The following is a 144179-nucleotide window of genomic DNA, read 5'->3' on the forward strand; positions in this document are numbered from 1 at the left end:
GACATTAGTGAGCTGAAATGGACTGGTATTGGCCATTTTGAATCAGACAATCATATTGTCAACTATGCCGGGAATGACAACTTGAAGAGTTGCATTCATTGTCAAAAAGAACATTTCAAGGTCTATCCTGAAGTACAACGCTGTCAGTATTAGGGTAATATCCATAAACCTACAAGGAAGACCAGTTAATACGACTATTATTCAAATTTACACACCAACCACTAAGGCCAAAGATGAAGACACTGAAGATTTTTATCAGCTTCTGCAGTCTGAAATTGGTTGAACATGCAATCAGGATGCATTGATAATTACTGGTGATTGGAATGCAAAAGCTGGAAACAAGAAGGATTGGTAGTTGGAAAATATGGCCTTGGTGATAGGAATAATGCTGGAGATCAAATGATAGAATTGTGCAAGACCAACGACTTCTTCATTGCAAATACCTTTTTTCACCAACATAAACAGCGACTGTATACATGGACCTCTCCGGGTGGAACACGCAGGAATCAAATCAACTACATCCATGGAGAGAAAAGATGGAAAAGCTCAATATCATCAGTCAGAACAAGGCCAGGGGCTGACTGTGGAACAGACCATCAATTGCTCATATGCAAGTTCAAGTTGAAACTGAAGAAAATCAGAGCAAGTCCACGAGAGCCAAAGTACGACGTTGAGTATATCCCACCTGAATTTAGAGACCATTTCAGGAATAGATTTGACGCGTTGAACACTAATGACAGAAGACCAGACAAGTTGTGGAATGACATTAAGGACATCATACATGAATAAGCAAGAGGTCTTTGAAAACATAGTAAAGAAAGAAAAGACCAAGATGGATGTCACAGGTGACTCTGAAACTTGCTCTCGAATGTCGAGCAGCTAAAGCAAAAGGAAGAAATGATGAAGTAAAAGAACTGAACAGAAGATTTCAAAGGGCGGCTTGAGAAGACAAAGTAAAGTATTCTAATGACACGTGCAAAGAGCTGGAGATGGAAAACCAAAGGGAAGGACATGCAGGGCATTTCTCAAGCTGGAAGAACTGAAGAAAAAATTCAAGCCTCGAGTTGCAATAGTGAAGGATTCTATGGTGAAAATATTAAATGACATAGGAAGCATCAAAAGAAGATGGAAGGAATACCCAGAGTCATTACACCAAAAAGAATTAGTCGATGTTCAACCATTTCAAGAGGTGGCATATGATCAGGAACCGATGGTACTGAAGGAAGAAGTCCAAGCTGCTCTGAAGGCATTGGCAAGAAACAAGGCTCCAGGAATTGACAGAATATCAATTGAGATGTTTCAACAAATGGATGCAGCACTGGAGGTGCTCACTGGTCTATGCCAAGAAATATGAAAGACAGCTTCCTGGCCAACTGACTGGAAAAGATCCATATTTATGCCTATTCCCAAGAAAGGTGATCCAACTGAATGCAGAAATTATTGAACAATATCATTAATGACATACGCAAGCAAAATTTTGCTGAAGATCACTCAAAAGCGGCTGCAGCAGTATATCAACAGGGAACTGCCAAAAATTCAGGCTGGATTCGGAAGATGACTTGGAACCAGGGATATCATTGCTGGTGTCAGATGGATCCTGGCTGAAAGCAGAGAATAGCAGAAGGATGTTTACCTGTGTTTCATTGACTGTGCAAAGGCATTTGACTCTGTGGATCATAACAAATTATGGATAACATTGCAAAGAATGGGAATTCCAGAACAATTAATTGTGCTCATGAGGAACCTGTACATAGATCAAGAGGCAGTTGTTTGGACAGAACAAGAGGATACTTCGTGGTTTAAAGTCAGGGAAGGTGTGCATCAGAGTTGTATCCTTTCACCATACCTATTCAGTCTGTATGCTGAGTAAATAATCTGAGAAGCTGGACTATATGAAGAAGAGTATGGCTGGACTATATGAAGAAGGATTGGAGGAAGAGTCATTAATAACCTGCATTACAGATGACACAACCTAGCTTGCTGAACATGAAGAGGATTTGAAGCACTTACTGATGAAGATCAAAGACCACAGCCTTCAATATGGATTACACCTCAACATAAAACAAAAATCCTCACAACTGGACCAATAGGCCACATCATGATAAATGGAGAAAAGACTGAAGCTGTCAAGAATTTCATTTTACTTGGATCGCAATCAACACCCATGGAAGCATCAGTGAAAAAATCAAATGACATATTGCGTTGGAAAAATCTGCTGCAAAAGACCTCTTTAAAGCGTTGAAAAGCAAAGATGTCACTTTGAGGATGAAGGTGCGCCTGACCCAAGCCATGGTATTTTCAATCGCATCATATGCATGTGAAAGCTGGACCATGAATAAGACCAAAGTAGAATTGATTTGATGCCTTCGAATTGTGGTATTGGCACAGAATATTGAATATACTACAGACTGCCAAAAGAATGAATAAATCTGTCTCGGAAGAAGTACAACCAGAATGCTCCTTAGAAGCAAGGATGGCGAGACTACTTCTCACATACTTTGGACATGTTGTCAGGAGGGATCAGTCCCTGGAGAAAGACATCATGCTTGGTAAGTACAGGGTCAGCGGAAAAGAGGAAGATCCTCAACGAGATGGATGGACACAGTGGCTGCAACAATGGGCTCAAGCATGACAACGATTGTGAGGATGACGCAGGACCGGGCAGTGTTTCATTCTGTGGTACCTAGGGTCGCTATAAGTCAGAACCCACATGATGGCACCTGCAACCACAACAACATGTCATGTAAGCCAGGTTATAACTGGGTCCACTATGTATGCACAGTCTCTGATAGGACTTTCATCTCAAGGGTGGGAAAGATTCCACAGCATTAAGCCTTTTTTTCTGTTTGTGGCCCCAGACTTGCTTAGGGAGTTGATTGTGTCCTTAGGATTGAACAAGAATAGTTTAGACGGGTCGAAAATAGCGTTCAGATTGAGGTGCTTGCAGCCTTGCTATTTAAACTCTTTTTCTGCCTCAGCCACTCTTTTCTCCCGTGTCCTTCTCTTATGAGTCAAAATCGACTTGAAGGCAACGGATTTGGTTTTTTTTTTTTTTTTTTTGGTCGTCCTCTTCTCTCTCTGCCCCCTCCCCAGCCTGCACAATTTAAAAAGCCAGAACGTGACTTATTTGTATTGCCTTCCCAAAGTCATTGAGTATCTGCCCCTGCTTCCCCCTGATAAAAGCCAAGACTATCTCCTTAGAGCTTCCCCCACGAATTACTCCTCACACTCATTAGCCCTGCAGGGATATAGGGAGGCTACAAAGAGCATCTGGTATTTCGCGCTTCGGATGCTGTGGTTGCGGGGAGTTAGAAGTAAAGGAAAAAGGGGAGTGAACCATTCCTAACCATGTAAGGAACAAGCCCAGCCCTTTTTGGACCTACTTCAGAAGACAGAGGCCTCGGAGAAGAAACTTTTATCTGGCTGGCTGTTGCATCGGCCAGCTAGGTTGGGGTTGCGTGCCTGTAAGAGTTTGGGGCACAGAGCAGGTCCCACGTGGCAGGCCCTTAGCCCCTGTGGCCCCTAGCAGGCAAGGCGCGTAACCGGCCAGCGGTTATCTCGGAAGCACCAAGACTGAGTTTTATGGTTGTTTGAAGACTGCAGCGTAAGTGGCGGGACTTGCTCCAACTAGACCCGGTGGAGTGGGAGTGGCAGCTCTCGGGCGGGTGGTGCAGGGGCGCTTATCCATCCCCACCCCACCACACGGTGGGGCGCTCGCTGCAGGGGGGAGGCGGCAGGCAGCACACCACTTTGGGGGCTCGAATTAGCAGCGTGGCGCCCTGGCCCATCCGCCAGTTGAGGGCCGCGCGATCCTGGGAGAGCTTGCGCAGGTGCGCGTGAGTGTGCGTGGGAAAGCCAGTCGGCAGGGGCGCCCGCGGGCGGGGCAGGCACCCTCAGCTCAGCTCACAGGACTTGGCGGTCGTAGGGTGGGCTTGGGGCAGGAGAGGTCAACCTGCGTGAAGCCGCGCAGGGCGCCCGCACGCCGCGAGGCTTCTCTGCCCTTCAGGCTTGCTTTCCCGCCCTCCATCGCAGGACCTACCTGGCCCACCTGAGCCCCAGGGAGTGTGGGTCCAGAATGGGAAGGCTGGGCGTATACCAAAGGCTGTTGTAATTGTTGTTGATTAAGTTAACTTCAAAGGCAAGAAGGAAAATGATTAACTTCAAAGGCAAGAAGGAGGGAAGCCCAAAAGCCGAACTCTGCCCACCTTCAGGGACTGATGTGGAAATAGCCAGTTATTCCTGGGTTTCCTTTGGTGCCCATGGTGAATACCGACCTCTTGGTGCCAGGGTACTTTGTGGCACCCCTGCAGCCTTGGCTTTGACAGAGTTGTTAAGAAATGGCTTAGGAATCTGAGAAGAGAGAACTGCATGCGGAGGATGTTTATATAACAGATGAGCTAGGGAGAGTGATGGGGCAAAGCTGCAGGTTCCACCTTGCAATAAACCTAGCCAACTGTCTTAAACTAAAAAAAAAAAAAAAACTAGTGTCTTAAACTAAAGTATCCCGCAAACCTAGATTTTACAAGGCTAAGTTCATTGACTAGGAACAATGTTAAAACAACATTCCCAGTAATAATTCAGTTAAATAATGTGTTTCAATTACACCAGGACATTTTGTTCTGGCAACAGTCAGTCAGCATCCAGTGTGATGGAAAATAAATCCATTTTGTAGTGAGATATAAAGGGGGGAGGCAAGAAGTGGGAGAGAGAAAAGAAAAAGCAAGAGAAAGGGATAGACGCCACGCCATTGTCCTTGTTGGCACCTTGCTCTAATCAAGCGAGTGGTAAGAGTACCAGTTTCGGTGTTTTAATTCTGAGCTAGTGATTATAGATATAAATCCTGTTCAAGAGAACCAGTTTTTTACTTCCATTATTACTTTAATTGCCATAGAATGACAGTAGATAACAGAAGAATTACCAAGAGATACATAAATATGCTTATGAGAAGAAGGGAGAAAATGGCAGTAGTCTTGAATTGATGAGGAAATGAAGGAAAAGCAAAAGAACTTTCTTAATAGGACAAGATCCTGGAATGGTGGGATGGGTGACAATGTTTTCATTTTAAGGGTGAGGAAACTGGGGCCCAGAGATGTTAAATGATCCTCCTTGAGTCACACAGTCAGTGGCATTTCCAGGATTAGAATCTTGGATCCCTTGATTCCCAGCATAGAGCTGTGCAGCCTGGGGTAGAGGAAAGATAGTATTATGAGCAATGAACCAAAAGCATGCATCATAGGATACTACCGCCCTTTACAGTTGGGGCTGCTGCAGAGGTCCGATTCAGCCCAAGCCAAATAGTGGGCTAGCATATCTTTGTTTTTGGCAAGCCCAATCTATCCTGTTACCACCCTTTTCCCCATTTCAGCAACCCATCTGCTCCAGGTGTTCTGGGCCTGAACCTTGTCATTTGCACTAAGCCTGGCTTCTCCAGGCCCCTGGCATCCTAGGCTGTGGAGTTCCCCTTGGCTAACACGTTGCCATTCTGTGGTCCATGATCTAGCTCTGGCCAAACTGGCCTGTGATGACAGGTTAAAAAAAATCAGTTGCCTTCTAGTTGATTCCAACTCAAAGTGACTCCATGTGTGTCAGAGCAGAACCGTACTCCGTAGGGTTTTTAATGACTGATTTTTGGGAAGTAGATAGCCAGGCGTTTCTTCTGAGGTGTCTTTGGGTGGTCTAGAATTGCCAGTCTTTGGGTCAGCAGCCCAGCGTGTTAATGTTTTGCACCACCCAGGGACTCTGATGGTAGGTAGTTGGTGTTAGGTGCCATCAAGTTAGTTCCGACTCATAGCAACCCTATGTACAGCAGAATGAAATGTTGCCCAGTCCTGCACCATCCTCACAATGGTTGTTATATTTGAGCCCATTGTTACAGCTACTGTGTCAGTCCATCTTGTTGAGGGTTGTCATGGATTGAGTTGTGTGACATCTTTGCTTTTTAGCACTTTAAAGAGGTCTTTTGCAGGAGATTTGCCCAATGCAATACACTGGTTGATTTCTTGACTGCTGCTGCCATGGACATTGAGTGTGGATCCAAGACGAATGAAACCCAGATGATAGGTTAGTGGACATTAATGGATTAACTCTTGACAGTGTGCATTTTAATAGGACCTGGATGCACTGGTGAAACCCTAATGATCTGGGAAGCTAACTAGTCATCATGCTAGTTGACTTCTCCTACTCTAGGAACAGGGCCATCTCTGCCAAGATTCAGGAAACTGAGGCAAAGGGCTTCTGCAACAGGCACCTAACTTCTGAGCTCTGACCAAGGAATCATTATTGTAAATCATGTACCGACCTATTCCTCTTGGCTGCAAAACTTCCATGTTGCCCCCCAAAGCAGTGTGGATTGGTACTTGAAATTAGAGGCCACAAATAATGACTTTTTTCAGCTCTAGTTGCTAGAATTGGGGTGGGGGCGGTGGTCCATGCATTCCTTCTTGGTCCAGGTTAGCCCCTGAAACCCAGAAGCTGAAGGCGATCCAATCCTGCAGTCCCTCCAATGATGACAGTCTTAGAGCCATCTCCCCCATCCCATTTGCAACCTGTTGTAATGAACCCACGGCCTAGCTGTGCCACAAACCAAAACCAAACCTGTTGCCTTTGAGCCACGGTGCCCAGAGAGCAATAATGAACGTGCAGCTGGCTCTGTGTGAGCTTTCAGTTGGGGAAGGCAAATATAGGCTGTTAGAAAGCACCAGAAATGTGTAGCTGCAGCTTCTCAGCCTGCCAGCTCGGACTCAACTTCCACTCCTCACTTAATTAAGCGTGTTTAATGTGGTCATTGGAAACCCCGGTGGCGTAGTGGTTAAGTGCTATGGCTGCTAAGCAAGAGGTCAGCAGTTTGAATCCGCCAGGCGCTCCTTGGAAAATCCATGGTGCAGTTCTACTCTGTCCTATAGGGTCGCTATGAGTCAGAATCGACTCAACGGCAGTGGGTTTGGTTTGGTTTTGGTTTAATGTGGTCATTAGAGGTCCTTGTGGCACTTCACTTTTTTCTATCCCTCTCTTCTTCCATTTTCCCCAACTAGTTTCAAAAGAAACGATGTTAACTCCTATTCTCTGGCAAAGGGCCCAGACTGGGTATTGCATTTTGCTAACTTGCATTCACCCTGTGACATCTGTCTAATGCACTTTTCATTCAAGAGAGCAATCTGAGAGCCAGAGGTGAAGATGGAGTGACAGACACCCTCCTGGGGGAGACGCTGTCCCAGGACCCCCCTACTCCCGCCTCACCCTCTTGAGAGGGAAGGCCAGCTCTCAAGCAATTTCTTGAAAGAACTATTTGCCTTGTTTACTAGTTTACCAAAAGTTTGTTTCTTTGTACTATTTATAACAAAGTTAAAATACTTACCTATTTGTAAAAATTCATTTAAAAGGGAGTCTTTTTAAGAGCTTTTGGAGATTTCTCTGAAGATGTGATTGACAGGTTTCATTTGATCTTTAACAGCATTCTAAGGAGTGTTTCATTTGTTGTAGGGAGGTTTAGTTTCCTTGGGAATATATTTTAACAATGTGGAAAAGTATATGATTTCATCAGTAACCAAAATTTCAGCATTTATGTGGGAAAATTTACCCTAGTATCTTCTGAATCATTTGAAAGCCCATTTTCTGTTGTGTCAACTTAAGCATTTTGGGAATTCTTTCATCAATATTTTAAGTAGCAAAATTTTTATTTATTTTTACTTAAAAAATTTTTTTATTATGTTTTAGATGAAAGTTTACAGCTCAAGTTAGTTTCTCATACAAAAATTTATACAGATATTGTTATGTGACCCTAGTTGCCATCATCATGATATGACAGCACACTCCCCCTTTCCACCCCAGATTTCCCATGTCTGTGCAACCAGCTCCTATCCCTTTCCACCCCCTTCATCTCACCTCCAGACAGGAGCTGCCCAATTAGTCTCGTGTATCTACCTGAACTAAGAAGCACACTCTTCACAAGTATTACTTCATGTTTCACAGTCCAGTCCAATCTTTGTCTGAAGAGTTAGTTTCAGGAATGGTTCCAGTTCTCGGTTAACAGAGAATCCGGGGGCCATGTCTTCTGGGGTTCCTCTAGTCTTAGTCAGACGATTAAGTCTGGTCTTTTTATGTGAATTTGAGTTCTGCATCCCACTTTTTTCCTGCTCCGTCAGGGGCTCTCTGTTGTGTTCCCTGTCAGGATGGTCATTGACGGTAGCCGGGCACCATCTAGAGCTTCTGGTCTCAGGCTGATGGAGTCTCTGGTTTATGTGGCCGTTTTTGTCTTTTGGGCTCATATTTTCCTTGTGTCTTCAGGGTTCTTCATTCTCCTTTGGTCCAGGTGGGTTGGGACAAATTGACACATCTTAGATAGCTGCTCACTAGCTTTTAAGACCCCAGTTGCCATTAACCAAAAACCAAACCCATTGCCCTTGAGTCAATTCTGACTCATAGCTACCCTATAGGACAGAGTAGAACTGCCATAGAGTTTCCAAGGAGAACCTGGTGGATTCGAACTGCCGACCTTTTGGTTAGCAGCCATAGGTCTTAACCACTACACTACCAGGGTTTTCCAGATGCTATTAAGTAGCAAAATTTTTTGTCATTTGTTATTTATGGAAATTAGTAGTCAAAATGTAGTATGCAATGTGGTTGTTCCTGTCAAGTCCTAATTCATTTTTTTTCAATTGTTCTTTAAGTGAAAGTTTACAATTCAAGTCAGTTTCTCATACAAAAACTTATACACACATTGTCATATGACCCTAGTTTTTCTCACTACAATGTGACAACACACTCCTCCTCTCCACCCTGTATCTCCTGTGTCCATTCAACCAGTTCCTATCCCCCTCTGCCTTCTCATCTCGCCTCCAGGCAGGAGCTGCCCACAAGGTATCACGTGTCTTCTTGAGCTAAGAATCACACTCCTCACCAGTGTAATTTCCTGTCTTATACTCTGGTCTAATCTTTGTCTGAAAAGTTGGCTTCAGGAATGATTTTAGTTTTGGGCTAACACAGAGTCCGGGGTCCATGACCTCTGGGTTCCCTCCAGTCTCAGTCAGACCATTAAGTATGGTGTTTTTACTAGAATTTAAGGTTCACATCCCAGTTTTCTCCTGCACTATCAGAGATTCTCTGTTGTGTTCCCTGTCAGGGACATCATTTGTAGTACCCGGGCACCATCTACTTCTGCCAGTTTCAGACTGACGGAGTCTCTGGTTTACGTGGCCCTTTCTTTCTCTTGGGCTCACATTTACCTTGTGTCTTTGGTGTTCTTCATTCTCCTTTGCTCCAGGTGGGTTGAGACCAATTGATGCATCTTAGATGGCCGCTTGCTAGCTTTTAAGAGCCCAGACACCACTCACCAAAGTGGGATGCAGAACGTATTCTTAATACACTTTGTCATGCCAATCCACCTAGCTGTCCCCTGAAACCATGGTCCCCAGACCCCCATCCCTGCTATTGTGTCCCTCAAAGTGTTTGGTTGTATTCAGGAAACTCACTAGCTTTTGGATTAGTCCAGTTGTCCTGACTTCCCCTGTGTTCTGTGTTTTTCGTCCCTTCACCTAAAACAATTCTTGCCTACTAATGAGTGAATACCCCTCACTGGGGTGAGATGGAATCTCATTGTAGTTTTGATTTGCATTTCTCTAATGGCTAATGATCGTGAGCATTTCCTCTTGCGTCTGTTAGCAGCCTGAACGTCTTCTTTGATAAAGTGCCTGTTCATATCCTTTGCCCATTTTGTAATTGGGTTATTTGTCTTTTTGTTGTTGTGTTTTTTCAGTATCATGTAGATTTTAGAGGTCAGATGCTGATCGGCAATGTCATAGCTAAAAACCTTTTCCCAATCTGTAGGTAATCTTTTTACTCTTTTGGCGAAGTCTTTACATAAGCATAGGTGTTTGACTTTTAGGTGCTCCCAGTTATCTAATTTCTCTTCTGGTGTTTGTATATTGTTAGTAACATTTTTGTATACTGTTTATGCCATGTATTAGGGCTCCTAGTGTTGCCCCTATTTTCTTCCATGATCTTTATCTTTTCAGTTTTATATTTAGGTCTTTGATCCATTTTGAGTTAGGTTTTCTGCATGCTGTGAGGTATGGGCCTTGTTTCATTGTTTTGCAGATGGATATCCAGTTATGCCAGCACCATTTGTTAAAGACTCTGTCTTTTCCCCATTTAAGTGACTTTGGGCCTTTGTCAAATATCAGCTGCTCATAAGTGGATGAATTTATATCTGGATTCTCAATTCTGTTCCATTGGTCTATGTATCTGTTGTTGACCAGTACCAGGCTGTTTTGACTACTGTGTCGATATAATAGGTTGTAAAATCAGGTAGTGTGAGGCCTCCCACTTTATTCTTCTTTTTTTCTAATGCTTTACTTATCCAGGGCCTCTTTCCCTTTGGTGATTTGTTTCTCCGTCTCATTAAAAAATGTCAGTGGTATTTGGATTGGGATTCCATTGTATCTGTAGATTGCTTTGGGTAGAATAGACATTTTCACAGTGTTGAGTCTTCCCATCCACGAGCAAAGTATGTTTTTCCACTTATGTAAGTCTCTTCTGGTTTCTTGCGGTAGTGTCTTGTAGTTTTCTTTGTATAGGTCTTTTACGTCTCTGATTAGATTTATTCCTAAGTATTTTATCTTCTTAAGGTCTATTGTAAATGTTATTGATTTAGCGATTTCCTCTTCAACGTTGTATTTGTTGGTGTAGAGGAATCCGACTGATTTTTGTATGTTTATCTTGTATCCTGATACTCTGCTGAACTCTTCTAGTTTCAGTAGTGTTCTCGAGGATTCCGTAGGGTTTTCTGTGTATAAGATCATGTCATCTGCAAATAGAGATACTTTTACTTCTTCCTTGCCAATCTGAATACCCTTTATTTCTTTATCTAGCCTAATTGCTCTGGCTAGGACCTCCAGCACAATGTTGAATTAGAGTGGTGATAAAGGGTATCTTTGTCTGGTTCCCATTCTCAAGGGGAATGCTTTCAGTCTCCCTCCGTTTTTATGATGTTGGCTGTTGGCTTTGTACAAATTCCCTTTATAATGTTGAGGAATTTTCCTTCTATTCCTATTTTGCTGAGAGTTTTTATTATGAATGGGTGTCGAACTTTGTCAAATGCCTTTTCTGCATCAATTGATAAGATCATGTGATTCTTGTCTTTTGTTTTCAAATGTTGAACCATCCCTGCACTCCTGGTGTGAATCCCACTTGGTCGTGGTGAATTATTTTTGTGATATGTTTTTTTAATTCTATTGGCTAGAATTTTGTTTAGGATTTTTATGTCTACGTTTATGAGGGATATTTGTATGTAACTTTCTTTTTTTGTGGTGTCTTTACCTAGTTTTTGGTATCAGGGTTATGCTGGCCTCATAGGATAAGTTTGGAAGTATTCCATTCTTTTCTATGCTCTGAAATACCTTTAGTAGTAGTGGTGTTAACTCTTCTCTGAAAGTTAGAATTCTCAAGTGAAGCCGTCAGGGCCAGGGCTTTTTGTTGTTGTTGTTGTTGGGATTTTTTAAAATTACTTTTTCAATCTCTTCTTTTGTTATAGGTTTATTTAGTTGTTCTACCTCTGTTTGTGTTAGTTTAGGTAGGTAGTGTGTTTCTAGAAATTTGTCCATTTCCTCCAGGTTTTCAAATTTGTTAGAGTACAATTTTTCATAGTATTCTGTTATGATTCTTTTAATTTCAGTTGGGCCTGTTGTGATATAGCCCATCTCATTTCTTATTTGGGTTATTTTCTTCATCTCCTGTTTTTCTTTTGTCAATCTCACCAATGGTTTATCAATTTTGTTAATCTTTTCAAAGAACCAGCTTTTGGTCTTGTTAGCTCTTTCAATTATTTTTCTGTTCTCTATTTCATTTAATTCTGCTCTAATTTTTATTATTTGCGTTGTTCTGGTGCTTGAGGGTTTCTTTTGTTGCTCTCTTTCTATTTGTTCAAGTTGTAGTGATATTCCTTGATTTTGGCCCTTCTTTTTGTATGTATGCATTTATTGCTATAAATTGACCTCTGAGCATTGCTTTAGCTGTGTCCCAAAGGTTCTGATAGGAAGTGTTTACATTCTCACTGAATTCTATGAATTTCTTTAGTCTGTCCTTAATTTCTTCTATAATCCAATTGTTTTTGAGCAAAGTGTTATTCAGTTTCCATGTGTTTGATTTATTTTCTCTGTTTTTTCTGTTATTGACTTCTAGTTTTATAGCTTTATGATCAGAGAAGATGCTTTGTAATATTTCAATGTTTTGGATTCTCTTAAGACTTCCTTTATGGCCTAATATGTGGTCTATTCTAGAGAATGTCCCATGTGCATTGGAAAAGAAAGTATACTTGGATGCTGTTGGGTGGAGTGTTCTGTATATGTCTATAAGGTCAAGTTGGTTGATTGTGGCATTTAGCTCTTTTGCATCTTTATTGAGCTTCTTACTGGATGTTCTGTCCTTCACTGAAAATGGTGTGTTGAAGTCTCCTACTATTATTGTGGAGCTGTCTATCTCTCTTTTCAATGCTGTTATAGTTTGCTTTATGCATCTTGACGCCCTGTCATTGGGTGCGTAAATATTTAATATGGTAATGTCTTCCTGGTTTATTGTCCCTTTAATCATTATATAGTGTCCTTCCTTATCCTTTGTGGTAGACTTAAGTTTGAAGTCTGTTTTGTCAGAAACTAGTGCTGCCACTCCTGCTGTTTTTGATTGTTGTTTGCTTGATATATTTTTCCATGCTTTTTGAGTTTTAGTTTGTTTGTGTATTTAAGGCTAAGGTGTGTCTCTTGTAGCCAGTGTATAGATGGACCTTGTTTTCTTTTTTATCCCTTCTGCAACTCTCTATGTCTTTATTGGTGCATTTAGTACATTTACATTCAGTGTGATTATAGGTAGGTATGAGTTTAGTGCTGTCATTTTGATGTCTTTTTGTGTGTGTTGTTGACAGTTTATTTCTTCCACTTAATTTTTTGTGCTGAGTAGTTTTTCTTTGTAAATTGTGTGTTCCTCTTTTTCATTGTTGTTCATTTTGTTTTTGGTGAGTCTTTATATTTTTCTTGTATTTTATTCTGATGAGTAGGATTGTTAGTTTCCTTTGTGGTTACCTTAACATTTACCGCTATTTTTCTAAGTTTAAACCAAACTTTTATCTCCCTATATCCCCTTGATTTCCTCTGCATATAAAAGATCTATGACTACATTATTTCATCCCTCTTTAGTGATTTGATGTTGTCATCTTTTACATAATGACAATGTTGATTCTCCGTTTTGAGCGTTTTTTTATCTTGATTTATTTTTTTGATTTCCCTATCTGCATTGATATCTGGTTGCTCTGTCCTGTGCTCTAGTGTTGGGTTGATACCTGATATTATTGATTTTCTAACCAGAGAATTCCCTTTATTATTTCTGGTAGTTTTGATTTGGTTTTTGCAAATTCCCCAAACTTCTCTTTATCTGGAAATGTCCTAATTTCACCTTCATATTTGAGAGACAGTTTTGCTGGATACATGATTCTTGGCTAGCAATTTTTCTCCTTCAATGCTTTATGTATGTCATCCCATTGCCTTCTTGCCTACATGCTTTCTGCCAAATAGTCTGAGCTTATTCTTATTGACTTTCCTTTGTAGGTGGCTTTATGTTTATCCCTGTCTGCTCTTAAAATTTTCTCTTTATCTTTGGCTTTGGCAAGTTTGGTTATAATATGTCTTGGTGACTTTCTTTTGGGATCCACCTTGTATGGGGTTTGATAAGCATATTGGATAGAAATCTTCTCATTTTTCACAATGTCAGGGAAGTTTTCTGCCAATAAATCTTCAACAATTCTCTATATTTTCTGTTATCTGGCCCTGTTCTGGTACTTCAGTCACTCATAGGTTATTTCTCTTGATAGAGTCCCACATGATTCTTAGGTTTTCTTCATTTTTAAAAAAAAATCTTTTATCTGATTTTCTTTGAATGTATTGTTGCCAAGTGTTTTTTTTTTCTTTTTAACTGAACTTTAGATGAAGGTTTACAGAACAAACTAGTTTCTCATCAAACAGTTAGTACACTCATTGTTTTATGACATTGGTTAACAATGCCATGACATGTCAACACTCTCCCTTCTCAACCCTGGTTTCCCTATTACCAGCTTTCCTGTTGCCTCCTACTTTCCAGTCCCCGCCCCAGGGCTGGTATGCCCCTTTAGTCTTGTTTTGTTCCACGGGCCTATTCAATCTTTGGCTGAAGAATGAACCTCAGGAGTGACCTCAGTACTGAGCTGAAAGGGCATCTGGGGCCCATACTCTCTGGGTTTCTCCAGTCTCTGTCAGGCCAGCAAGTCTGGTCTTTCCTTTTGAGTTAGAATTTTGTTCTGCGTTTTTCTCAGCTCTGTCCAGGACCCTCTATTGTGATCTCTGTCAGAGCAGTCAGTGGTGGTAGTCGGGCACCATCTCATTGTACTGGACTCAGTCTGGTGGAGGCTGTGGTAGATGTGGTCCATTAGTCCTTTGGACTAATTTTTCCCTTATGTCTTTAGTTTTCTTCATTCTTCCTTGCTCCCGAAGGGGTGAGACCAGTGGAGTGTCCTAGATTGTTGCCAAGTGTTTCATCTTCAATCTTGCTAATTCTGACCTCCATTTCCTCAGTTCTGCTCCGTTGACTTCCTACTGAGTTGTCTAATACTGAAATTTAATTGTTAATCTTCTGAGTTTCTGATAGCTGTCTCTCTATTGATTCTTTCAGTCTATTAAATTTTTCATTGTTCTTGATTAATCCTGTTAATTTCCTCAACTGCTTTATCTGTGTGCTCCTGATCTCCTTCCTGATGTCTTGAAGAGTTCTATATATTAATCTTTTGTATTCTACATCTGGTAATTCCAGGAATACATCATCCAGAAGATTCCTTGATTCTTTGTTTTGGGAGTTTGTTGAAGAAATCATGGTCTGCTTCTTTATGTTATTTGATATCGACTGTTTTCTCCAAGCCTTCTATAAGTTATTGTATTAATCTGTTTTATGTTTGCTCATTGTGTCCTAGCTTCTTGCTTTGTTTTGTTTTGATATACCCGAATAGGGTACTAGAGTGAGCTAACTTGATTATTGGGGCCTTTGAAACACTAATGTCCTGTCAGCAGATGGCTAGAGGTGTTACCAGGTATATGAGTCTAGGAGTCCATTCACTATTCTTGTATAGATTCAGCTCAGGTGTCCAGGTAGTCAGTCACCTAGTGTGTGATGCAGGCTCTCATCTACGATCTCAGCGGAGCAGTGGCGATTGTTGTAAGCATAGGTTTCTGGTAGCAGCAGGAGGTCACACTCTGAGGAAGGCAAAGGGGCTGACAACCTTCCCCCGAGTGTCTATGAAGAAGGTGCATTCCTGTTCTCTGGAGTGCTCTGGTGGGTGGGCTCTGCAGCTGTACCATAGGCACTCAATGCTTTTAACTGTAAGGACTGGGAGGTACCACTTATCCTTGGACCTGTGTCACGGGTGGCCAGGTGGCATGGGTGGAGGCACCAGTCCTCAGACCCCTGCTGTGGGTAGGTGAGGGCCCTGTTTAATAGGCAGAGTGGTATCAAATGTCAAAAACCCGCCTCTCCCCAAACATCTGAAACAGTTACAGTCAGACATCAAGTGGATTCACCCTTGCAATATAACAGCCAGATCCTATCTGCTGTAATGGGGCCACCTGGATCCATGCAGGGGTGAAAGACAAAGTCTGTGGACCACTGGTGCCTGGACAGGAGCCACTTCTGCTCTGAGTTTCCAGATTAGGGGAGTGGGCAGTGTATTTTTTTCCCCGTTTGTTAATTTGTTCCTTCTCCAAGGCCGGGAGAATGGCCCAGGAAGTGCAGCAGGAAATATCTCAGGCCCAGGGAAATCAAGTGTTACTGAAGCCAGTTGGGGCAGGAGGAAGAATGAGATAGATGGGAGAAAGTTCTTTCAAAATGAGGAGCTATTAGATCCGCAGGGTAAATTAGACAAAATCACTTATATTGTGCCAAGAGCACTGTTTTATCTCAGATTCTGGAGGCTTGTATATATTCTTTGTGCTGGCTTGGTCCCACCCCAGTCACGTCAGGAAATCAGGGCTGCACCTTTCTTGATGAAGCAGCTGTGTCTTGAATGCCACTGCCAGCCCCGCTGTGGTCGTGCCAGGATCAGGGCTGCACCACTTCGCTTGCCTTCTTTTGCTGGAGCAGCCACGTCCCCAAACAGTACTGCCAGTCCCGCTGCAGTTGCGCCAGGGAATCAGGGCTGAGGCCTTCCCACGGACTCAGCAACTCCTCACTGCTTCTCTACCGTCTCTCCCTCCCACTGTCGCTCAGTCTGATTTCTTAACTTTGCCTTTGATGATCAGGGTTCCTAGCTTGTCACGTATATAATTGACTCACTTGTTTTTTTGGTCTTTGTTGTAAGAGGAACCACTGGAAGCGTCTGACTATGCCACCATCTTGGCCCTGCCTCCTTTTTTTTTTGAGTGAAAAATTTGCTCTACGTTTTTCTCCAGCTCTGTCAAGGATCCCCTATTGTGATCCCTGTCAGAGCAGTTGGTGGTGGTAGCTGGGTACCAATCTAGTTGTGCTGGACTTAGTCTGATGGAGGCTGTGGTAGTTGTGGTCTGTTAGTCCTTTGGACTAATCTTTCCCTTGTGTCTATGGTTTTCTCCATTCTCCCAGATGGGCTGAGACCAGTGGAGTATCTTAGATGGCTACTCAGAGGCTTTTAAGACCCCAGACCCTATTCACCAAAGTAGAATGTAGAACATTTTCTTTATAAACTATTTTATGCCAATTGAGCTAGATGTTCCCTGAGACGATGGCTGCCACACCTCTCATCCCAGTAATTTGGTCCCTCAAATAGTTTGGATGTGTCTATGGAGCTTCCATGACCTTGCCTTCATCAAAGCTGTTCTGGCTTCCACAAGATTATGTACTGTCTGGCCATTCACCAAAGTCACCACTTATCTATTGTCTCTTTAGTGTTTTTGTATCTCCACCCCTCCCCTCCCTTGTAACCATCAAAGATTGTTTCCTTTTGTGTGTAAACCTTTTCATGAGTTTTTATAGTAGTGGTCTCATACAATATTTGTCCTTTTGTGATTGACTTATTTCACTCAGCATAATGCTCTCCAGATTTCATCCATGTTGTGAGATGTTTTGCAGATTCATCTTTGTTCTTTATTGTTGCATAGTATTCTCTTCTGTGTATGTACCATAGTTTGCTTATCCATTCATCTGTTGAGGGCATCTAGGTTGTTTCCATCTTTTTACTATTGTGAATAATGCTGCAGTGTACATGGGTGTGCATATGTCTATTCATGTGATGGCTCTTCTCTAGGATATATTCCTAGGAGTGGGATTGCTGGATCATATGGTATTTCTATTTCTAGCTTTTTAACGAAGTGGCATATTGTTTTCCAAAATGGTTGTACCATTTTGCCTTCCCACCAGCAGTGCATAAGAGTTCCAATCTCCTCGCAGCCCCTCCAACATAGGTTATTTTCTGTTTCTTTGATTCATGCCAGTAATGGCAGGGTGAGATGATATCTCATTGTGGTTTTATTTGCATTTCTCTAGTGTCTAGTCATTGTGAGCATTTCCTCATGTGTCTGTTAGACACTTGAATGTCTTCTTTGGTGAAGTGTCTGTTCATTTCCTTAGCTCATTTTTTAACTGAATTAGTTGTCTTTTTGTTGTAGGGATGTTAGATTTTCCTGTAGATTTTAGAGATTAGAACTTTGCCAGATTTGTCATAGCCAAAAATGTTTTCCAAGTCTATAGGTTCTCTTTTAACTCTTTTGGTGAAATCTTTTAATGAGCATAAGTGTTTAATTTTTAGAAAGTCCCAGTTATATGTCTTATCTTCTAGAGTTTGTGTGTTTTTACTTATCGTTTGTATCCTGTTAATGCCATGTGTTAGGACCTCTAGCATTGATCCTGTTTTTCTTCTCTGATCTTTATAGTTTTTGGTTTTATATTTAGGTCTTTGATCCATTTTGAATTAGTTTTTGTGTATGGTGTGAGGTATGGGTTCTGTGTCATTTTTTTGCAGATGGACATCCAGTTTTGCCAGCACCATTTGTTAAAAAGACTGTCTTTTCTCCATTTGATAGATTTGGGCCTTTGTAGAATATCAGGTGACCGTAGGTGGACGGATTTACATCTGAGTTCTCAATTCTGTTCCATTGGTGAATGTGTCTGTCGTTCCATTACCAGACTGTTTTGACTACTGTAGCTGTATAGTAGGTGCTGAGGTCAGGTAGTGCAAGTCCTCCTACTTTCTTCTTCTTCTTCAATAGTGCTTTACTTATCTGGGGTATCTTCCCTGTGCAGATCAAGTTAATGATTACTTTTTCCATATCATTAAATAATGCTGTTGGTATTTGGATCAGGACTGCATTGTTTTTGCAGATTGCTTTGGGTAGAATTGACATTTTCACAGTGTTGAGTCTACCTATCCATGAGCATGGTATGTTTTTCCATTTATGTAGATCTCTTTTGGTTTCTTGCAGTAGTGTTTTGTAGTTTTCTTTGTATAGGTCTTTCACATCCCTGGTTAGATTTTTTTCCTACGCATTTTATTTTTTAGGGGCTCTTATAAATAGTATTGTTTTCTTAATTTCCTTTTCCTTGTTGTCTTTATTGGTGTATAGGAATCCAACTGATTTTTGTATGTTTATCTTATATCCAGAAACCTTGGTAAATAGTGGTTAAGCACTATGACTGCTAACCAAAAGGTCGGCAGTTCAAATCCACCAGGTGCTCCTTGGAAACTCTATGGAGCAGTTCTACTCTGTCCTATAGGTTCACTATGAGTCGGGATCGACTCAATGACAACCAGTTTTTTAGTTTTATCTTATATCCTGCTACTCTGCTGTATCTTTCTATTAGTTCAAGTAGTTTTCCTGTGGAGTCTTTTGGGTTTTCTTTGTATAGTATCATATCATCTGCAAATAGGGACAGTTTTACTTCTTTATTACCAATTTGGGTGCCCTTTATTTCTTTTTCTTGCCTTATTGCTCTAGCTAGGACTTCCAGCACAACGTCAAATAGGAGTGGTGATAAAGGGCATCCTTGTCTTGTTCCTGTTCTCAAGGGGAATGTTTTCAGCCTCTCTCCATTAAGAATGATGTTGGCTGTTCGTTTTGTATAGATGCCCTTTATTATGTTGAGATATTTCCCTTCTATACCTATTTTATTGAGAGTTTTTTTTTTATCAGGAATGGGTGTTGGAGTTTGTCAAATGCCTTTTCTGCATTGATTGAGATGATCGTGTGATTCTTTACTTTTATTTATGAGGTGGATTATGTTGATTGATTTTCTAATGTTGAACCATTCTTGCATACCTGGTATGAATTCCACTTGGTCATGGTGTATTATTTTTTTTTTGATATGATGCTGAATTCTATTGGCTAGAATTTTGTTGAGAATTTTGGCAAATAAATTCATGAGAGATATTGGTCTGTAATTTTCTTTTTTGGGTGTGCTGTCTTTGCCTGGTTTGGGTATCAGGGTTATGCTGGTTTCATAGAATGAATTCAAAAGCATCTGTTCTTTTTCTATGTTCTGAAATATTCTGAGTAGTACTGGTGTAAGCTCTTCTCTGAATGTTTGGTAGAATTCTCCAGTCAAGCCATCTGGGCCAGGGCTTTTAGTTGTTGTTTTTGGGAATTTTTTAATTACCTTTTCTGTCTCTTCTCTTGTTATGGGTCTGTTCAGATTTTCAACACCAGTTTGTGTTAGTTTGGGTAGGTAGTGTGTTTTCCATTTCCTCTAGGTCTTCAAATTTTTTGCAGTGTAGTTTTTTATAGTACTCTGTTCTGATCCTTTTTATTTAAGTTGGGTCTGTTGTAATGTCCCCCATTTCATTTCATATTTGGGTTATTCGTGTCCTCTCCTTTCTTTCTTTTGTCAGTTTGGCCAATGGTTTGTCGATTTTGTTGATCCTTTCAAAGAACCAACTTTTGGTTTTGTTGATTCTTTCTATTGTTTTTCTATTCCCTATTTCATTTATTTCTGCTCTGATCTTTATTATTCCCTTTCTTCTGATGGCTGTGGCTTCTTTTGCTGTTCTTTTTCTATTTGTTTGAGTTGTGTAGCTAATGTTTTGATTTTGTTCTTTTCTTGTTTTTTCATGTGTCCATCTATTGCTATAAATTGACCTCTAAACACTTCCTTTGCTGTGCCCTAAAGGCTTTGGTGTGATGTGTGTTTTCATTCTCACTGGATTCTAGAAATTTTTTTATTCCATCTCTGATTTTTTCTGCTACCCAGTGGTTTTAAAGCAGGACGTTATTCAGTTTCCAGGTATTTGATTTTTTTCTTTGCTCTTCTTGTTGTTAATTTCTACTTTGATGGTGCTGTGATTAGAGAGATACTTTGTATTATCTCAATGTTTTGGGTTTTGTTGAGGGTTACTTTGTGGCCTAACAGGTGGTCTACTCAGGAGAACGTTCTGTGTGAATTGGCAAAGAATATGTACTTTGCAGCTGTTGGGTGGAGTGTTCTATGTATGTCTATGAGGTCCAGCTGGCTGATTGTAGCCTTTAGCTCTTCTGTATCTTTGTGGAGTTTCTTTCTATATGTTCTGTCCTTTACTGAGAGTGGTGTGTTGAAGTCTCCTACTATTATTGTGGAACTGTCAATTTCTCTTTTCAGTGCTGTTAGAGGTTGTTTTATGTATTTTGGAGCCCTGCCATTGGGTGCATAATTTGTTATGGTTATGTCTTCATGATGGATTGTCGCTTTAATCATTATATAGTGCCCTTCTTTGTCCTTTGTGGTGGATTTTGTTTTAAAGCCTATTTTGTCTGAGATTAGTATTGCCACTCCTGCCTTTTTTTTTTTTGGTGGCTGTTTCCTTGATATATATTTTTTCTATCCTTTGATTTTTAATAAATGTATGTCTTTGTTTCAAAGGTGTGTCTCTTGTAGACAACATATTGATGGATCCATTTTTATGCATTCTGTCACTCTCTGTCTCTTTATAGGTGCATTTAGGCCATTTACGTTCAGTATAATTATTGATAGGTGTGAGTTTATTGCTGTTATTTTGTAGTGCTTTTTTTGTGTGTGTGGTGCTGATGTTTTCTTTGTCCCTATTACTCTCCTGTGGTGAATTCCTTTTGTTTGTGAATTTTTTTCATTCTTTTTGTTTTTGTGGATTTCATATTTACTGAGACTTTATGTTTTCCTTTATTTTGATGAGTAGGTTTGTTAACTTTCTTTGTGGCTACCTTGAAATTTACCCTTATCTTCCTAAGTTTGAACCAGTCTTTCATTACTTGGTATCACCTTGCCTTCCTCTGCATTAGAAAGTTCTATACCTACACTGTTTTTTCTCTCTTTTATTGTTCTGATATTGTTGACATTTACAGATTAACCTCACTGGTTTCCTGTTGTAAATCTTTTAGTTTTGATTTATCCTTGAGAGTTTATTACCTAGGTTGGTATCTGGCTGATGTGGTCTTGCATCTTAGATTCAGGCTGCCGTCTGATGTTGTTGGCTCTCTAACTGAAGGACTCCCTTTCATAATTCTTGTAAGTTTGGTTTGGTTTTTACATATTCCCTTAATTTCTGTTTTTCTGGAAATGTCCTGATTTCACCATCATATTTGAGCAAGAGTTTTGCAGGATATATTATTCTTGGTTGGCAATTTTTTTTCTTTCAAGGTTTTATATATGTCATCCCATTGCCTTCTTGCCTGCATGGTTTCTGCCGAGTAATCAGAGTTTGGAATTATTTTTCCCCCTCTGTATGTGACTCTGTTTTTCTCGAGCTGCTGTCAGGATTCTTTCTTTGTCTTTGGTTTTAGTGAGTGTGGTTATGACATGCCCTGGTGATTTTCTTTTGGGGTCTTTCCTATATGGTGTTCATCGAGCTTCTTGTATGGTCAGCTTTTCATCTTTCATGATATTAGGGAAGTTTTCTGTCAGCAATTCTTCAACGATTCTCTCTGTGGTTTCTGTTTTCTCCCCTTGTTCTGGAACTCTGATCACTCGCAGATTTTTGCTTTTGATTGTATCCTACATCATTATCAGTGTTTCTTCATTTTTCTTTGTTCTTTTCTCTGATTTGTCTGCAAAGTGGTATCCAAGTATTTGTCTTCAATTTCACTGATCCTGTCTTCCATTGTTTCAAACTTACTTCTAAAACCTTCTGTGACACTGTCCATTTCTGAAATCTTGTTTATATTTTGGATTTCTAATCGCTGTTTTTGTACGATTTCTAGTTGTGAATTTATTTTAACATTTTGTTCCTGTGTTATTTTCCTGAACTCATCTATTGTTTTGTCCGTATTTCCATGACTTTGTCTATTTTTCCCCATTTTTGTCTGCTTTTTCCTTCAACTCTTGGATAGCCCCGAATATTAGAGATTTGAATTCCCTATCAGGTAGTTCCAGTGCCTTTTCTTCCACTGGAAGGTCATCTGGTGTTTTATATTGGATGCCTACTGGAACTGTCTTTTCCAGTTTTTTTTTTTAAATATGTTTTGATTTTGTCTGCCCTCTTTGGGACATTCAGTAATTAGTTTCTTCATTTATTGATTTTAGATTTGTTTGTTTTGTCCTGCTTTTTTTGTTTTATTTGGTTATGTCTGAATAGGTGGGCTGGGTGTTTTTTGTTTTTTGCTCATCTGTGGGCATAATACTTCTTAACACCTTGTCCAATGAGCAGGGCCAGTCACTCAGCTATGGTGCAGCAGGACAGGTCCAGTGGAGAGGGAGGGGCTGACAGGGTGGGGCCAGGGATCAGTGCAGGGCAGTTTCCGGTAGACTGTGCCTGTGCTGCTTGGGGTTGCAATTCTCAGTATATGATTTTGCAGCAGATTTACCCAATGCAGTGTGTCTTTTGATTTCTTGACTGCTGCTTCCATGGGTGTTGATCTTGGATCCAAGTAAAATGAAATCCTTGACAACTTCAGTCTTTTCTCCTTTTAACATGATGTTGCTTATTGATCCAGTTGTGGAGATTTATGTTTTCTTTATGTTGAGGTGTAATCTGTACTGAAGGCTATAATCTTTGATCTTCCTCAATAAGTGCTTCAAGCCCTCTTTACTTTCAGCAGACAAGGTTGTGTCATCTGCATAACACTGGTGGTTAATGAGTCTTCTAATCCTGATGCTGCATTATTCTTCGTATAGTCCAGTTTCTTGGATCATTTGGTCAGCATACAGATTGAATAAGTATGGTGAGAGGATATCTTTGATGCACACCTTTTCTGTCTTTAAACCACCCTTTTTCTGTTTGATTGACTCCTCTTGATCCATGTAGGGGTTCCTCATGAGCACGATTAAGTGTTCTGGAATTCCCACTCTTCACATTGTTATCCATAATTTGTTATGATCCACACAGTTGAATGCCTTTGTGTAGTCAATATAACACAGATAAACATCCTTCTGGTATTCTCTGCTTTCATTCAGGATCCATCTGACATTAGCAATGGTGTCCCTGGTTTTACATCTTCTCCTGAAGCTGGTTTGAATTTCTGGCAGTTCCCTGTCTATATATTGCTTCAATCACTTTTGAATGATCTTCAGCAAAATATTACTTGTGGGTGATATTAACGATATTTTTAAATAATTTCCACATTCAGTTGGCCCACCTTTCTTGGGAATAGGCATAAATATGGATCTCTTCCACTCAGTTCGCCAGGCAGTTGTCTTCCAAATTTCTTGGCATATACAAGTGAGCACTTCCAGCCCTGCATCTGTTTGTTGAAACATCTCAATTGGTATTTCCTTCAATTCTTGGAGCCTTGTTTTTGGTCAGTGCTTTCAGTACAGCTGAACTTCCTTCAGTACCACAGGTTCCTGATTATATGCTACCTCCTAAAATGGTTGCCAATTCAACTTTTTCCAAGTGTACAACTTATTGATAGCAATTACAATAATTGGCTGTGCAACTCTACACTTAATCAATGTGATTTTTCCATGACTGTTAACTCACCTTTAGTGGTAACCACTACATTTGCCTTTTTTTGTCTTTTTATGTAAATGAAGTCATACAGTATTTGTCCTTTTGTGATTGGCTTATTTCACTCATCATAATGTCTTCAAGCTCCATTCATATTGTAGCATGTATCAAGACTTTGTTTCTCCTACTGGCTAAGTAGTATTTCATTGTCTGTATGTGCTGCATTTTGTTTATCCATTCATCAGTTAATGGGCATTTTAGGTTGTTTTCACCTTTTGGCTATTGTGAAGAGTGCTGCAACGAACACTGGTGTGCAGGTCTCTTTGAGTCTGTGCTTTCAAGTCTTTTGTGTGTATACCTAAGTAAACCAATTTATTTCTTATTCTTCCTTCACAGTTTCATAGTTACGGCTAGTGTATAGCAAATTTGAGGAACTAATCACACAGTATATTATATTAATTCCTTCTTAACATCTTCATTCTCCTGCTACTTTAATGGTTTTACTCTTTCATGAAATTTTCAACAGCTCCAATACTATCCAATGCACATTGCTGTAAACTTTAAAATTTGCCAAAAGACATGAGTTCCAGTGAATTGGCTTGCTTTCAGAAGACCAAGCTGAGTTAGTGAAAAAAACCTCAATTTTTAAAAATGACTTGCCATTTGATGACAAATTTTTAACATATGCTAATTTAACTCAGAGCTCTGGTGGCACAGTGAGTGCTTAAGAACCTGTCTGCTAACCAAAAAGTTGGCAGTTCAAATCTACCAGCCACTCCTTGAAAACCCTATGGGGTAGCTCTACTTTGTCCTATAAGGCTGCTGTGAGTCAGAACTGTCTCAATGGCAGTGGGCTTGGGGTTTTTTTTATCTTAACTCACAGCCCTGGTAGTGCAGTGTTTAAGTGCCCAGCTGCCAACCAATAGGTTGGCGGTTCACACTCATCACCAGCTCTGAGGGAGAAAGACCTGGCAGTCAGCTTACAGGCTTGGAAACCTAGTGGGGCAGTTCTGCTATGTCCTATAGGATCGCTATGAGTCATGGAATCAACTAGACAGCAGTAGGTAACCTTAACTCAGTAGTTCTTAACCAGGTACAAGTTTGCTCCCCAGGGGACATTTGCAGTATCTGAAGATATTTTTGGTTGTCACAACTAGGGTGGGAAGGTAGGTAGGTGTACTACTGGCATTTAGTGGGTAGAGGCCAAGGATGCTGCTAAACATCCTATGATACACAGAACAGGCCCCCACAAGAAAGAATTATCCAGCCCCAAATGTCAATAGTACTGAAGCTGAAAAACCCGGTCTTAAATTAATAGTGTTTTACCAAAGTAGAAGTCTAAGGAGGACCACCTTAAGAGTGTCTAGACCAATGCTGTCCAATAGAAGTTTCTGTGGCAATAGAAGCGTTCTCTATCTGTATTGTCTAGTATGATAGCTACTAACCATGTGTGGCTACTGAATACTTGCAGTGTGGCTAGTGCCACTGAGGAGCTCAATTTTTAATTCAATTTAATTTACAATCTAGTGGAGCATATCCTAGGACAGTCCTGGGTTTGTGTCAACAGTCTACCACTTCCTGGCTTTATGACCTTGAGTATGTCATCTAAGCTTTCTGAGCCTCAGTTTCCTCATCTGTAAAATGGAGGTAATAATGGGACCTACTCTTTTTTTTTTACTCTTCAGAGGATTGTGAAGACCAAATGAAATAATACATGAGAAATAAAGCATGTAGCCCAGTGCCCAGCACAGTAAGCATTTGAGATGTTAGCAATTACTGGCATAGATTAGGCTTTGTGGCCACGAGTGATTGATTTAACCTGTCTGAGCCTTAGTTTCCTCATCTGTAAAATGGTGATAATGATTCCTACCTGTCTTAGTTATCTGGTACTGCTGGAACAGAAATACCACAAGTGAATGGCTTTAGCAAAGAGAAATTTATTCTCTCACAGTCTAGGAGGCTAGAAGTTCAAATGCAGGGTTCTAGCTCCAGGGGAAGGCTTTCTCCGTCAGCTCTGGGGGAAAGTCCTTGTCATCAATCTTCCCATGGCTGAGGAGCTTCTCAGCGCAGGAGCCCCAGGTCCAGAGGATGCACTCAGCTCCCGGCAGTGCTTTCTTGGTGGTATGAGGCCCCCCTGTCTCTCTGCTCACTTCTCTGTTTTATATCTCAAAGAAGATTGACTTTAGACAAAACCTAATCTTGTAGATTGAATCCTGATGATGTTATGAGGCAGGATTAGAAGAAGTTATGTTAATGATGCAGGACTCAGTCAACAAGATTATATTCTATCTTGAGTCAGTCACTTTAGACAAAACGTAATCTTGTAGACTGAGTCCTGATTATGTTATGAGGCAGAATTAGAAGCAGTTATGTTAATGATGCAGGAATCAATCTACAAGACGACGTTCTATCTTGAGTCAGTCTCTTTTGAGATATAAAAGAGAGAAGCCAACAGAGAGACAGGGGGACCTCATACAACCAAGAGAGCAGCACCGGAAGCTGAGCACGTCCTTTGGACCTGGGGTTCCTGCGCTGAGAAGCTCCATGACCAGGGGAAGATTGATGACAAGGATCTTCCCTCAGAGCTGACAGAGAAAGCCTTCCCCTGGAGGTGACGCCCTGAATTTGGACTTCTAGCCTCCTATACTGTGAGAGAATAAATTTCTTTGTTAAAGCCATCCCCTTGTGGTTTTTCTCTTCTAGCAGCACTAGATAACTAAGACATTACCTCACAGGGTTGTAATAAGGTTTAAATGAGGTTACTGGCAGCTACATAGGTCACCTTCACTAAACATGAGTCCACTTGTCACCTAATATTGATAAACAAAGAGCACCATTAACCAGTTAAAGTAGTCATTATGCGGTTTCTGTTGTCAGCTAAAATCTTCTGCTTCTTTAAATAGAGATCACTGGGGATCATTAGAATAATTACCGTGGGCCTGTAAGAGAAAATGGGTTTCATAAGACTGTATGAACTACATAGCCTTAAATTTTCTAACAGGGGTTGGGCTTAGTCAATATTTTTACCCAAGTACAGGGACTTGCAAGCTAAGAATTACCTGTTCACTAGGCCCCTCAAATTGCACTTTGTTTATTGCATTCAGCCCTGTACTAGGTATAGTAGAGGGATAGAGGTTTATGATAGAGTTCCTGCCTTTTGTGCACTTAGAAGTTTGTTGAGGAGGCAAGACCAACATATATGACCCGTTCCTGTGGAGTCGATTCTGACTCACAGTGACCCTATAGGACAGAGTAGAACTGCCCCATAGGGTTTCCAAGAAGCAGCTGGTGGATTCAAACTGTTGACCTTTTGTTTGGTTAGCAGCCTGAGCTCTTAACCACTGTGTCACCAGGGATCCAGGGGAACCCTAAAACAAGATACCATGTAATTAAGTGTTAAAACACAATTACATCAAGTAGGTGAAGTGGAGGGTCAACGAAAAAGAGGGAGACCTTCAACGAGATAGATTGACTCAGTGGTTGCAATAACGGGCTCAAGCATAACAACAATTGTGAGGATGGTGCAGGACTAGGCAGTGTTTCATTCTGTTGTACAGGGGGTCACTGCGAGTCGGAACCACATCGATGGTACCTAACAACAACAACTGTTAAAGCGTGTACTATGAAGGGGTTGGTTGTTGTTGTTGGGTGTCATTGAGTTGATTCCGACTCATAGTGACCCTGTATAACAGAATAGAACTGCCCCATAAGGTTCCCTAGGCTGTAATTTTTAAGGGAGCAGATTGCCAGGTCTTTTTTCCTGTGGAACCACTGGATGCATTCGAACTGCTGACCTTTTGGTTAGCAGCTGACCGATTAACCATTGTGATAGCAGGGCTCCTTCATGAAGAATTAGAGTGGGAAGAAATTTGAGAAAGAAAAAAATCACTATGGGCTAGAACCACTGTGAAAGACATCTCCGAGTGAGGCACCATTGAGGATGGCTTAGGACTTGTTGGGAGACCTGGATAAGGTTCATGGTGCCTAGACCATGTCCCCCCACATAGGGCCAAACAAAATATTGGCATTCAGGACCACTTCAGTAGTTGTTGGCCAGTTTTTGGCATTGCTGTCATTGACTGCTCTGTGGATGCCTGTAACTATGTCCTTGTGCCCAATGGACACAGGGGCCATTGAAGGAATTGGGGAAGGCAGGTGTGTTGATGATACTTAAGTGCTATTTCTGGGTCCTTCTTTACCTACTCAGCCATGACAGTGAGTTCCAAGAAGGTAAGAGGTAAGTAAGCATCAGTCCTTAGTACTGGATGCCCCTTCCTGATTGATACAATATACATCTACTATACTTATACACTGCTTAACAATAATAATACTAATAGGTAACATTTGTGATGCACTTCCATATGCCAGACAATATCCTAAACACTTTATACTTCTTTCAGTTAATCCTCACAATAACCCTGTCTTAATCATCTAGTGCAGCTATAACAGAAATACCACAAATGGATGGCTTCGACAAAGAGAAATTTATTCTCTCACAGCCTAGTAAGCTAGAAGTCCGAATTCAGGGGCCAGCTCCAGGGGAAGGCTTTCTCTCTGTGCTGGCTCTGGGGGAAGACTCTGGTCATCAATACTCCCCTGGACTAGGTGCTTCTCAGTGTAGGGACCCCAGGTCCAAAGGACACAGGCTCCTGCTCTTCTTTCTTGGTGGTATGAGGCCCCTCTGTCTCTCTGCTGGCTTCTCTCTTTTATATCTCAAAAGAGATTGGCTTAAATTGTAGATTAATCTTATAGATTGAGTCTACATAGCTGCTGCTAATCCCATCTCATTAATATCATAGAAACAGGATTTACAACACATAGGAAAATCACATCAGATGACAAAATGGTGGATAACCACACAATACCAGGAATGAAGACCTAGCCAAGTTGACAGATATTTTGGAGCGACACAATTCAATCTATGACAAACCCTGTGGTATAGGTTCTATTATCATGATCATCAGTAATGAGCATGGAATGATCAGGAAACTGAGGTGTGAAGAAGTGATACAATTTGTCCAAGGTTACACAACTTGTCAGGATCTTCAATAGTTTGACGTCTGGTTCTCATAGGGAGGGGAAAAGTTTCATTTATTGGGGTCAAGGCTCAACAGGAAAAAAATTAACAAAGGGCTCCACATTCTTAAAGCAACTTGCTTGTATTAAGAAAAAATAGAAACAAAAGATTTTATTCATCAAATTTGAACATTTAAAACAGTATTCCTTGTTATAAACACAACAAATTATAACAGTATAATTCAGTTATCTACTATAGCATATAAGGGAGAGGGGCAAAATGAGAGATGGAAACAAGAGAGGAGAAAAAAAGAGATACAGACGTGGGAAAGCCTAGATACGGAGAAGAAAAGAGCAACAAGGTAAGCACTGTATTGTATTCCAGAAAATACTGCTACTAAAGATTCATAAAGTTATGTTGCATTTTTATATTAATAGGTCATTATTTCTTATTCCCTGTCCTATGGACTTCATGGTCAAGGACCAGCTCCATCTTACCAGCTGAGTGTTGTGTTATTTTCCCCTTCCTTACGGCATTCGGATCTCCCCTTTCCAGAAGCCCAGCTGTCCTGGAAAAAATGGAGAGGAAAGTGAATCAAAGGGTGATTCTTTTGAGACCGAAGGGGATTGGAGGGAAGGAAAAGATCCTGGGAGCCCAGGCACATTTATTTGCTTCCTGCATTTTGAGCAGAACCCAGTAGATATGGCAGGAAAAGGCTACTCTACTGAGTTTGCCATAAAGCATATGAACAGAGGTTTCTGCATTATTAGTTCACTCTTCTTTTGAGATTGTTTGAGGGGTCTCCAGGAGCCCTTCACTGGAAGGAGGTAGAGAAAAATACCTACTAAACCCGCACCACCAGTCTTAAAAAAAAATTTATTGCGATAAAATATACATAACAAAAATTTGCCATTTTAAGCGTGTAATTCAGTGACATTGATTACACTCATCATGTTGTGCAACCATCACTGCTATCTGTTTCCAAAAGTTTTTCAACACCCCAAACAAACTCAGCACCCTTTAAGCAATAACTCCCATCCCCTCCTCCCTCCCAGCCCCTGGTAACCACTGATTGGACCCAGCGTTTCGTCCCTATGTATTTGCCTATTCTTAGATATTTCATATAAATTGGATCGTATAATATTTGTTCTTTCGTGTATTACTTATTTTACTCAGCATAATGTTTTCAAGGTTCATCCATGTTGCAACATGTATCAGAAGTTCATATCCCTTTATGGCTGAATAATATACTCCATCGTATATATGTACTACATTTTGTTTATCCATTCATTTGTTGATGGACATGTGGGTTGTTTTCCACCTTTTGGCTCTTGCAAGTGATGATGCAATCAATGAACATTGGTGTAGAAGTATCTGTTTGAATCCCTGCTTTCAAGTATTTTAGGTATATACCTAGGAGTGGAATTGCTGGTTCATATGGCAATTTTATGCTTAACTTTTTAAGGAACCACCCAACTGTTTTTCACAGCAGTTGCACCGTTTTACATTCCCATCGGCAGTGCACGAGGGTTCCAAGTTCTCAGCCAACACTCACCAACACCTGTTATTTTCCATTTTCCTGATAATAGCCAACCTACTGGGTATGAGGTGGTATCTCATTGTGGTTTTGATTTGCATTTCCCTGTTAACTAATGATTTTGAGCATCTTTTCATATGCTTATTGGCCATCAGTCTATTTTTTTAGAAAATTCTGTTGAATTTATTTGCCCATTTTTAAATTGGGTTTTTTGTCTTTTTGTTGTTGGGTTGTAAGAGTTCTTTATATATTCTGGATATTAAACCTTTATCAGACATGTGGTGTCTTAGTCATCTAGGACTGCTATAACAGAAATATCACAAGTGGATGGCTTTAACAAAGAGAACTTTATTTCTTCACAGTAAAGTAGGCTCAAAGTCCAAATTCAGGGTGTCAGCTCCAGGGGACGGCTTTCTCTCTCTGTCAGTTCTGGAGGAAGATTCCTTGTCCTCAGACTTCCCCTGGTTAAGGAGCTTCTCAGGCGCAGAGATCCCAGGTCCAAAGGACGCGCTCTGCTCTCAGTGCTGCTTTCTTGGTGGTATGAGGTCCCCCACCTCTCTGCTCTCTTCTTTCTTTTATATCTCAAGAGATTGCCTCAAGATACAATCCAATCTTGTAGATTGAGTCCTGCCTCACTAACACAACTGCCACCCATCCTCCCTCATTAACATCATAGAGGCAGGATTTACAACACATAGGAAAATCACACAATACCCAGAATCATGACCCAGTCAAATAGATACACACATTTTTGGGGGGACATAATTCAATCCATGACATATGGTTACCAGATATTTTCTCCTATTCTGTAGGTTGTCTCTCCACTTTCTTCATGAAGTTCTTTGTTGCACAAAAGTTTTTAATTTAGATGAAGTCCAATTAATCTAGTTTTTCTTTTGTCGCATGTGCTTTTGGCGTCATACCTAATAATCTATTATCAAAAACAAGGTCTTGGAGCTTTACCCCTTTTTCCTTCTAAGAGTTTTATGGTTTTAGTTCTTAATATGTAGATAAATCATCTTTTTTGAGCTAATTGACATATATAGTGTGAGGTATGGATCCAAATTCATTCTTTTGCATGCGGTGATTCAGTTGTCCCAGCACCATTTATTGAAGAAACTATACCTTTCCCATTGAATGGATTTGTCACCCTTGTCTAAAATCAATCGGCCAAAGATGTATGGGTTTATTTCTGGACTCAATTCTATTCCATTGGTCTACATATCTATACTTATACCAGTACCACACTGTTTTGATTACTGTACCTTTATAGTATGTTTTGCAATTGAGAAATGTGAGTCCTCATGCTGTGTTCTTCTTTTTCAGGATTGTTTGACTATTCAGAACTGCTTACAATTCCATACGAATTTGAAGATCACCTTTTCCATTTCTGCAGCAAAGGCTGTTGGAATTTTGACAGGAATTACATTGGATCTGTAGATCACTTTGGATAGTATTGGCATCCTAACAATATTAATGTATTCCAATCCGTGAACATGGGATGTCTTTCCATTTATTTAGGCCTTTTTAAATTTCTTTAAACAATGGTTTATAGCTTTCAGTGTACAATTCTTCATTGAGTATGGTGTTAGCTGTGGGTTTTTCATAAATGTCCTTAATCACGTTGAGGATATTCTATTCCTAGTTTGCTGAGTGTTTTTATTATGAAAAGGTGTTGGATTTTGTCAAATGTTTTTTCTGCATCACTTGAGATCATCATGTGGTTCTCTTCCTTTGTTCTATCTATGTGGCGTATTATGTTGGATGATTTTCATATGTTGCACCACCCTTGCATTCCTGGGGTAAATACCACCTGGTCATGGTGTATAATCCTTTTAATAAGCTGTTAGATTCAGGTTGCTAACATTTTGTTGAGGATTTTTGCATTGATATTCATAAGGGTATTGATCTGTAGTTTTATTTTCTTGTGGTGTCTTTATCTAGCTTTGGTATGAGAGTGGAAGCCCTGGTTGCATAGTGGTTAAGTACTATGGCTGCTAACCAAGAGGTTGGGAGTTCGAATCCACCAGGTGCCCCTTGGAAACTCTATGGGGCAGTCTACGCTGTCCCATAGGGTCGCTATGAGTCGGAATCGACTTGGCGACAGTGCATTTGGGTTTCTTTTGGTTGGTATGAAAGTAATGTTGGCCGCAGAGTCAGTTAGAAAGTGTTCTTTCCTATTCTGTTTTTGGGAAGAGTTTAAGAAGGATTGGTATTAATTAGTCTTTAAATTTTTGGTAGAATTCACCAGTGAAGCCATCTGGTTCTGGGATTTTCTTTGTTAGGAGCTTTTTGATTACTGATTCAATCTCTTCACTTATTACAGGTCTATTTTCTATCTCTTCTTGAGTCAGTTTTGGTAGTTCATATGTTTCTAGCTTCCTTCCATTGTGGCTGGAGAAGATACTTTATGATTTAAATCTTTTTAAATTATTGAGACTTGTTTTGTGATCTGACATGTGATTTATCGTAGAGAATTAACCATGTGCACTGGAGAAGAATGTGTATTGTGTTTTTGTTGGGTGGAGTGTTTTAAATATGTTTTTGAGGTGTAGTTGGCTTATGTTGTTGTTAGCTGCCATTGAGTAGAGCTGCTCCGTAGAGTTTTCAAGGCTATGACTTTTCAGAAGCAGATCACTTATAGTCCTATATTTCCTTATTGATCTTCTGTCTGGATCTGTTCTATCCATTACTGAGAATGGTGTATTGAAATCTCCAACTAAAACTGTCTGTATCTCTTTTCATTTCTGTCAATGTTTGCTTCATGTATATTTCGGAGCTCTGTTGTTAGGTGCATATATATTTATAATTGCTATATATTCTAAATTTATTGACACTTTTATCATTATATAATGTCTTCTTTGTCTCTTGTAACAGATTTTGACTTAAAGTCTATTTTGTCTGATGCTAATATAGCCACCCCAGCTCTCTTTTGGTTACTAGTTGCATTAAATATTTTTCCATCCTTTCACTTTCAACCTATTTGTGTCTTTGGGTCTACAGTGGATCTCTTGTAAACAGTATATATCTTTGATCATGTTTTCTTATCCATTCTGCCAATATCTGCCTTTTGATTGGATAGTTTAATCCATTTAAGTTTAAAGTAATTACTGACAAAGACTTATTTCTGCCATTTTGGATTTTTGTGTCCTACGTCGTTTTTGGTCCATATCCTATTCTTTGCTTTTACGTGTGGGGGATGTTTGTTTCTTTTGTCCCTGTACCTCTAGAAGCCACATGGTAATGATCCAAGACCTTCTTTCATGCATAAATGGCTTATGTTTGCTTATTCAGAATTGGAGGAGGTAGGAAACTCTCTGAGAATAAGGTGGTTAGTTCTCTGATAGGGATGAATTACTGATTTGAAAATACTTTTTAAAAAAATAACTTTTGAAGAGAGGAAAGAATGAGTGGGAATTTTAAGTCAAATCTCTTGCAACCCTATGAATTTTTAAACGGGAAGAATAGTTTAGATTTCTAAACAATCTGAAAGTAAGAGAGTTTTCTGGAAGTATTGACAGGCTCCTGAAGGGCCCTCTCTGAAGGCTGGGCAGCCACTGACAGACTCAAGCAGACCTTATAGTGGGTCTTTGCAAGATCTGGCCTGTCAAAGAGTGAACTGGGAGCTTTGAAATATTCTCTCAGTGAATCATAGACTCCTAGAATGCCTGGGCTACAAGGAACCCTAGACTCCAAGTCTAGTCCAACTCTTTAGTTCTCAGGTGAGGAATCTGAGGCCTAGAGAAGGAACTTGATATGCCCAAGGCCTCACAGCTAAACAGCAGAGCTGGGGTTTGAGTTCGCCTCAGATTGCTATAGGTCTTATTGAAGGATCAAGTCTTAGGGACATTTATTAGGGGGAAAAACCCTAACTTTGTGGTCATAATTCTCTCTAGATATCATTCAACTTACTTTTTCTTCACTACCCTCACCCTGCCATCCATTTCTTATGGCTTCCCAATTCACCTTTTCTGTTTCAGCCACGTCTCATACCACACATGATTTATAACTGTTTCCTTAAAGTGTGATGTCTGGACCACCTACCTTAGAATCACCTGGCGAGCTTTTTGAACATGCAGATTCCTGGGCCCTGTCACCAGTGAAGAATCAGAATCCCTGAAGATGAGGTCCATGGAATCCAGTAATTACTATGCATACTATTGACTTACAACCTTCTTCCATGAGCCCTTTACTCATACCATTGCCCATATTTGTAGTACCAACAACAACAAAAAAGCCAAACCCATTGCTGTTGAATCGATTCCAACTCATAGCAACCCTATAGGACAGAGAGAACTGCCCCATAGGATTTCCAAGGTGCAGCTGGTAGATTTGAACTGCCAATCTTTTGGTTAGCAGCTGGGCTCTTAACCACTGTACCACCAGGGCTCAATATCTGTAGTAGTAGTTAAAGAAAGAAACAAGTATTTTTTATTGAGCTTTTATTATGTACCAAGCACTGTGCTGTTTTTCATGCATTATTTCATTTATTCCTCACAGCAATCCTGAAGTAGGAACTGTTGTTCTTATATATGAGAAAACAGAGGCCTATCTAAAGTGATTAAGTTACTTGCTGCATAGCTAATCAGTTGGGATTTGAATGCAGGTCGACTCTGACTCTAAAATGTATGCTTGAAATCACAATGCAGTGCTATTTGCTTTTCCTCCTCAAACTTCCAAACTCTTTCAACTGTGCAGGCTAGACTGAAGCCTTAATCCTCTGGAAAACCTGATTCTCCCTAGGCTATTTCCCTACTGTTTTTGCCCAGCTTCACCAAAGCCAACTGGTGACACTACAGAGTCAGAGCCATAGCCCCTCAGAACACCTTTTGGGATCTGCTGCCTTATGGACTACGCTTAGGTGAGGAGACCTCAACCCATTCTCAGAGCCAGGAAGAGGAAGACCCTAAGATTGGCAATTTAGCCCCAGGATAGGAAAGTTGCTTGAACCCAAAAGTAATTGATTATCTGGAGCCCTGGAATACTCCCTGCTGGCAAAATGCCTAAATACCTGCAATACAGAGGTCTGTCTTTGCTGCCTTCTGGACCTCGACTGATCAAACTGCCACAGTGAGCGATACGTTTGCTCTGGAAAGACAGGAGATGCTGGGTGTGTGCTTCCTGTTCACTCTCAAGTGGACAGCAGAGCAGCTTGCAGCTGGGGCAGGGACCCATTTAAGTGTGGTGGTCCCTCTTTCTCTGCCCTTTTGATGTCCTGTCTAGCTCCAGGCCCTGGAGCACTCCATTTTCCAATCTATTGCCATTTGGTGCCCCCTTACCCCGAAGCCTCCTTTGTTTGTGTGGCCTCCCAATATTGCTTCAGAAGTTTCTGGCTTCTGTTCCAGACACTAGACCATGGAGGTTCAAGAAGCAGGCATGAGAGCAGAGTTGGCCCTGGGCAAAAGGAATACAAGCGAGCCCGATGCCACTTTGATGCCTCATTGCCCCAAGCGGACTGTTCCAGGTCAGAGTCCTGAAGCACTTCCAGGTCACCGTGGGTTTGTGGCTGTCATCTGCCCTCTCTGCCTCCACCCCAACTCACCTGTGCTAACTCTCAGTGCCTCAATATTCAATCTGTCGACAAAGTTCTCTGTAGCCCAGCCCTTTCCTTCTTCTTCTTGCCTTTTCTTCCCTTCTTGGAGATTTTATACACACACATACACACACACACACACAGACTCAACTGATGTATTATTGACTGCTAGGAGTGGTAATAACAGCAATCACAACAAAGAAATAAAAATAAAATGCCTCAGACACGCTCTGCTAAGAAAGGACTTGCAAGCTTGTGGAGTTTGTGGACAGAGCGCCTAGCACCCAGAACACACTTAAAGTTAAGAAGTCTGCCCTTGGGGCTCCTCAACTCAATTCTGGTTCTTCTCTTGATTCATCCATGTTCTATTGTCCTCATGCTTTCCTGCTCCCCATACTGGTACACCACTTCAGCCTGGCCACCAACAGTCCCCATGCTGCCAACCTATCCCCTTTTAAATTAAGATTCCTTATCACAATGTATGTGTCCAGCGAATCATTTTTGGCAGTACTCTATTCATTGTTAAAGCAATAAACAAATCTCTGCAAAGATGTTAGGGGCTGATAATGGCCTATTGAGTAATCCTAATTTCAGATCCTGTAACAGGCCAGTGGAGTCCCTGGGTGGCACAAACAGTTAAGCGCTGAGCTACTAACTGAAAGATTGGGGGTTCAAACCCACCCAGAAGCACCTTCTGAAATGTCACAATCATGAAAGCCCTATGGAACACAGTTCTATTCTGACACACACAGGATCACCATGAGTCAGTATTGACTTGGCAGCAACTAGTTTGTTATTGTGTTTGGTTTTAACAGGACGGTAGAGGAAGTTCTTTGGGGTAAGTGGGTGGGTGTTTAACACTTAGCAGATTTTGCCAATAACTATTAGGAGGGAGAAAAGTGTAGTGGTTAAATCTTGAACTCTGAAATCAGCCAGAACTGGGTTTGAGTCCTGGCTCTATTCCTTGTATGATCTTTCTCAGATTACGTAATTTTATTGAGATTTCACTTTTCTCTAGGAAATAGAGATGAAAATAACAAAAATAAAAAAAAATAAAAAATAATTTTTTTTTTTTTTTTACCTCATAGGGCTATTGTGAGGATTCAATGAGATAATTCACATAAAGCCATTTTTCACAGTGCCTGCCTGGCACAAAGTAAGGGCTCAGTGATTTTATTATTATTAATTGTGTAGTATTTTTAATTGTACCTACTGCACTTATATGCATGGTCAGGATCTGCCTGAAGTGGTGATTTAGACCTGTGGAAGAATAGAGCCTTTCATCGTACATGTGTGAATTGACAAAACGGAATCAAACTCCCCATCAGCTCGGTTTCGAGACCACTAGAGTGATGGAAGAAAGAACATTTTAGGCCAAGTTTTTCACATTTTTGACCCCCTCTGAGAAGTCCTCGTGATGCAGTGGTTAAAGCACTCGGCTGTTAACTGAAAGGTCAGTGGTTCAAACCCACCAGCTGCTCCACGGGAGAAAGTTGTGGCAGTCTGCTTCCATAAAGATTATAGCCTCGGAAGCCATATAGGGCAGTTCTACTCTGTCCTATAGGGTTGCTATGAGTTGGAATCAACTCAATGGCAATGGGTTTGGTTGGTTTTGAGAATATAGGGTGTTAGGGGTGGAGCGAGTTGGATCTTTCTGAGCCTCTACTCGTTTACTCTGGGGATGGGGGACAGTGAGGAGCAGGGAAAGGAAGAGCTGGTGGTGACACTAAAGGTCTTTTAAATGGAAGTGCTGGGGAGGAAAGGTGCAAAGAAGGAAAAAGAAGAAGAGAAAGAGGAGGAGGAGATGGAGGAGAAACTTCAGTTGGTATGGCTGATGCAGCTACTTCCTAAGATAAGGAGTGGATCTTTCCTGTTGGTCTTTTCTCCTAGCAGTGGGATGTACCTTCCCAGAAATTTTAAGCAGTCTTCCAACCAAAACAAACTATTCTTTTGAGGCTGCCTCCAGTCTTCAGGACAAAGACATGCTTCCCTGAATGATGATCAGGGGGCTAAGAGGTATTCCTGAGATAGACTTTCCTACAGAGGACAAATGGAGGGTGGTAGGCTTTCATTTTTTCTCTGCCCCCTCTCCAGAGTAGAAGAAAGGCCTGAGTGACAACTACTCTAGAGCAGGTATCTGAGGTGAGAGTCCCCCAGAGCATGTTTGAGAGTCCCCTTGGGCATCTGCTCGATAGTCCGGGTGGTCAAACACCTATAGGTGAGGGCTATGGAATACACAGCAGTGACCTTCTATCCCTGGCATATCTTCCTGCTGACACCCATGGGCATTTTGACGATCGGTTTTGCAGAAGTTGTTCCAGATATCATTTCAATCAATGTGCTGCCAAAGCCATGTATTCGTTTCTGCTTTTGACAGGTATCCACCAGGATAAATAAAAATCAAAACCCAAACATGTTGCCACTGAGTCAATTTCAACTCATAGTGACCCTATAGGACAGAGTAGAACTGCCCCATAGGGTTTCTAAGGCTGTAATCTTTATGGAAGCACATTGCCAGATCTTTCTTCTGTTGGGAAGCTGGTGGGTTCAAACCACCTTTTGGTTAGCAGCCAAGGGCTTAACCACTGCACTACCAGGGTTCTTTTGCCAGGATAAATAGCCATCAATATTGTTCTCTTCTACCCAGGTTGCCATGAGGATTCTTATCAGCAAACAGCAATATTAGGGCCAAGTAGTGGGTCCTCAAGGAATGCCCTGGATAGTACAAATGGTAAAGTGCTCGACTACTAATTGTGAGTTTGGAGGTTCAAATCCATCCACATCCAAATCTTTCCACCTTGAAAGAAAGGCCTGGTGATCTGCTTCTGAAAGGTTATAGTCTTGAAAACTCTATCAAGCACAGTTCTACTCTGGAACACATGGGGTAGCCATGAGTCAGAATTGACTTGACAGCAACTGGCTTTTATTTTTTTAAGTGGGTCCTCAAGCCTCCTGCTGCTCTTGGCTTCTGCTGGGAAACATCAGTCATGTTGGCTACTTCAGAATGCCCTGATTTTTGCATGGAAGTAGTTGGGTCCTAGTCCCTGGATAGTGCAAATGGTTAAGCACTTGACTAGTAACTCCAAAGATTGGTGGTTCAAATCTACCCAGAGATGCCTCAGAAGAAAGGCCTGGTGATCTGCTTGAAAAGATCACAGCCTTGAAAACCCTATGGAGCACAGTTCTACTCTGTAACACATGAAGTCACCATGAGTCAGAATCGACTCAACAGCAGTGGGTAAGTTGGATCCCGGGTGGAACTTGGTATCAAACACCAAACACCCCAAATGAACTCTGCCAATCAATGGAATGACTTTGTCCACACCATTGCCACCCTGACTACTGGCGGACCCATGGAGTGGGGCTATCGGAGCTCATCGTGTGATCTGAGGGGCACAGGCCTCTTTTATGGAGTGCCCAAGGGCTGCATTTCAAGAAATGCCTGAACCTCTGGTGCCCTTCTGCCAGCCTCATACAAGAAAGAGTGGAAGAGGGCATGATCACAGACCCCTCTCCACTGGAGTTTGGCTTATTTTGAAATTAATAAGATACGTGGGGACTCTTTCTGTATTTTCCTTTCAGTGGCAAGCCCAGGTTCCTTAATGAGTTGGTATCCTGGCACCAGACACTTCCTCTAGATCTAGCTGAGCAGTTTCAAGAAAGGGACAGTTGCCGCAACCCCTCCACCTGTGCCCCTGACTGATCAACTCCAAGGCTCTTCACCCACTGATTAGAGGATACACATACTCCTGGTTGAGGGCACAGAGTGTAGTCATAGTTCGAAAATGGTTGAGGACGTTCTCTTGAGGGTGGGAAAAGCCATCTCAAACATGGTGAGCCTTCAAGGGGCTTTTGCTTGTTCTAATATGTTGACAGGGTGGCAGGGTGGCAGAGTCTAACCTATCCAGATAACAGCTCGCTTGAGAGAGTGGCCACGGATGCTGTTCATAAAGGAGTGTTTGCAGAAGGCGGACTGGAGAGAGGGTGCACACACTCCCACCACGGGCTCCGGCATGCGGTTCTGTGCCACAGAGTACGTGGCTCCAAACCTACCCCACTTTTGGATTCTTCCTCAGTTAGCGATGGGGCCTGTAGGATGCTGTGTTCGTTTTCTATTGCTGTGTAACAAGTTACCATAAACTCAATGACTTATGACAAAACAAGCTTATTATCTCTCTGTTTCCATGGGTTGGGAGTCTGGGCACTTCTTAGCGAGGTCCTCTGCTCAAAGTCTCATCTGAGGTTCAGGGTCTCTTTCAAACTGACTGGTTGTTGGCGGAATTCAGTTTTTTAGGCTGTAGAGCTGAGGTCCCTGCTTTCTTTCTTTCTTTTTTTTAAAAAGAATTTGTTTTTGTTGTTGTTGTTGAAAATATACACAGCAAAATATACACCAATCAGCAATTTCTACATATACAATTCAGTGACAGTGATTACATTCTTCAAGTTGTGAACCAGTCTCACCCTCCTTTTCCAAATTATTCCTCCACCTTTAACATAAACTCACTGCCCCCTAAGCGTTCTATCTAAACTTTTGAGTTGCTGTTGTCAATTCGATCCTATGTAGGTAGCTCTTTAAATGAGCACGATGCTCAAGGCAGACATTCTTTACTAATTAAGCTAAAATACTGTTTGGTCCCCGCTTTCTTGGTGGTTGTCAATCAAGGATTGTTCTCAGCTACTAGAAGCAGCCGCCATTCCCTGCCATGTGGCCCTCTTTACAACATGGCCGTTTGTTCCTTCAAGGCCAAACAAGAGAGCATCTGCTGCAGCTTCAAATCTCTCTGCCTTCTTCTATGTCTCTAGATCCTCTTTTATAAGGGCTCACCTGATTAGGTCAGGCCCACCCACACTCAAGGGGAGGGGATTTACAGGGCATGTACACCCGAGGGTGATAATCTTGGGGGCTAATTTAGAATTCTCTTCCTACCATAATGTAGCTTCTATGAAAAGCATCTCATCCTATTACATTATTTGAAAAACAAAAACATGAGGCCAGCTGCTTTCCGTTAGTATTCACCATTCCGGGAAGGCAGCAGAGCTGTCAGGCAAAGTGTTCAGAGGCCTTGAGGCTGAATCAGGCTGTGGTTAAACAATTTCAACAACCTTGGAAGACAAGCCTTTTTTTCCTTCTTCTTTCTGTTTTTTCCCCCTAGAATCCTTGCTCAGCTCTCAAGTCAGTCTGAGAAGAAAAAGGCAGCTCTGAGGCCTATGCATCTGGGGCTGGCCTCAAGAGAGCAAACAAGCATTTTAATGATAACTTGATAGTGAAACTTTTTATCTCTGCTGGGCCAGACTTCCTGATGACCATTATTACATGATGGGTTATGCTCCTTGGAAGTTGCTCTGAAGGCCTTTCATTGTTTATTAGACTAAAAAAAATATATTTCCGCTTTCCTTACTTGGCTTGCCAGTTTTTTCACGGTACTTCACCCAGAGGGGTCCTTTACAGAAAGCAGGTCTCAAATTGTCCTTGTGTGTTTAAAAAAGGAGACCACTTTCCCTACTGACTCCTGTTTGCCACTGCAACTCCCCTCCTCCAAATCCTGCATTCATCCAGCCATAAAAACAGGTAGTAAGCACCTTCTGTATGTCTGGTAATGTGTAGGTGCTGGTGATACCCAGATAACCAAAATGTGGTCCCTGTGCTCAGAGTAGTATCGACTATGACGGAGGTATGTCAAAGGGCTGAGAGCATGGGGGCAGGTGGTAACCTTTGAGCTGGGTCTTGAGGAACGTGTAGGATTTCAAGTTTTGGGATTCAGGGTCGGGGGGGCGCGGTTGCTATTCCAGGCCAAGAGGACAGTTCGTGCAGAACACATAGAATGTGAAAGAACACGCTGTGTTTCTGGGAGGCGAGAACATGAGGGTGTGAGTGGGGTGGTCTTCTGGGAGACTGGAAGAGGACAAGAAGTACCAGATTTCAGAGGGCCTTGACAGTTTTTTTTTTTTTGACAGTTAAGAACTTAGCTTTCAGGCAGCAGGAAGTTTGTGAAGGAGTTTAAGTTGGGGAGGCTCATGGTCAGATTGGTATTTCAGAAAGAACATTGTGGCTTTTTCTGAGATAATCAAGTTGGTGACAGTAGTTTTTGCTGAATGTCACAAATAAATGTATAGGCCAGAGGAGGCAGCCCCAAGGCCACACCTAATGAGTCCTGGTATAACTAAGGAGCAAATTCATTTTAAACTCCTGTTAGCCATAATGAGACACATGAATAAAATACAGTGATATCTCTATGAGGAAATCATTGGGAAGCAAAGCTCTGTTTAATAAGGTCAAATGGGAAAGAAGCTTTTGACAATGATGGTGGCTATAAACTAGGAGGAGGCAGGGGTTGTGCTTCTGAAACCTCCTCCTCCATGAGGAGGGCCTGGCCCAGCTGAATGGAACTCCACACAGAGAGAAGTCTTCTCTGTGGATGTGACATTTGAGCTGAGACTTGAGTGCTACAATGGAGCTAGCCATGCAAACCTCTGGGGAAAACCCCTCCAGGCAGAGGGAGCAACAAATACCAAGACCCTGAGATTGAAAGGGGCCTGGAGTGTGTGGGGGGTGGGGAGTGGGGGTTAGCAAGAAGGCCACTGAGGCTGGAGCCAAGGGAGAGAGTGGGAGGATAGCAGGATGGGGGGTCAAAAGGGCATGGGGGTAGGACCAGATCATGGAAGGCCCATGGTAAGGAGCTGAGAATTTCCTCTGAGCATGATGGGAAATAACTGAGGGGTTTGACATGACAGATGTGGCTGCTATGGGGAGTATAGGAAGGCAACGATGGAAGCAGGGAGACCAGCTAAGAGGTTTGTTGCAGTGATCCAGGAAAAAAAAGATAATGGTGGCTAAAACACAGCAAGAAATGGTCAGATGACAGAAATGCGTTGAAGTTAGAGTCATAAGATTTACTGTTGGATTAGATGTGGCATGTGAGGGAACGAGAGCAACCAATGACTCCTAGGTTTTAATTTGAGCATTTGGGAGTAGAATTTACTGAGATGAGGAAAACTGGGAGGAGGAGTCAGTATGGGAGGAATCAAGAGTTCAATATGCACTGTTAAGTGGAGGCTTCGAGTAGGCAATTGGTTATAGGAATATGGAGTTCGGGGGCAATAGAAATTTTGTAGTCCAGAGTGTATGGATCGTATGTAAAGCCTGAATGAAATCATCTAGGATGTGATAACCACTGGCCACATGTGGCTGGTCTGAATTGAGATGTGGTGTCAGTATAAAATACATACTGAATTTCAAAGAGTGTAAAATCTCTCATCAGTAATATTTTTATATTGGTTACATGTGAAAATGCTAATATTTGGGATACATTGGGTTGAACAAAATATATTATTAGAAGTAATTTCACCTGTTTCTTTTTGCTTTTTTTTTTAAGTCTGGCTGCTAAAAAATTACGTCTGTGACTTGTATTTTTGGCTCACAAGAACATTTCTTTTTGATGGAGCTGGTCTAGGAAATGATTTGAGTTAAAGAAGAGGGCCAAGGGCAGAGCCCTGAGGTGCTACAACATTTCAAAATCAAAGGGAGGAGAAAGTTCCAACAAAGGATACTGAGAAGGAACAGCCAATAAGATAGGAGGAGAATTAGGGGAGTATGGCATTCCCAAAGGCAAGTGATAAAATTACTTAAAAAGAAACAAGTGACCAACTGTATCTGATGCTGCTGTGAGATCAAGTCATCCCTCACTGGATTTCACAAAAGCAGTTCTGGTGGACTGGCTTGGAAGCAGTTTGGTTTGGAAGCCTGGTTGGAAAGCGTTCAAGAGAGTAAGAAGTGAGGATATAAACGCAGTGAGTACAGATCATCTTTTGAGTTGTGCTTTTAAAAAGAGCGTAGGAATGGAGTGGTAACAGGAAGAGGGCTTGAAAGCAAGGCAAGGTTTGTGTATTCTGCTGCAATTGTTGGTTCATTTGTTTAGGAGGGGAGATAGTTCAGCACGTTCTGATTAATTGGCTGATGGTCCTTAAGATTCAGTTGGGGAAATAAAGCAAGTGTGCCAGAAAAAAATTGAGACAGTCTAAACTAGATGGTTAAATTGAATGGTTCTATTAGTGTTCTAGAAGTTTAGAGACCAGCAAGGTCCCTCTTTCTTTGCCTTTCCTTTGTCTTTCGTAGTCTTCTCTTGGGTTGTTGTTTCCCTTTCTTGGTCCACTCCTGTGAGTGGTGGGGTCAAGGGCAGTGTTAGCCTACTGTGGCCGGGCATTTTGGGTAATAGGCTCCTCTTCCATGGGATTCTCTAAAGCTCAAAGATAGTTCCTTTTCCCAGTGTCTAAATAGTCTTCCTTAGTGGGTGGGTGAGTGGCTGCCATGTTTATTAAGATGGCCCAGGAACTCACTAGTGACATGAATTGCTCCTGGCCCAAGGAATTCTCCTGCTCTCCCTCTGAATTGACGAGGGGCTTCTGAATTTCCCCATCCCCTTGCTCCTTCTACATCTCCAGATGGAACTTGGAAAAATAGTAGAGCCGAAAATGCCAGGGGAAATCCATTTCTTTCTAGGACAATGTATGGTGTATAGGTGTAGGCTCTTCTGGTAGTATGTGTATGATAAGAAAGACGGCTTGGTTTATGTGGAGTGGACAGTGTGTGTGTGTGTGTGTGTGTGTGTGTGTGTGTGGTAATTAGTGAGCACTATGTGGGCCTGGGAGCCCTGATGGCGCAGTGGTTAAAATGCTCAGCTGCTAATGAAAAGGTCAGTGGTTCGAACACATCAGCTTTTCCACAGGAGAAAGATGTTGCAGTCTACTTTTATAAAGATTTACAGCCTTGGAAACCCTATAGCGCAGTTCTACTCTGTCCTAAAGGGTCGCTATGAGTCAGAATTGATTTGACGGCAGTGGGTTTGATTTGGTGTGATGTGGGCCTGGGAACTCTGGTGGCACAGTGGTTAAAGCACCTGGCTGCTTAACTGAAAGGTTGATGGTTCAAACCCACCAGCCACTCCGTGGTGGAAAGATGTGGCAGTCTGCTTCAATAAAGATTTACAGCCTTGGGAACCCTAGGGGGTAGTTCTACTCTGTCCTATAGGGTTGCTATGAGTTGGAATCCAGTCGATGGCAGTGGGTTTGATTTTTCGGCTTACATGGGCCTGGGGCTAAGTCATTTTCAGGCAGAATTGTGATGTTGATTCATAGAGGTGTTGAGTGACTTGAACAAAATGTCAATACCTTTCAGCAAACGACCATCAGGAACACTCCAGTGGTTGAATACATTGGTTTTATTACTCATTGCAGCAAGGTTGAATGCACACTATGGGAAAATGTGGGGGCATTTCAGTAAGCAAGTATGAAGCCATCTTGATGCCAGAGCCCTATCAGCTCTCGTTATGGCTTGGAATGTTTGCTCTCCAAGGCCTCATTCGCCCTCGTTGTGTGTACTCTCAAGTCCTCCTTAGCCTCGGAGTCCATTGTCACCCCTTTCTACCTCCGGAGATATATCAGGAGCTTGTGGCTAGAGAGCAAGGCAAGATGGGCCTGGAGCTCATCTATGAAACAGCAGTGGAAGCTTGTCTAGGTCTGGGAGCAGACCAGACCTGGGGTAGCTGGTGGGGCGGGACGGGGGAGAGAGTTCCAGAACTTACTTAACCCCAATTGATGATACTTCAGTCAGTCACATCAAAACCCCAAGGGGAGATATCATGGGGCGGGGGGGGGGGGTGGGCAAAATCTCTGCTTGCCTCTCTAAGCCTTATTCTGTTCTATATAACAAACCCATACCCATTGCCATCAACTCAATTCCAACTCATAGCGACCCTATAGGACAGAGTAGAACCGCCCCATAGGGTTTCCAAGGAACACCTGGTAGATTCAAACTGCTGACCTTTTGGTTAGTAGCTGAGCTCTTAACTACTGCGCCACCGGGGCTCTGTTCTATATATAATAAAAAAAAAAACTAGTGCCATCAATAATAGTGCCTAGCTATTAAAAACAAAACAAAAAAAACTATGGGGCAGTTCTACTCTGTCCTATGGGGTCACTATGGGTCGGAATCGACTCGATGGCACTGGGTTTTACTGGGTTATATAGCTATTGCATATAGCACCCTTTTTCTGGGTCATGGTGCTTATCAGCCCCCCCCCACACCATCACCACACACACTCCCATCAAGAATGTTAGCATTGATTTATAAAAGTTCCATTATCAACTGACATGCTTCCTTAGACCTGTTTAACTTTTGCTAGAGGCTGAATTGAATGGAAAATTTACAATTGATTCCCAATTATCTGTGCTAATAAAAAAAAAATAGAAAGGAGCAAAAGACCAACAAGTAGTTCTCCCATGACATAGACTCATGGGAATTTGAGGGTCACTTTGGTTGTTTCTTGTTTTTGACTATTTGAAACATTGCTATGATAAACAGCATTGTTTTTCATTTTTAAATATTTAGAATGAAAAAAGAAACAAATTACAAATTTTGTTGTGATTATATACACTACATTTTTGAGGATATTAATGACAAGAGAACTTGTATTTCTAGGCATCACTGAGAACTGATTCCTCCACATCTCTTGATTTTATTGTTGTTGAAAATGCACACGGCAAAACAGAAACCATTTCAACAATTTCTACATGTACAGTTCAGACATTGATTACTTTCAAGTTATACAACCATTCCCACCCTCCTTTTCTGAATTGTACCTTCTCCCTTAATATAAACTCACTGCCCCCTGAACTTTCTATCTAACCTTTTGAGTTGCTGTTGTCAGTTTGATCCCGTGTAGACAGTTCTTTTAAAGAGTACAATGCTCAAGGCAGACATTCTTTACTAATTAAGCTTAACTGTTGCTTGGTTTATAGAAGATTTTAGGGGACATTTTTGGTTTAAGGTTTAGTGATTATCTCAGGGCAATAGTTTCGGGAGTTCAGGTGATAAACATTCTTGCATGCAATTTTTTTTTTTTTTTTTTTGCAAACTAGTGTAAGTATATCTATAGGGTGAAGTTCTAGCAGTGATGCTACAGGATCAAAAGGTATGTGTGTTTTTAATTTTGATAGATATCGTCAAATCGTTCTTCAGAGAGTTAGAGCAATTTATGCTCCACAGTGTATGAGAGTGCCCATTTTCCCCACTTTCACCGGCAATGGTATATCATCACACTTATAACTTTTTTGACAATCTGATAAAGGAAAATGTGAACTTGTTTTGGTTTACATTTCTTTAATTATGAGTAGAACTGAGCCTCTGTTTGTTTATTAGCTGTTTGTATTTCATTTTATGTAAACTGCCTGCTGTATAGGGAGCCCTGGTGGTATAGTGTTTAAAGTGCGTGGCTTCTAACTGGAAGGTTGGCAGTTCGAACCCACCAGCATCTCCATGGGGGAGGGATGTGGTAGTCCGCTTCCATAAAGATTTACAGCCTTGAAAACCCTATGGGGCAGTTCTACTCCATCCTGTAGGGTCGCTATGAGTCAGAATCAACTCAAGTGGTTTGGTCTTTTTTTTTTTTTTGACTGCTGTATCCTTTGCCCCCTTTTATATCGATTTGTCTTTTACTGATTTATATGAACTGACAAATTAAGAAAACACTAGTGGCATAATGGTTAAGAACTCGGCTGCTAACCAAAAGGTCAGCAGTTCGAATCCACCAGGTGCCTACTCGACAGCACCTACCAACAACGACAAGTATGTTCATAGAGTTGTGCGACAGTTACCATAATTAGTTTTAGGATTTTTTCATCACTTCAAAAAGAAACACCATACCCTTTAGCTATAACCTCCAACCTCCCTGTTCCCCCTGCCAAAAAAAAACCCAAACCTGTTGCTGTTGATTCCGACTCATAGTGACCCTAAAGGACAGAGTAGAGCTGCCCTATAGGGTTTCCAAGGAGCAGCTGGTGGATTAGAACTGCCGACCTTTTGGTTAGTAGCCGAGCTCTTACCCACAGCACCACGAGGGCTCCAATCCATCCCCCAAGCCTAAGCAATCACTGATCTACTTTCTATATCTCTGTATTTGCCTATTTGGGACATTTCATATAAACAGAATCATTATCTTTTTTTAAAAAAAGGAAGGGTAATTCTCTTGAATGGCAATTTCCTTTGTATATCTTTTTTTTTTTTAATAGGTTAAGAATCTAACTGGGAGATAAGAAATAGGGTGAAATAATCTCGTTACACCCTGGACATCAACTGCTGATCCTTTGCTTTTTCACTCCGTATTTTATTTTAGTGATCCTGCTATGGCCCAACAACTAAGTGAAGCTTCTGGCAATGTGGAAGTTCTGGAGGCCAGTGAGGAGGGTAAGTAACCCATAAAACCTTGATAACTAGAAATTATATTTGTTCCCTGTGCTTAGCCCTTAGGGAAAAGAACCAAGTCACAAGAAAAACAAGTTCATATCGAATTTCTAATAACACCAGATTCAGTCGTCCACATTTCTTTTTCAGCCTTCTAACATGTTCCATCTCCAATTCTGATAGTAGAAAGATTCATCTGAGACCCTACAGTATTCTTTGGGGAGGATTACCAGGTTCGACTTACTAAGGCAATATCAGAAAATATGTGTTTAATCCAAACAGACCATGATCTGAGAGATACAACTGAAGTTATACTGTAAATAGAAATCTGGATTTAACCAACAGATACATTTGTAATTTGAGGTGTAAAGAGGTAATAGACACAAAAGATACCACCACAGACTTCTGTTAAATAGGATTCAATTTATAAAAAAAAAAAAAAACTCTTTTCAAAGGCTTATTTAGATGTGTATCCATTGCCTAAATTGTGATCCTATCTATGAGTGATAGGTGACTGTGAGTAGAATAATAGGAAAGGAGGCAGAAGTCTCTAAACAATGATAAGCTGTATTGACACACACACAAGAAGAACCTTAGACATAAAATGAGACATTGAGTTTAAAGACAAAACTGAGCAGTTCATTTGGGGTGTTCTTTAATTTGGGGGCTGAGTTTTCTTTGTTTTATGGTGCAGAGGACTTGGTCTGGAAGGACAGAGAAAAGGGGAGCCTCCTTCTGGCTTCCTGGAGGCTTGATTTTACTGATGATGTGAGGCGGGGGATGGTGGATCCTGGTGCATGGATCCTTGAGGGCAGGGCTTGGGTCTTCTCCATCTCTGTATCACCATTGTTTAATACCGGCTCTCAGCAGAGTGATTAAGCCCTCAAAAACATTTAATAAGTGAATGAATTAATAAATGAATGAAAGACCTCCTCACCAAGGCAGACCCAACTACCAAACCAATTGACCTATCTTTCTGGGCATGAGCTAGACAGATGCCTACAAAAGAAGGGTGGCAATGCAGAGTATCATGATGAAGAGTGCAGGTACGGAAACGCCTTTTCTCTGTACTTATGACTGTTTTCTAGAGAGCCAATCATTTGGGTACATTTTTAGAACTAGTCGGCGCTAGCCAAGAATAAGGTGGCTGTTGGGAGGTTGAAGGGAAGAAAGGCTGCTTAGAAATGCTTTCTTTTCAAGCAGCAATGCAAGAGAACAAGGTCATCATTATGAGATGCATTTTTAAGGCTCATTGGGTTCAATCCAGATGGACTGCTTGTGTGCATGGTAGATAAGAAAATATACAATTAGAAGCATTTATTTATTTATTTTATTAGATTTAGCCGCATTTTCCTCTCTGAGGGAAAAAAATCTGCTTTCAGTGGGCTGTTTTCTGGCATGTGACACACTGCAGGCCCTCATTGGATGGAAGATGTTGAAAGCTACTTGTTGTTTAGGAATGCATAGTCCTTGGGCTCGGACAGTGAGATCAATGGTTTTGTTAGGAGAAGTTCAGACAGCTGTCAGCTCTCAGCTCATTGACCACAACTGCTGTACATTGTGGGGCATAAGTTACCCAGTATATAGATGACCTGTATAAGCATTGCTAGATACAAATGTAGGTTTTGACCAATACCCGCTGCCTAGGTCTAGCTACCCTTTGCACTTTTAGTAGCCTTTGAAAACCAGCCAGGGCAGGGCTCAGTTGCTGGCAATTTAAAAGCAGTCCCTTGAAAAAGAAAACTTGGAAGGCCAGTTTATACACCTGAATATTTGGCAACCACCTTGGATTCTATTAGGGTCTCAAAAGTAGCATAGCATGTGGACCGTACCCAGCTTTGTATCTCACTCCCAGGGCTGAGACCAAGGCTCCTGTTTATACAGAGGGGGCTCTGATGCAGTTGGAAGTGGTGAGGTCTTCTAAGCCAAAGCAGGCTGGAGACTTAGACTCTTGCAGCTGACATTGTATATCTGGCAATGGGTTGCTCACTAAGGCCATATCTAGCATTCACGTCACTGCCCTAGATCAATGAGCAGCCAACCACCATGTTTGGGGGTTGCCATCTCTTAGTGCCCTTCCCAACTCCTCATCAACAAAGCTGCCCTACTACCACAACAGCTACCCCACAGGGAAGGATAGAAACATTCTTTTCCTTTTACTGCCGATGGTAGAAAGAGATGTCTGTTGCTTAAGGTATTTTGAATCCTCATGGGAAAATAAGTTGTTTCTGTCCAGCAAAGAATGGGAAATTGGGGAAAATTGAAATATATTCATACTTAATGTTTGGCACCTGTTAACAGTTCTAAAGTCACTAGGCATTTTGTTAATTTAGGAACGTAAAAAAGTGTTAATGCATAATTTTGTTTGTTCACGCAATGGTTGTGTTTGGTAAATTCAGTTTTCTCTATTTGTTTAATACATTTTATTTCTTAGAGACATTTTACTTTTCCAGAAAAATTGCACAGAAAGTACAGAGAATTCCCATATACCCTTTCCTCCCACCCTACACAGTTTCTCCTATTAGTAACATCTTGCATTGGTGTAGTAAGTTTGTTACAGTTGATGAATCAATATTAATATACTATTATTAATTGAATTCTATAGTTTACTTTGGGGTTCACTCTTTGTGTTGTACAGTTCTGTGGGTTTTGACAAATGTATAACGTCACCTGTCACCGTTATAGTATCATACAGAACAGTTTCACTGCCCTGTGCTCCACCTGTTCATCCCCCCCCCCGCCGAACTTCTAGCAACCACCGATCTTGTCACTGTCTCTATAGTTTTACCTATAGAAACAATTCAAGAATGTCATATATTTGGAGTCATACGATATGTAGCTTTTTCAAACTGGCTTCTTTCATTTGTTGTTTTTATTGTCTTTGAGTGGATTCCAACTCATAGAGACCCTATATGACACTGTAGAACTGCCCCATAGGGTTTCCTAGGTTGTGATGTTTACAGGAGTAGATTGCACTTTTCTCCCACAGAGCCACTGGTGGGTTCGAACTGCTGACCTTTTGGTTGGTACCCCAGCGCTTAACAATTGCGCCACCAGGGCTCCTTTACTTTCACTTAGTAGTATGCATTTAAGGTTCCTCCATGTCTTTTCATGGCTTGATAGCTCATTTCTTTTTATTGCTGCATAATACTCCATTGTATAAAAAAAATAGCGGCACCAAAATTTGTTTACTCATTTACCTACTGAGGAACATCTTGATTTCTTCCAATTATTGGAAGAAATTATGAATAAAACTGTTGGTAAACTCAGTTTTAAAGCCTGAAGAGTTTATTAGGAGAGTTTTTATTCCATTAAGTGTGTACAAATTGTGTCACAGATGGAGCTACCAGCTGCTGACTCTCTCGTCTCTTTGTCTTTGCTGGTTTGTGAGAAGATGATTGCAACTGCAAATCCTCTAGCCTTTCCATCCACTCTTCCATTCTGAGATTTTGGACCAAGCAGGAAAACAATCACTGTATTTCTAAACATTTTGAGCATAAAGAGATAGCACTGATATTCCCCATTCGGAAGGCCAGAAAGAGATCCACCTGTAAGAATTAATAAATCTTGTTCCTTCTGTTTGGAAAATGGAAATCCCTTTAAAGACTAACATATAACATGCTCCTTCCTGTTTGTGAGCAGTCAGTGCACAATTTCTCCTCAGTGGACAGGAAGTGTTCAGTGGGGTGCTGGAGCAGGCTCACCTGACTTGTGTACATCTCTTCCCAAATGTCATATTGGTAGCTTGAAATCAGCCATGGGTGGAATAGTTACACCACAGAAATAGGCAAATACTACAAGTCAGAACATTTTCCCCAGACAGCCAGTGTTAAACATTTTCCAGCACAAAACAAATTATAGTAAACTGGATTTTTACATAAAAACCTTAGTATTTCATAGGTTTTAGAAATAATTTGGTGGGGGGGGAGGTGATAAAGACAGAAAGCCAAAAAATAAGAGTATAGTATTTTAGAACCAACCTACTATGTGCTGTATATTCTTTAGCACTTTCCCCGTGAATCCTCACAGTAGTTTTGTGAGTAGTTTTTTTTTTTCAGACAAAAATCTAAGATGAGAACTTGGGGGAAAATATGTTTCCTGTGGCATTTTTATTTATTTTTTAATTCTTTGTAGCACTAGGTGGAATTGCCACATTTGGCACATCTGTGATCCTATAGGAAACCCTGGTGGTGTAGTGTTTAAGAACCACAGCTGCTAACAAAAAGGTCAGCAGTTCAAATCCACCAGGCGCTCCTTGGAAACCTTTTGGGGCAGTTCTACTCTGTCCTATAGGGTCACTATGAGTCGGAATCGACTCGATAGCAACAGGTTTACGGTGATCCTGTATGGCGCCCTGGTGGCGTAGTGGTTAAGAGTTTGGCTGCTAACTAAAAGTCGACAGTTCGAATCCACCAGCCACTCCTTGGAAACCCTCTGGGGCAGTTCTACTCTGTCCTATAGGGTAGCTATGATTCAGAATTGACTCAATGGTAATGGGTTTGATTTGTTTTTGTGATCCTATGTATATGCCCAAAACCAAACCTGTTGCCATCGAGTTAATTTCCAACTCATAGAGACCCTATAGGGCAGAGTAAAGCTGCCCCATAGGATTTACAAGGAGAGCCTGGTGTATTCGAACTGCCAACCTTTTGGTTAGCAGCCAAACTCTTAACCACTGTGCCACCAGGGCTTCCTCCTATATATTTAAGCACATCCTAATAGAAATGCCCAAGTCACCCAAAACTGAAATTTCTTAAGCAGTGATTATCAAGCAGTCTTACAGTTTTCTTTTGTTGCCCACTCCATGCTGGCTTCTGCTTCTAATCATGTATATTTTAGAGTTCACTATTAAGTAGAGACATGGGGCTGCTTTTAGTGAACACAGATGGAATTGAATCTGGTCCTAATAAACAAGTAATTATTGATTCCCTAATAAATAGCTCACATTTATTGAGCACTAACTACATGCCATATCCTATGCTAAGCTCTTTATCTACGTTATTTACAACTCACAAACTTGTAAATTATAGCGTTTAAATTATAGGATGTTTAAGAATGACTCCGCTCAGTGGTCAGCGTTCAAGGGAATTGATAAGTTATGCTGGTATTCTGCACCACTCAGTGGACTTAGTTGTCGCTCGAGTGCTACTTACCGCCCACCTTACTGTGCTTACTTACAGTGCTAGTTGCTAAGAGGACTGTCAAAGAGGACCTACAGTCTTGATAGGGGGCAGGAGCTAAGACGCAGGGACTATATCTAATTCATTTCTCTATGATATCCAGAACATAGTAAGTGCTTAATTTTAATACATATTTGCTGAATGGATGAATGAATGAGTAGAGAGTGCATTCAGAAGTTGGGCCATTTCCATGGCACAACACCAGGCAGATTGTCCAATAGGCCAGGTAAGCACACTGCTTACCTTGCTTACTAGATCATTTGTCGTGAACAATTCCACATTTTTTCACATCAAAGACTCTGCTTCTAGGTGTGGCTGGCATCTGTCTGTCTCCCAATCCCACGGCAGCTTCCTACATAATCAAAGCCTCTTTTCAATTTACAATCCCTGACAGGTGTGGATGACCCAGTAAGCAAGGTAAGCACAGACTTACTTGTGCTTACTTACTAATCTGTAGTGAAATTTTTCACTACAGTTGATCTGGTAAGCACAGTAAGCACCATGCTTAACCTTGCCTATTGGATAATCCGCCCCTGGTACAAATTGTGGTGCCACGAGTCAAGTTTGAGGCATTCAGATAAAACAGAGAAGTGTCAATTATAGTGCTTGGTGGAAGGCTGGACTTAAACTGGGCCTTGCATTTTAGGGACCTTTCTAATAGGCAGGTGCAGGAATAGTCAGCACACAGATACATCACGGTATTTCAGAGCTAGAAGGAATCCTAGCTCAGCATTTCCTAAAGTGTGTTTTGCTGGATATTCTGCCTACATGCGTTTGGGAGACAATATCATTGCCCTGGTGGCATACTGGTTAAGTGCTACAGCTGCTAAGCAAAAGGTCAGCAGTTCGAATCCGCCAGGCGCTCCTTGGAAACTCTACAGGGCAGTTCTACTCTGTCCTATAGGGTCGCTATGAGTCGGAATCGACTCGATGGCAGTGGGTTTGTTTTTTTGGTTTTAACATTGCCCAGTTTCTTGGAGCTTCACCGTACACATAGGCACATTGAAGTTTCAGAAAAGTCTTTGGAAAATGGACCATTGAATTTTGTCTAACCCAGCGTTTCCCAGATTGCCTGGACTGCAGATCCTCTTTTCATGTAACAAACTTTAAAAGCAGCCCTCCGAATGCATTTTGGAAGATGCTGACCAGGTGTGATCCCCTGGTTTTCCTGCTGAGTCCCAGAGAGACGAAGTGACTTCAAGGTCTCAGAGGTAATTGACAGCAGATTCAAGCCTAGGATTCCAGGGTTTTCTGACTCTTGGGGTGGTGCCTTCTATTACACCACTAAGCCTTTCATAATGGCAGCCCCGTTGTCAAGTCCCTTTGCTGGCCCCTTTGTGGCCAGCACCGCATGCTGAGTTGACAAGAGGCTTTCTGGAGACCAGACTGTTGGGGATTGAAATGAGACACCCAAGTTGGTAAATTATTGCATGTGAAAGCAATAAGAGCTAATTCCTTCCCTGTGAAGAATGCAGGACCAACACCCCTCTCCTTCCCCTCTCCTACTGAGCCCTGATAAAGATGTATGTGCTCATTAGGAAACTAAAGAAAGCCCAAACAGATGGAGCCTAAGGAACATTTAAACCTCACATTCCTCACTGATGCCTGGGAGTTATTATAGATAGAGCAAACTTTCAATTATGTGCATGTGCAGAGGGCAGCAGCCTTGTAGATAATCCAAACCAATTGGCAATAAATTGAGGACACACACCATGCACACAACACACATGCACACACACACACCCCTTGCAAAACTCCTTGGTATTTGATTTTGTCATGCATTTTGCATGGGCAGCATCTTTGCCTGGATGGCACTTTCTTCTTGCCGATTCCCAGCCCTCTCCCTTGCTTGTAAATTCCTTCCTCAAGGAAGCCTTCCCTAATTGCACCAGCCAACTGCATTGACTCTTTGGGTCTGCATCCTTTCAACACGGAAGCTGGGCAGTGTAAACTCCCACTTGCATTTCCAAGGGTTCTAAAGGGGTTTTCACATGTGGAAGCTTGGCTCTCCCACTGGATTGTGATGACCCCTGCAACTGGGGTGGGGTCAGGGGAGTTACAGAGCATTTGCAAATAATTGCTGCATGTGAATGAACTTCCTAGGACCAGGGAGAAGTGGGTGTTAATAATTGGAGCCCAGAGGCAAGTAAATGCCTAGAGAATAGAGGCTGCCCAAAGATCACAAGCTGTGCCCAGGGCTTTTGCTTTTGCCAGCGACTCATCTGTTTTTTTGTTTGTTTGCTTTTTGTTTTTTTTTTTTTTTTTGGTGTTTTCTTTTTTTTTTTATTCTGCTTTAAATGAAAGTTTACAAATCAAGTCAGTCTCTTGTACAAAAATTTATATACACCTTGCTAAAAAAAAAAAAAAAAAACCTTGCTATATACTCCTAATTGCTCTCCCCCTAATGAGACAGCACACTCCTTCCCTCCACTCTCTCTTTTCATGTCCATTTCACCAGCTTCTAACCCCCCTACCCTCTCATCTCCCCTCCAGATGGGAGATACCGACATACTCTCATGTGCCTACTTGATCAAAGAAGCTCATTCTTCACCAGTATCATTTTCTATCCCATTGTCCAGTCCAATCCCTGTCTGAAGTGGTGGCTTTGGGAATGGTTCCTGTCTTGGGCTAACAGAAGGTCTGGGGACCATGACCACCAGTCAGACCATTAAGCCTGGTCTTTTTACGTGAATTTGGGGTCTGCAACCCACTGCTCTCCTGCTCCCTCAGGGTTTCTCTGTTGTGTTCCCTGTCAGGGCAGTTATCGGTTGTAACCAGGCACCACCTAGTTCTTCTGGTCTCAGGCTGACGTAGTCTCTGCTTTATGTGGCCCTTTCTGACTCTTGAGCTCATAATTACCTTGTGTCTTTGGTGTTCTTCATTCTCCCTTGCTCCAGGTGAGTTGAGATGAATTGATGCATCTTAGATGGCTGCTTGCCAGTGTTTAAGACCCCAGACGCCACTCTCCAAAGTGGGACGCAGAATGTTTTCTTAATAGATTTTATTATGCCAATTGACTTAGATGTCCCCTGAAACCATGGTCCCCAAACCCCCGCCCCTACTACGCTGGTCTTTTAAGCGTTCAGTTTACTCAGGAAACTTCTTTGCTTTTGGTTTAGTCCAGTTGTGCTGACCTCTCCTGTACTGTGTGTTGTATTTCCCTTCACCTAAAATAGTTCTTATCTACTATCTAATTAGTGAATACCCTTCTCCCTCTCTCTCCTCTCGTAACCATCAAAGAATATTTTCTTCTCTGTTTAAACTATTTATCAGGTTCTTATAATAGTGGTCTTTTTCAATATTTGTCCTTTTGCAAACTGACTAATTTCACTCAACATAAGCCCTCCAGATCCATCGATGTTATGAGATCTTTCTCAGATTCATCACTGTTCTTTAACGATGTGCAGTATTCCATTGTGTGAATATATCACAATTTATTTATTCAGTCATCTGTTGATGGGTACCTTGGTTGCTTCCAACTTTTTGCTCTTATAAACAGTGCTGCAGTGAACATGGGTGTGCATATATTTGCTCGTGTAAAGGCTCTTCTTTCTCTAGGATATATTCCAAGGAGTGGGATTGCTGGATCCTATGGTAGTTCTATTTCTAGCTTAGCGCCGAATCGATTTCCAAAGTGGGTATACCACTTTACATTCCCACCACTAGTGTAGAAGTGTTCCAGTCTCTCCACAGCCTCTCCAACATTTATTATTTTGTGTTTTTTGGATTAATGCCAACCTTGTTGGAGCGAGATGGTATCTCATTGTGGTTTTGATTTGCATTTCTCTGATGGCTAATGATCGTGGGCATTTCCTCATGAATCTGTCAGCTACCTGAATGTCTTCTTTAGTGAAGTGCCTGTTCATATTTTTTGCCCATTTTTTAATTGGGTTCTTTGTCTTTTTGTAGTTGAGTTTTTGCAGTATCATGGAGATTTTAGAGATCAGGTGCTGATCGGAAATGTCATAGGTAAAAACTTTTTCCCAGTCTGTAGGTAATCTTTTTACTTTTTTGGTGAAGTCTTTGGATGGGCATAAGTGTTTGATTTTTAGGAGCTCCCAGTTATTTAGTTTCTCTTCTGCATTGTCAGTAATTTTTTGTATACAGCTTATGCCATTTATTAGGGCTTCTAACATTGTCCCTATTTTCTCATCCATGATCTTTATTGTTTTAGATTTTTATTTAGGTCTTTCATCCATTTCGAGTTCATTTTTGTGCACAGTGTGAGGTATGGGTCTCGTTTCATTTTTTGCAGATGGATATCCAGTTATGCCAGCACCATGTGTTAAGAAGACTGTCTTTTCCCCATTTAACTGACTTTGGGTCTTTGTCAAATATCAAATATGTGGATGGATTTATGTCTGGATTCTCAATTCTGTTCCATTGGTCTATGTATCTGTTGTTGTACCAGTACCAGGCTGTTTTGACTACTGTGGCAGTATAACAGGTGCAAAATCAGGTAGTGTGAGGCCTCCCACTTTGTTCTTGTTTTTCAGTAATGCTTTACTTAACCGGGGCCTCTTTCCCTTCCATATGAAGTGGGTAATTGGTTTCTCCATCTCAATAAAAAATGCCATTGGAATTTGGACCAGAATTGCATTGTATCTATAGATCACTTTTGGTAAAATAGACATTTTTACAATATTAAGTCTTCCTATCCATGAGCAAGGTATGTTTTTCCACTTATGTAGCCCCTTTTGGTTTCTTGCTGTAGTGTATTGTAGTTTTCTTTGTATAAGTCTTTTACAACTCTGGTAAGATTTATTCCTAAGTATGTTGTCTTCTTGGGGGCTACTGTAAATGGTATTGATTTGGTGATTTCCTTTTCAATGTTCTTTTTGTTGGTGTAGAGGAATCCAACTGATTTTTTTTATGTTTATCTTGTATCCTGATACTGTGCTGAGTTCTTCTGTTAGTTTCAGTAGTTTTCTGGAGGATTCCTTAGGGTTTTCTGTGTATAAGATCATGTCATCTGCAAATAGAAATACTTTTACTTCTCCCTTGCCAGCCTGGATGCCCTTTATTTCTTTATCTAGCCTAATTGCTCTGGTTAGGACCTCCAGCACAATGTTGAATAAGAGTGGTGATCAGGGCATCCTTATCTGGTTCCTGAACTCAAGGGGAATGCTTTTAGACTCTCTCCATTTAGGATGATGTTGGCTGTTGGCTTTGTATAAATGCCCTTTATTATGTCAAGGAATTTTCCTTCTATTCCTATTTTGCTGAGAGTTTTTATCATGAATGAGCGTTGAGCTTTGTCAAATGCCTTTTCTGCATCAATTGAAAAAATCATGTCTTTTATTTATATGACGGATTCCATTAATTGTTTTTCTAATGTTGAACTATCCCTGCATACCTGGTATGAAACCCACTTGGTCATGGTGAATTACTTTTTTGATATGTCGTTGAATTCTATTGGCTAGAATTTTGTTGACGATTTTTGCGTCTAAGTTCATGAGGGACACAGGTCTGTAATTTTCTTTTTTTGTGGTATCTTTACCCGGTTTTGGTATCAGGGATATGCTAGCTTCATGGAATGAGTTTGGGAGTATTCTGTCCTTTTCTATGCTCTGAAATACCTTTAGTAGTAGTGGTGTTAACTCTTCCCTGAGAGGTTCGTAGAACTCTGCAGTGAAGCCATCTGGGCCAAGGCTTTTTTTTTGTTGGGAGTTTTTTGATTACCTTTTCAATCTCTTCTTTTTTTTATGGGTCTATTTAGTTGTTCCAACTCTGTTTGTGTTAGTTTAGGTAGGTAGTGTGTTTCTAGGAATTCATCTCTTTCTTCTAGGTTTTCAAATTTGTTAGAGTGCAATTTTTCATAGTAATCTGATATGATTCTTTTAATTTCAGTTGGGTCTGTTGTAATATCGCCTATCTCATTTCTTATTCAGGTTATTTGCTTCCTCTCCTGTCTTTCTTTTGTCAGTTTGGCCAGTGGTGTATCAGTTTTGTTGATTTTTTTCAAAGAACCAGCTTTTGGTCTTGGTAATTCTTTTGATTGTTTTTCTGTTTTCTATTTCATTTAATTCTGCTGTAATTTTTATTATTTGCTTTCTTCTGGTGCCTTAGGGTTTCTTTTGTTGCTGTCTTTCTATTTGTTCAAGTTGTAGGGATAATTCCTTGATTTTGGCCCTTTCTTCTTTTTGTATGTGTGCATTTATTGATATAAATTGACCTCTGAGCACTGCTTTTGCTGTGTCCCAAAGGTTCTGATAGGAAGTGTTTTCATTCTCTTTGGATTCTGTGAATTACTTTGTTCCATCATTCATGTCTTCTACAACCCAGTCTTTTTTGAGCAGGGTCTTGTTCAGTTTCCAAGTGTTTAATTTCTTTTCCCTGCTTTTTCTGTTATTGATTTCTACTTTTATGGTCTTATGGTCAGAGAAGACACTTTGTAATATTTCAATGTTTTGGATTCTGCTAAGACTTGCTTTATGACCTAATATGTGGTCTATTTTAGAGAATATTCCGTGTGAACTAGAAAAGAAAGCATACTGACTGCTGTTGGGTGGAGTGTTCTGTATATGTCTATAAGGTCAAGTTGGTTGATTGTGGCATTTAGATCTTCCGTGTCTTTATTGAGCTTCTTTCTGGATGTCCTGTCCTTCACTGAAAGTGGTGTGTTGAAGTCTCCTAGTATAATTGTGGAGCTATCTCACTTTTCAATGCTGTTAGAGTTTATTTTATGTATCTTGCAGCCCTGTCATTGGGTGCATAAATATTTAATATGGTTATATCTGCTTGGTGTATTGTCCCTTTAATCATTATATAGTGTCCTTCCTTATTCTTTGTGGTGGATTTAACTTTGAAGTCTGTTTTGTCAGAAATTAATATTGCCACTCCTGCTCTTTTTGGATTGTTGTTTGCTTGATATATTTTTTTCCATCCTTTGAGTTTTAGTTTGTTTGTGTCTCTAAGTCTAAGGTGTGTCTCTTGTAGGCAGCATCTAGACGGATCGTGTTTTTTTACCCATTCTGCCACTCTCTGTCTCATTATCGGTGCATTTAGTCCATTTACATTCAGCGTAAGTATGGATAAGTATGAATTTAGTGCTGTCATTTTGATGTCTTTTCTTGTGTGTTGTTGACAGTTTCTTTTTCCTACTTAATTTTTTGTGATGAGTATTTTATCTTTTCCTCTTATTTGTTGTTGTTGATTTTGTTTCTGCTAAGGCTCTATTTTTTTTCTTGTATTTTATTTTGATGCATACGATAGTTTGCCTCCTTTGTGGTTACCTTAATATTTACCCCTATTTTTCTAAATTTAAACCTAACTTTTATTTCTTTATATCTCCTTGTCTTCCTCTCCATATGAAAGATCTATGACTACATTTCTTAGTCCCTCTTTATTGTTTTAATGTTGTGTTTTTACATAACAACATTGCTGTTTCCTTATTTTGAGCATTTTTTATCTTGATTTATTTTTGTGACTTCCCTGTCTGGGTTGACTTCTGATTTCTCTGTCCAGTGTTCTAGTTTTGGGTTGATACCTGATATTATTGATTTTCTAAGCAAAGAACTCCCTTTAGTATTTCTTGTAGTTTTGGTTTGGTTTTTTTGAATCCCCAAAACTTCTGTTTATCTGGAAATGTCCTAATTTCACCTTCATATTTAAGAGACAGTTTTGATGGATATATGATTCTTGGTTCGCAATTTTTTTCCTTCAGTTTTTTAAATAAGTCATCCCATTGCCTTCTTGCCTGCACAGTTTCTGCCGAGTAGTCCGAGGTTATTCTTATTGACTCTCCTTTGTAGGTGACTTTTCGTTTATCCCTCACTGCTCTTAAAATTCTCCCTTTATCTTTGGTTTTGGCAAGTTTGATTATAATATGTCTTTGTGACTTTCTTTTGAAATCTACCTTATGTGGAGTTCGATGAGCATCTTGGATAGATATCTTCTCATCTTTCACATTATCAGGGAAGTTTACTGCCAGCAAATCTTCAACAATTCTGTCTGTATTTTCTGTTATCCCTCCCTGTTCTGGTACTCCAGTCACTTGTAAGTTATTTCTCTTGATAGAGTCCCATATGATTCTTAAGATTTCTTCTTTTTTTAAAATTGTTTTATCTAATTTTTCTTCAAATATATTGGTGCCTAGTGCTTTATCTTTAAGTTCACCAATTCTGCCTTTCACTTGCTCAGTTCTCCTCCTCTGACTTTCTATTGAATTGTCTAATTCTGTAATTTTATTGTTAATCTTCTGAATTTCTGATGCTGTCTATGGACTCTTCTGGCTTATTAAATTTTTCATTATGTTCCTGAATAACCTTTTTAATTTCTTCAACTGCTTTATTTGTGTGTTCCTTAGCTTGATCTGCATGTTGCCTGATCTCCTTTCTGATGTCTTGAAGGGTTCTGTGTATTAATCTTTTGTATCCTGCATCTGGTAATTCCAGGAAGGTACTTTTATCCAGAAGATCCCTTGATTCTCTGTTTTGAGAGCTTGTTGAAGCAATCATGGTCTGTTTCTTTATGTGATTTGATATTGACTGTTGTCTCTGAGCCATCTATCTATAAGTTATTGTATTAGTTTATTTTAAGTTTGCTTACTGTATTGTAGTTTCTTGCTTTGTTTTGATATGCCTATAATGGTTGCTTGAGTGAGTTAGCTTGATTGTTTTCACCTTTGAAGCTCTGACGTCCTGTCACCAGATGGCTAGAGCTGTTTTCAGGTATTTTAGTCTAGGAGTCCATTCATTTTTCTTCTATGGATTCTGCTCAGGTGTCCAAGTAGCTGCCCATCAAGTGTGTGGTACAGGCTCTGTCCTACAGTCTTAGAGGGTCAGGCATGTTTGGCGTAGGTACTGGTATCTGGTTGCAGCAGGGGGTCACGCTCTGAACAAGGCAGGGGTCTGAGAATCATCTGTCAAGTGTCTCTGAGGAAAGCGTGTCCTTGTTCCCTAGAGCATACAGGTGGGTGGGTTCTGCAGGCAGACCATGGGCACCCAAAGTTTTTGGTTGTAAGGACTGGGAGGTATCAGTTATCCTTGGACCCCTGTAGTAGGTGGCTGGGTGACCTAAGTGGAGCCACCAGTCCTTAGGTGCCTGGTGTGAATAGGTGAGGACCCTGTTTAATAGGCAAAGCAGTGTCAAACTTCAAAGACCCACCTCTCCACTGCACAGCTGAAACAGTTGTAGTCTGCCAAAAAGGGCCTATTCTCCTGAAATAGGCCCACACAGCTCCATGCAGGGGGAAAGGTACTCAAAGTCCACGGACCATTTATTCCTGGACAGGAGCTGCTTCTGTCCTGAGCTCCCCAGGTTAGTGGAGCTGGTAAATTATCTTTTCCCCCAGTTGTGAATTTATTCCTTCTCCAAGGCTGGGAGAATGGCTCCAGGCACTCAACAGGGCCTATCTCAAGCCCAGAGAAATCAACGGCCACTGAAGCTGGCTTGGGGGTGGGGAGGCACGGTAAAGTATACACAAGTACTTAGCTTTTGCCAAGAGCGCCGTTCTTCTCTGGTTCTGGAGGTCTGAGTAGGCTGTGTGGCTGGCTGCTTCTCCCTGAGGAAACTGCATCCGAACTCTAGTAGCAGCCCGCTGCAGCTGCTCCTGGGAATGGTGCCTGAGGGTTCCCAGCAATTCAGGCCTGGTAACTCCTCTCCACTTCCGAACCATCTCTTCCTCCTCCTGCCGCTTGGTCCATTTTCTAACTTTGCCTTTTATGTTCAGGGCCCCTAGCTTGTCATAAATATAATCATTTCACTTGTTTTTTTCGGGTCTTTGTTGTAAAAGGTCTCGCTGTCTATTTTGCAATCTTGGCCCCACCTCCGACTCATCCATTTTGTTATCAAATTATTAAGAGCGGAGCTAACCAATTGAATGGTGCTGGGGGGGCGTTGCTGGGGGGAAGGGGGCAAGATCTGCAGGGCACCTGGGATCACAGTCCTTGTCCCAGTCGTGAAGGCTGTGTCTCCTCTCCTGTCTCCCCTGGCACCATCACACACTGCCTCACTCCGTTTCTAACTTCCAGGAAAGAAGAAATCCAAATTTAAAGCCTTCAAAAGCTTTTTTGGCAAGAAGAAGAAAAAAGAGCCCGAAGATGCCCAGGGAGAGAGCAGGATACAAATAAGTTTGTCCAGTGGCAATGTTACTGTCTCTTCGCTGAACCCAGTTCCAGCCGGTCAACTACCTGAGATCAGGTAAGCTCAGGTAGAGTGGAGGAGGGATAGGGACAGGGCAAGGGACAGACAACTAGATCTAGGTCCCCTTTTGGCAGCCAAATCACCAATGGGCTTTGGTCCTGGGGACTTTTGGTCTCCCTGCCTGTGGGGGCTGAGCTTGCAGCCAATGCCAATGCAGCCCTGTGCAGGGGGTCTTGTTGTTTGGGGTGCACAGCTCAGTAGATTGGAGCATGGCAAATGCACACACCCCATTCTCAAGGAGCACTGGTTGAGAGGCTGCAGATAGATCAGGAAACCCTTCCCTGTCACAGCTAAAATAACTTGAGACGTGGGGCCTACCACTAGTATGGAGCAGGTGGGCACTATTCATAGAGTAAGGGCGGCCTACATCGTTTAGGAGGCTTGGTCTGGTTTGCTTGCTTGGCCTCCAGACTGCAGAGCTGTGATTACTGGGCAAGGGGAGCCAGCTCTCAGAACTTGTGATTAAAGTTTCAGATAGTGAAGCGATCTCTAGCTGTGTCGACGCATAGGCATGAAATCACTGTGTTGCTATAAATACAAGCAAACAAGCAAACCAAAAAACAATGTAACTCCCTTTCTGCCTTTACTCCAAGAGACTGGGGGAGATGCTGTAACTGGTCAGAGAAGGTATGGGGAAGACTATTTCTCAGCCACCACTGCCACCTCCATTTCTCGTTCCCTTATTGTGCCCTTTCATCTGGATGCCTAGTACCCCCATCTGTCCCTGAACCAATCAGATCCCTCTATGGAGTTCCACTTGGGCCTGTTCTCCTGGCCTTAAATTCCAGACTTATCTGGACTCCCACAGAACTCATCTGTGCTGCTACCCATTCCCTCAAGGCTTTGCTTGGTGGTAATGGGATAGTTAGCTTAATATGTTACACTGACCCCTCCCCAATACTTTCTATAACATAATGACCTAATAGCTATCATATATGTCTCCTTAAGAAGAGCCTTAATGAATGCATCAAATGCTGGGAACTTCAGATAATCTGGCTAGTGGGGGAGATGGTTTTGGACAGAAGGGTTTGTTTCATGCCTCACAAATCATACTATTATAGACCCTTACTTTATAGCTGTAGGTAAGGCTAAGATGTATTGTTGTTAGGTACCATCGAATTGGTTCCAACTCATAGCCACCCTATGTATAACAGAATGAAACACTGCTGGGTCCAAGACTGAGACTAAAAACCAGAGGTTGGAGTCGGGAGGGAGAATTTAGGTAACTCTGAGTTGTCTCTACAAATTGGCAGGGGCTGTCTCCGCTAAAGATCTACATTTCCCCTTGTTACTTGGTCTTCCCCCTTCCAAAAGGTCCATTTACTCTAATGCATCCTCCACACTAAAGAGCATGTCTGTGCTTGCAACTGTCTAAGAGGGAGAGTGTGTGCAAGTGTGTGAACTAGTTCATATATGGGGAAGGGTGGTTTGCTAAGGACCTGAGACAGGACTTTTTTTTTTTTTGCAAGGAGCACAAATCAATTAAAAGACTATAACTTAGGTGGCCTGAAGATCACCTCTGATCCCAGTCTCTTCCTTAACACGTTAGGGGAGGAACACTGGAAAATGTCACTCAGGCTTTAGAGAGGGAGATCAGCGTTTTCAATGCATCAGAGCAACCAATCATAACAAAACTTAAAGCCAGCCCTCCCCTGGCTTGTACAAGAGGACCGGTATCTATTTTCAAGACTGTATTAAGCTGTACCTGATGGAATGGACCAATCCCATTCCTTCCTTTGATTTCTTAATGGGTATGGTTATAATGTGCTTTATTACCCCTTAAGGCCAAGGTTTTGTTTGGAATTTTTTTTTCTTTTTGCCCCCGGAGAACAGATCAGTAAGCACTAGTCATGTTCAATGGACAAGTGATTAGATTTCTGACAAACTTGGCCACGGGTGGTGCTAATGTAATCCTTTGATCAGAGAGATATTGGCACTACAGAGCTAGTTCTACAGCTGCCCTCTGGCTGATGCACAGCATGGAAATGAGAGAGAGTTCTAAGCCCACTCATGGCCCAAGATTGTCTCTCAGTCTTTCCACGCAAATCTGGGGAGGCAAGGTAGTCACAGATGCCACACTGAGTCTAAGCCTGAGTTGAGCCAGCAGGACATAGAGAAATAGTGAATGACAGTGTCTGTGTGTATATAGAAATATAGAAATGTCTGGAAACATTGCTCTCTCAATGCTGGATCATACATGCTCAGTGTTTATACTATGCCCAGTAAGAGTCACGTTAATTTTCTGCTGGACTGCTGCTTCGGTAAAGCCGAACCTGTTGCCTTGACTACTGCGTAGCAGAGTCTTACAGGAAAAAGGCAGGTAGGAGTTTAGTAAAAAGTGGCAGACATCTGCCTTCTCTTCTCTCTTACTGGCCCACAAGCCACCTTAGAGTGGGTGCCATTTTAATTCCCATAACACAAGATTGTTCTCAGAATGTGTCATGATCAAATATGGCCATATGCACAGCCATACCCTGCAGCCAAACAGGCTCACAATGACAGGGCCAGTGCTAGCCCTCCAGTGCCCAAGCTGCTACTCTAGTCACCAGTGAAGGATTTTTAAGAAACACTCTAACCTACATATATCATTTTTGTGACAAATGCAAAAATAAAAGTATTTGGCATTTAAAAATTTGTTGTTAAACAGCATCATTGAGATATAATCAATATACCATACAATTCATCCATTTGAAATGTACAATTCAATGCTTTTTAATATGTTCAGAGTTGTGCAACTATCACCACAATCTGATTTTAGAACATTTTTATCCTCCCTAAAAGAAACCCTGTACCCTTTAAGCAGTCACTCCCCAGTCACCCCTCCCCTCAGCCCTTGGCAACCACTAATCTACTTTCTGTCTCTATAGATTTGCACGCTCTGGACATTTCATATACGTAATTGGAATCATGGAACACGTGGTATTTTGTGTCTGGCATCTTTCACTTAGCATATTTTCAAGGTTCATCCATATTGTAGCATATATTAGTTCCTTCCTTCCTTCCTCCCTCCCTCCCTCCCTCCCTTCCTTCCTTCCTTCCTCCCTCCCTCCCTCCCTCCCTTCCTTGTCTTTTAGATACACATATACGTTTTTCCTACCTAATAGGAATATCTTTATAATCTTCTGTGTTTATTTTTTAATTTAACAGCTTCATTGAGATATAATTCAGATACTATAAAATTCACCCTTCTAAAGTATACAGCTCAGTGGTATTTTAGTATATTCACAGGGTTGTGCAACAATCAACATTATCTAATTTTAGAACATTTCATCACCTCAAAAAGAAACCTTGTACCCACTCTCCACCCGCCTCCCCCCACTCCAGCTCCTGCTAACCACCAATCTACTTTCTATCTCTATGGATTTTCCTATTCTGGACATTACACATAAATGGAATAATGTAATATATGGTCTTTGTGACTGTCTTCTTTCACTTAGCAAAATATTTTTAAGGTTCATCCACGTTGTAGTATGTACCAGTACTTCATCCCCCCACTTTTTTTTTTTTGGTAACAGCTTTATTGAGATATAATTCACATATCATACAATTCACCCATTTGAATTGTACAATTCAATGTTTTTTAGTATTTTGACAGAGTTGTGTAACCATCACCACAATCTGGTTCTAGAACATTTTTGCTCCCCACTCAAAAGAAACCCAATAGCCATTGGTAGTCTCTCTCCATCCTCCTCATCACTATTCCCCCACCTATTCTCAAGCCCTAGGCAACCACTAAGTCACCTTCTGTCTCAACAGATACACCTCTTCTGGACATTTCATATAAATGGAATCATAAATATGTGGTCTTTGTGACTGGTTTTCACGGTCATCTACATTGTAGTATGTATAAGTACTACATTCCTTTTATTGCTAAATAGTATTTCATTGCATGGGCATATCACATTTGGTTTATCAGTTTATAGATATTGGGTCATTTCTGCCTTTTGGCTATTATGACTAATGCTGCTGTAAGTGTTCTTGTACAAGTTTTGTGTGGACGTATGTTTTCTTTCCTCTCAGGTATATATATTTCTGAAAGTGGAATTGCTGGGCCATATGGTAATTCTATGATTAACTTTTTAAGGAACAGCCAGGCTGTTTTCCAAAGTGGCTGCACTATTTTACATTCCCAGTGTATGAGGGTTCCGATTTTTGCACATCCTTATCAACATTTGTTATTATCTGAGTTTTGATTCTAGCCACCCTAGCAAGTGTGAAATGGCATCTCATTATGGTTTTGAATTGCATTTCCCTGTTGGCTAATGATGTTGAGCATCTTTTCATGTGCTTATTGGCCATTCGTGTATCTTCTTTGGAGAAATAGCTATTAAAATAATTTACACATTTAATTGGGTTATTTATCTTTTATTATTGAATTATAAGAGTTCTTTATACATTCTAGATATCAATTCATTATGAGATTTATGATTTGCAAATATTTTCTCCCATTCTGTGGGCTGTCTTTTCTCCTTTTTATTGTAAAAATATATCTAACACAACTCTTGCCAATTCAGCATTTTTCATGTGTACAATTTAGTGACACAAATTACATTACTCATGTTCAACCATCACCAATATCTGTTGCCAAACTTTCCATCACCATAAACAGAAACTCAACACTTCCTAAACAATGGCTCCCACTTTCCCCCCTCCCCCCTGCCCTTAGTAATCACTAATAATTTTGGTCTCTATACATTTGCCTATTCTGGATATTTCACATGAGGTAGATCATACAATATTTGTCCTTTTGTGATTGACTTACTTCATTCAACATAATGTTTTCAAGGTATTCATGTTGTAGATGTATCAGGACTTCATTTCTCCTGATGGTTGAGTAATATTCCATTGTATGGACATACCACATTTTATTTATCCACTTATTTGTTTATGGACATTTGGTTTGTTTCCACCTTTGTTTATTGTGAATAGTGCTGCAATGAACATTAGCGTCTTTTCATTTTCTTCATAGCATCCTTTGATGCACAAAAGTTTTTAATTTTGATGAAGTCCAACTTATCTATTTGTCTTTTGTTGCCTGTGCTTTTGGTGTCATATCTAAGAATCTATTGTAAAAAATGAGATCACAAAGATTTATCCCTGTTTTCTTCTAAGGGTTTTATACTTTTAGCCCTTGTATTTAGATCTTTTGTCCATTTTGAGTTAATTTTTGTATGTGGTGTGAGATAACGGTCCAACTTCATCCTTTTGCATTTGGAAATCCAGCTGTCCCAGCATCATTTGTTGGCAAGACTATTCTTTCCTCTACTGAATGGCCTTGGCACCCTTATTGCAAATCAATTAAGCATAGATGTATGAGTTTATTTTTGTACTCTAATTTCTATTCCATTGATCTATATGTCTGTCCTTGTGCCATTACCACACTTTCTTGATTAACTGTTGATTTCTAGTATATTTTGAAATCAGAATGTATGAGTCCTCCAACTTTGTTCTTTTTGAGATTGTTTTGTCTGTTCTTGGTCCCTTGCATTTTCCTATGAATTTTGTGATCAACTTGTCTATTTCTGCAAAAAATGAAGCTAGAATTTCAATAGGGATTGCATTGAATCTGCAGCTCAATTTGTAGAGTACTTCTATCTTTACAATATTAAGCCTTCCAATCCATGAACATGGGATGTCTTTCCATTTATTTAGGTTTTCTTTAATTTCTTTCAGTAGTGTTTTGTAGTTTTCAGAGTATAAGTTTCACACTTCTTTTGTTAAATTTATTCCAAACTATTTTATTCTGTTGTAAATGGAATTGTTTTCTTAATTTTCTTTTTGGATTGCTTATTGATGGTGTATAGAAATACAACTGATTTTTAGGTGTTGACTTTGTATCCTGAAACTTTACTACATTCATTTATTAGCTCTGTGTGTGTATGATTATGTGTATTCTTTAGGGTTTTCTAGATATAAGATCATGGCATCTGCAAATGCAGACAGTTTCACTTCTTCCTTTCCAATCTGGATGCCTTTTATTTCATTTTCTTGCCTAGTTTCCCTGGCTAGAACCTCCAGTACAATGTTGAATAGAAATGGTGACAGTGGACATTTTTGCCTTGTTTTTGATCTTAGAGGAAAATCATCTGGTCTTTCACCATTAAGTATGGTGTTAAAGTATGGTGTTAGCCATGGGTTTTTCATAAATGTCCTTTATCAGGTTGAGGAATTCCACTCTATCCTTAGTTTGTTGAGTGTATTTATCATGAAATGGTGTTGGATTTTTATCAAATGTTTCTCTGCACCTATTGAAATGATTATGTGTTTTTCGTTGTTTATTCTATTGGCATGGCATAGTTAATTAATCCAGTTTTGTATGTTAAGCTAATGTTGTCAAATCCTACTTGATCATACTGTATAATTTTTTTTTTTTTTGGTATATTGCTGGATTTGGTTTACTAGTATTTTGTTGAGGATGTTTGCATCTATATTCTTAAGGGGTGTTGGTCTGTAGTTTGGTTTTATTTTTTTTTTCTTGTGGTGTCTTTATCTGGCTAAAATTTTTAAAAGGCAAATTATATTCCCATATATTCAAAGGAGTGTTTTGTAAATGTAGCCTTTCCTTTTTCTTGATTTTTCTTAACACATAATTGTCATCAACCTGGCTCTATTCCCATTCAGAATGTATTTCCATCTGACATTAGAAAACTGGGAGGGCTAACTTTGAAAACAGGACAGACATATCACAGAGCCTTGTGTGAAAGAGGAAAAGACCTGGTAGATGAAAGTCTCCAGCATCTGGGCAGATCTTTGATATTTTAAATCAAATCAAAACAAAAACACCAGAGAGAAATTGGGATGTGAGAGATCTTTTATAACTCTCAAGATAATAATAGCAAGACTTGGTGCTTTCCCTCCCGCTCACCCAGTTTGCCACCATTGAACTTTACACTTTAAATGTGTGGATTGTATGGTATGTGAATTATATCTCAATAAAGCTGCTGTATAAAAAAGACATGTGCTCATTATTTTAAAAAATCAAAATTATACAGAAGTACATAAAGTAAAAAATTAAGACCCGCCCTCCTGTCCCAAGTGTCACTTCTCAGAAGTAACCACCACCAACATTTTGGTGCATATCCTTTCAGACTTTTTTCTATGAACACAATCATTTATGTATGTAATATATGTGTATATGTTAAATGAGACCATATTTTTTTTCACTTCAATCTCATGGGCATTCTTCTGTGTCAGCACATGTGCATCCCTGCCCTCTTTCTGAGGTATCTATATTAGGCCATGATATGGATATTTATGTGTCTTTGGTTCCTATGTCCCTTGAGCTGCTTTTACAAGATCTCTCCTTCCTATCCAGGCCCAAGAGCCATATGGGGATGAAAGCTGTATCCCATGACAGTATCTTCATGTTGGAGCCTGGACGTGAAAGATCAGCGAGTAAAATGAGCTCCTCTCCAGAGCCTGAGAGAGGCAGAACTCTTCAGGTAATAGTGGGCTCAAGTATCAGTGCCTAACTGGACTATACTCTTCATCCACTCCCTACTCCTACCCCAGCAAAAGAAGGAGAGAAGAACTTGGCCCTGCTTCTCAGCTGCTTGTACTTCTTAGGGCTGTTGCTTATGTATACATATATAATCTGCTTACCTAGTGCCTGGCACACAGGAAGTGCTCAATATGTTTTGGCCAGTATTACCACTATTCACCATACCACATACAAGAAAGCTTTAACTATTTTGGCAGTTATGCTCAACCATTAAGGTGCAGGCGTCCCAACCCCCAAATTGTTTTCCGTCTTCCACAGAGAATTCTGCCTAGAAGTGTGCTTAGTGATGTGTCTGGAGCTTTGCACCGATATGTGCCCAGAAGTGGAATCTGGGTTGCGGGCTCCAAGATCACTGAGGTAATAGAGTGGAATTGTTCAGAGCATTGGCAGCTAAGTCAGACAGATCTGTTCTTGAATTCTTGCTCTGTTATTTATTGGCTGTGTGCCCCTGGGCTCATTGTTTAACCTCTCTGAGCCTTCCTTTCCTCATCTACAATGGGTGTAATATTAATATCAACCTCAATGGATTGCCTGTGAGGATTGAATGAGACTAGGTATGTAAAGCATTATTGCTACTACTATTATCCAAGAAAGATGACAGAGGAGAAAACTGAGGGGAGGAACTCTGTGAGACTTCAACTGTGGGATTGGGAAGGAAAGGAATTAACATTTGAGGGGTTCCACCTACGATTTACCTGGTGCTATGCTAATTTTACATATCCTCTCATTGAACCCTAATAACCACCAGAAGTAGATATAATTGTCCCCATTTTGTAGGTGAAAAAAAAGACTCAGAGATTAAAGAAATTGCTCAGGCTCACCCAGGCAGTAAGTGATAGAGCTGGATATCTGATGCAGGTGTGTTGACCTCACTCATGGTATTTCCATTACCCCAGTCTCTAAGATGCTCAACTTCTTTGTACCTGCCTTGATAGGGAGAAGGATACACCTTTAGTCTCCATAGAATGGGGTAGATATCCATTAAACTTGTGGTAGATATCCATTGCTCAGTCAGATTCTTCTGAACTTCTGATCCAGAAATTCAGTTAACAGCAGCTGCCTTCCTCCTGAAGCCCTGGTGGTGCAGTGGTTAAGAACTCGGCTGCTAACCAAAAGGTAAGCAGTTCAAATCCACCAGCCGCTCCTTGGAAATCCTATGGGGTAGCTCTACTCTGTCCTCTAGGATTGCTATGGGTCAGAATCTACTTGATAGCAATGGGCCTTTCTTCTTCTCTCAGCTTGTGGGTAGGATTATGCCCAAAGATCCCTGTATAACTGGGAGGGCCACACAAGGAGGAGATCTTTCTCCCCTGGAGAACTGTTTACTTTGCATTTGGCAAAAGGTACCAAACCTAGTGCCGTCGAGTCGATTCCAACTCATAGCAACCCTATAGGACAGAGTAGAACTGCCCCATAGAGTTTCCAAGGAGCGCCAAGCATTTGAACTGCCGACTCTTTGGTTAGCAGCCGTAGCACTTAACCACTACACCACCAGGGTTTCCAAAAGGTAAATGGGGCTTATATCTAACACGATGTCTGCTTGAGACCCTACATCTCTTGCTCTGGTTCTTGTACTGTGTGGAAGTTCTGCTGGGTCCATTAGCCATGAAGGATGGAGAAGAAAACATTGAGATATTCACTAATGGTGCCAATCCTATGGTTGTAAAGCAGCTCCTAGATCACTTGGCTTTTGCTCTCTCAGAGGCCCCTGCACTGTACCAGGAAAAGTCACATCCAGGAAATTTTCAATCTTCAATTTTAAACATCAACACCAACTTTCACTTGCCTCAACAGCTACACCCTGTCACTCCAGGACCATGTGCCACAGAGTTATTTACCACATTCGGAGAGAAGAAACCTGTTTTCTGGACTTCTCCCTACATCCCTCCCCTCTTAGTCCCAGCAATAGCTCTTATAGCAGAGATATTCCTTTAAAAAAAAAAGAAAAAAAAGATGAGCTTTTGTGTGTGTGTAAAAATGAAAGCAATGGATTCTAAGCTCATTTCCTCTCTTAATGAAGAGAGGTGGGGAAAGCCTCGAGAGTCAAGGCAAGTCTTCTCAAATATTTGGCTTGGACCTGCACCTCACCGCCTTGGTCTGTTTCCTTAGTGCCTCCCCTGAGAAACAAGGCTGAAGACAGCATAGGGTGTTAACAGGACCTGAGTCATTAATAACCAGATTGACCTTTGTGTGGGAAACTTCCCTTAACTGTAAAAGTGACAACCTCAAATGGCAGGGTAGTTGATAGCCTCAAGTCAAGGGTCCCGACACCCAGTGCTGCCTTGAGGGGCAGGATTCTTGACATGCAGAACAACTGGGAGGTTGTGGGAGAGGAAAATCAGGAATACAGTTCTGTCAGAAATATGGAGACTAAGCCAAAGTTTTACTTGATGTCCCATCTAAAGTGTTAGGAATGTGGATGCCTAGGTTAATCTCCAAGACATTTCTTGTTCTCTTCATTTGAGGGTGAATAGAATTGCTGGATAAGAAAATGCAATAGCAAATTATAAGCATCTTCCTGTAGTTGAATCAAACTGAATGTGGTCATTTAAAAAGCTGAGACCTCAAAGCAGTCTTTCTTACTGCTCACGTGCCTGGCTCTCCCTCTGCAGCTCTTCTTAAGGTAGCAGGCACAACATCTCTTCGGGTTGTTGTTGCCTTTGAGCTTCCTGAACTTGTACCTGAGTATGGGACCTCCCCTTCCTGGCCCTGATAGTTAGGAGACAGGAATGTATAGTGATTAAGACCATGGGCTCTCAAACCAGACAGACCTTTCTGGTTTGCTTGGCAATGCTTGCGTTGCCACTGGTCATGTCATCTCTCAGACATTGTTTATCCCAATCTGTAAAATGGAGACCACAGTAGCAAATGCTTCAAATAATTGTTGTGAAGTTTAAGTGGGATATATCTTTGGAGAACACTGTGCCTGACACATAGTAAGCTCTCAATAAAATTAGTTGTTATTATTGTAGTTATTATTATTAGAGCTATGCTTGAGGATGGAGCCCTGGTGGCTCAGTGCTTAAGAGCTCAGCTGCTAACCAAAATGTCAGCAGGTCAAATCCACCAGCCACTCCTTGAAGACCCTATGGGGCAGTTCTACTCTATCCTGTAGGGTCACTATGAGTCTGAATCGACTCGATGGCAATGGGTTTGGTTTGGTTTTATGCTTGGGGACAGTTGATCTGGCCTCTTCCCAAGAGCCCCCATGGGGCCTGGCAGTAACAAAGGGATATTGAACATCTTGGTCAGGAGTACCCCAGGTGCAGAATTTTGGTGAGCTTCTATTGTGGCCCGTTTTCTCTGGCTATAGAGCCTGAAGGCCAGCTGTCCTGAGCAGTAAGTAGGAAAACCTACGACAGAAGCAAGCATGTCCGCTCCATGGCAGCAAGAGTTTTGTTTGGTTCATTGCTGTAGGCCCAGTGCCTGAAATTGGGTATGGTACATAGTAGATGCTTAGCCAGTGTTTGTTAAAGGTAAAATTAGTGATCCTGATCCACATCAAGAGGACCATGGCCAGGACCAATGCCTCAAATTCAAGTGTACCATGGGCTTCAAACTGGAATCAACTAAATTAGTCTGATGAACCTCAAGGAAAACCCAAATGATCATTTTGTATACCTTTAGGAAAACTAGTAAAGCAGTTCTAACTAAGACTAGTTCTTTAGATTTTCTAAAAATTCCAGGAAATCAACCTTGAGAGGATTAAAATAAGCAACCAACTCAGTCAAGACCCAATCCTGACAATACCTAGAATAATAGGAGCAAGGATTGTAGTTTGGATGGAGAGCTCAGATCATAACTCAAAAACTCACCTCCAGAAGAATCAGATTCCAAAAACCAGAGCCAACATCAAAACCAGGATCAGAATAAAACAAGATCTGTAGTTTTTTGTTTTTTTTTTGTAGTTAGCATCAGTAGGAAGATAACACCAGGAATCTGGATTTGAACCAACACACAATTTGAAGTTTCTGTCTTTGGGGGTTGGTAAAAGTAGGCAGCAACCCAGAAGGTAACCCAAGGCTGTTGGTCTTTGGTCTGAATTAGGCTCTAGAAGTGAAGACATAGGAGATTCTTTCCTGGGCATGTATTTTTTTTTTTTGAGGTGGGGGTGGAGGGGGCAGGGTTCTTAGTCTTTCAGCCGTTAAGCAAGAGGAGAGCACCAGTGACTTGGAGAAATTATACCGGTTTTAACTTTTTCTTCTTTTCCTCCTGGTGACAGATCCTACCACTTCGGCCTCGACAACCCAGCATCAGCCCACCTCTTATCCGAACTGACACAATCTCTGTGGACTTTGAAGAAATCTCTGTGGATGATGGGTTACCTATCAGATCACAAAAGAAGTCTTCATCCCATAAAACCTTGACAGTGGGGAAGGTAAGAATTAGCCCTATCTGCAGAGGCAGGTTGGGGGCCGCGTGTCAGAGACATAATTTCTTCTTGCACTTTTTCCTCCTGCTCTAGGTCAACAGCAGGGGACCCTTTGAGAAAGGAGCTGCCATTCTTGGCTTTTGATATACATGATAATTTACATTTTCCATTCAATTCTATAAACCAAATAATCAGCATTTTATTTATAAGCAAATGGAAGACAGTGTTTCAGAAAAAAATAACAGTTTGCAGATGTCTTCTATTATTTCGGAGCCCTGGTGGCACAGCTGCTAACCAAAAGGTCGGCAGTTTGAATCCACTAGCCACTCCTTGGAAACTCTGTCCTGTAGGGTTGCTATGAGTAGGAATCAACTTGACAGCAACAGGTTTTGCTTTGGGTTTTGGTTTCTGTTATTTCAGAAAGAAAAAAAAAACAGAGTTTTATAGAAGTAAAGGCTTTACCGTTATAAATCCCAAAATCTCAAAGGATAGGGCATGTAGTAATATTTGATAGCCACAAATACATATGAAAAAACAGTTGGGACATGAGAGGGCATGTATATGTATTTCATATGTCTAGGTTTGCCAACCAAATAGTATCAATCAGATCTTACGTAGCAGAAGCAGACTTCATTTAGATATGTCAAGAAACAATTAGATAATGACCAAAGCTGGTTGTAGGTGGATGAATATTCCCTAATTTATGCATTTGGGCTATGATTATAAGCATTTCTGTAGAATGACAATCAGAGGAATCAGGAGGGACAGTCTGAATTGGTGGAAGGATTGAATTAGTTAACATGTTTTATTGGGGGAAAATAAAAACCCAAAACCAAACCCATTGCCTTTGAGCTGATTCCAACTCATAGTGACCCAATATACATAGCATAAAATTTACTATTTTAACTATTTTAAATTGTATAATTCAGTGGCATTAAGTATATTTGCAGTGCTGTGCAATTATCACCACTACCTAGTTCCAGAAATTTCTCAGCCCCCCAAATGGAAACCCCATACCTATTAAGCAGTTATTCCATATTTCCTTCTCCCAACCCCCTGGAAACAACTCCTCTGCTTTCTGTTTCAATAGATTTGCCTATTCTGGACATTTCATATAAATGGAATCATAGAGTATGTGGGCTTTCAGATCTGGCTTCTTTGACTGCGCATGTTTTCAAGATTCATTGATGTTGTAATGTGCATTCTTACGTCATTCCTTTGTATGGCTGAATAATATTCCACTGTCTAGATGTACCACATTTTGTTTATCCATTCATCTGTTGATGGACACTTGGGTGGTTTTCTTTTTTTTTTTGGCTATTGTAAATAATATTGCTATGAACATTTATGTACAAGTTTTTATTAAAACACCTGGTTTCAATTCTTTTGGGTATATACCTAGGAATGGGATTGCTAGACCATATGGTAACTCTATGTTTAAATTTTCAAGGAACTGCCAAACCATTTTTCCCAGCAGCTGCGCCACTTTACATTCTCATCAGCAATGTATGAGAGTTCCAATTTCCCCACATCCTCACCAACACTTGTTATTTTCCATTTTAAATTCTCTTTATGGCTATCCCCTAGAGTGTGAAGTGGTATTTCATTGTGGTTTTGATAGGCATTTCCCTAATGACTAAAGATGCTGAGCATGTTTTCATGTGCTTGTTGGCCATTTGTATATCTTCTTTGAAGAAATGTCTGTTCAAATCCCTTGATCCTCTTTTTTTTTTTGGAGCCACAGCAAGGCCACACCACAATTCATTTTCCACAACTGATTTCTTAGATTCCATATCTCAATAATATTGATATAGGCTTTCAAAGCTCTAAAATTATGAGACTTGTAAAAAACCCTTCTGAAGTAAATTATTGAGGACATCGTCATCTTGTTCATGAACAGAGATCACTGTGATGACTGTTTTTAGACACATCACAGGGCAACAAAATCATTTGTAACTATTCATGGGGTAGTTTATAGGTTTCAGGGCAGAGGGTGACAGTTGGGTATGAATGAATAAAAACAGAATTATCTTCCAACAATTCTGACAAAGGTGTATTTGGAAGGACGTTAAGTGTGAAGCTAGGAATCCTGGATTCTGGTCCTGGGTTTCCTCCTGTGTGATCTAGATAAGTCATTTGGTGTCTCTGGTCCTTAGTTTTCTCAGCTATAAAATGAGTTTGTTGGATTAGATTTAAAAAAAGTGGTAATAACATTTTCTAGTACTTAGTATATGTCAGCAATGTTCTAAGCACGTCATACACATTGACCCATTTAATCCTTACAGTGACCTATAAGATAGGTGCTACAGTTATCCCACATTACAGCTGAAAAACTGAGGCACAGGAGGTCACTGATCTAAGCCCATTAGTGATAGAGCCAGATTTTCAAAGGCAATCCGGATACAGAGCCCAAGTAGTAACTGGCTAACAACTGAAGTGTTTTCAATATCCTATATAGCAGTGCAGAAACCCTGGTGGCATAACGGTTGAGAGCTATAGCTGCTAACCAAAAGGTCAGCATTTTGAATCCACCAGGCGCTCCTTGAGACTCTGTGGGGCAGTTCTGCTCTGCCCTATAGGGTTGCTATGAGTCGGAATTGACTGGACAGCAATGGGTTTTTTTTTTTTAATACCATTGCAGGAGTCCCTGGGTGTTACAAATGGTTAACAAATTTGCCTGCTAACTGAAAGACTGGAGGTCTGAGCCCACCTAGAGGCACTCTGGAAGAAAGGCCTGGCAAACTACCTCCAAAAAACCAGCAATTGAAAACCCTACGGAGTACAGTTCCACTCCAACACGCATACCATTGCCATGAGTCAAGAGGACTTGACTGGAACTAGAAATGTTGTTAGTCGCAACTGAGTCATTTCTGACTCATGGCGACCTCATGTGAGCAAAACAGAAATGCTCCACAGGTTTTTTGAGGCTGTGATCTTTCAGAACTTTGCTCATTTTTAAGTTAGATTATTTGTCTTTTTGTTGTTGAGTTGTAAGACTTCTTTATGTGTTCTGTATACTAGACCCTTATCAGGTATATGATTTGCAAATATTTTCTCCCATTCTGTGGGTTGTCTTTTTATTCTCTTGATAGTATCTTTTGGTGCACAAAAGTTCTTAATTTTGATGAAGTCCAGTTTATCTGTTTTTCTTTTGTTGCTTGTGCAAGGATCCATTGCCAAATCCAAGGTCAGGAAGATTTACCCCTATGTTTTCTTCTAAGAGTTTTATACTTTTAGCTCTTACATTTAGGTCTTTGACCAATTTTGAGTAAATCGTGTGAGTAAAGGGTCCAACTTCATTCTTTTGCATGTAGATGCCAATTTGTCATAGCGCCATTTGGTGAAAAAACTATACTTTCCCCATCGAGTGGTCTTGGCACTCTTACAGAAAATCAATTGACCATAGGCGTATGGGTTTATTTCTGGACTCTCAATTCTATTCCATTGATCTATATAGCTATCCTTATGCCAATACTACACTGTTTTTGTTATTGTTGCTTGGTAGTAAGTTTTGAAATTGTGAAGTGTGAGTTCTCCAATTTTGTTCTTTTTTTTTTTTTTTTGAAGACTGTTTTGGCTGTTTCGGTTTCCTTGAAATTACATATGAATTTTAGGATGTGCTTTTCCATTTCTGCAAAAAAGATTGTTGAGATTTTGATAGCAATTGCATTGTATCTGTAAATCCCTTTGGGGAGTATTGCCATCTTAACCATATTTTCTTCCAATCCATGAACATGGATTGGGGGGGGGTCTTTTCATTTATTTTTTTTTTCATTCATCTAAGTTTCTTTCAGCAGTGTTGTATAATTTTCAGTGTACAAATCTTACATCTCCTTGGTTAAACTTATGCCTAAGTATTTTATTCTTTTTGATGCTATTGTAAATGAAATTGTTTTCTTAATTTCATTTTTGGATGTTTCATTGCTAGTGTATAGAAATACAACTGATTTGTGTCTTGATCTTGTATCCAGCAAATGTTGCTGAATTCGTTTATTAGCTCTAATATTTTTTGTGGATTCTTTAGGGTTTTCTATATATTTGATTATGTCATCTGTGAACAGAGATCGTTTTATTTCTTTCTGATTTGGATGCCTTTTATTTTTTTTCTTGCTGGTTGCCCTGGCTAGAACCTCCAGTATAGTGTTGAATAGCAGTGGTAAAGCAGAAGTATTTGTCTAGTTCCTCAACTTAGGGGGAAGGTCTTTCACCATCGACTATGATGCTAGCTGTGGGTTTTTCATATATGCCCTTTATCATGTTAAGAAATTCCCTGTTGTCTTAGTTATCTAGTGCTGCTAAAGCAGAAATATCACAAGTGGATGGCTTTAACAAACAGAAATTTATTTCCTCACTGTTTAGGAGGCCAGAAGTCCAAATTCAGGGCACTGGCTCTAGGGGAAGGCTTTCTTTCTGTGTCAGCCCTGGGGGAAGGTCCTTGTTCCTTGGTTCCTTGGTGATCTTCGTGTGGCATGGCATCTATCTACCCCCATCTCTGCTTCTCCGCTTGCTTGTTTAATCTCTTTTATATCTCAAAAGAGATTGATCCAAAACATACCCTACACTAATCCCATCTCATTAACATAAAAAGACAACCCATTCCCAAATTGGATTATAACCACAGGCATAGAGGTTAGGATTTACAACACATATTTTGGGGGGACACAATTCAATCTGTAATACTTATATTTCTAATTTTTTTTAGTGTTTTTATCATGAAATAGTGTTGGATTTTATCAAATGCTTTTTCTACAGCTATTAAGGTGAAAATTCAGGGTTTTTTTTTCCTTCATTCTATTGATTGATTTTTTGTATGTACAACTATCCTTGCAAGATAAATCCCATAGTTGATCTGTATAATCCTTTTATTTTATGTTGTAAGATTCAGTTTGCTAATATTTTGTTGAGGATTTTTACATCTATACTCATAAGGAATATTGGTCTGTAGTTTTGTTTTCTTGTGATTTCTTTGTCTGACTTTGGCATCAGAGTAATTGTGGTCTTATAAGATGATCTAGGGAATATTCCTTCCTCTTATTTTTTGGAAGATTTTGAGAAGGATTGGTGTTAATTCTTTAAATGTTTGGTAGAATTCACCAGTGAAGCCATCTGGTTCTGAACCTTTCCTTTGTTAGGAGGTTTTTGATTACTAATTCAATCTCTTCACTTGTTATAGGTCTGTTCAGCTTTTGTATCTTCTTCATTCGGTTTTGGTAGTTTGGGTGTTTCAAGGAATTTGCCCACTGTATCTAGGTTATCTAATTTGCTGACATACAATTGTTCATAGTTCATAGTACTGTGTTATAATTCTCTATATTTCTGTAAGGTTAGTAGTAATGCCCCATCTTTGATTTCTGATTTTACTAATTTGAGTCTCTTCTCTTTTTTTCTTGGTCAGTCTAGCTAAGGGGTTTATCAATTTTGTTAATCATTTTCTAGAACCAACTTTTGGTTTTATTGATTTTCTATTCTTTATTTTGTTATCGCCTCTCTAATCTTCAGTATTTCCTTTTTCTGCTAGGTTTGCATTTAGTTTGTCCTTCTTTTTCAAGTTTCTTGAGGTGTAAAGTTATGTTATTGATTTGAGATCTTTCTCCTTTTTTAAAGTAAGCATTTACAACTACAAATTTCCCTTTAGCACTACTTTCATTGCATCCCATAAGTTTTGGAATCTTGTATTTTTGTATTTTAATTAGTCTCAAAGTATTTTCTAATTTTCATTGTGATTTCTGCTTTGACAAATTGGTTGTTTAAGAATGTATTGTTGATTTCCACATATTTGTGTATTTTCCATGTTTCTTTCTGTCATTGATTTGTAGTTTCATTCCATTGTGATCAGAGAAGATATTTGTGTGATTTCAATATTTTTAAATTTACTGAGACTTGTTTTGTGTCCTAAGATATGGTCTATCCTAGAAAATGACCCGTGTGCACTTGAGAAGAATGTATATTCTACTGTTGCTGGGTATTGTGTTCTATATATGTATCTGTTAGGTCTAATTGATCTTCTATCTTATTGTTCTATTCACTTTTGAAAGTGTGTATTGAATTCATCAACTATTATTGTAGAACTGTCTATTTCTCCCTTCAATTCTGTCAGTGTTTGCTTCATGTATTTTGGAGCTTTTTTATGTTTGTAATGTTTGATGGCTGATCCTTTTATTAATATATAATGTCCTTCTTTGTCTCTTGTGGGGAGAAAGATGTGGCAGTTGGCTCCCATAAAGATTTACAGGCTTGGAAACTCTATGGGGCACTTCTACTCTGTCCTATAGGGTCACTATGAGTTGGAATTGACTCCATGGCAGTGGGTTTGGTTTTGGTTTGTGTCTCTTGCAAAAAAACTTTTTCTTTTTCATTTTTTTTTTTTTTTTTACAAATCCTGTCTCACTTCATGTATTTCCTCCTTTTTATTTATTTATTTATTTATATTGTACTTTAGGTGAAGGTTTACAGAACAAACTAGTTTCTCATCAAACAGTACACACATCGTTCTGTGACATTGGTTAACAACCGCACGACATGTCAACACTCTCTCTTGTCAACACTCTATCTTGTCAACCCTGGGTTCCCTACTACCAGCTTTCCTGTTCCTTCCTGCCTTCCAGTCCCTGCCCCAGAGCTGGTGTGCCCCTTTAATCTTGTTTTGTTCCATGGGCCTGTTCAATCTTTGGCTGAAGGGTGAACCTCAGGAGTGACATCATTACTGAGCTGAAAGGATGTCCAGGGGCTATACTCTCTGGGTTTCTCCAGTCTCTGTCAGGCCAGCAAGTCTGGTCTTTCTTTTTGAGTTAGAATTTTGTTCTACATTTTTCTCCAGCTCTGTCTGAGACCCTCTATTGTGATCACTATCAGAGCAGTCAGTGGTGGTGACTGGGCACCATCTCGTTGTACTGGACTCAGTCTGGTGGAGGCCATGGTAGATGTGGTCCATTAGTCCTTTGGACTAATCTTTCCCTTGTGTCTTTAGTTTTCTTCATTCTTCCTTGCTCCCAAAGGGGTGAGAACAGTGGAATATCCTAGATGCCCGCTCACAGGCTTTTAGACCCCAGACGTCACTCATCAAAGTAGAATCTAGAACATATTCTTTATAAACTATGTTATGCCAATTGAGCTAGACATTCCCTGAAATCATGGTCTCCACAGCCCTCAGCCCAGCAATTCAGTCCCTCAGGGAGTTTGGGTGTGTCTATGGAGCTGCCATGACCTTGCCTTGGTCAAATTGTGCTGGCTTCCCCAGTATTGTGTACTGTCTTACCCTTCACCAAAGTTTCCACTTATCTATTGTCTATTAAGTGTTTTTCCATGCCCACCCCTCCTCTCCCTTGTAAACATCGAAGATTGTTTCTTTTTGTATGTAAACCTTTTCATGAGTGTTTAAATAGTGGTCTCATACAATATTTGTCCTTTTGTGATTGATTTATTTCACTCAGCATAATGCCTTCCAGATTCATCCGTTTTGAGATGCTTCACAGACTCATCGTTGTTCTTTATCGTTGAGTAATACACCATTGTGTGTATGTACCACAGTCTGTTTATCCCTTCATCTGTTGATGGGCATCTAGGTTGTTTCCATCTTTTTGCTATTGTGAACAATGCTGCAATGAACATGGGTGCGCGTATGTCTATTCGTGTGACGACTTTTATTTCTCTAGGATATATTCCTGGGAGTGGGATTGCTGGGTCATATGGTATTTCTATTTCTAGCTTTCTAAGGAAGCACCATATCCTTTTCCACAATGGTTGTATCATGTTATATTCCCACTAACAGTGCATAAGAGTTCCGATCTCCCTGCAGCCTCTCCAACATTTGTTATTTCCTGTTTTATTGACTCATGCCAGTAATTCTGGGGTAAGATGGCATCTCATTGTGGTTTTGATTTGCATTTCTCTAGTGGCTGGAGATCATGAACATTTCCTCATGTGTCTGTTGGTCGCTTAAATGTCTTCTTTGGTGAAGTGTCTTCACATCCTTTGCCCTTTTTTTAACTGGATTATTTGTCTTTTTGTGGTAGGGGTGTTGGATTTTCTTGTAGATTTTAGAGATTAGACCTTTGTCTGATTTGTAATAGCCAATTTTTTTTTCCCAGTCTGTAGGTTCTCTTTTTACTCTTTTGGTGAAGTATTTGATGAGCATAAGTTTAATTTTTAGAAGATCCCAGGTATCTAGCTTATCTTCTGGAGCTTATGTGTTCTTGGTTGTAGTCTGTATCCTGTTAATGCCATGTATTAGGGCCTCTAGCACTGATCCTATATTTTCTTCTATGAACTTCATGGTTTCTGGCTTTATATTTAGGTCTTTGATCCATTTTGGGTTAGTTTTTGTGAATGGTGTGAGGTATGAGACCTGTTTCATTTTTTTACAGATGGACATCCAGCTTTGCCAGCACCGTTTGTTAAAAAGAGTGTCTTTTCCCTCATTTGGTGGACTTTGGGCCCTTGATGAAGATCAGGCGACCATAAGTGGATGGATTTACATCTAAGTTCTAAATTCTGTTCCATTGGTCAATGTATCTGTCATTGTACCAGTACCAAGCTGTTTTGACTACTGTTGCTGTATAGTAGGTTCTGAGGACAGGCAGTGCAAGTCTCCTACTTTATTCTTCTTCTTCAGTAGTGCTTTACTTATCTGGGGCTTCTTCCCTTTCCATATAAAGTTAATGATTAGTTCCATTTCTTTAAAGAATGTTGTTGGTATTTGGATCGGGATTGCATTGTATTTGTAAATTGCTTTGGGTAGAATTGTCATTTTCTCAACATTGAGTCTACCTATCCATGAGCATGGTATTTTTTTTTTTCATTTAAGTAGATTTGTTTTGGTTTCTTGCAGTAGTGTTTTGTAGTTGTCTTTGTATGGGTCTTTTATATCCCTGGTTAGATTTATTCCTATGGGCCTTTGCTTTGGACAACTGGTTCCCTTATTTTGTTGATGCCCTGAGCACATGCTTACCTTGCTTATTGGGTAATCTGTTCCTGATCTTTTTATGTGAAAAGTACAGCACTTCCCATTCATCTTTTCATTTAATCTTTACACTGTACACTATATGTGTACATGGTAAACTGAGGTATGTGTTATTATCATCCCCATTCTACAGACATAGTAACTGAGCCTCAAAGAGGTTAGATAACTTGTCCAATGTCAAACAGCCAACAAATGGCAGGGCTAGGACCTCAAATTCAGGCCTGTTCAATTCTAAATTTCATGCTCTTATTATCCATACTAGTTAAGGAATTGAAAAGATTGTGATAGGAAGGGGGCTGCAGGGAATATCTAAATTCCACCTCCTAGAACTTTCGAGTTGGCAAATTGTTGGCTATAACAGCTTAACACATAACAAGGATTCCAAGTGAGGCAGCAGCTACACAGGAACTCTCACAAATGGGCACATAAGCCACTTTGACACATCCAGGAAATTAAAATCCTAACAGCCAATATCTGGCCTCACACCCTGTTCCAGTACCTCTTGATACAGAAGCCCCCCACCAAGAATCCCTTTTTCCACCAAGAGCTACTTCTTTTGGAGACGTCCCAAAGATTATTTGCTTTTCTAGCTTTTGACCGAATAGCTCCTGCAGAACCTCAGCTCCCCAGCACCCCACTGTCAACACTTTCAGACAGTTTTAGAGTGGACTTTTCCCCAGGGTGACAACTTTTTTGGGCCAAATGCTTGAGGAAATCTGGGCCCAAACAGCCACCAGGTGATGCCTTTATTTTAGACATAACAATCAGGTTTTCCCTTGTTCCAAGGAGATAGCCCAACAGCTCACTATCCCTACTCACGTGTTTCTTATCAATAGCTAAAGGTAAAGGGAGAAACCCTAGCATCATACAATAGACAAAGAGACCATCAAAAGGATGACTAAATGCATGCGTTATTGACCAAACTACTTTGCATTGGGTCTGGAAATTTGACAGCAAAAAAAAAAAAAAATGAACTAAAATATATTTAATGTTGCCAAGAGCAGGCCTTACCCCAGCTAACAAACAGCAAGAGAATGCCCAGCCCTCTACCAGCCAGTGCTGAAGGATTCCTTCCCTTGGCCCTAGGCCCCACCAAAGTTCCTTCCTCAGGAAGATTCTGGGTTAGTAGGATCCAGACCTGGCACATCTCCCAGATGTTGGGGCGAAAGGACCCCATTTAATTCCAGCTGTTAATCAGAAGCTGTCTGTGCTACCCTCCCTCTAAAACACAGGTGAAGGAATGAAAACACCTCAGCTATCCTTAATAATATGCACACTGGGTACAGAGACGGTCTGTTGGCTCAGAGTGCAGCAGGAAGTGGGGGTGAGGCTGAGGAAGTAGGGAAAAGAGCCCCATTTCCTCCACTCACTTTTCTTTCAGAAAGGGATTAGGTTTGCTTTTCCCAGGTAGCTTATACAATCCTCTGGCTGGCTTTTGTAATAACTTCCCAAGGTTGCTCCTGACCAGTATGGCCTGGGGAATGGATGAGACCTAAAAGGGAGCCCCACTTCCCAGAGGGAATCCAGATATTGCTGGCTTCTGTTCTAAGGCAACTGACAGGGTTGTTTAGGAATTTTCTGGGCTTCTGTTTGAAAATGAGAGCCTTTCTCTTCATGCCAGAGGACTAGGTAGTCATTCTCAACCCTGGTCCCAAGAAGACTCACTTTGTGAGCCTGCTAAGCCTATTGCAAGGCGCCATTCCTGATATTCTTATAATACATTAGGTCTCGGTATGTGCCCGAAATGTGCTTTTCAGCACTCATTCCAGGTAATTCTGATGCTGGACCATACTTTGAGAAACACTGCCCAGAGATCTAGAGTATGAACAGTTTAATTTGCTGATGAGTTTAACAGAAGTTATAATATATACACATAATCTAAACCCATCAACAGAGATCATCTGTTGTTTAGAATCATATGCCTGAGCTCGAGCTTCATGATCAGGTGGGGCTAACGATTGATGGCTTTGCTCTCGAACTTTCAGTCCAGGTTTGAGTAGAGCCATGGGTCTGTTTTCAGACCTAACGCCCGGGAACTCCTTAATGAGAGTCAAGCAAAGACAAGGAGACTAATGGCTGAGATTAAGTTTGATGGACTCTTGGCTTAGGCTGTGTTATAGATTGAATTGTGTCCCCCCAAAATATGCATTGAAATTCTAATCCCTGTACTTGTAAATATGACACTATTTGGAAATAGCAGAGTTCCTTTTGTTATGCTAATGAGACTGGCACCATAGGGTGGATCTTAAACTTAATCACTTCTGAGTTATAAAAAGACCAGAATACACACAGAGACATAGAGAGAGGGAAGACAGACAGCCAAGAACATCAAGGATCACCAGCAGACCCCAGAAACTAGGAGAGAGGCTCACAGAAGGAATCAACACAGCTAAGACCCTGATTTGGACTTTTAGCCTCCAGGACAATGAGAAAATAAATTCCTGTTCTGTAAATCCACCCACTGGTGGTATTTCTGTTACAGCAACACTGGGTAACTAAGACAGGCTGTGACTGGAAACAGATAAACTCTCTCTTGCACACAGCCCATTTAGAAATTGCCAGGTTTTTGCTGAGCCTGATTTCTCTGTTATGCTATAGAATGAGTTTCGCCAGAGTAAATAATGTTTTTATCTGTAGTGCTTATACCACAAGGTTTGGGAAGCCAACTGAATTGAAAATGTTTCTTTATTAAATATGTATTGACTTTTTGTCTAGGCATTATAAGTTAGTTTTCATGCAAGATAAGTTGCATGGTGTCCTTTTAGGGTTTCTCAGATCCGCAGACCTTCTTGTCTTTCTCCATTTACCTTTGGCTGAAGCTAGTGTGGGCCTCAGAGAGAATAACTAAAATGATATACGGAAGGGAGGAGCTTGCTGCGAAGCAACATTTGGTAGAAGCTTTTTAACATAATAATGGTTTCAGGGGACATCTAGGTCAACTGGCACAACAAAACGTACTCAGAAAACATTCCGTATCCCACTTTGGAGAGAGGCATCTGGGGTCTTAAAGGCTAGCAAGTGGCCATCTAAGGTGCATCAATTGGTCTCAACCCACCTGGAGCAAAGGAGAATGAAGAACACCAAAGACACAATGTAATTATGAGCCCAAGAGGCAGAAAGGGCCACATAAACCAGTGACTACCTCAGCCTGAGACCAGAAGAGTTAACTACATGGTGCCTGGCTACAACCGATGACTGCCCGCACAGGGAACACAACAGAGAACCCCTGAGGGAGCAGGAGAGCTAGTGGGATGCAGACCCCAAATTCTCATAAAAAGACCAGACTTAATTGTCTCACTGAGAGTAGAAGGACCCTGGAGGTTATGGTCCCCAGACTTTCTGTTAGCCCAAGACAGGAACCATTTCCAGAGCTAACTCTTCAGACAGGGATTGGACTGGACTACAGGATAGACTATGATACTGGTGTGGAGTGAGCTTCTTAGTTCAAGTAGACACATGAGACTATGTGGGCAGCTCCTGTCTGGAGGGGAGATGAGAAGGCAGAGGGGGACAGGAGCTGGCTGAATGGACACAGGGAATACAGGGTGGAGAAGAGGAGTGTGCTGTCTCATTAGGGGGAGAGCAACTAGGAGTACATAGCAAGGCGTATATAAATTTTTGTATGAGAGACTGACTTGATTTGTAAACTTTCACTTAAAGCACAATAAAAAAAGAAGCTCAGAGGAGACTATTTTGAAGCTCTTACAGAGGAACACAAGTAGATGCCCCAGAACCAGACAGTTTGGAGAGGTGGGGGCCAGCCATAATGAGGACAAGGTTACAAGCTCCATCTGCACCCTATGGGAGTGGGAGCACTCAGATCCTCAGTGTTCCCCCATCGGCCTTATACCCAGGGATGGATTATCCAATAAGTAAGGAATGCACAGGCTTACTTGTGCTTACTTACTAGCCTATAGTGCACAACTTCGCCTTTTTTCATCTCATCTTTGATTTCATCCATGTGAAATTGTTCATTACAAAGTAGTTAGTAAACACAATTAAGCCGTGCCTGCCTTGCTTACTGTAAACCCATGCACACCTTACTTACTGGTTAATCTGCCCCTGCTTGCACCCATGAACAGCAAATGTTAAGTAAAGGCAATATGATCTCTATGCACACACAACTTCCAGGCAAGTGCTCTTCCATCCTGATTTTGTTCCCCCTACCCAGACCTCCTATGTAGAAATCGCAGAGCCTTGCTGTTTTACTGACACAGGTTGTGCCTCTGACCCCAGCCAGATGCCTTCCTGTCAATAAGAAGATAGAGAACAAGATAAAATGCAAACCCCCCAACAGTGGAAGCTCCATTAAGTGGTTGGGTTCCTGTCCTGAGGGTAATGGGGAGCCCCTGAATGCTTTCTAAGCAGGGGAGCAACCTGAACTTCTTTCTGTTTCTCATTTTCACTTGCAAGAGAACTAGATAGAGGAATATGTGTACCTTGCCTCTAGTGTGCCCGTTGACCGGAAGTGTCAGCGGAGGTGTAGGAGAAGCGGACATTAATTCACAGAGTTTTCTTCTTTAAGAATTCTTCAGCCAGCGGACTTTCCAGCTTTTGAGTCTAGTGACAGCAGGTGGGATTGACTTGTTTCTTTTCTCTCGTTCTCTCCAGAGCTCCTCTGAGATATCATCTGGACTCATTCGCTTACCCTCCTTGACCACGCTTGCCTCTTCCAGCAGCACCCAGCTGTCCATTGGTTTCAGCACTCCAGCCACTACCCAGGGCTGTTTGGATTCTTCAGCTGCACGACACAAGATGGCTTTAAACCCGCGGAAACAAAGGATCAAGAAGGAACTTCAAGCGACTGTAAGTCCTTCAAGAGGCCCAGGAGTAAATTCTTGTATAAATTCTTTGTATAATGAAAAATGAGTTCTAACTTTTGCAATTTGCTCTTGGGAAGTGGTACGGCTTAGGGAACCCATATCCCAGGTGGTGGTGGTAGGTTCCATGGTATTGATTTCAACTCACAGCGACCCTAGGTGACAGAGTAGAACTGCCCTGCCCCATAGGGTTTTCTAGTAATATTTGCTGGAGTAGGTCACCAGGTCTTTCTCCTCAAGAGCCACTGGGTGAGTTCAAACTGCCAACCTTGCTGTTAGCAGCTGAGTGCTTAACATTGTGCCACCAGGGCTCCTATACCATAGGTAAGGATGCTGAAGTTGAGGCACTGTCCTGGGCTTGACACCCCCAGAGGGGTGAGCAAGCTTGCATCTAACAGGAGGGGTAGCCTATCCATTTGGAACTTGTATAAAAGTGACTGAAGAAAAGAGCAACAGTGACTAAACCCCCAGAAACTCCTTATTGGATTAAAAAAAAATTTTTTTTTTTTTTAGCATCTGGGAATTCACTCAGCCCTCTGTAGAGAATCTTCAACTTTAGCCCAGATCAGGGTTATTTTAGTCATTAATTAGATGAAATTCATGAGTTACAAATGGCAGCACTTCCACTCATTCGTAGGTGAGGCTTCCAGGAACTCCAAATATTCACAACTCAGCTATTAACCCTTCAAAAGATCATGACATCTTTTAAAGGATTATCTATATGAGATCAGATTGACAACAGCAACTCAAAAGGTTAGATGAGAAGCTTAGGGGTCAGTGAGTTTGTGTTGACAATGGTGAAACAGAGCATCGAGAAAGGTGGCACAACTTGAAGAATGTAACCAATGTCACTGAATTGTACATGTAGAAATTGTTGAATTGATGATGTTTTGCTATGCCTACCTTCATCAAAAATAGAAAGTTCTTTCAGTGTCAAACAGATGTCACAAAATCCTGTCACATGACTTTCTAGGAGGCAGAGCTATGCTTAGGCCAACTGATTATGTTAAAAACATGGTCACAGATCAGACTCAGAATCCTGACAACAAAGAGAAGTGACAGCAGATAACAGAGAGAGATGACAGAAGCAATCTGGGGCCATTTAGTATAGGCCAAGAACCTTGCCCAGCTCAATAGCTCCCTCAGGGCCACACTGAATCATAGTTCTGTGTAATAGATTATGTTCATTGTTCGTCCTAGTCACTAAGAAAAGTTGAATTATGTTCCCTGACTTCTGTTTAAGAGGATAGGGAAGTAATGCCATTGGAAAAGATTTTCACTAAAAGTTAAGAATTAAAAGATGCTGGTGTTTGAAAAAAAGAGCCTTGGTGGTGCAATGGTTTAGCACTTGGCTCCTAACCAAGAGCTTGGAGGTTCAAACCCACCTAGCTGCTCTGCATGAGAAAGACCTGGCAATCTGCTTCTGTAAAGATAACAGCAATAAAACTCTATGGGTCAGTTCTACTCTGTCACATGGGGTTGCTATGAGTCAGATATCAACTCGACAGCACCCAACAACAACAGGTGAAGAGGTTGTGTCAGTGAGCTAGAAAATTCACTCTGGTGGAACACCCAATCCCCTAACGATTCTGGGCTATAAGTAAGGGGCTCTAAATCAGAGCTGGAAAAGACAGAAAGATTGTGTAGTGCAAGTATTTTACAGGGAAGGACATTAAACTACGAATAGTTAAAGTACTTACCCAAAGTCAAACACCCAGGTAATATCGGAGCTAGGTCCAGAATCCAGTCTTCTGACTTCCAGCCCAGCACTCTTTTCACCCACCCCATTGCCTCTAGCTTAGACATCTAAATTTAGCTTTAGAAAGTAGTTGTTATTGTTGTTAGGTGCCACCGAGTCAGTTCCAACTCATAGTGACCCTACGTACAACAAAACGAAACACTGCCCAGTCCTGCGCCATCCTTACAATCGCTGTTATGCTTGAGCCCATTGTTGCAGCCACTGTGTCAGTCCATCTCGTGGAGGGTCTTCCTCTTTTTTGCTGACCCTCTGCTTTATCAAGCATGATGTCCTTCTGCATGGACTGGTCCCTCCTGATAACATGTCCAAAGTATGTGAGACAAGGTCTCGCCGTCCTTGCTTCTAATGAGCACACGGGCTGTACTTCTTCCAAGACAGATTTGTTTGTTCTTCTGGCAGTCTGATACATACTGGTATATTCAGTATTCTTCATCAACACCATAATTCAAAGGCACCAATTCTTTTGTCTTCTTTATTCATTGTCCAGCTTTCACATGCATATGAGGCAATTGAAAACACCATGGCTTGGGTCAGGCGCACCTTAGTCTTCAAGGTGCCATCTTTACCTTTCAAGACTTTAAAAAGGTCTTTTGCAGCAGATTTGCCCAATGCAATGTGTCTTTTGATTTCTTGACTGGTGCTTCCATGGGCGTTGATTGTGGATCCAAGTAAAATGAAATTCTTGACAACTTCAATCTTTTCTCCATTTATCAAGATGTTGCTTATTGGTCCAGTTGTGAGGATTTTTGTTTTCTTTATGCTGAGGTGCAATCCATACTGAAGGCTGTCGTCTTTGATCTTCATCAGTAAGTGCTTCGAGTCCTCTTTGCTTTCAGCAAGGAAGGTTGTATCATCTGCATGATGCAGGTTGTTAATGAATCTTCCTCCAATCCTGGAGTCAAAGTACAAATTGAGAGAGTAGTTGGCAGGGACTGGGTGTGCAGTTAAGAGGGGTCCTATGGTAGCCCTAAGAGGGTCTCCTTGGTTTGGTGTCAGGCAAGGGGTGTAAAGCCCTATACACACATTATCCCCTGGACACGTTACCACAAACATGGGAGGTGGGAGATGTTGGCTGAGGGAAACTTCGTTGTGACCCTTCTTTCTTCCTTCTGATAGCCTAATTGAGAAGAGGCCTTGACAGCACTCTCTGAACAGGCCTGAACATCTCCTGCTTCCCTATGACTCTCTCCCTGACACATGGATGAATATAAAAGGGTCCAGGGTCATTTATAACACAAAAGCTGCTATCACTTGGATCTTTTTTTTTTCTTTTTTTATTGTGCTTTCAGTGAAAGTTTATAATTCAAGTCAGTTTCTCTCATACAAAAAATTATACACACATTGTTACGTGACCCTAGTTGCTCTCCCTACAATGTGACAGCCCACTCCTTCTCTCTACCCTGTGTTTCCCATGTCCATTCAACCAGCTCTTGTCCCCCTCTGCCTTCTCATCTCCCCTCCAGACAAGAGCTGCCCACATAGTCTCATGTGTCTACTTGAACCAAGAAGCTCACTCCTCACCACTATCATGTTCTATCTTATAGTCCAGTCCAATCCCTGTCTGAAGAGTTGGCTTTGGGAATGGTTCCTGTCTTGGGCTAACAGAAGGTCTGGGGACCATAACCTCCAGGGTCCTTCTAGTCTCAGTCAGACCATTAAGTCTGGTCTTTTTACAAGAACTTGAGGTCTGCATCCCACTGCTCTTCTGCTCCCTCAGGGGTTCTCTGTTGTGTTCCCTGTCAGGGCAGTCATCGGTTGTAGCCGGGCACCATCTAGTTCTTCTGGTCTCAGGCTGATTTAGTCTCTGCTTTATGTGGCCCTTTCTGCCTCTTGGGCTCGTAATTACCTTGTGTCTTTGGTGTTCTTCATTCTCCTTTGCTCCAGGTGTGTTGGGACCAATTTGATGCATCTTCGATGGCAGCTTGTTAGCTTTTAAGACCCCAGTCATGACTCACCAAAGTGGGATGCAGAACGTTTTCTGAATATACTTCGTCATGCCAATTGACCTAGATGTCCCCTGAAACCATGGTCCCCAGACCCCTGGCCCTGCTACTCTGTCCCTTGAAGTGTTTGGTTGTATTCAGGAAACTTCTTAGCTTTTGATTAGTCCAGTTGTGCTGACTTCCTCTGTATTGTGTGTCGTCGTTTCCTTCACCTAAAATAATTCTTGTCTACTATATTTTTTTGGGAGGGGTTATCTAATTAGTGAATACCCCCTCCCTCCCCACCCTCATAACCATCAAAGAATGTTTCCATCTGTGTTTAAACCTTTTTTCAGTTCTTATAGTAGTGGTCTTGTACAATATTTGTCCTTTTGCAACTGACTAATTTCACTCAGTATAATGCCTTCCAGATTCCTCCATGTTACGAGATGTTTCACGGATTCATCGTTGTTCTTTATTGTTGTGTAGTATTCTGTTGTGTGAATACACAATAATCTGTCTATCCATTCATCCATTAATGGTCACCTTGGTTGTTTCCATCTTTTTGCTTTTGTAAACAGTGCTGCAATGAACATGAGTGTGCATATATCTATCCTTGTGAAGGCTCTTATTTCTCTAGGATATATTCCGAGGAGTAGGATTGCTGGATTGTATGGTACTTCTATTTCTAGTTTTCTAAGGAAGCGCTAAATTGATTTCCAAAGTGGTTGTACCATTTTACATTCCCACCAGCAGTATAGAAGTGTTCCAGTCTCTCCAACATTTATTCTTTTGTGTTTTTTGGATTAATGCCAGCCTTGTTGGGGTGAGATGGTATCTCACTATAGTTTTGATTTGCATTTCTCTAATGGCTAATGATCATGAGCATTTTCTCATGTCTCTGTTAGCCATCTGAATGTCTTCTTTGGTGAACTGTGTGTTCATATCCTTTGCCCATTTTTTAATTGGGTTGTTTTTCTTTTTGTTGTTGAGTTTTTGCAGTACCATGTAGGTTTTAGAGATCAGACGCTGATTAGAATTGTTGTAACCAAAAACTTTTTCCTAGCCTCTAGGTAATCTTTTTACTCTTTTGGTGAAGTTTTTGGATGAGCATAAGTGTTTGATTTTTAGGAACTCCCAGTTATCTAGTTTCTCTTCTGGTGTTTGTGCATTGTTAGTAATGTTTTGTATACTGTTTATGCCATGTATTAGTGCTCCTAGCATTGTCCCTATTTTTTCTTCCATGATCTTTATTGTTTTAGATTTTATATTTAGGTCTTTGATCCACTTTGAGTTGGTTTTTGTGCCTGGTGTGAGGTATGGGTCTTGTTTCATTTTTTTTTTTTTTTTACAGATGGATACCCAGTTATGCCAGCACCATTTGTTAAAGAGACTGTCTTTTTCCCATTTAATAAACTTGGGCCTTTGTCAAATATCAGCTGCTCATAGGTGGATGATTTTACATCTGGATTCTCAATTCTGTTCCATTGGTCTATGTATCTCTTGTTATACCAGTACCATGCTCTTTTGACTATGTGGCAGTAAAATAGGTTGTAAAGACAGGTAGCGTGAGGCCTCCCACTTTGTTCTTCTTTTTCAGTAATGCTTTGCTTATCCAGGCCCTCTTCCCTTTCCATATTAAGTTGGTGCTTTGTTTCTCCATCTCATTAAAAAATGCCATTGGAATTTGGATTGGGACTGCATTATATCTGTAGATTGCTTTGGGTAGAATAGATGTTTTCATGATGTTGAGTCTTCCTATCCATGAGCAAGGTATGTTTTTCCACTTACGTAGGTCTCTTTTGGTTTCTTCCAGTAGTGTCTTGTAGTTTTCTTTGTATAGGCCCTTTATGTCTCTGGTTAGAGTTATTCCTAAGTATATTTTCTTCATGGGGGCTATTGTAAATGGTATTGATTTGGTGATTTCTTCTTCGACATTCTCTTTGTTGGTTATCACTTGCTTCTTGCTCTGGAATGACTTAGATCTGCAAGTCCCACAGGAGGTTTGTCCTTAGCGCTAACTTATAGACATGGAAACTGAGAATCAGAGCATAACCTGCCCAAGGTCACACAGCTAGTAGGGGATGGAGCAGTGACTTGAACCCAGGTCTACCAGACCTCATTCACTCAAAAATTATCTTAAGCTGTGTCTGTGCAGGCACTTTGTGTGGTAGCATAAAAATTTGTATGTCTGTCTTTAACACGTGCCATAAAGGCTTATACTAAGCAAATGCCAGACGCTCTTTAGTGCAGTGCTACTCTAACATTTCCAGAGCTGCACTGTAATTATCTGCAAACCTTGTTTATGCTAAACCAATTTCAACTCATTCGGTGCAAGGGCTGAACCCTTCATCTTTTAATCTCTTCCCTTCCAACAAAACCCCAATCTTCTTTGTTCTTTGGAGCTGGAAGGACATAATTCATGCTTTTACTAAATTCCCTGAATCAAAGCCAAACAGGATTTGAATTTGGCTCACACTTCTAGCAAACCAAATTTGAGAATTCCAGTGTTGCCAGGGGCCTGATTGTTGTCAGACCCAGCAACCCCATTTTCAGATTAATGGCCTTCCAGTACGGTTCAGTGGGTTCCAGGGTGTTTTAGCATGTCACTCAGAGATCCAACCAAACAATTTGCCAGTCAAGTCGATTCTGAATTGTGGTAACCCCCATCTGTGTCAGAGTCGAACTATGCTCCATAGGGGTTTCAATGTCTGACTTTTTGGAAGTAGATCACCAGGCCTTTCTTTCAAGGTGCCTTGGCTGGACTCCAACCTCCAACCTTTTGGTTAGCAGCTGAGCTCATTAACTGTTTATACCACCCAGGGACTCCTTCAGAGATCAGAAACTCCAAATACAGATGAAACACTTACAAGGAGTAAAACAATCACCAGAGACCTCTAGCTGGATGCCGCTGGGAATAACTTCCATCTTTAATGGTATTGTTATGCTTCTAGTGGAGGTGTTTGGATATCAACAACATTTTTCCTGATTTTTTTTCCCTTTGGCAACCATGAAGGGGTGGGTAGAGAACACTTCAGTCTGATTCAAACTCTTTCTCTCCCTGTTTTAGGTGAAACCAAAGCAGGAGGAGCCAAGCCTTCCACTGGCTTCTGAAGAAGAGAAGAGTACAACCGAAATAAAAGAACCTGACCAAAAGAAGCCGAAAAAAGACAGTGCAGGTTGGCACATCTTCACCCTCATCCCAAAACATGCATTGCCAGCTTAAATGCACAGTGCTGTATGAGAGGAGCCATATGAAGAGGAACCTGCTGCCCTTGGTCCTCAAAAACCTTTTTATTTAAGAAGCATACTAAGGTGCTCCAGGTTTCTCCGTCTAAACTGCCTAACAAATGCAATTGCCCCTTGTGTAGGGTTTAGGTAAAGGTCATACCTGATTCCTATTTTATCTAAATGAACTTCCAAGCATAAAGGTGTTTTGTTTGTTTGTAAGTTTGTTTTATCCTCTCTGAGTATATTTCATGTGGTGACTTCCTCGGTGAGCCCGTCTCTCTGAAGGGAGCCAGTGATTTCCCCTTCAGTGATCCCCTCAACAACAGAACTAGACAAGAATAACAAAGTTGGTCCTAAACTCCCTTTTTAAAGTTGCCTTTCTCTTCCAGTAGAGAGAAAAGGTCTCGTGTTAACAGTGAGACCAGTTCCCACATCTGTAGGCAAAACAGCTTGGGCAGCTGCAGACAAATGTCCTTGGCAGCTGACACCCATCAAACCCTCAAACAACAAATACCACCAGAGTGAAAATCTGTGTGTGTGTGTGTGCATGCACACTCACACACGTGTGCATATGTGGATATTGGCTTCAGCTGATGGAAAGCTAATTTCAAGCAGTACGTACTTGGTAAAACAAAATTCCAGTTCCACAAATTAACAGTTACCTCATGTTTTTGCCACAAAGGATTTCACACGTGGGCTCAAAGACAGGATATCTCTAAACAAATTTTCCCATGAAAACTAACAAAACGATCACACATACACACACAAAGAAATAAAATGAGCAATCTCTTTTACTTTCTTTTTATCTTTTTCATGTTTATTTTTAGTAGTTGTCCGTTTTCACCCAGAGGATAGAACTGAGTCAGTGTCCATGGGGGCAGATACTTGGGTTTTCCACATAATGAGAGTGGTTTGGAGTATAACCAGCTATGCTCAGTGCTGTATGCTGGATATGAAACCACTAGATGGAGCTAGGGATACAGCAGATGGTGAGGGAGGAGAGGCAGCCAAGGGCCCTCCCACCTGGCAATAAACTAGAGAGGGAGAGGAGCAATCTGTAAACTGTCGCCTTGTGCTTGAACTGAAGTCTGTGACTGATGCAATTGTTAAGGCTTTTCAAAAACTGTTTTGTATGTATAATATCACATAGGATTATTTTAATACAAAAGAGAAGAAAAGGGGGCCATAATCCTACCTCCCAAATAGCTCCTGTTGACACCTTTCTAAAAAAAATAAAGCAACACATGCACATGAGATGAAAATTCAAGCCTTTTGGAGAAATGTTAAGTAGAAAATATAAATATCAATTACAAAGTAAAAATTTCCATTTTCTCTGCCCCAATCAGTTTCTTCAAAGGTAACCAAAATTGCCTTTTGATGTGTTATACACCTAATGATAGACGGAACTATTGGTAAAATGGTGATGAACCAACCCTGGAATCAGTTCATAAAACTGGTATTTCCCTTTGATTTAAAAATTTTCAACTGTGGAAGGCTAATAGTGACCAAGTTGCTCTTTACCTTCTGAATAACTGCTCCTTCATGCTAAGGAATTCTACAGCAAATAGGTACTCATTGGGACAGGGCAGAGTATTTTTATTTTAGGACATCAAAAGCACACACATTTCTCCTTTCCTTATTTCTATTTGGTACAGGTCCCTCAAGCCAGGAACAAAGCAACGAGACTGAGATTTATGCTAAGAATGCAACAGATCAGAAGAAGGCTTCAAACACTGACGCAGCTGAGAGTCAGGGCTACCCAGTGTCAGCAGCACATGGAGGGAAAGGATCAAGTACTTCAGGCACGAGTGAGTGTGGATCCAAAGGAAGAAGACTTAAAAAATCCAGTCAAGCCCATGGCCTGGGAGATCGAGCTGAGTCCCCATCTGCTGAGAAGACTGCCAAGGATTGCCCTCTCAGGTACCTGCCCTTGGAGAAGCAAGTTATGGAGCAGCCCACAACTCCAGAATCAGAAACAGCTACCCCTCAGGAGTTGCTAAATGCCAGCATAGATGGCAAAGCCAGAAAAGCATCAGCACCACAACACATACCTGAAGATGGGAGAGAGTCCATGGTTAGTGGTCCACCACCAAACAATGAAGATTGGGCTTCTGGAGCTGAGGACAATGAAGATAGGGCTTCTGGAGCTGAGAACAATGAAGATAGGGCTTCTGGAGCTGAGGACAATGAAGATAGGGCTTCGGGAGCTGAGAACAATGAAGATAGGGCTTCGGGAGCTGAGAAAACAGAAGCCGAAGCTTCTCTTTCGCCTGCAGTGGAAAGCCCTTCTACAACTCAAGAAGATGGCACCCCCTCAGTGAGAGTGGAGGCTCAGGCCCTTATGGATCCTTCTCAAATCCAGTCAGAAGGGGAAGCATCTCCCAGCCTTGATTCACAAAATGCCCAATGTAAAATGGAGTCAGCTCAGGATACCCCAACTATCTGCAAAGAAAAGCATCCTGCAAACATGCTCCAGGCCTTCACAGCAAGCACTGCAGGTACAGCAAGTGCTAGGGCAGAGAGAAGCATTTCTGCAGAGAGGCTGCCTCCCAGAAGCCTTTCTCAGGCTTTGGAAAGGCCTGAAGACTGTCAACAAGTCTCAGATTCAGAGAGTACTTCAGAAGAGGAGAGTGAGTCAGAGGACCAGCTGGCTCCTGGACACTCTTTCCAGACCTTAGGGAAGCTTGAAAATGAACAAGAAGTCTCCTCAGAATCAGAAAGTTTAGTTGTGGGATTGAGCAGTTCTGGGCAGCAAATGGCTCTCAGACCCTTGTCACAGGCCTTGGGAACGGCTGAAGATGAACAAGAAGCCTCCTCAGATTCACAGAATATTTCAGAGGAGGGGACTGGTTCAGGGAAGGGGACTGGTTCTGAGGAGCAGCTGGCTCCAGGTTGCCCTTCCCAGGCTTTGGGGGAGCCTGAAAATGAAGAAGTCTCCAGAGGATCAAATAGTTATGTTGAAAAGTACAATAGTGCTAAGGATTGGAGTAGCTCTGAGGGAGACCCGCATCCCAGACACCCTTCCCAGGCCTTGGGAAAGCCTGAAGACCAACAAGAAGTCTCCTCAGTTCCAGAGAACACTCCTGAGGAATGGAGTGTTTCTGCGGAGAAGCTGCCACCCAAATGCCCTTCTCAGCCCTTTATGAGGCCTATTGGTGAGCAACAAGACCCCTCAGGTTCAATGAGTACTTCTACAGAATGGAGTGGTTCTGTGGAGCCAATGTCTTCTGGGTGCCCTTCTCAGTCATGGGTGAGTCCTATATTCGAGCAACAAGTCTCTGCAGGTTCAGAGTGGGACATTCCTATGAAGCCGCTGCCTCCCAGAGTCTCTTCTAGGCGTCTGAGGAGGCCTAAAGTAGAGAAACAAGTCTTCCCAGGTTCAGAGAGTACTACCGTTGAGGGGATTATTTTTACGGAGCCTATGCCTCTCAAACATCATCCTCAGCCCCTGATGAGACCAGGAGTTGAGCAAGAAGTCTCCGTAGGTCCAGAAACCACTGCTGTTGCGGGGGACATTTCTACACAGGCGCCGTCTACTGGATGTCCTTCTCAGCCCTCAGTGAGACCGGTAGTTGAACAAGTTTCTTTGGGTGCACAGGGTGCTGCGACTGGGGAGAGAATTTCTATGGAGCTGCTGCCTCCCAGACGCACTATTCAGCCATGGATGAGCCCTAAAGTCGAGCAACAAGTCTCTTCATTTCCAGAAAGCACGGTTGTTGAAGGGAGCATTTCTACGAAGCAGCTGCCTCCTAAACTTTTTTCCCAGTCTTTGATGAACGTTAAAGTTGAGCAAAAAGTGTTCTCAGTTTCAGAGGGTGTTGCTGCAGAGAGGATCATGTCTGTGCAGCCACCACTTCCCAAATATTCTTCCCAGTCCTTGAAAAATCCTGAAGTCCAGCAAATCTTCTCAGGGAGCACTGCTGTTGAGGAGGGAAGTTTTGAGGCGCTTCTGCCTCCTGGGTCCCCTTTACAGCCCTGGATGAAGCCTAAATTTCAGCCACAGATCGTTACTCTAGATTCAAAGAGTGCTTCTGCAGAGTGGAAAGGTTCTGTGGAGCCACTCCTTCCCAGACACCCTTTCCAGTCATGGATGAGGCCTCAGTTCAAGCAACAAGTCTCTGCAGGTTCAAAGAGTGCTGCTTTTCAGGGGAGCATGTCTATGGAGTTGCTGCCTTGCAGACATCATTATGAGACACTGATGAAGCCAATAGTTGAGCAAGAAGTCTCCTCAGTTTCCATGAGTGCTTCTGTAGAAAGGAGCAGTTCGGTGAAGTCAATGTCTCCCAGACGCCCTTTCCAGCCACGGGCAAACCCTAAATCTGAGCAACAAGTCTCAACAGGTCCAGAGAGCACTGCTGTTGAGGGGGGCATTTCTGAGGAGGAGTTGCCTTCCAGACATCCTTCTCGGTCCATTGTAAGACATAGAGTCCAGGAAATTACCTCCAGTTTTGAGAGTGCTGCTATTGAGGGGGGCATTTCTGGGAAGCCACTGCCTCCCAAATATCCTATCCAGCTCTTAACGAAGTCTAAAGTCCAGGAAATGTCCTCACGTCTAGAGAATGCTGATGCTGAAAAAGGCATTTCGAAGAAATCGCCGCTTCCTAGGCATCCTCCCCAGTCATTTGTGAAGTTTATGGCACAGCATATTTTTTCAGGTTCAGAGAGCCCTGCTGTTGAGGGGAGCATTACTGTGGATCCTCTGCCTCCAGATCATTCTTCCAAATCTTTGTCGAGCCCTAAAGTCAAGCACCAAGTTTTTTCAGCTTCTGAGAGTGCTAACATTGAGGAAGGCATTGCTGTGAAGCCGATGGCTACAAAGCACCCTTTACAGTCTTTGGAGAAGCCTGAAGACCAACAAGAAGTTTCCTCAGGTTCAGAGAATACTCCAGAGAAGTGGAGCAGCTCTAAAAAGCAACAGTTTCCCAAACACCTTTCCCAGGCCTTGGAGAAGCCTGAGCACCAGCAAGAAATGTCAGTTTCCAAGAGCTTTCCTGAGGAGGGGAGGAGCTCTAAAGAGCAGCTGCCATCCAGACGCCCTTTCCAGGCCACAGATTCCAAACCACAGATTTCCTCAACAGGCTCAGTGAGTGTACCTGTAGGGTGCAGCAGTCCTGAAAAGCAGCTACCTTCCAGACAGTCTTTCCAGGCTTCTAAAGACCCTGTCAAGGGAACCAGTTTCGAGAGCGATCCTGGCAGTGGGTCCCTACCAAAAGCCCAAGTTTCTCCAGACAGAAGCAAGAGACGCATCCAAGGATCCGAAGACCTCACTAAGTCCCTTACTACCAAACCTGTAAAAGTCACCACTGCTTCTGCCCTAAAAACATCCATTTCTGTGGGTCTTCACTCTAAGAAAGAAGTTCTTGAGAGTGGTGATCAGAATGATAACAAGCTTTCAAGTTCACCTGCCAGTGGGGCTGATGTTAAAAGCATTTTTGGCGTGAGACTAAGAAAAACCCCTTCCTCGCAGAAGTACAAGAGTGAGAAACAAGGTGACTTTACCAAGCGTCCTATAAGCCTCTTGGGCCCAACTTCATCAACCAAAGGGAGAGAACAAGTCAGAAAAACCACTTCCCAGGGGCGCCTGGGCACCTCAGAGAACCTCACCAGAACATCTGACTTGGCAAAGAAACAACAGATGGAGCCCAAATCTGAAGGCGTGACCAAGAAGCAACCTGCTTACAAGATTCCAGGTGAGACTTTAGCTTACCTGAAAGCAAGTAGGTACCAAGTGGAGGAAAGAACTGGAAATCAAAGTCTTGGATGGGAGGAAGTCTGTTCTAGTCTTATCTACTGAGTTGTTAATAGGGCTGGCTTGTGGTTTTGGGGGCAGGGTAGTGCCCCCTTCTGGGTAGTGCCCCATTCTAGATTAATGGATGTGGAGGTGGTTAATTTGACTCTTCCTTTTCCCAAGGGAGCCTCCCTCTGGATACTCATCTACATTCTGAAATGGGCACATGATTGTCTCCCCATTCACTCTCCCCTGCCCCTCTGTACACCTTACATTTGGATGGAACTTTATGCTTTTCTCAAACTGCTTTTACATGTATTATAACCCCCCCTCTCCCGAATACCATGTGGAAGCCCTGGTGGCTTAGTGCTTAAGAGCTACAGCTGCTAACCAAAAGGTTGGCAGTTCAAATCCACCAGGCGCTGCTTGGAAACCCCACAGGGCAGTTCTACTCTGTCCTATAGGGTTGCTACGAGTCGGAATTGACTCAACGGCAACGGGTTTGGTTTTTTTTTGTTTCAATACCATGTAGATTTTTTTTAAGCCAACTCATTAATAGAGAACTATGTTCAGACTCTCAGCCTGAAACCTTTTTTTTTCTTTTTTTTATTGTGCTTTTATTGAAACTTTACAGAGCAAATTAGTCTCTCATGCAACAATTTATACACAAATAGTTTTGTGACATTGGTTGCAATCCCCACGATGTGTCAACACTCCCCCTTTCTACACCCCAATTCCCCGTTTCCATTTGTCCATTTCTCCTGTCCTTTCCTGCCTTCTCATTGCTTTTGGGCAGGTGTTGCCCTTTTGGTCTCTTATACATGACTGAACTAAGAAGCACATTCCTCACGGGTGTTATTGTTTGTTTTATAGACCTGTCTAATCTTTGGCTGAAGGGTGAACTTTGAGAAAGGCTTCAGTTCTGAATTAGAGGGTGTCCAGGGGCCATAGTCTGGGGGGTTCTTCCAGTCTCTGTCAAACCAGTAAGTCTGGTTTTGTGTGTGTGTGTGTGTGTTTGAATTTTGTTCTACATTTTTCTCCCACTCAGTCTGGGATCCTCTATTAAGATTCCTGTCAGAGTGGTTGGTGGTGGTAGCCAGGCATCATCTAGTTCTTCTGGGCTCAGGCTGGTGGAGGCTATGGTACTTGTGGTCCATTAGTCCCTTGGACTATTATTTCCCTCGTGTCTTTGGTTTTCTTCATTCTCCTTTGCTCCAGGTGGGATGGCCACTCAAAAGCTTTTAAGACCCCAGATGCTACTCACCATAGTTGGATGTAGAACATTTTCTTTATGAACTTTGTTATGCAGATTGACCTAGATGATCCCCATGACCGTGGTCCTCAGCCTTCAGCTCCAGTAACTCAGTCCCTCAGGGTGTTTAGATATACTTATGAATCTTCTATGACTTTGCCTTGGTCAAGTTGTGCTGACCTCCCCTATATTGTGCACTGTCTCTCTCTCCACCAAAAACAAAGAAAAACCAAACCCATTGCCATCGAGTCAATTCCAATTCATAGCGACCCTGTAGGACAGAGTAGAACTGCCCTACAGGGTTCCAAGTAGCGGCTGGTGGATTCAAACTGCCGACTTATCTGCTATCTACTTAATGTTTTCCCATCCCCAACCACCCCGTCACTCCTAATCATCAAAGATTGTTTCTTTCTGTGTATGAACATTTTCTTGAGTTTTTATAATAGTGGTCTCTTACAGTATTTGTCCTTTTGTGATAGACTTATTTCACTTAGCATAATGCCCTCCAGATTCATCCATGTTGTGAGATATTTAAAGGATTCATGATTGTTTTTTTATCATTGTGTGTATGTACCATGGTTTGTTTATCTGTTCATCTGTTGATGGGCACTTAGGTTGCTTCCATCTTTTTGCTATTGTGAATAATGCTGCAATGAACATGGGTGTGCATATGTCCATTTATGTGATGGCTTATTTCTCTAGGATATATTCCTAGGAGTGGGATTGCTGGATCATATGGTATTTTTATTTCTAGCTTTCTAAGGAAGCACCAAATCGATTTCCAAAGTGGTTGTACCATTTTACATTTCCCACCAGCAGTGCATAAGAGTTCCAACCTCCCCGCAGCCTCTCTGACCTTTGTTATTTTCTGTTTTTTTGACCAGTGCCATTAATGTCAGGGGGAAATGGTATCTCATTGTAGTTTTGATTTGCATTTCTCTAATGGAAACCCTGGTGGCGTAGTGGTTAAATGCTACGGCTGCTAACCAAAGGGATGGCAGTTCGAATCTGCCAGGTGCTCCTTGGAAACTCTGTGGGGGCAGTTCTACTCTGTCCTATAGGGTCGCTATGAGTCGGAATCGACTCGACGGCACTGGGTTTGTTTTTTTTGGTTTAATGACTAGTAATCTTTTTTTTTTTTTTTAATCAAGAACATTTCCTCATGTGTCTGTTAGCTGCCTGAATGTCTTCTTTGGTGAAGTGTCTGTTTATACCCTTTGTACATTTATTAATTGGATTATTCATCTTTTTGTTGTCACGGTGTTGCAGTATCTTGTAGATTTTAGAGATTAGGCCCTTGTCGGATATGTAGTAGCCAAATTTTTTTTCCCAGTCTGTAGGTTCTCTTTTAACTCTTTTGCTGAAGTCCTTCGATGAGCATAAGTGTTTAATTTTTAGAAGCTCTGAGTTATGTAGTTTCTCTTCTGGTGTTTGTGCATTGTTAGTTATGGTTTATATTCTATTTATGTTGTGTATTAGGACCCCTAGCATTGTCCCTATTTTTTCTTCCATGATCTTTATAGTTTTAGATTTTATATTTAGGTCTTTGATCCATTTTGTGTATGGTGTGAGGTATGGGTCCTGTTTCATTTCTTTACAGATGGACATTCAGTTTTGCCAGCACCATTTGTTAAAGAGACTACCTTTTCCCCATTTAATGGACTTTGGTTCTTTGCCAAAGATCAGCTGACCATAGGTGGATGAATTTACACCTGGGTTCTCAATTCTGTTCCATTGGTCTATGGGTCTGCTGTTGTACCAGTACCAGGCTGTTTTGACTACTGTGGCTGTATAGTAGGTTCTGAGATCAATAATGCTTTGCATATCTGAGGCCTCTTTCCTTTCCACATAAAGTTAGTGATTAGTTTTTCCATATCATTAAAGAACGTTGTTGGTATTTGAATAGGGACTGCATTATATCTGTAGATAGCTTTGGGTAGAATTGACATTTTCACAACGTTGAGTCTTCCTATCCATAAGCATGGTATATTTTTCCATTTGTGTAGGTCTCTTTTGGTTTCTTGCAGTAGCATTTTGTAGTTTTCTTTGTATAGATATTTTATGTCCCTAAACAAACAAAAAAAATCATTGCCATCACGTTAACTCCAATTCACAACAACTCGATAGGACACAGTAGAACTGCCCCACAGAGTTTGCAAGGAGTGGCTGGTGGATTCAAACTGCCAACCTATTGGTTAGCAGCCAAGCTCTTAACTACTCCACCAGGGCTCCTTTATGCCCCTGGTCAGATTTATTCCTAATTGTTTTATTTTATTTTTTTAGGGCCAACTATAACTGGTATTGTTTCCTTAATTTTCTTTTCAAATGTTGATGTATAACAATCCAACTGATTTTTGTATGTTTATGTTGTATCCTGGTACTCTGCTGAATCTTTCTATTAGTTCCAGTAGTTTCCTTGTGGAATCTTTGGGGTTCTCTATGTATACCAACCGAAAACCAAACCCAGTGCCATCGAGTTGATTCCAACTCATAGCGACCCTATAGGACAGAGTAGAGCTGCCCCATAGAGCTTCCAAGGAGCACCTGGCGGATTCAAACTGCCGACCCTTTGGTTAGCAGCCGTTGCACTTAACCACTACTCCACCAGGGTTTCCTCTATATGTATATAAAAAAAATAGTATCATATAATTTGCGGATAGGGATAGTTTTACTCCTTTTTTCAACTTGGATGCCCTTTATTTCTTTTCCTTGTCCTATTGCCCTAGCTAGAACTTCCAGCACAGCATTAAGCAGGAGTGGTGATAAAAGGCATCCTTGTCTTGTTCCTGTTCTCAGGAGGAATGCTTTCAGCCTCTCTCCATTGAGAAATGATTTAGTTGTTAGTTGTTAGTTTTGTATTAAAAAAAAAAGGTTTTGTATATAGATGCCATTTATTATGTTGAGGAATTTCCCTTCTATTCCTATTTTGCTGAGAGTTTTTATCAGGAATGGGTGTTGGGCTTTATCAAATGCCTTTTCTGCATTGATTGAGATGATCACGTGATTCTTTCATTTTATTTATGTGGTGGATTACGTCAATTGATTTTCTAATGTTGAACCATCATTGCATACCTGGTATGAATCCCGCTTGGTGGTGACATATTATATTTTTGATATGATGCTGAATTCTATTGGCTAGAATTTTCTTGAGAATTTTTGCATCTATATTTATGAGAGATATTGTTCTGTAATTTTCTTTTTTTCTGGTATCTTTGCCTGGCTTTGGTATCAGGGTTATGCTGGCTTCATAGAAGGAATTTGGGAGTATTTCTTCCTCTTCTATGTTTTGAAATAGTTTGAGTAGTACTGGTGTGAGCTCTTCTCTGAATGTTTGGTAGAATTCTCCAGTGAAGCCATCTGGGCCAGGGTTTTTTGTTGTTGTTGGGAGTTTTTTTTTTTAATTACCTCTTCAATCTCTTCTCTTGTTATGTGTCTGTTCAGATTTTCTATCTCAGTTTGTGTTAGTTTAGGTAAGTAGTATGTTTCTAGAAATTTGTCCATTTCCTGTAGGTTCTCAAGTTTGTTGGAGTACAATTTTTCATGGTATCTGAAATCTTAGACTAAATGTTTCTGCTTCTACAGCCTCTTTACTCACCCGAAATATCTGAGAATCTAGAGCGAGGTGACCTTTTAAGCATTAATCTCTCCCAAAACCCTCATATCTTCACACTCATCATCATATAGTCTTGTATATACCTGTAAACACACCCATGTATACACACACTTGCATAAGGGACTTGCTGTTGTTGTTAGGTGCTGTAAGGGACTAACAAAAAAAAAAAAAAAACCAAACCCACTGCCGTCAAGTCGATTCCAACTCATAGTGACCCTATAGGACAGAGTAGAACTGCCCCATAGAGTTTCCAAGGAGCACCTGGCATATTCGAACTGTCAACCTCTTGGTTAGCAGCCGTCCTGCTTAACCACTACGCCACCAGGGTTTCCATGTAAGGGACTATGAAGTAACAAATACTATGTTTTTTCCTTGAGAATGACATCAATGGCCCGAGCCTCTGGCCTCCTAGGAATTTTCCCAGCTCATCTGGCAACCACTGTCCTACCTTGATTTTTTCATTGCCAAAGAGTTGATTCAGACTCATAGCGACCCTATAGGACAGAGTAGAACTGCCAAGTCTGTAATCTTTATGGAAGCAGACTGTCACGTCTTCTTCCAGAAGAGCGGCTGGTGGGTTTGAACAGCTGACCTTTTGGTTAGCAGGCAAGCTCTTAATCACTGCACTACCAGGGGTCCTCTACCCTGATTTAGGGATGAGAAAAGGAATGGACAAAGGAGGGAAGGGGACCAGTACAGGGACAGTATGCCCAAGTAGTTAAGAAGTACCACTTCTTAACCACTCAAGGAACTCCTGCCTTGCCAGGTTAGGGGTGGGGGTGCAAGAGAAGGAGACCCATCTCTACTTGATATCTCTTTCATTTGGCAATTAACAAGGATTTCATTTGGAATATTATTGTAAGTAGGCTCCAGCCAGGCTTAAGACCTTGCCTGCCTTGCTGCAATTCTAACTCCTTTCATTCCTTTTTCAGAAAAGGCTCCTGGTCGACAGCCAGATGATGCCACCTCAGAGCCAGCTTGGATAACCATGGTAAAGCAGAGGCAGAAGACTTCCCAGGCCCAAGTTCCTGTGAAAGAACTTAACACCAAGAAAGGAGATGGAGCCAAGGCTAAGACTAAGGAGCCTCGATATGGGGTAACCTTGAAAACACTGCAAAGACTTGCTGAAGTCACTGATTAAATCTCCATTGGGAACTTTGTCAGGCATACAGTTCCCTGTCTCTTTGTGCATTAATCAAGGCAGGAGAAATCTTCAGGGGAAAAGTCATACTTGTACTTACACAGACATGCCCTACTTTATGCCTTTACCCAAAAAACCCAGTGCCATTTAAAGAGTGGTAAAAAGTAATGAACATGGGGAGATTTCGTAAACCAAATCCTATCCTAAATACTCTAGAGCAGGGTTCCATGAATTTAGTTGAGAAATAAGGTCGTTGTTGTTGTTAGTTGCCTCTGAGTTGTTTCCAACTCATGGCAGCCCATGCATGCAGAGTAGACCTGCTCCATAGGATTTACAAGGTTGTGACCTTTTGGAGTAAGTCATAAAACCCCCAAAGGTAACCACTGGGGTAAGATTTAGTGATTATCCTCATAGATATTTTATGCCTATAAATATGTATATGTATTTAAAAACATAAATGGAATCAAACTATACATACTATTTTTTTTTGTTTTGTTTAACATTTCATTTCTGGGTGCCTTTCCATAGCATTATATAACAATTTACCTTTACAGATTTGATGTTTGAATTGCTTCATATTGATTTGGTTTTGTGTGGCACCTACCTGTAGGTTAAAAAAATGCTATGGGATACACTACAGTAATGGTACCACATGTGGATCAGGGATGATGGTCCTATTTGCAATGTCTTTGGAAGTGTTGGAGTGAGAAAACCTTTTGTCAAAACTGCACAAAAGTGACTCAAGAAAACAGATCAAATTTACATATCAAGAGATATGTATAAGTTTCTGTACTTCTAAGTGCTTACTGAATTTGTTGAGGGGCCACCTGAGGAACTGTTTAACTCTCAAAGATGTTTTCTTTTTCATCATTAGCACTTATATGGGAGCAGGATCATGCAAGAGCAAAGTCCACCTTGTAGACCCTTATTAGGGTTCTGGAAGGAGGATTTTTATCAGGGGCAGATGCACCAGAGCAGTTAATTTAGTCCAGTTGTGGAGAAGATTAATTTGAAAAGTCTAGACTGCGTGATTTTGAAAAGACCTACGATTACATTGCTTTCTAATGCAAGGAGTGCTTCAAATCAGATGTCCACAAATTTCGCTAAGTAGAAATCCTGTGGAACTCACTACAATGAATCAATACAATTTGTAACCTCCACATTTAGTTTCCTGTTAAGAGCTGGTAAAGTACTATGGAAAAGGCTATTCTCAAATTAAATAAATCTCATGTTACCCTCTTTGTATGTATGTTTAGACAACTTTTTCTTTCAGGTCTGAAAGGTGGTAAACTTGAGCCAATTTAGATTTTGTGAACCTAAATTCTAAACCAAAGGGCTCTCAGTGACATTTCTTTCATTGATCCATCCATCCATCCATTCATCATTTCTATCTCTTTACTTTTGACCACTGTGGAACTCATAATACCCTGGACAGGGCTTGCACCTGTGGTCTTTTGAATAAGTAACTTGCTATTTTCATGTCAGGACTTACAAGTTTTCTGTTTCCTTTGTTTTATTCAAGGGCGCTAACCCTGCGAATGAAGATCAACAAAAGATTTCTGTTTCCAGTGTCTATAGACAGGAGAAGATGGCACAAGCAAAGCTACCTAAGTCTACCAAAGCAGGTAAAACCTCAGGCTCCCTACCCCCACCCCCAAAAAATCCTGGCAGATTGTTGTGAAACTGGCAATTTTAAGCTCAGGCAATCCATGTCTCTTGTGCCCAATATCAGCATCATGCTTCTTTTGTGGCCCTTCAATTAGATACAGATAGTAGCATGTTTTAGGAAAAGTCAATGATTATAACTACCATAAATCCAGTGCGTAACTCTCAGAGGGTCCTCTGGTCTTTTACCCCACTGAAGGAGCTATATAGGCTGTGATCACTCACTAAAATGTTCCTGTGGCTAGGTATGCAAGAGGAAAGTACCAAGTCACTAGTTCACAGCAAAGTAGTTTCTCACCTTCTATATTCCCAATGTAACTGTTAAAAATAATCCACTATAAAGGCCTGGAGTCCCTGGGTGGTACAAATGGTTAAGCACTTGGCCACTAACCAAAAGGATGAAGGTTCAAACCCACCCAGAAGTGCCTTGGAAGAAAGTCCTGGCAATCTGCATTTGAAAGGTCATAGCCATTGAAAACGCTATGGAACACAGTCCTATGCTGAAACACATGGGGTCACCATGAGTCTGAACTGACTCAATAGCAACTGGTTTATAATGGCCTAGTGGTATTGAATTGAACCTGTTTTTGTCAAAATGCAAATATCTTTAACTATTTGAGAGGCTTATTTTGGCCACTCTGTAGTCTGAACAGGGATGTGAGAGGTAAGGAAATAGTGACCACTGAAAAAACACTGTTCTGAAATATAATAGAATGTGGTCTCATCAGCAGGGCATGTATGCCAGAGGGTTTTTTTTTCTTCAGCTGGAGCAGGGGGAAGGAAGGATGGAGTTATACTGAATCATCCTTGTCCTCTCCCTTCACAGCTTCGAACCAGTTTGTTCCAGTTCAAACCCCTTCTGAGAATTTGCGTTTCTAACAAGTTCCCAGGGAATTATACATAAGAATCACCTGGGGGTCTTGTTAAATGGTAGATTCTGATTCAGTATATCTGGAGTGGAAATGCAAATTCTAAGCAGGGAAAGAAACAGTTCAAAACCCTGTCACCTTTGATCTCCCTCATGAAGAAATTAAAATGGGAATTTAAGAACCCATTGCCTGCCTGTGAAATAGCCACGCCTGACCTACTTATTGCTATTAATGGCTTCATAATATGGCCTCATAGGTACTCCACAATTGTGGAGTGGTTCTCAACCCTTGCTGTGCATTAGAATCACCTGGTGAGCTTTTTAAAGACTAAAAATAGCCCTGGCTGCATCCCTAGAGATTCTAATTCAGTTGATTCAGGAAATGGCCTGGGCATTGGTTTGTTTTTTTTTTAAGTACACTATTTGGAAGCCCTGGTGGCGTAGTGGTTAAGAGCTACGGCTGCTAACCAAAAGCTTGGCAGTTTGAATCTGCCAGGCGCTTCTTGGAAACCATATGGGGCAGTTCTACTCTGTCCTATAGAGTCGCTATAAGTCGGAATAGACTGGACAGCAATGGGTTTCCTTTTGGTTTTTGTAGATGATTCTAATTTGTAGCCAGGGCTGAGAACCACTGGTTGAGTCTAAGCCACTGAGTTAATCGGTCATAAAGGATGATGGAGGAGGGAGTGGAACTGGGGGTAGGAAGGTAGTAGTCTTCTTGGCTAGGGTAGTTGGTACAATGTTGTTTAGCATAAATTTTTTACTTGTATCTATAATACAGATAACATTACCTTATTTGAAATTTTAAAAACTAAACAGATACAATATCTTTTCCTTTTTGTCTCATTTCAAAAGTGTGAGATATGACGGTGCAATAATAATGTCCCAAAGATTGCCAGTTACGGCGGTAGGAATTACCTCTCAGGCCTTGTCATGTCCAGGCTCCTGTGGCCATGTTGTTGTTGCATGACATTGAGTCAATTCCAACTCATAGTGACCGTATATGACAGAGTAGAACTGCCCCATAGGATTTCCTAGGCTGTAATGTTTCGACGGCAATGGTTTTTTTTTTTTAATCTTTACGGGAGTAGATGGCCAGGTCTTTTCTCCACAGAGCCACTGGTGGGTTCGAATTGCTGAACTTTCAGTTCCCAGCTGAGTGCTTAGCCATTGTGTCACCAGGGCTCCTTCCTGTGGCCATAGCCATGTTGATCTTCTTCCTTTGACATGCTGATAGCGCCTTTGACACTGCCCATGCACTGACTTCTAGAAGCCTGTCACTGAAGGGAGCAGGAGTTGGAAAGCATTAAAAGCAGGGTGATCAGAGGAAACCTAAAAGATGGAAAAATATGGTTGCATCCCATAAACAACATACCCCAGTATCTCTGGGGCTTCTTACTGCTTGTGTGTTATTTGCTGTGGTTCCAGTTGAAGGTCAGAAGATGGTTCAAGTGCCTGCCAAGGAAAAAGAAACTAGAAGATCTGCAGCTCTCCCGGCCGCTGTCCCGGCCGCTCTCCCGGCCGCTGTCCCGGCCGCTGTCCCGGCCGCTGTCCCGGCCGCTCTCCCGGCCGCTCTCCCGGCCGCTGTCCCGGCCACTCTCCCAGAGCCAGTTGAGCAGGTTGAGCCAGTTTGGTTCTCCCTGGCCAAGAAAAAAGCCAAAGCATGGAGCCATATAGCAGAAATCATGCAGTAAAAAGCTCATGGATTGAGCATCAGCATTTTAAATGATAATTGCCAATAGCTGTATTAATTCCATGTAGTGGTTTCTTAACTGTGATGACTTTTAATTTAGCAAAAGAGCCTTAGAAATGGGAATTAAAGCTTACAGTTATTTGAATGACATAGAAGCCATGAATGCCTAACCTTCAGTACAGTCACTGCCAGCATCAGGAAACTCAGCAACTATGGAAAATCTTTGCACTGCTATAAAATTATAAAATCTTTAACGTTGAACAATGTGCTTTGAAAGGGAGAAAGCAAAAACATTTTATGGGAGCAACTAAGAGGTTGTCATTTCCCTTAACCAAATAAAATATTTCTACTGTAAAAATCCAGATGATTTGGCCCAAGGATTGGATTTTATGTTTCATAAGCCAAGTTAAATGCTTCAATTCTTTGGTTGCTACACCAAGTTTTATAAAGGTTCCTAGAATAGGTGGTGGAAGCAAAAATTCTGGGTCTCCAAGAAAAATTTTGCACAGCCGGTCCCCCAGTTAGCCCACTACCTTTGTAAACATCTTCCTTGTATCCCCGGGGAGAGGGGCAATGCCTGCAACTTGGGCAATAATGACACACAGAGCACTTACACAGAACTCTCTCTTTGCACATGCCCCCAGCCAACATGCCTCAGGTCTGGCAGCAGTGAGAGCCTCCCTACATCTTAATCCTCTGGATCGTTAGTCCATCAGTTTTTGGCCTTTTGCCCCAGTGCCACTGAGACCCTCTCCAATTGTTCAGCAATGTACTGCCCATCATACATATCCTGTTGTTTAAGCACTTAATACCCTCTCAAAACCCAACATTGTACAGATGCCAAAAACTACTCGCAGTCTCAAGCAGATGGTAAGCTCACCACCATGAAGGAAGCGTGGGGCCCCTGGAGAGCTCACTTCCCCTTTGGCTCCCGCCTCAAGTTGGAGAATTCCCTGTATCCCTGCTTCTAGTCCCTTCCCCTCAGTAGCCTCTGCTGCCCAACGTTTTAGCCCAAAGCAAGACTGCAGTCCCAAAGCCATAGAGCAATTGTCTTTCTGCCAACTGGAAGCCCTGGGTGATTAAATCGGCCTCTCCCGCCTTCATTCCTAGAGGCACACACCTCAAAAGTTACTAGGATGGACAGCCCCCACCTCCCCAGGGAACCACACACCCCAGCCCGGGAAAGAAGGAAGCCAGAAATGGGAGATTGGGTGAGGAAGAGTCAAGAGGAGAGTGACGGTCAGCTGTGAGGGGAGGGGGCAAGCAGGCCAGCAAGTTTTGACTCCCCTTTTCCCATCCTGCCTTGAAGTTTTTCTCTTTTATAGCACCACCTTCATGAAAAACTCATAGGCAGAGTAGTGAAGACATAGCACCTTTACCACAGAGTCAGTTTGTTACTTGGCAGGACCTCCATGAGGCAAACCACCCTAGATGTTCATCCAGGTTCACCAGAAGTTAGTTAACTCTGCCTCTCCATCTCCTTCCCCTTTATTCCATCCCCCAGACACACCAAACATTAAGGGAGACCTCTCTTTGGCTGCCTGGACTGTAAACCTAATTCATTTTCTTAGGAGACCCAGAAGTGACTTCTGAGTATAGTTATCACTGTGTCTGCCTCTGTCACCTCGGAGCTACTTTGCTTAAGCAGAAATGCAGGCCTGGACATCCACCTGTGCCTTTGAACTCTGAGAGGGGTGGATGCCTCATGCAAAAACCCAGAGAGACAGGTATCAGAGCTAATTTAAACCCTCAATGCTTGATTTTGCTGATGATGGTATAATGTGACATTGTAGACCACGTGCTGGATTTTGTATTTTCTTTATATCTCTTTTTCCTGATAATGCAAGGTTTTTGTTGATTAGATTTTACTTCTTTTGTGTTCCCATAGTGAACAGTTCATTTGTAGATGTACTTTACCCAGGTAATCCTGGTAGAGTAGCTGTTATACCTGCCTCCCCTCTTTTCTCAGAGTAGACCACTACTAGGTTATTCTCACTCTGGAAACTCCCCACTAACAATTCTCTTTTTTCCCCACAGTAACAACAAAACAGTTTTAAAATGAAGAGGTTAAGTTTTTTTTTCTTTAATGCCTAGAGGCACATTCTGACCAGTTTTCAACTTCTTTGTAGTTTCTCTGATTTTTGATGTATGCAAAGCAAATAAACGCAATAAAATCTGTTCTGTAGTCTGTCTCAGTCTGTGACATTGGGAGGGAAATCAAATAGACTATTCCTAACTTGTGCCCAAGGGTTGTCAGAAAAGCAGAATGTTCTTAAGAGGAGTTGTGCTGACCCTAATGGGCCTCTACACAGGTGTGCCTGGGCAAGCTGATGGCCTCTAGGTGGGTGTTTGCATGGAGAGGATCGATATTGGAGAGGAGGTTTTCATGCGTGTAAACATCTGGGAGCAAAGAGACCACTGGGAAGGGGGGTGCAGTTGGGGGTGAGTAGAGAGGGCAAGATGGCTGGTGGTTGTACTCCAGCCTGGCCCAGGGACTGGGTCCAAGCCCTAGAGCAAGATGGGCCACTGGAACCAGCCATTTTCAGAAGCCAGACCCCACACTGGGCTCAGATAACAAAATGTGACACTGAGTGAGGAAGGGGAGGGTATGACAGACCAGAAATTTAACCTGGCCTCATGTAACATTCTAACACTTGCAGGGCTCAGGTCAAGAGTTCAGTTGGGAGCTCACATGTCATATGCCTAATTATTTGAAATGTTTAAATCAACTGATAAACCATTAAATAAAATAAGTGATATCTCCTTTCATGGTAAATATACCTCCATAACGACCTGAAAGGCCAGGCTGGGGTTTATAATTCTTATACTCCTCTAAGTCTTGCTCCAATGATATGGGAAAGCTGCTCCTCACTCCTCCCTAACCCCATCCCCACTGCTCCCCCCGCCCCCCGCCCCCCATGCAGCCACCCTGTAGGCCTGGAAGAACACAGTACAGTCAATTTCCCAAGGACAAACCCTGGGAAGAGCACACAGACCCTGGAAGCAGGCTTGGGGCTGTTCGGGGGCACCCGGAGCCTGGTCTACTGGGGGACACAGCCCTTGTTCCCATGGTCTTGGCTTCTGGCTCTGTGAGGAGTATGGCTGGAAGAGGGCCAAAGTGGGGTCTCTAAAGTATAGAACTCAGGACAGGGCTTTTGCCTGGGTCTAAAAGCAATACTATATGAACTAGTACAACATAAACACAAATCAGAACCAATTTGAAGCCCCTCAAATCACACTACATGGATTATTGTCTACTTGCCCTGCTCTTTCAGTTTAAATGGCGATAAGGGGCCCTGTGCTTTTTGTCTCACAATGTGGCTCTAGCCGTAAGGAATACTAATACATTTTGAACTGTCAACACTGGTGACAAAAAAAGGGGGGGCCTGCAAAAGCATGAATTTCATTTCACTTTAACAGACATTAATTGAGAACCTACTAAATTGAAAATTCAATGCCTAGGAATTTGGGAAAGAAAGATAAAAAACCCTTTAAGGTCCCAACCATTCAGAAGTTCACAATCCAGGAGATGGCAGGGTGGGGGAAGTTGATACACATATATAAGTAACACACAAATATCTGTATACATATGTTCATAGCAGCACTATCACAATAGCCAAAAGGTGGAAACAATCCAAATGTTCATCAACCGATGCATGGAGAAACAAATTGTGGTATATACACACCCAACCAAACCCACTGCTGTGGAGTCAGTTCCAACTCATGGTGACCCTACAGAACTGCCCTGTCTTAGTCATCTAGTGCTGCTGTAACAGAAATACCACAAGTGGATGGCTTTGACAAAGAGAAATTTATTCTCTCACAGTCTAGGAGGCTAGAAATCCAAATTCAGGGTGTCAGCTCCAGGGGGAGGCTTCCTCTCTCTGCTGGCTCTGGAGGAAGGCCCTTGTCATCAGTCTTCCCCTGGACTAGGAGCTTCTCAGTGCAGGGACCCCGGGTCCAAAGTACGTGCTATTCTCCTGGTTCTTGTTTCTTGGTGGTATGTGGTCCCCAACACTCTGCTTGCTTCCCTTTCCTTTTATCTCTTGAGAGATAAAAGGTGGTACAGGCCACACCCCAGGGAAACTCCCTTTACATTGGATCAGGGATGTGACCTGAGCAAGGGTGTTACATCCCACCCTAATCCTCTCCAGCATAATCGAATCTTGCCTCATTAACCACAGGCAGAGATTAGGATTTACAACGCATAGGAAAATTATATCAATCACAAAATGGAGGACAACCACACAATACTGGGAATTGTGGCCTCACCAAGTTGACACATATTTCGGGGGGACACAATTCAATCCATGACATGCCCCATACGGTTCCAAAGCTATAATCTTTATGGAAACAGATTGCCACATCTTCCATGAAGCAGCTTGTGGGTTCAAACTGCTGACCTTTTGGTTAGCAGCCGAGCGCTTTAACCACTGCACCGTCAGGGCCTCTTATATATATACACAATGGAATATTCTTCAGCCATAAAAAAGAATGAAGTACTGATACATGCTACAAGGTAGATGCTAACTGAAACGTGCTAATTAAAATAAGACAGACCCAAAAGGTCACACATTGTATGATTTCATTTATATGAAATATGCAGAATAGTAAATCCATAGAGACAGAAAGTAGATTAGTGGTTGCCAGGGGTGACGGTGGGGGGAGAAAATAGGGAGTAACTTCTTAATGGATAAGGGGTTAATATTTTGGGATGATGAAAACCTTTTGGAACTAGTTAGATGTAGTGGTTCCACAATATTGTGAGTATAATAAATGCCACTGAATTGTTCACTTTAAAATGGTTTTGTTATGTGAATTTCACCTCAATTAAGTTAGAGTATGAGATATGCTACCACAGAACATGAGAGAAGAAAATATTAGTGCTACTGAGAGAGCACCGAGGAAGCCTTAACTAAATGTGGCAATGAGGCTGTGTAGCCTCAAACCCCTGGGCCCTTCCACTTCTCTGGTCCTCTACTCTGGTCAACTACAACTTCACCTTTTTTTTTCCTTAAACAAATTCCAGAGTCCATTCTCTCCCTTTCCTCTACTTTTCTCATTTCTTTTAAGGAGTTATTTCAGACCTACACAAATTTATAGAGAGTATTCCTAGAAACATCCATGTACCCACCATCCAGCTTAAGAAATATGACCTTACAAATACAGCTGAAGCCCACTGTGTACCCCCTCCCTTTCTTTCTAAAAGAGGCAGCCATTATCCTAAATGAGGTATTTATCTTTCCCACACATGCTGTTACACACGTTACATTTGTAGGCATCTCTCACAGGCGTGCTTTTTACTCCATACATATCCACAATCAATATGCAGTGATCATTTTGTATGTTTTTTAGACTTCATATATCACAGAATCATACTGTTTGTATCCTTCTGGAGCAGCTTTTCCCCTTTTGTGTTTTTCTGCTGCCATAACCCAGTCTTTGCTCTCTGGGTCTCAGGCCCCTGTGAGTTCTAGTCACCTCCCCAAGTCCAGCTTTGCAGCCCTGTTTATCTTCAATGCTCCCAAGCCAGCAAATTAAGCCTGATCCTACCATAGGTGAGTCTCAGCTTCTTGGCCTATTGTTCTAAACCAGGGGTTCTCAAACCTTATTCATCAGAAACCCCTGAAACCCGTTGCCGGCAGAGTCAATTCCTACTCATAGTTACCCTATAGGGGACAGAGTAGAACTGCCGCGTTGGATTTCTAAGGCTGTAATCTTTATGGAAGCAGACTGACACGCTTGCTTCCTTGTGGAGCAGCTGGTGGGTCCCAACCACCAGTAGCTCAGTTAGCAGCCTAGCACTTACCCGCTGTGCCTCCAGGGCTCCTTGGATCCCCTGAAAGGCTTGTTAAAACACAGATTGCTGGACCCTACCCCCAGAGTTTCTGATTCAGTGGGTCTTGGGTGGAGTCTGAAAAGGTGCATTTCTAACAAGTTCCCAGGTAATGCTGATAGTTGCTATTTTGAGGACAACGCTTTGAGAACCACTACTCCAAATCAAAGTCCGGGCCCAGGCTCAGCAGCACCATCTGGTCTGCAGGCAAGCTGGGTCATCCATAAGATTTCCTTCCAAACACGCTCTAGAGCAGCACTGGCCAATACACATATAAAACAAACCACATGTACAATGTGAAGTTTTCTAGTAGCCACATTAAAAAATTAAAGAGACTGGTGAAATTAATTTTATACTGGATATTTTAACTCAGTAAGTTACCATTTCAACATGTAATCGGTATAAAAATTGCTAGTGAGATATTTAACAGTTTTTTTTTTACACTTATAGCACATCTCAGATGGAACTGGTCACATTTCAAGTGCTCAGTAGCCACACGTGGCTAACAACTAATGCAGTGGACGACGTAGATCTAAAGGCTAGACCTCCTTCTCGCTTTACAAAGGTTGTTTTAACTTGACATTTTAATTAATTTGGGGCTGAAATAAAAAAATTTAAAGAAGCTTACCAAATGGTGGAAAGTGATCCCTTTCAATGAAGGTAAGGTGGGCCAAAGCGAAAAGAGGTAAAAGAGAGATTTGAGTCAGGATTACTTATCTAAAACAAAAAACTGCTCATGCAAGCTTATTCCTTTAAAACAAACCTTTATTTTTAACTTGAACAAATGTTGTCAAATATATCCATAAAAGGTAAGAAAAGTCAGATGTCATTGGATATCACTTTTGGGGTGACGACCTTTGGCATAAAATCAGTCGATAAAATTCCCTTGGGCTTCAGGAAAATGAAAAAAAAAAAAAAAAAGACACTGAAGAACAGATTCAAGCTTCTTTCTCCGTCCTTTTTTTTCTATTCCTTCCAACTGCAGGATGAAATGAAAGAAAATTAACAATTAGGCAACATTAACTTGCACCTGTAACTTTCCTTTTTTTCAATTAGGAACATTTTATTATTTTCCCTGCTAAAAGCTAGAGGATGTATGCAATTGCTTTGAAGCATCTTCCTGAAAGATAAAGAGATGATTCCACCACAGGATCCTGAAGTGAGAAGTGTTGTAGAACACCCATGGGAAGAAAGTTATCAGCTTCCTTGTGTCCCACCATTTAAACAGAATGTAAGCTAATGTGGGTTGTTGAGTTCACAGCTGCATCTTCCATGCCTAGAACAGCGGAAATACTTAGTAGCTGTTCAGTACTTTTTTTTTTTTAATTTTTATTGTGCTTTAAGTGAAAGTTTACAAATCAAGTCAGTCTCTCACACGAAAATTTGTATACGCCTTGCTATATACTCCTAATTGCTCTCCACCTAATGAAGACAGCACATTCCTACCCTTCACTCTTTCCATGTCCATTTCGCCAGCTTCTGACCCCCTCTGCCCTTCTCTTTTCCCCTCCAGATAGAAGATTCCAACATAGTCTCGTGTGTCTACTTGACCCAAGAAGCTCACTCTTCACCAGTTATCATTTTCTATCACATAGTCCAGTCCAATCCCTGTCTGAAGAGCTGGCTTTGGGAATGGTTCCTGTCCTGGGCTAACACAAGGTCTGGGGACCATGACCTCTGGGGTCCTTCTAGTCTCAGTCAGACCATTAAGTATGGTCTTTTTATGAGAATTTGGGGTCTGTACCCCACTGCTCTCCTGCTCCCTCAGGGGTTCTCTGTTGTGTTCCCTGGCACCTGTGACTTTCTAAATCTAAGAAAACAGCCCTATGTATGCCTGCCACATTTGCGTGCTATATCTCAACAAGGCAAGAACAACACCTTTTCCTCTTGTAACTTGCACCTTTGGGTATCAGGGTGCTTGTGATCTCATGGCTTCAGTCATCTTATCATACACCAACCTTGTCTCTCTCCTGCCCAACACCATAAATGCTGGGGTTTTTTTTGTTGTTGTTTTCTTGAGACTATTCTGGGATATAAATAAGCCTTTCCTTAAAAACCTGTGCTGGTTCTACAAATGATACTCCCAGACCCTCCCAGACCCTCAGTTTCCACAACTATCAAATGGGAAAGAGGCTCTTATTATGAAACACACAGCTGTGAAGATGCAAAAAAAAAAAAAAAGAAGAAGAAGAAGAAGAAAAGTGTTAATCATTTAAATATACTCAAAGACAAGATATCCCTTAATACTTAATTACCAATTTGGTGAGAAACAATAATCATACTATGACTAAGTTTCTTTCCATTTGGCTGTCATAGAAAATACTAAAATCTAAAACTGAACAAATTAATCATTAAATGTGGTCCTACTTGAAATTCCTAACTTTTTGCTATTTGTTAGTCACATTCTAAAAGGCACTGTTCTCCTTGTTAGTATACCAAAAACTCTTGTTGCCCTCAAGTTGACTCAAAGTGACCATACAGGACAGGGTAGAACTGCCCCATAGAGTTTCCAAGGAGCGGCTGGTGGACTTGAACTGCCAACCTTCTGGTTAGCAGCCAAGCTCTCAACCACTGAGCCACCAGGAGACTACTTTTCCAGGGCCAAGAGATGAAGGCCCAGCTAATGCATGGCCCAGTCTGATAACCCTTTTCTAAAACAAAAGTGGTCTCTGTTCCTAGATCTGATAGTTACCACCTTTTAGTAGTCTCACAGGGGGCGGACAAAGGACATCACAAGGACAAACAAGTAGCTATGAAGTATATTTCAGAACACAGTACATTTTAAATTATTAGGGACATGCTATGAGTTGGAATGGGCTCGAAGGCAATGGTTGGTTCTATTAACATTCTAAGTAAGTTGAACTAAGTAAGAACCACTGCGCCACCAGGGCTCCTCAAAGCTACCATAAACGAAAAACCCCACTGCCCTCGAGTCAATTTTGACTCATAGCGACCCTATAGGACAGAGTAGAACTGCCCCATACAATTTCCAAGGAGTACCTGGTGGATTCGAACTGCCGACCTTTTGGTTAGCAGCTGTAGCTCTTAACCAGTATGCCCCCAGGTTTCCAACGCTACCATAAAACATAGATACCTGGATTTTCCGGGGCTTCCCTCTGCTGGGTCCAGACCCTTTTTGGGTCCTTGTTCTTCATTTTTGTTCTCCTTGTCCTCCTCTTCTTTCTCTTCCTCACCTCCTGCTTTTTGGGCCTCTTCATCAGAGTTTTCATGCTGATATTGAGTCGCCTCTTAGTGAAGAATAATACAGATTTTGGAACCAGATATTCATGGAAAAAAATCCAATTCATAACCAGTAGTGACATCGCCTTCCTACTGGTTGACACAGCACTTCCATGGCCCTCATATTTCTGCTGCTTGATAGTTTTTACAGTGACATTATTTCCCTCTTTCCAGAAAATCTCACACCCTATGCTGCTAAGTATTTCTGGCCCTTCAGGGAAGAAAAGATCAGAACCATTGGGGTCTGACTGCATTCTGTAAGTTTTGGTCAGATTTATGGGGAAAATATTCATTTGCCTCAAAGTCCATTTTTATGGTGAAGCACATAGTTCCTCAACCCCCTGAATATTTAATTTTTAAGCTGTGATGGTGCAGCGGCTAAGTGCTACGGCTGCTAACCAAAAGGTCGGCAGTTCAAATCCACCAGTCCCTCCCTGGAAACCCTATGGGACTCCACTCTGCCCTATAGAGTCTCAACTGGTTGGCAAAATTTTTACCAAGCGCTCCCATATCAGTTCATCATTTCTTGGGATCAACTTTCTAAAACTCTATTTTTAAAAGCCATCCACCAAAAATGAGGCATACCATGTGTTTCCTCTTTTCCTTCAAGCTTTCCTGCCATTTCCTCCCAAGCCCCTCCTGCACACCTACCTCCCACTGACATTCATCTCATAAACGGCACTGATAATCTCAGGTCTCCTGTCAGAGCTGTCGGAGGACTTATGTAAGGGTCGTTGTATGATCAGGCTTCTTTCTACTTGGGCAATTTTGGTCAGACTTGGGTTGAGGTGCCGCCCCAGTCTTCCCCACTGGAGGCCAGAGCTGCCAAGGGCTGCAGGTGACCCTGTGGTGCCGTCAGCACAGCCGCTGAGGGACTGCAGAGAGCACGCAGGATACCGCCTCCGCCAGGTCGCAGGCCCCAGTGTTCACAGTCCCTCCTGCCCCCCACCCCCATCGGCTGCCCCTCCACCCATCCTCACCCTGCGGGGCAGCGGCCTGATCTGCCGGCTCCCCGGGCTCGGGGGCTGCGGCCTGGTCCGAGGGCTTCTCGGGCTCTGGGGCTGCGGCCTGGTCCGAGGGCTTCTCGGGCTCTGGGGCTGCGGCCTGGTCCGAGGGCTTCTCGGGCTCTGGGGCTGCGGCCTGGTCCGAGGGCTTCTCGGGCTCTGGGGCTGCGGCCTGGTCCGAGGGCTTCTCGGGCTCTGGGGCTGCGACCTGGTCCGGAGGCTCCCCCGGTTCGGGGGCTGCGGCCTGGTCTGGGAGCTCTGGGGACTCCCCAGGTTCCGGGGCTGTGCCCTGGTCGACGGGCTCTCCAGGCCCCGCAGGCCCCCAGGCCGCCATTGCGTCCCCGTGGGCGGGCGGTGGCCATGAGGGCAGCGGCTCCGAGCCGTGAGGCGGGCGGTGGCACACCATCAAGCGGTCACCGCTGGGCCGGAGCAGGACGTGGTCGTTGTGGGAGATGCGCTGCAGCAGCGAGTGGATTAAGCCCAGGAGCATCAAGGGGAAGCCGACTATGGGGAACTGGGGCGGGTTCACCACCGGGCCTTGCTCCTCCGCCAGCCCGACGTCTGAGTCTCCCGCGCTCGCGCCCCCCTGGGCCTGGGCTAGGGCCAGCTGCTGCACGGCCTGCTCTTGCTCGTCTGCCCGAGGGGCGCCCTCCTGCACCGGCTCATCCGCCCAAGGGGTGCCCGCCTGCTCCTGCTCTACCTGAGGGACTCCCTCCTGCTCCCGATCGTCGGCCCGAGGGGGGTCCACCTGCTCCCGCTCCGCCTGAGGGGCTTCCGCCCGCTCCCCATCGTCGGCCCGAAGGGCGCCCACCGGCTCCTGCTCCGCCTGAGGGGCTCCCGCTCGCTCCCCATCGTCGGCCCGAGGGGGGCCCACCTGCTGCTGCTCTGCCTGAGGGGCTCCCGCTCGCTCCCCATCGTCGGCCCGAGGGGGGCCCACCGGCTCCTGCTCCGCCTGAGGGGCTCCCGCTCGCTCCCCATCGTCGGCCCGAGGGGGGCCCACCGGCTCCTGCTCCGCCTGAGGGGCTCCCGCTCGCTCCCCATCGTCGGCCCGAGGGGCGCCCACCTGCTCCTGCTCCGCCTGAGGGGCTCCCTCCCCTCCATCGTCTGCCCGAGGGGGGCCCACCTGCTCCTGTTCCGCCAGAGGGGCTCCCGCCCGCTCCCCATCGTCGGCCCGAGGGGGGTCCACCTGCTCCTGTTCCGCCAGAGGGGCTCCCGCTCCCTCCCCATCGTCGGCCCGAGGGGCTCCCACCTGCTCCCGCTCCGCCAGAGGGGCTCCCGCCTGCTCCCGCTCCGCCTCAGGGGCGTCCACCTGCTCTCGCTCCGCCTGAGGGGCTCCCTCCTGCTCCCGATCGTCGGCCCGAGGGGCGTCCACCTGCTCTCGCTCCGCCTGAGGGGCTCCCTCCTGCTCCCGATCGTCGGCCCGAGGGGCGTCCACCTGCTCTCGCTCCGCCTGAGGGGCTCCCTCCTGCTCCCGATCGTCGGCCCGAGGGGCGTCCACCTGCTCTCGCTCCGCCTGAGGGGCTCCCGCCTGCTCCCGATCGTCGGCCCGAGGGGCGTCCACCTGCTCTCGCTCCGCCTGAGGGGCTCCCTCCTGCTCCCGATCGTCGGCCCGAGGGGCGCCCACCTGCTCTCGCTCCGCCTGAGGGGCTCCCGCCTGCTCCCCATCGTCGGCCCGAGTGGCTCCCACCTGCTCTCGCTCCGCCTGAGGGGCTCCCGCCTGCTCCCCATCGTCGGCCCGAGTGGCTCCCACCTGCTGCCGCTCCGCCTGAGGGGCGTCCGCTCCCGCCTCCCCGACAGCAGGCGTCCCCAGGCCTTTGTCCCGCCCGGGGTCGCCGACCACCCCACCGCCTGCTCCCATCGCGCCCTCCGGTCCATCCTGTCCACCTGGGGCCGGGTGTTGCTCCTCATTGGCGGACATGGCACCAGGCAGTACCTCAACCGGGTGGCTACCGGGCTGTGGCGACGACCGTGAAGATGGCGGCCACCGAGGTGGCTGCCCCTGAAGCGAGGTCGTTCACAGTGGTGGCTGAGGAGAGGCGGAGGGGAGGGGACAACAGTCTATGTGGGTGCCTGAGGAGGCAACCAGAAGGGCAGGAGGCTAACCCCAGGAGCTGCCCACCAAGACTGCCCTTGAGCTGGCGGTGGCAAGGCGGGAAAGAGGCCACCGGGCAGGTGACGTGAGGAATGACCAGCAAGGCCCACCCCTTGTTGCAAGCTCTAAGCTCATTTGCTGAGAATGAACGATCGACATGCCCTGTACCCAATGAATGATCAAGGCTCCCATCTACAATGGCTCAGAATTTCCTAGATTTTCCTTGAGGCCTCACGGTCTTGGATTACCCTTTTTTTTTTTTTTCTAGTGCCCTTTTAGGCCCACACAAATCCTGCTCTTTTGTTAGTACTCTGGGGTGCAGAAACTTTTTCTGTAAAGGGCAGAGAGGAAACTTTTTAGGCTTTGTGGACCCAGAGGCAAAATCAAGGCCATTATGGAGATAGATGCTCCGTTAACAAGGGAAAACAAATTTCTACGATTTTTTTACTGATGAAATTCAAAATATAATAATAACTGCTTATGATTTGGGGGTTTTTAATGATTTTTAATAATGTAGGTCTACTAATGAGAAAAATGCAATTCTTTCGGGGGAGAGAACATTTTGCTTAATTGAGGTTCAAAGTTATGTAGTTCATCTTGAAAACATCTTCTGACACACGTACTTCCAAATACTAATAACAATTAACAATTATTTTAATTAACATGTTCATCTCTTTGAGGGCATTTATAGAATTCCATTAGATTCTTCTAGTATTTGCCTTTTAGCACGTCATTACAATGGCAGATTAACCGCTTCCAATTGAAGTTTAGGTGGAAGCTCAATTGAACAGTTAAGTGCTTTTGAAATACGGAATTCTTTTTTTGCATTTGCATGAAAACCAAAGCCCAACCCACTGCCTTCCAATCGATTCCAGCTCCCAACAACCGTATAGAACAGAGAGAGCTGCCCTTTACCGTTTCCAAGGCTGTAATCTTTACGGAGCAGATCGACACGTCTTTCTCCCGAGGAGCGGCTGGTAGGTTCAAATGAAACTTTTGGTTAGCAGCCCGGCACTTAGAGGTAAAAAAAAAGCTACCGGAACTGTAGATTGAGCTTGGAGAATATATCTACTGAGAATTTGTGAGAAAATGGAGATCTCACATCTTGCTTTAACTTTTGCCAGCAAACCCATACCTTGAAGTTGATTCCGACTCTTAGGGACCTTATAGGACAGAGTAGAACTGCCCCATAGGGTTTCCAAGGAGCGGCTGGTAGACCTTTGGTTAGCAGCCATAGCTCTTAACCACTGTGCCACCAGGGCTCCTTGACAGCATAGTGTGACCCTAATACTCCCCAAAACCCAACCCCCCGCCCCGAAAAATACTTCCCAGCATGTTTTATTCTTTTTCAAAACGGCCAACTGAGAACTTGACATAACTAAAATTCCGTGATGAACCTGTAAGTTCTTCTTCCGCTGCCTGCCTCCTCCCTCACATACCTCTGTTAATGACTTTGTTTTGACCTAATGTTAATGACTTTGTGTTAATCCGATGCAAATAACTTTGTTTTGTTCTGTCAGACCACCTGTGACTTACAACTCCCCACAGGGAAATCAGAGCCCAGGCATAAGATGTGTATATCTTTTTTTTTTTTTTAAGCCTGATTTAGAGGTGTCTGCATGTATCTTTTTACTGATATTCTTTTGTCATTATCTTGTAACGAATAACTCCTCTGGCCACACCGTCTGTGGCCTACAAAGACACTTCTAACACTTGTAAAATTCTATATAAGCTCTAATGTAAAATGACTCTTTGGGGCTCCATAGAGACTGTGTATGTTGCTGTACTGTCTCCTTAATAAACTTTCTCACTCTTTCCAGCTTGGAGTACATTTCATTGCCTCGACTACTCCAGGGCGCGGACCCTAATTGGGCAACAATAAGAAGTGTATAAAGCAGCTTGACATTACTTTGATTCACACAAGGTTAATTACTATTGAAGTAATTTACCAAAGTATAAGCTGTTTTTTGTTTTTTAATAAAAGGCATTGTTTGCCTTGTAATTTTAGGTTGAATTTATTAAGAAACATTATCACATCTACATCAGAAGCTAATTCCAAAGCCAGGGAAATTCTTCTCAACTAAAATTAATTCAGTCTCAGCCCTGAGCTAAAAAAATCACAGGCACACACGAAACTTCACCAACTGTGAAGTCATTTAAGTGCTGCATGGCAGGGCAATCCAGGATATTCAGCTTCTGTTTCTGACAAAAATTCAGGGAACTGCGATGGCTAAGTTTATGAGAATAATGAAGTTCTCCATTGACACTACGGGCTCAATGACACGTAATAGATTTAAATATTTTCTTCATTGTAACTGCTGATAAATAATATAATAAATAACCTTAGGGATTAAACACCTTACATTTTCACAAGTTGTGTATTTTTGTTCACTATCCTTCTTCCTCACACATATTTTTTCCACCATCAGTTGTAACACATCTCAGCAGATTTCACTTCAGGTTGTACGAAATTAATTTTTTCTCAAATTCTTCAAAAATATTCTCCCCTGTTGTTCCATGCAGACTACTTACAAAGGCTAATTCTTTAGTCACTTTAATTCAGCACTGACTTCTCAAATAAACAACTTAGCGATATCAATGACATCTGCTGGCTCATGAGCTGTGCATAAACACCCCAGACCGGAGTCATTCAATCATTTATCAGGCATATATATGCTAATACTTGTGCTAAGGGCTGGGGACTCACCAGTGCCTAAGACCCAAGCTGTGCCTTAGTTCACAGTCTAGAGGGGAAGACAGACACGTGGACGATAATAACACAGGGTTTGAAGCGTTATAACAAAAGTGAGCACAAAGTGCTATGGGAGCATGGGGGACAGATTAGCTGGGCAGAGGGGAGGAGGGAAGTGAATTAGTGTCTGGGAAGGTGCTCAAGATAAGGCATTTCACTTGTGTCCCAAAGAATCAACAGGAGTTTAACTGGCAGTGAAGGGGGAGGGAAGGAGGACAAAGGGAACACCATGAACAGTGGCAGAGATGTGTGTGCGTGCCTGCGCACGTATCCAGGCAATGAAATGGCTGGAACTTGGAACAGAGGGGCAGATGGCCTGGAAAGCAGATTGTGGCCATGAATGCTACACTAAGGGGTGCTCCCTTTGTCATGCAAAGTAGGGCTTCTGTGTGTGTTCTGTCCCCAAAGACACACAGATTCCTCTCTCCACCACCCATTTCCTTATAAATTGTCTGGCTCAGTGCCCTCACTTCCTACCCAAACTGGTGAACTTTATTCATCAGATCACATACTTATTCATTTATCAAACTTCTTGGGTGCCTCTCCATGTACCACTGCTGTGTCCCCTTGGAACATTCATTTGTACCTGTTTCCTGTTTGATGTATAAACCCAAGGAGGCAGAACTGTCCACGATCCCCATCCCAGTGTCTCCCTCATCATTCCTGTGCCCCTGTGGGGGGTTCGGACAAGATCTGTAGAAGCCGGGCCCTCCCAACTGCTTACGGTGCCAGTGTCTGACATATTTGCCAGGACCCTAGTTCTTACTCAATTGTCAACTCTCCAGTTGCCTCCTCTACTTGTCAGGGGGGTTGAAACACGGCAGGAGGACTGCTGCCATCATGAAGCCTCTGGCACAGAAGTGTGCACCTGGAGCCTCTTCTTTGTGCGGGCAGGTGGGGTGGGCACTGGGCTGGCCGTGGAGGAAGCTGTGGACACGGAGGGAGTGGAGAGGACCCCAGAGGAGATGGCTCTTTGGCCATGGCAGCAGCCAGCTCCCCTGGTGGCTGGAGTTGGCTCCAAGTCCCTGGGAGGGGGACCTGGTTGACACCAGCAAACAGAGGAGAGAGGAGAAGGCTGAGTGGTTGTGCCCTCAGGAAATATCTGAAGCTGAAACTGAGGGAGTGTCCTCTCCAGCTCCCATTGGGGCTCCCCTATGGTAAGTACATGACCTTGAAGTCCATGGGATGGTCTCCATGGCCTTGGTCATCTGCTCGGGCCTGTGCAGGGGTGCAAACCCATCCAAGAGCTCACACTCCCTACCTCTGATGGGCAGTGGTGCCTGTTACCAGGGTCAGGGGAGGGAGGGGAAGGACCCGAGTCCACAACAACCCGAGGAGGTTACCATTTTACCTTGGGATGGCAGGGAACACCCCTGGAATACCAATCCCATGCTCTCCTTTACAGCTGGCTCAAAACTCACTGCCTCACTTTATCTGCCCCCCCCCCCACCCCAGACCATACTGCCTTGCAGTGATATATGTGGACATTGTTCAGCTCCACTGGGAAAGCACAGGCCTCTCAGGGGGAAAGTCCAGAGTAGAACTGCCCTCAAGAGATTTCTAAGACTATAATCTCTAAGGAAGCAGACTGCCACATCTTCCTCCCTTGGAGCACCCGGTGGGTTCCAACCACTGACCTTTTTGGTTAACAGCCAAGCTGTTAACCACTGTGGCACCAGGGCTCCTTTTGCACAAGGTTAAAAAAAAAACCAAACCCTTTGACGTAGAGTTGATTTCAACTCATAGCGACCCTATAGGTAAAAAAAAGTAGGTGTTGTAAATGTTGAATTGATCACATGGGCTTTGGAGTCACCTTTCTTCCTGCCTAGGGCTTGACTGTTTACAGAGGCCCTTTACACCCCTCTTTTTTCCTCCCTCCCTTCCTGCCCCTTTCCTTCCTTTCTCATCTTTCTTCTCTCTGTGGCCACCTGTGGGGTTTCCGCCCTTGAGGCAGGGTGTGATTCTGCTCTGCTGCTGGGTGCAGTGAGGGATTTCACCCCTCAGGGGAGACCCTACCCCTGCCCCCCCCACATGCACAGAGTGACTCAGCCCATTGCTGGCCCTGGAGTCCACGGTGCCACAGCCAGAGTGGGATGTGGGTGCTCACCAAACAGAAACGTCCATGCAGCAGTGCCATCTCCCTCCAGGTCCCAAAAGCCCCGGGATAGAGAGCTCAGGGTCCTCAAGTCCAGCACCTCCTGCTGCTCCTGGAAGCCAGGGAGGGGCTGAAGAAGGACCATCAGGAGTGCTAGTGTCTCAGGACTTGTCCTTGCCACCCACATCCCAAAGGGGTTGCCGCACAGGCCCTGTGAACTGGAGTCCCGGCCCCTGGGGGAGGGGCCGCTCATCAGGGCTCCATCCTTCCTGGGGAGCAGTAGCTACAGCCCTGCTGGGGCCTGGTCCTGGGCAAGTTTGCACCATTTCACTCACAGGCTCCCCTAGCGCACGGGGTTTGAGCCTTTCCCTTCAGGCTCAGTTGTCCTCCCCATGCTAATGTGGGTTCATCATTCTTAGTGACTTTAACATTCACTTGGATATCTATCCTACATACTGGACTTTCAATTCCACAGCCACCTCACCTGTTATCTGATCTTTTCTGCAATCTTACATCAGATACTACTCCGGTGGTCATACATTTTCCTTTTTCATCGCCAGAAGCTGCAGCATTTGGGGGAATTTTTACTCCCGTGCTACTTCAGCCCCATTAGATTACTCCTCCAATTCAATGACCCCACAACTTTTTTGCTCTTCATCAGCCCGCTGTCTTCTCCATTTTAGATTCTATCCATTATCTACTATTATACTCACTCTGTGGTAGGCAGTGGCAGAATAATGGTCCTGATTTCCAGAACTTTGTGAAAATGTTACATTACATGGCAAAGGGGTATTAAGGTTGCAAATGGAATTAGGGTTGATGGTCAACCAAATGACCTTCGGATAGGGAGATTCTCTTGGATTTTCCTGGTGGACCTAATGCAATCACGAGTGTTGTTAAAAATGGAAGAGGGAATAGGAAGAGAGAGCCAGAGAGATAGCAGTGTGAGAAAGACTCAACTCGATGTTGCTAACTTTGAAGATGGAGGAAGAGGGCCATAGCCAAGGAACACAGGTGGCCTCTAGAAGCAGATTCTCCCCTAGAGCCTCCAGAAGGAACTCAGTCCTGATGACACCTTGACTTTGGTCCAGTGAGATCCTTGTCAGACTTCTGACCTTCAGAGCTGTTAAGATAATAAATTTGTGTTGTTTGGTAATTTGTTATGCCAGCCACAGAAAAATAATACATACTCCCTTGTTCTAGTTCTTCACTCTAGCTGAACCAAATTGCATTTTTTTCCTTTCCTGTGTCAAAAACCTAAATTGCCTAGAGAAACACCAAAAACTAGTGTAACAGGATATATTTATTGTGAGTAGATACGATTTGAACATGTCGGGAAGGTACTCCAAAGAGGGGATGGTGAAAGTGGGTTATATAGGTCATTGTTAATTTCTCAGAGAATAACATCAAAGCATGAGCATGGCTTCAAGGTCCATTCTGTACAGAAAAAGAATCACCAAGAACACATCATACATCCTAAAACACAGCCTCTAGACAGACCCTGGAGTTCTTGCTTCTCAAAGCTGACTGCACATAGGTAATTTTCCAAAAGAACCCAAATCCTAAGGCCAAATATCTTCACTAAGATGCTCTTACTAAGCTATTGTTTGGCCTGAAGGTGACTGTAGGGAATCAGTTCCATCAAGGTTCAAAAGGACACCTAAGGACCAATGGCCTGGGTGGGTCACCTCAATTCCATGAACCCAGAAATCTGGATTCCAGGAGAATCAAAACAATTTTTTCACCTATAATTGAAGCAGCTGAAGGTATTGAAAATTGACTGACTGGGCTAACTACAAATCTGTGATCACGAGCACGCTCAAGACTGCTTGGCAACCTCACTGCACTTCCTCTCCACCACAAGTCCTTGACATCTTCCAGGCCTTGCTGTTTCTTAGTTTTCTCATCTCCGATGATTTTGTTACCTACTCTATCTTCTGCACTCACTCCCAGGGCCATGCCCAGAGTCCCATACCTTTCTTAATGAAAGTGTGCATCACTTCCAAAATCTCGATTTCAAGCATTCCACACTTTGACCACCACATCTTATCTTTCCAGTTCAATCCCCCTGATCTTTTTATGGTCTACACTGACCGTCATGTCATCAAAAACATGAGTCATTTTTCTATTCTCATTTTCCTTGATCTTTCAGCAGCAACTGTCCATATTATACCTCTGGAAACAGTCTCCTTTTAGTACTTGTATGGCACCACAGTCTCCTGGATTTTTTCTATTGCTTTGGCCACCCTCTGCCTGATTACTCCACAATGGAGTTTCTCTGGGCTCTGTTATGGAACCTCACCTCGCTGTACTCAGTGATCTGATTCTTTTACATGGCTTGTAATAGAAAAACCCAGTCCACTCAACGATAATAATTTCTAAATTGACGGTTCTGTCCCAAATTTCTCTTCTGAGCTATAATGGTCATAACAAACTCTAACTGATGTCTCCACTTGAATATATCACAGATGGCTCCAACTTGAAATGGTCAAAATGCAATTCTTGATTTGCTTCTTCTCTCCACTTGTTTTTTTTCTCCTGCCTTTTGCATCCTAGGAAATAGCACTTCCACCCATCCAGTTGCTCTAATCAGAAAACTGATAGTCTTCTAACTTTTAAAAAATTTATTTTTGTTGTTGTTGTTGAAAATATATACAGCAGAACACACCCCAATTCAACAATTTCTGCACGTACAATTCATTGACATTGCTTACATTCTTCAAGTTATGCAACCATTCTCACCCTCTTTTTCTCAATTGTTTTTCTTCCATTAACATAAACTCACTGGCCCCTAAGCTTCCTATCTAACATTTCAAGTTGCTGTTGTCAGTTTGATGCCATACAGATAGTTCTTTAAAACAGTACAATGCTCAAGGCAGACATTCTTTACTAATTAAGTTATACTATTGTTTGGTTTGAAGATGACTTCAAGGGATATTTTTGGTTTAAGGTTTGAAGACTATCTCAGGGCAATAGTTTCAGGGGTTCATTCAGCTCCCGTGGCTCCAGAAAGTCCAGAGCCCATGAGAATTTGAAATTCTATTCTGCATTTTCCCCTTTTTGATCATGATTCTTCTACAGAATCTTTGACCAAAACATTCAGTAATGGTAGCTGCGTATTACCTGGTTCTTCTGGTCTCATGGCAAAGGAGGATGTTGTTCTGGACTGACAGTCTTCTTTAATTCCCTCCCATATCTATTCCATTTGTCAGTTTTACCTCCAAAATATCTCTCAAATCTGTACATTTCTCACCTCCGCAACCACTACCATCCTAATTCAAACCATCATCATCTCTGACTTGACTATGCGATAGCCTCCTAATTTGTCTCCTCCTCCAATGGACTCTCTGCACAACAAATAGTGATTTTTCTTAAAATATAACTCAGATCCTTTCACTCCGTTTGTTTAAAAACCTCACTGGCTTCTCATGAATTAAACAAAATACAAACTCCTTATTCCGCCTGACAAGACCCTGTGCAATCTGGCCTCTGCCTGCCAATGGCCCCATGGTTTCTAGAACACCTGAAGCTCTTTCCTGCACAGGCAATTCCTTCTCCTGAAACATTCCCTTTAGCCCTTATTCCCATGTAAGATCATGCAGATTGTTCTCTAGACAAGGGTATCCAGCTGAGGTGTAGCATGGGCTGAAATCTAGCCTGTCATCTGATGCCCAAGCTGTGTACCCTGGTAAAAAACAAGGCTGCAATTGCCTGGAGAAAGAGCTTCTATCTCTTGACCCCAGAGTACCAGTGAACACTTTGCACAAGTCAACAGGGCTGTGCATGTCCAAACTAAAAACCAGCTGCCACTGAGTTGATTCTGACTCATGGGGACCCCACTTGTGCAGAGTAGAACTGTGCTCCATAGGGTTTTCAAGGCTGTGATCTTTCAGAGGCACATTGCCAGGCCTTTCTTCTGAGGCACTCTGAGTGGACTTGAATTGCCAAGCTTTTGGTTAGTAGTCAAGTGCTTAACCATCTGTGCCACCCAGAGGCTCCATGTATGTCCAGAAGGGAGTTACTTTTCCTTTTTGAATAAAGGCACCCTGAGAAGAGACCCTGCTTCAACACTTCACACGACTGGCTTCTTCTCATTCCTCAAGTCTCAGCTTCAATACCACCTCCTCAAAGAGGTCTTCCTGACTTCAGTCATTTTCTACTCAAAAATGTTGTTTCCTTCATAGCACTTACCACCATTGCTAAGTATATATTTGCTGGCCTGTCTCCCTCACTGTAATCTCCATGGAAACAGAGACCTTGTTTGTTTTGTGTACTGCTATATCCACAGCACGTGCTAGAGAATCACCCAATGAGAAGTGGCAGTTGATAAGAAGGAATGAAACTCCTGAGGAGAGAATGCAAAAAGCAAAGAGAGCCTAGGTTAACACCTTGCCTTGGTGCCTCCTGCCATCCTATTTGGCATCAAAAAAGTCTCCAAGTCACAGGGAAAGCACACGCTTAGCCAGCAGTTCTAAAACATGACAGCACATCAGAATCCTCTGGGGAAAAAAAAATAGCATAGCCAACCCTCCCCACCATCTCAAGGTTCTGGTTCAGTGGGTCTGGCAGATACTCTCAGTGCACTATCTAGTGACTGCCACTAGGTGGAGCAGTGTGACTGCCTTCCGGAGTAGAGGCCGGACTTTGCTCTAGGTGGAATCCGTTGACCTCTAGTCGATTCCAACTCTTAGCGACCCTATAGGTGCAGAGGTGTCAAAAATTAGAAAAGGGCTTTTTTGGGGGGTAACTCTGGCCTCAGATCATCTCATTCCAGGAAGGTGGCCTAGACAGTGCCTCCAGGAAAGTTCTAGTCCTGGTTTCTTTTCCTTCCAGATTCACGAAGTTTTCCCACCTCTTAACCCACTCCCCACAAAGCTCTACCACCATCTTCTCACCTCCTACACTCCACCTACCTTTCTTTTTCCTTTTCTTTCTCTTCTCTTTTGCCTCTTTCTTCTTCTTTTTCTGGGGCCTACTCTGTGCCTCAGTTCCCTTATCTGTAAAATGAGGGTGAGAGTAGCATTATTGTGAGGACCTAAGGAGATACTACAGGCCAAAATGCATGGATCTAACTTGGCGTGTAGTATCTTCGTAGGTACTCAAAACAATACTACTTTGATCCACATGGTAATGGTAGTTGTTCTGCTTAAGCAAACAGTTTTATCAATGCCTATTTTCAAGAACTTGTGTTACGCAAAGTGAGTTATGCCTGAATATTATATGGAGAGCAGACCCACTCGCGCACCCTTGCCTTTTGCTGTTATTCATCATTAACCAGCCTCTGAATGAACTGGAGGGAAAAGGGGCAGCAAAGGTGGCAGAAGGGGCTATGAAGAGGAATGTTTTGGAATCAGCTGCCCTAATCATTCCTCAGAGGCTGCCACTGCCTCCGTGCCTCACAGATCCTTCCAGAGCAGAGCTACAGATCCATATCTACGGCAGATCCAGGACTGGGAAGGAACCAGACGAGGTTACCGCTGAACAGGCCCCATATCAAAGGAATGAGAACATAAGTCAGGTTGTTCTTGACCATATCAATTTTAATGACATACCAGATTTCTCCCTTTGTCCATTTTCCAAGTTGTCCACAGAAAGGATTCTTGTCTCTCATGGCAGGACCTTTGACGGAGGCACGGAAGGAGCTACTGTAAACTCTAACCAAAGGAAATATAGATATGGCCCTGTGGGCTGTTTGGCAGATCTGGTTCAGGAAGCCCCCTGCAACCAACAAAAACAACTTCCTTTGCAGTATAGCCCACAACCCTGTCTTCTGAGCTGGCTCAACTTCAAAAGACCATTTGGCATAGCTTGGCAACAGACTGCCTTACCAGGCCTCTGACTTGCAGAGCCTTCTGGGAATTAAAGGGACACATCAACATTGTCATTAAGTTCTCAAAACCTGCCGTGGTCCCCACTTGCGCCACTAGATGGCTGACATCTGGATAGAGATGTGAAGAGATGGGGCAGGGACGGAAAGGTGGCTGACATCTGGATAGAGATGTGAAGAGATGGGGCAGGGATGGACAGGTAACTGTAGATCACAGCCTATTTGAAATGCATTTAGTGTGCATCCTCTTTGAAAGAATCTGTAGAGAAGAGTTTTGTGAAGTGAAAAATGTTTTTGCTCTGAGAGTAATATTCAATAATTGATCGGCCTTTTTTAGTCAGCTTAGATTTTTACCCATCACTTTTTCTTGTCTTTGAGGCCACCTGTATTCAGGTGATCCTGATTTCTCCAGCTCTGTGGAGACATTTCAGCTTCAGAGAAAAAAAATAATGCAGAAACTTATCTCCAGAGTACTTTTGAAATTTCAGACATTTTTTCTGTGGATATAAAGAAGCCATTTGTCAGAATCTGGGGCTAACTTGCCTGGATTTGATCCTTTTTTTCCCTTATTGTAGTTTAGATGTACAACGAGAATGCTCCTTAGTAGCAAAAATGGCAAGACTGCATCTTACATACTTTGGACATGTTGTCAGGAGGGATCAGTCTCTGGAGAAGGACATCATGCTAGGCAAAGTAGAGGGTCAGCGGAAAAGAGGAAGGCCCTCAATGAGGTGGATTGACACAGTGGCTGCAACAATGGGCTCAAGCATAACAACGATTGTGAGGATGGCTCAGGACCGGGCAGTGTTTTGTTCTGTTGTGCATAAGGTCGCTATGAGTCAGAACCGACTGGACAGCAGCTAACAACAACAACTTTAGATGAAGGTTTACAGAACACAGTAGTTTCTCATTAAACAGTTAGTACACATACTGTTTGATGACATTGGTTAACAACCCCATAACATGTCAACACTCTCAACCTTGGGTTCCCTATTACCAGCTTTCCTGTCCCCTCCTGCCTTCTAGTCCTTGCCCCTGGGCTGGTGTGCCCATCCAGTCTCGTTTTGTTTTATGGGGCTGTCTAATCTTTGGCAAAAGGGTAAACTTCAGGAGTGACTTCATTACTGAACTGAAAGCGTGTCTGGGGACCATACTTTCAGGGTTTCTGCAGCCTCTGTCAGGCCAGTAAGTCTGGTCTTTCTTTTTGAGTTAGAATTTAGTTCTACATTTTTTTCCAGCTCTATCCAAGGCCCTCAATTGTAATCCCTGTCACAGCAGTGAGTGGTGGTAGCCAGGCACCATGTAGTTGTACTGGACTCACTCTGATGGAGGCTGTGGTAGATGTGGTCCATTAGTCCTTTGGACTAATCTTTTTCTTGCATCTTTCATTGTTCCTTGCTCCCGAAGGGATGAGACCAGTGGAATATCCTAGATGGCTGCTCACAGGCTTTTAAGATCCCAAATGCTACTCACCAAAGTAGAATGTAGAACATTTTCTTTATAGACTATGTTATGCCAATTGAGCTAAATGTTCCCCAAGACCATGGTCCCCACAGCCCTCAGCCCTGCAATCGGTCCCTCAGGAAGTTTCAGTGTGTCTATGGAGCTACCATGGCCTTGCCTTGTACAAGTTGTGCTGCCTTCCCCAGTATTGTGTACTGTCTTACCCTTCACGAAAGTTACCACTTATCTACTGTCTGTTTAGTGTTTTTCCATTCCCACCCCTCCCCTCCCTCGTAACCATAAAAGATTATTCCATTTTGTGCGTAAACCTTTTCGTGAGTTTTACAGCAGTGATCTCATACAATATTGGTCCTTTTGTGATTGACTTATTTCACTCAGCATAATGCCCTCCAAATTCATCCATGTCATGAGATGCTTCACAGATTCATCGTTGTTCTTTAGCATTGTATAATACTCCATTGTGTGTATGTACCACAGTTTGTTTATCCATTCATCTGTTGATGGGCATCTAGGTTGTTCCCATCTTTTCTCTATTGTGAACAATGCTGCAATAAATATAGGTGTGCATATATCTGGTCATGTGATGGCTCTTATTTCTCTAGGATATAGTCCAATGCATGGGCTTGCTGAAGAAGCACCATATCATTTTCCAAAGTGGTTGTACCATTTTACATTCCCACCAGCAGTGCATAAGAGTTCCAACCTCCCCGCAGCTTCTCCAACATTTGTTATTTTCTATTTTTTTTTTTTTTTATTCATGCCAGTAATGTCAGGGTGAGATGGTATCTCTTTATGGTTTTGATTTGCATCTGTCTAATGAGCATTTCCTCATATGTCTGTTGGCTGCTTTAATGTCTTCTTTGGTGAAGCATCTGTTCATTTCCTTTGCCTTTTTTTTTTTAAATAATGCTTTATTGACTCTTTGGTGAAAGTTTACACAGCAAGTTAGGTTCCCACTTGACAATTTCTACACAAATTGTTCAGTGACATTAGTTACATATATCACAATGTCATTTTTTTGAAGCTTCTACACGTACAATTTAGTTACATTGATAACATTCTTCAAATTGTACAACCATTCTTACCGCCATTTCTGAGTTGTTCCTGCCTCATTAACATAAAATCACTGCCCCCTAAAGTTCTTATTTAATCTTCTGAGTTGCTGTTGTCAATTTGATTCCATATGGATAGTTCTTAAAAGAGCACAGTGCCTAAGATGGACCTATTTTTACTAGTTAAGCTAAACTATTGTTTGGTTTTAAGAAGACTTCAGGGGATATTTTTGGTTTAAGTTTTAAGGATTATCTCAGGGCAATAGTTTCAGGGGTTCATCCACCCTCCATGGCTCCAAAAAGTCTGGAGCCCATGAGAATTTGAAATTCTGTTCTGCATTTTCCCCTTTTTTATCAGGATTCTTCTATGGACTCTTCGGTCAAAATATTTAGTAATGGTAGACTGGCACCCTCCAGTTCTGGTCTCAAGGCAAAGGAGGCAATTGTTCATGGAAGCAACTAGCCACGCATTCTATAGCCTCCTATTCTTTTTTTTTTTTTTTTAATATTTCTTTCTTTTTTTTTAATTTTTATTGTGCTTTAAGTGAAAGTTTACAAATCAAGTCAGTCTCTCATACAAAAATTTATACACACCTTGCTAAATACTCCTAATTATCTCCTCCTAATGAGACAGCACACTCCTTCCCTCCACTCTCTCTTTTTGTGTCCATTCGGCCAGCTTCTGACCTCCTCCGCCCTCCCATCTGCCCTCCAGTCAGGAGATGCCAACATACTCTCATGTGTCTACTTGATCCAAGAAGCTCACTCTTCACCAGTATCATTTTCTATCCCATTGTCCGGTCCAATCCCTGTCTGAAGAGTTCTTTACCCATTTTTTAATTGAATCAGTTGTATTTTTGTTGTAGAGGTGCTGGATTTTCTTGAAGATTTTAGAGGTTAGACCTTTCTCTGACTTGTGACAGCCAAAATTTTTTTCCCAGTCTGTAGGCTCTCTTTTTACTCTTTTGGTGAAGACTTTTGATGAGCATAAATGTTTAATTTTTAGAAAATCCCAGGTATCCAGCTTATCTTCTGAAGTTTGTGTGTTATTGGTTGTGGTTTGTATCCTGTTAATGCCGTGTATTAGGGCCTCTAGTGTTGATCCTATTTTTTCTTCTATGAACTTCATAGTTTTGGGCTTTATATTTAGGACGTTGAATTAGTTTTTCTGTATGGTGTGAGGTATGCGTCCTGTTTCTTTTTTTTGCAGATGGACAACCAGTTTTGCAAGCATCATTTGTTAAAAAGACTGCCTTTTCCCCATTTGATAGACTTTGGGCCCTTGTCAAAGATCAGGTGACCATAGGCGGATGGATTTACATCTGGGTTCTCAATTCTATTCCATTGGTCAATGTATCTGTCGTTGTACAGTACCAGGCTGTTCTAATTACTGTGGCTGTATAGTAGGTTCTGAGGTCAGGTAGTGCGAGTCCTCCTACTTTATTCTTCTTCTTCAATAGTGCTTTACTTATCTGGCGCTTCTTCCCTTTCCATATAAAGTTAATGATAAGTTTTTCCATCTCTTTAAAGAATGTTGTTGGTATTTGGATCGGGATTGCATTGTGTTTGTAAATTGCTTTGGGTAGAATTGTCATTTTCACAATGTTGAGTCTACCTATCCAAGAGCATGGTACACTTCTTTTATTAGATCTTTTTTGGTTTCCTGTAATAGTGTTTTGTAGTTTTTTTTGTATAGGTCCTTTACATCCCTGGTTAGATTTATTCCCAAGTATTTTATATTTGCAGGGGCTATTATAAATGTTAATGTTTTCGTGATTTCCATTTCATTGTTCTCTTTATTGGTGTATAGGAATCCAACTGATTATTGTATGTTTATCTTTTATCCTGGTACTCTGCCAAATCTTTCTATTAGTTCCAGTAGTTTTCCCATGGACTCTTTTGGGTTTTCTATATAAAGTATCATATCATCCACAAATAGGGACAGTTTAACTTCTTCATTACCAATTTTGATGCCCTTTATTTCTATTCCTTGCTGTATTGCTCTCTCTAGGGCTTACAGCACAATGTTAAATAACAGTAGTGATAAAGGGCGTTCTTGTTCCTGTTCTGAAGAGTAATGTTTTCTGCCTCTCTGCATTAAGAATGATGTTGGCCCTTGGTTTTGCATAGATGCCCTTTATTATGTTGAGAAATTTCCCTTCTATACCTATTTTATTGAGAGTTTTTATCAGGAATGGGTGTTGGACTTTGTCCAATGTCTTTCCTGCGTAGATTGAGATGATCATGTGATTCTTTCCTTTTATTTATGTGGTAGATTATGTTGATTGATTTTCTAATGTTGAACCATCCTTGCATACCTGGCATGAATCCTACTTGGTCATGGTGTATTATTTATTTTTTTATACAATGGTGAATTCTATTGGCTAGAATTTTTGCATCTATATTCATGAGAGATACTGGTCTGTAATTTTCTTTTTTTGTGGTGTTTTTGCCTGGTTTTGGTATCAGGATTATGCTGGCTTCGTAGAATGAATTCAGAAGTATCTCTTCCTTTTTTTTATGTTCTGAAATACTTTTAGTAGTATTGGCGTAAGTAGAATTCTCCAGTGAAGCCACCTGGGCCAGGGATTTTTTGTTGGAAGTTATTAAATTACCTTTTTAATCTCTTCTCTTGTTATGGGTCTGTTCAGATTTCCAACATCATTTTGTGTTAGTTTGGGTAGGTAGTGTGTTTCTAGAAATTTGCCCATTTCTTCTAGGTTTTCAAATTTGTTGGAGTATAGTTTTTCATAATATTCTATTACGATCCTTTTTACCTCAGTTGGGTCTGTTGTAGTTCCCCCATTTCATTTCTCATTTGGGTTATTTGAGTCCTCTCATCTTTTGCTTTTGTCACTTTGGCCACTGGTTTGTTGACTTGTTGATCCTTTCAAAGAACCAACTTTTGGTTTTGTTGATTCTTTCTATTGTTTTTCTATTCTCTATTTCATTTATTTCTGCTCTGATCTTTATTATTTCCTTTCTTCTGGTGGCTGTGGGCTTCTTTTGCTGTTCTCTTTCTATTTCTTCAAGTTGCATAACTAATGTTTTGATTTTGTCCCTTACTTCTTTTTTGGTGTGTGTAGCTATTGTTGTTGATTTTTATTGCCTTTATTTATTTATTGACTATGCAAAGGCATTCGACTGTGTGGATCATAACAAATTATGGATAACATCGTGAAGGATGGGAATTCCAGAACACTTAATTGTGCTCATAAGGAATGTTTACATAGATCAAGAGGCAGTTGTTGGGACAGAACAAGGGGATACTGAGTGGTTTAAAGTCAGGAAAGGTGTGCATCAGGGTTGTATCCTTTCACCATACCTATTCAATCTGTATGCTGAGCAAATAATTTGAGAAGCTGGACTGTATGAAGAAGAACGGGGCATCAGGATTGGAGGAACACTCATTAACAACCTGCGTTATGCAGATGACACAACCTTGCTTGCTGAAAGTGAAGAGGACTTGAAGCACTTACTAATGAAGATCAAAGACCACAGCCTTCAGCATGGATTACACCTCAACATAAAGAAAACAAAAATCCTCACAACTGGACCAATAAGCAACATCATGATAAATGGAGAAAAGATTGAAGTTGTCAAGAATTTCATTTTACTTGGATCCATAATCAACAGCCATGGAAGCAGCAGTCAAGAAATGAAAACACACATTGCATTGGGTAAATCTGCTGCAAAGGACCTCTTTAAAGTGTTGAAGAGCAAAGATGTCACCTTGAAGCCTAAGGTGCGCCTGGCCCAAGCTATGGTATTTTCAATCGCATCATATGCATGTGAAAGCTGGACAATGAATAAGGAAGACCGAAGAAGAATTGACGCCCTCGAACTTTGGTGTTGACGAAGAATATTGAATGTACCATGGACTGCCAAAAGAATGAACAAATCTGTCTTAGAAGAAGTAAAACCAGAATGCTTCTTAGAAGCAAGAATGGTGAGACTGTGTCTTACACACTTTGGACATGTTGTCAGGAGAGATCAGTCCCTGGAGAAGGACATCATGCTTGGCAAAGTAGAGGGTCAGTGGAAAAGAGGAAGACCCTCAATGAGGTGGATTGACACAGTGGCTGCAACAATGAGCTCAAGCATGACAGCGATTGTGAGGATGGCTCAGGACCAGGCAGTGTTTTGTTCTGTTGTGCATAGGGTCGCTATGAGTCAGAACCGACCTGATGGCACCTAACAACAACAATAACAACAATAGCTATCGCTATAAATTGACCTCTGAGTCCCAAAGTTTTGATATGATGTGTTTTCATTCTCATTTGATTCCAGGAATTTTTTTATTCGATCTCTGATTTCTTGTATTACCCAGTGGTTTTTAAGCAGAGTGTTGCTCAGTTTCCATGTAATTGATTTTTTAAAAAATTTTTATTGTGCTTTAAGTGAAAGTTCACAAATCAAATCAGTCTCACACACAAAAACCCATACACAACTTGCTGTATACTCCCAATTGCTCTCCCTCTAATGAGACAGCACACTCCTTCCCTCCGTTCTCTATTTTCATGTCCATTCGGCCACCTTCTGAAAGCCTCTGCTCTCTCATCTCCCCTCCAGACAGGAGATGCCAACATAGTCTCATGTGTCTACTTTGATCCAAGAAGCTCATTCTTCACCAGTATTATTTTCTATCCCATAGTCCAGTCCAATCCCTGTCTGAAGAGTTGGCTTTGGGAATGGCTCCTGTCTTGAGCTAACAGAAGGTCTGGGGACCATGACCTCTGGGGTCCTTCTAGTCTGAGTCAGACCATTAAGTCTGGACTGTTCACAAGAATTTGGGGTCTGCATCCCATTGCTCTCTTGCTCCCTCAAGGACTCTCCGTTCCGCTCTCTGTCAGGGCAGTCATCCGTCGCAGCCGGGTACCATCTAGCTCTTCTGGTCTCTGGCTGATGCAGTCTCTGGTTTATGTGGTCCTTTCTGCCTCTTGAGCTCATAATTACCTTGTGCTTTTGGTGTTCTTCATTCTTCTTTGCTCTAGGTGGGTTGAGACCCATCGATGTATCTTAGATGGCCGCTTGCTAGCATTTAAGACCCCAAAAGCCACTCTACAAAGTGAGATACAGAATGTTTTCTTAACAGATTTTATTATGCCAATTGACTTAGATGTCCCCTGAAACCATGATCCCCAAACCCCCACCACTGTTACGCTGGCCTTCCAAGCATTCAGTTTATTCAGGAAACTTCTTTCCTTTTAGTTTAGACCAGTTGTGCTGATCTCACCTGTATTGTGTGTTGACTTTCCCGTCACCTAAAATAATTCTTATCTACTAATTGGAAACCCTGGTGGGGTAGTGGTTAAGTGCTACAGCTGCTAACCAAAGGGTTGGCAGTTTGAATCCACCAGGTGCTCCTCGGAAACTCTATGGGGCAGTTCTACTCTGTCCTATAGGGTGGCTATGAGTCGGAATCGACTTGACAGCACTGGGTTTGGTTTTTGGTTTTGGTCCTATCTAATTAGTGAAAACCCCTTTTCCTCTCTCCTCCCTCTCCTAACCATCAAAGAATATTTTCTTCTCTGTTTAAACTATTTCTCCAGATATTATAATAGTGGTCTTATACAATATTTTTCCTTTTGCAACTGACTAATTTCACTCAGCATAATGCCTTCCAGATTCCTCCTTGTTAAGAAATGTTTCACGGACTCATCATTGTTCTTTATCGATGAGTAATATTCCATTGTGTGAATATGCCATAATTTATTTATCCATTCATCCATTGATGGGCACCTTGGTTGCTTTCATCTCTTTGCTATTGTAAACAATGCTGCAATGAACATGGATGTGCATGTATCTGTTCATGTAAAAGCTCTTAATTCTCTAGGATATATTCCAATGAGTGGGATTGCTGGATCATATGGTAATTTTATTTCTAGTTTTTTAAGGAAGCACCAAATCGATTTCCAAAGTGGTTGTAGCATTTTACATTCCCACCAGCAGCGTGTAAGTGTTCTAGTCTCTCCACAGCCTCTCCAACATTTATTATTTTGTGTTTTTTGGATTAATGCCAGCCTTGTTGGGGTGAGATGAAATCTCATTGTAGTTTTGATTTGCATTTCCCTAATGGTTACTGATTGTGAACATTTCCTCATGTATCTGTTAGCTACCTGAGTGTCTTCTTTAGGGAAGTGCCTGTTCATATCCTTTGCCCATTTTTTTAATTGGGTTATTTGTCTTTTTGTAGTTGAGTTGTTGTAGTATCATGTAGACTTTAGAGAGCAGACACTGATCAGAAATGTCATAACTAAAAACTTTTTCCCAATTTGTAGGTAATCTTTTCACTCTTTTGGTGAAGTCTTTGGATGAGCATAGGTGTTTGACTTTTAGGAGCTCCCAGTTATCTAGTTTCTCTTCTGGTGTTTGTGCATCATTAGTAATGTTTTGTATACTGTTTATGGCATGTATTAGGACTCCTAATGTTGTGTCTATTTTTTGTTGCTTGATCTTTATCATTTTAGATTTTATATTTAGGTCTTTGATCCATTTTGAGTTAGTTTTTGTGCATGGTATGAGGTATGGGTCTTGTTTCATTTTTTTGCAGATGGGTGTCCAGTTATGCCTGCACCATTTGTTAAAGAGACTGACTTTTCCCCCACTTAACTGACTTTGGGCCTTTGTCAAGTATCAGCTGCTCATATATGGATGGATTTATGTCTGAATTCTCAATTCTGTTCCATTGGTCTATGTATCTGTTGTTGTACCAGTACCAGCCTGTTTTGACTATTGTGACAGTATAATAGGTTCTAAAATCAGGTAGAGTGAGGCCTCCCACT

At 42.1% G+C, this 144179-nt stretch overlaps 1 protein-coding gene across 3 annotated transcripts; it reads left to right on the plus strand.

Annotated features, from left to right (window-relative positions):
* Nucleotides 1-3439: 3439 nt before the first annotated feature.
* On the plus strand, nucleotides 3440-114134 carry KIAA1210 (KIAA1210 ortholog). Of its 3 annotated transcripts, none has more exons than XM_049872847.1 (11): nucleotides 3440-3604; nucleotides 48115-48185; nucleotides 63337-63505; nucleotides 70824-70950; nucleotides 75232-75387; nucleotides 88952-89146; nucleotides 95912-96020; nucleotides 97728-101762; nucleotides 107598-107761; nucleotides 109329-109431; nucleotides 111768-114134. In XM_049872847.1, the coding sequence occupies exons 2-11, from the start codon at nucleotides 48125-48127 to the stop codon at nucleotides 112031-112033; spliced, it is 5385 nt and encodes a 1794-aa protein (XP_049728804.1). In that variant the 5' UTR covers nucleotides 3440-3604; nucleotides 48115-48124; the 3' UTR covers nucleotides 112034-114134. The 3 variants fall into 3 exon arrangements, with proteins under 3 accessions (XP_049728804.1, XP_049728805.1, XP_049728803.1); XM_049872848.1 differs by lacking the exon at nucleotides 3440-3604 and adding an exon at nucleotides 41461-41516; XM_049872846.1 differs by lacking the exon at nucleotides 3440-3604 and adding an exon at nucleotides 43596-43735.
* Nucleotides 114135-144179: the final 30045 nt, after the last annotated feature.

The sequence above is a fragment of the Elephas maximus genome, chromosome X (genome assembly GCF_024166365.1).
Source record: "Elephas maximus indicus isolate mEleMax1 chromosome X, mEleMax1 primary haplotype, whole genome shotgun sequence".
NCBI classification, from domain to species: domain Eukaryota; kingdom Metazoa; phylum Chordata; class Mammalia; order Proboscidea; family Elephantidae; genus Elephas; species Elephas maximus.

Coding starts and splice junctions, on each gene's coding strand:
- KIAA1210 (XM_049872847.1), top strand. CDS start 48,125: ATGGCCCAACAACTAAGTGAAGCTTCTGGCAATGTGGAAGTTCTGGAG. Junction 89,147..95,911: donor AGAAGGAACTTCAAGCGACT/GTAAGTCCTTCA, acceptor TCCCTGTTTTAG/GTGAAACCAAAGCAGGAGGA. Junction 101,763..107,597: donor ACCTGCTTACAAGATTCCAG/GTGAGACTTTAG, acceptor TTCCTTTTTCAG/AAAAGGCTCCTGGTCGACAG.